Source organism: Corticium candelabrum, chromosome 19 (assembly GCF_963422355.1).
Source record: "Corticium candelabrum chromosome 19, ooCorCand1.1, whole genome shotgun sequence".
NCBI lineage: Eukaryota > Metazoa > Porifera > Homoscleromorpha > Homosclerophorida > Plakinidae > Corticium > Corticium candelabrum.
Window position 1 is genome coordinate 49,730 of NC_085103.1, and position 144,179 is coordinate 193,908.

The 144,179-nt window shown below is 42.7% G+C and overlaps 9 protein-coding genes and 2 long non-coding RNA genes across 12 annotated transcripts; 5 read left to right on the top strand and 6 right to left on the bottom strand.

Moving 5' to 3' along the window:
• Positions 1-3,445: 3,445 nt before the first annotated feature.
• Positions 3,446-14,537, top strand: LOC134194496 (abl interactor 2-like). Its single transcript, XM_062663430.1, has 2 exons — positions 3,446-4,193; positions 14,149-14,537. The coding sequence occupies exons 1-2, from the start codon at positions 3,914-3,916 to the stop codon at positions 14,322-14,324; spliced, it is 456 nt and encodes a 151-aa protein (XP_062519414.1). The 5' UTR covers positions 3,446-3,913; the 3' UTR covers positions 14,325-14,537.
• A 15,752-nt stretch (positions 14,538-30,289) lies between these two features.
• Positions 30,290-33,257, top strand: LOC134194941 (uncharacterized). The gene is made up of 11 exons (XR_009972264.1): positions 30,290-30,497; positions 30,568-30,772; positions 30,836-30,971; positions 31,081-31,600; positions 31,651-31,855; positions 31,916-31,946; positions 32,009-32,242; positions 32,302-32,500; positions 32,562-32,637; positions 32,704-32,754; positions 32,818-33,257. It is a non-coding gene; the product is annotated as an uncharacterized LOC134194941 (long non-coding RNA).
• Positions 33,258-38,306: 5,049 nt separating this feature from the next.
• On the bottom strand, positions 38,307-39,855 carry LOC134195112 (uncharacterized). Of its 2 annotated transcripts, none has more exons than XR_009972320.1 (6): positions 39,390-39,855; positions 39,208-39,302; positions 39,072-39,152; positions 38,638-39,004; positions 38,483-38,574; positions 38,307-38,424 (listed from the first exon to the last, which is right to left on the bottom strand). It is a non-coding gene; the product is annotated as an uncharacterized LOC134195112 (long non-coding RNA). The 2 variants fall into 2 exon arrangements; XR_009972321.1 differs by having other exon boundaries at positions 39,382-39,855.
• A 3,424-nt stretch (positions 39,856-43,279) lies between these two features.
• Positions 43,280-47,290, bottom strand: LOC134195207 (uncharacterized protein K02A2.6-like). The gene has a single exon (XM_062664206.1). The coding sequence runs from the start codon at positions 47,288-47,290 to the stop codon at positions 43,280-43,282; it is 4,011 nt and encodes a 1,336-aa protein (XP_062520190.1).
• A 14,814-nt stretch (positions 47,291-62,104) lies between these two features.
• On the top strand, positions 62,105-67,960 carry LOC134194897 (dolichyl-diphosphooligosaccharide--protein glycosyltransferase subunit STT3B-like). The gene is made up of 5 exons (XM_062663878.1): positions 62,105-62,329; positions 65,746-65,854; positions 65,910-66,019; positions 66,087-66,175; positions 66,241-67,960. Exons 1-5 carry the CDS (start codon positions 62,118-62,120, stop codon positions 66,504-66,506), a joined length of 786 nt encoding a protein of 261 aa, XP_062519862.1. The 5' UTR covers positions 62,105-62,117; the 3' UTR covers positions 66,507-67,960.
• Positions 67,961-76,650: 8,690 nt separating this feature from the next.
• On the top strand, positions 76,651-91,222 carry LOC134195208 (dolichyl-diphosphooligosaccharide--protein glycosyltransferase subunit STT3B-like). Its single transcript, XM_062664208.1, has 10 exons — positions 76,651-76,886; positions 78,542-78,755; positions 82,118-82,183; positions 82,247-82,346; positions 82,415-82,513; positions 89,549-89,695; positions 89,778-89,826; positions 90,385-90,539; positions 90,595-90,815; positions 90,868-91,222. Exons 1-10 carry the CDS (start codon positions 76,651-76,653, stop codon positions 91,078-91,080), a joined length of 1,500 nt encoding a protein of 499 aa, XP_062520192.1. The 3' UTR covers positions 91,081-91,222.
• LOC134194845 (uncharacterized) lies at positions 84,582-87,569 on the bottom strand. The gene is made up of 5 exons (XM_062663819.1): positions 86,723-87,569; positions 86,520-86,667; positions 86,196-86,467; positions 85,685-86,133; positions 84,582-85,633 (listed from the first exon to the last, which is right to left on the bottom strand). Exons 1-5 carry the CDS (start codon positions 87,343-87,345, stop codon positions 84,582-84,584), a joined length of 2,544 nt encoding a protein of 847 aa, XP_062519803.1. The 5' UTR covers positions 87,346-87,569.
• Positions 91,223-95,566: 4,344 nt separating the features above from the next.
• LOC134195052 (uncharacterized) lies at positions 95,567-99,433 on the bottom strand. Its single transcript, XM_062664056.1, has one exon. The coding sequence runs from the start codon at positions 99,372-99,374 to the stop codon at positions 95,799-95,801; it is 3,576 nt and encodes a 1,191-aa protein (XP_062520040.1). The 5' UTR covers positions 99,375-99,433; the 3' UTR covers positions 95,567-95,798.
• A 3,493-nt stretch (positions 99,434-102,926) lies between these two features.
• Positions 102,927-114,247, top strand: LOC134195209 (dolichyl-diphosphooligosaccharide--protein glycosyltransferase subunit STT3B-like). Its single transcript, XM_062664209.1, has 5 exons — positions 102,927-103,246; positions 103,320-103,419; positions 108,755-109,167; positions 109,229-109,322; positions 114,077-114,247. Exons 2-5 carry the CDS (start codon positions 103,324-103,326, stop codon positions 114,245-114,247), a joined length of 774 nt encoding a protein of 257 aa, XP_062520193.1. The 5' UTR covers positions 102,927-103,246; positions 103,320-103,323.
• A 9,272-nt stretch (positions 114,248-123,519) lies between these two features.
• On the bottom strand, positions 123,520-124,139 carry LOC134195263 (uncharacterized). The gene has a single exon (XM_062664270.1). It carries the CDS (start codon positions 124,118-124,120, stop codon positions 123,557-123,559), a length of 564 nt encoding a protein of 187 aa, XP_062520254.1. The 5' UTR covers positions 124,121-124,139; the 3' UTR covers positions 123,520-123,556.
• Positions 124,140-124,500: 361 nt separating this feature from the next.
• Positions 124,501-134,453, bottom strand: LOC134194754 (superoxide dismutase [Mn], mitochondrial-like). The gene is made up of 5 exons (XM_062663709.1): positions 134,212-134,453; positions 126,774-126,890; positions 126,593-126,699; positions 125,393-125,465; positions 124,501-124,770 (listed from the first exon to the last, which is right to left on the bottom strand). Exons 1-5 carry the CDS (start codon positions 134,444-134,446, stop codon positions 124,625-124,627), a joined length of 678 nt encoding a protein of 225 aa, XP_062519693.1. The 5' UTR covers positions 134,447-134,453; the 3' UTR covers positions 124,501-124,624.
• Positions 134,454-144,179: the final 9,726 nt, after the last annotated feature.

Genomic DNA, 144,179 nt, shown 5'->3' on the forward strand with positions numbered 1-144,179 from the left:
GACAACGCTTCTTATCACAATGTAGTGCTAGAGAAAGTCCCAACCAAATCCAGCATCAAGGCGGTGATGAAAGAGTGGCTCACAAGTAAAAACATTGCATTTGAAGACACAGATCTTAAGGCAGACTTGTTTGCAAAGATCAGAGCCGCCGCTCTCAACAGGAAACTGTTTCAGACAAATGATCTTGCACAACGACTTGGTCATATAGTTCTTTGATCTCCTGTTGCTCACTGTGAGCTAAACTGGATTGAATTGGCTTGGTCAAAAGTCAAACGGTACTTGAAAGAGCACAACCAAACCTTCAAGCTGGCTGACTTGGAAGAACTGGTACCTGCAGCGTTTCAGTCTGTGACTCCGGAGATGTGGAAATCGTACTGCAAACACGTAGAAAAAAGAAGAAATTTTTGGAAAAAAGACGGGATGCAGAAGACCTCGTGGAGAGATTTATCATCACAAATGAGAGACGACGACGATGACGACTACAAAGTGACGGAATTTGATAGTGATGTTCCCTATCAAGACGAAGAAGAAGACATTGGCCAGCCAAGCCCAGACGAACATGACCAAGCGTTGCTGAACGCAGATGAAGCTTTGAACTAGAGTAATTAATCGTAATTAGGTAACTGACGTGGCATCTGCTTTCATGACCACTTAGCTATAATCATTAATAGACTAATGGTCTTTGATATGCAAAAACGTTATCCTCCTGGCTGCGTCTTAATTACATGATTGGTTTAGAGTCTAGAAGGAATTTGGGCTCTTGCGCTTTCAAATGATGCCAAGATCGTCGCTTACCGACGAAGGACACAGGAGTTATTGCGATTTTTTTAAATACACAGTGAATGCGAACAGAGAGTAGGCCATCTTCTCCTTACGTGGTGACGTAATGCGTGTCATGTTACATGGGGTTCACATGAACGGAAACAAAGTTGCCACTGTAAGGCAAAGAATAACCTAGGGACACATGTCATGTGATGGCTTTTTCATACTGCGATGGTTGTTCAAACATTATGTATTCAATTAAATTACTTTAATTATTATTACTAGGTGGTGCCTGTGAAGTCAGTTATTTAATTAGCAATAGATTAGTGGTCAGAGAAGAAATGGGAGTGAGATCGAGGCGATTGAAGCACAATAAAATGAACAAAACCTTATGTTTCTGCGTGCACACAGGACTGGTTTTGCTTTGTGAGTGAAATTCTACTACCTGTGTCTCCAAAGATTCTGTGAATAGATGTCTTCTCAGGACCTCTGCCATCCAAAGAATAGCGCAAGCACAGGCACAGACTACATTTCTACAATTCCCGTTAGCGTGGCAAGTGTTTGTTGATTCTTGAAGTTACTTAGACTCACATCATCCTCACAGTTTAAAGGTATATTAAAGTATTTTCGCTTTATTGAAACCATGTGTGTTGTGCTGTTGATAAGGTATACGCATTTCCAGTGATTTTCCCAACCTCCTTCAAACATGCGTCCTTATCTTGCGCATATTTGGTCTCGCCCCTAAAGAGGCATGGCATAAGTAGGTAATGTGGTACAGTAGTAAACGTTTTCTGCGGTGAATGTAATTGTAATGTATGTATATCAACCAAACTTGTAGACAGGTTTCATTATTAAACCAAAATTCAAACGAAGGTCTATACTAACAATAACACTTTGTGACTATGCTCATCATGCTAGAATATAGTCATACAAATTACGTTTAGATGCTGTCCAAGTATTATAGGCAAATACTTTCTACTATAATCTATATCAAACAAACATGTGAGCATGTTTTACTAGTTTAATAACCGAACTTGTGCAAACAAACTTTCAATAACAGTCTGTAATTATGTTTATCATGTTATGTGGCAGTGAGTGCCTATAACACTTTGAACCCAGGGTGCTGTTCAAGTAACCTTCTAGCTTTGTGCTCTTTCCACTTGCAAAATGCACGCTCAAAATTAAACTGATACGTAGGCGGTACTTCTAGTATAATGCGCATCAAGCAGTCAATTTTCTTTTCAGACAAACGGTTCTGTAGTTTTGTCATCACAGCCAGCATTTGTTACTGGTATGACAAGTACATCTGTCACAGTTACTGGAGCAGGCGCTAGACACAAAGGCAATTTAGCAGTATGTAAACAGAACACACCTAGCTGCTAGTAACCTACAATAGACCAGCAGGTTTAGACTATTCCCCATAAGGTTGAACTTTGAATTCTGCAATATTTCTGCTGCCTTTTAGACCTTCCTGATGATCTTGGCATAGCAGAGCCTGGCATTTTCATTTATTAGGTTAACTAAGCTCTTCCTACAAAGGAAAAAGAGGATTCAGATACAAGGGGTGGAGCTATATGATCATTATCCAATTATCTTGTAAGACGTACAGAAAGCAACTGGAACCATTTAGGTTAATTATGTAACATGTGCAAGCTCTAATGAGCACACCTGGTGTGACCTCTAGCTCATTAAGTCATAGTCAGTTCCTTATATAGGGGGTAGAATAGGTTTTAGTAGACAAGAATGCACTTAATAGGATGAGTCCTGCTGTCTGAAATCTGTGTCGCATCCTCTTCAAATTTGTCCCAGGACGCATCAAATGTATTGTAGGAAAATCACTGGCATTTCCCTTGATGGCTGTAGGGTATCAGCGTAAAAACGATTTGTACCCACTGTATCGACCAATCAGGGTTGCCAAAAACCACCTGATATGATACAACTTACACTACGCTTTGCTGATCTTGGCTACTCTGCTATTCTGTAAACCTGCCAATGAATTACCAAATCATGTTTTTTGAAGGAAAGCTATTGAACAGAAGTGAACTGGTGCAAATTGTGAAGCAGAGGTTTTGGTGTTTTTTTTTTTGTTGATACTTGTTGAGTTTGCAGACCTGGCCAATAATGATACATGTATTGGAATGTTTAGAGTTTGTGGTGTTTTTTCTGCTAGTCAACAGATCATTCCAATATTGTATTTACAAGAGCTTTACATTGAATGTAGTCAATTTTTGCAAGGACATTTAATCATGAGATGTTGGCTTGATGTTAGACTACATTCGGTGACTTAATTGTTTGATAGGTGAGTGCTTGAAATTAGTTGTTGCAACCATCCCAAAATATTACTTTGCACACCAGGTGTTGGTTCGTGTATACAGAAACCTAGACAAAAATCTAGGATGAAGTTACAAAACTTGCTTTCAGCTTCATGTGTTGGGAAATGATATTATAGACGACCAGAAACACATTTAGCCTACAAAATCAAAATTTAGTGGGCGTGGGCAAGAGAGCATTATTGTATTATATACTTGGTAAAGCAGTTATTTCCAAACTCCACTTTTGTGTCTTAATTGTTTTTGTTTAGTCTTGCTGAAAGCATGTAAACGGATAATGCGAATTCAGTCTAGGATTGGAATCAGTATGTGAATACACATTGTTCCATCGCATGTTATATCTGGAGGTTTGAGCTTCAAAGCGCATTGGTAGAATCACAGAGTTGGTAAATCGCTGAATGAATGTGTGGTTAACTTAACTCAATGCAAAATATCTGAACATGTTCTCATCATAGAATTCGAGTGATAGCCAAGTTTTGGCAAACCTGAAGTTGTTATATCGTAGTTAGAAGATTTTCAGTGTAGCTAAGGAAGTTTTGTGCATGCTTATCTCAAGTAGTTCCTGACTATGCTCTTTTGCAGGTGCACCTTTTCCACCTCCTCTTGCTTCAGCTGTTGGTACTCCACCACCACCACCACCACCACCACCAACTGTTGCTGCTACTCCACCTACTGGTTCTGGCCCTGCTCCTCCACCGCCTCCTTTGGGAAGTGTTCCTCCTCCCCCACCACCTCCTTTTCCAGGAAGTAGTTCCAAACCTGTGGAGGTCAAACCTCAACCGAAGCCTAAGGTAGAACCTGACCCTGTGAATCCTGCTGTAATGGTTGCAGAGATTGCCCGTAAGAGACAACAGAGAATGGCAGCTCAGCAGCAAGGGCAAGAACCAGATGGAACAGCAGCTGTAAATAATGGAGTGGTTAAGGTAGCCCCTCCTGTCAGCACCAAGCCACCAAAAGCAAGGGAAAGAGAATCAATTCAAGTTGAGCCAGTGGAAGAAAGTAGAGAAGACAAACATCGAGAAGAGTTTTCAACAGTGGCAGACTCAGGCAGCAATGAATCAAGGGAACCATCATGGGCACCAAAGGAGTACATTCACAAAGGTAGGCTAAACTTCAGTTTTTGATATCTGTTGTACAAGTTTGACAATCTGTCAGGCATTTACAGTACTGCTGTTATTAGTAAGTCTCTTTGGTGCATTTAAGACTTTTACTTAGTTAAGCATGTTTTTCACCCATGTGTGTGTGTGGGTGTGGGTGTGGGTGTGGGTGTGGGTGTAGGTGGGTAGTGGGTGTAGGTGGGTAGTGGGTGTAGGTGGGTAGTGGGTGTAGGTGGGTGTGTGGGTGCAGGTGTGTGTGTGTGGGTGTAGGTGTGTGTGGGTGGGTGGGTGTAGGTGGGTGTGGGTGGGTGGGTGTAGGTGGGTACGTGTAGGTGGGTACGTGTAGGTGGGTACGTGTAGGTGGGTACGTGTAGGTGGGTGCGTGTAAGTGGTGTGGGTGGGTGTGTGGGTGGGTGAAGGTGTGTGTGTGTGTGTGTGTGTGTGTGTGTGTGTGTGTGGGTGGGTGAAGGTGTGTGTGGGTGTGTGGGTGTGTGTGTGTGTGGGTGGGAAGTGTGTGGGTGTGTGGGTGAGGGTGTGTGGGTGTAGGTGGGGTGTGGGTGTGGGTGTGTGTGTGGGTGGATGTAGGTGTGTGTGTGTGTGTGGGTGTGGGTGGGTGGGTGTGGGTGAAGGTGTGTGTGTGTGTGTGTGGGTGGGTGGGTGAGTGTGTGGGTGGGGGAGTGTGTGGGTGGGGGAGTGTGTGGGTGGGGGAGTGTGTGGGTGTAGGTGGGGTGTGGGTGTGGGTGGATGTAGGTGTGTGTGTGTGTGTGTGTGTGTGTGTGTGGGTGGGTGGATGTGTGGGGGTGTGGGTGGTGTGGGTGGGTGTAGGACTGGGTGTGTGTAGGACTGGGGGTGTAGGACTGGGTGTGTGTGGGTGTAGGACTGGGTGTGTGTGGGTGTAGGTGTGTGTTTGTGGGTGTGGGTGTGGGTGGGTGTGGGTGTGTGGGCGGGTGGGGCGGGTGGGTGTAGTGGGTGGGGCGGGTGGGTGTAGTGGGTGGGTGTAGTGGGTGGGTGTAGTGGGTGGGTGTAGTGGGTGGGTGTAGTGGGTGGGTGTAGTGGGTGGGTGTAGTGGGTGGGTGTAGTGGGTGGGTGGGTGTAGTGGGTGGGTGGGTGTAGTGGGTGGGTGGGTGTAGTGGGTGGGTGGGTGTAGTGGGTGGGTGGGTGTAGTGGGTGGGTGGGTGTAGTGGGTGGGTGGGTGTAGTGGGTGGGTGGGTGTAGTGGGTGGGTGGGTGTAGTGGGTGTAGTGGGTGGGTGTAGTGGGTGTGTGGGTGGGTGTGTGGGTGGGTGTAGTGGGTGGGTGTAGTGGGTGTGTGGGTGGGTGTAGTGGGTGTGTGGGTGGGTGTAGTGGGTGTGTGGGTGGGTGTAGTGGGTGTGTGTATTGGGTGTGTGGGTGGGTGTAGTGGGTGTGTGGGTGGGTGTAGTGGGTGGGTGTAGTGGGTGTAGTGGGTGTGTGTATTGGGTGTGTGTATTGGGTGTGTGTGTATTGGGTGTGTGTGTATTGGGTGTGTGTGTGTGTGTCAGTGGGTGGGTGGGTGTGTGTGTCAGTGGGTGGGTGTGTGTGTCAGTGGGTGTGTATGTCACAGAACTCTCCAAAAGTGTACCCCATGGGACCTTGTATTTCGGGTAGGTTTCTGCCCCTGGGGAGGGAATACATGCTAACTTCAGCCTTGGCAAAGTGAAGATGGTGTGAGGTTAGGATGCGCTAGCCTAGCAAGCTGGTCATCTGAGTGACTGTGTATATGCTACTACTCACAGAACAGAGCGCATTCCCCTGCGTGTGGCAGAAACAGGGGTGATGTTGGGAAAAGAGCCAGTGACACCAGGAATAGTACTGGACTCCGAAGATCTAGAGGCAATTTGGGGATCAAGGGGTTGTCATGCAACCTTCAACTGATCATGTCAACTCAACAACTAGTCGGAAGTCAGTGCATGCTACAATAATGTCAACTAATGGTCAACCAGTACAATGTTCAGTAGCTGTTTGTCAAAGTGAGTTATCATCAGCCAACTCTATGAGAAACCATCTGAGACGATTTCACAGGTCTCTAAATATTGTCATGAAAATCTGCATGCCAACTTCTGAGCAGCATTCAGTAAATGTAGTTCATGTCTCTCGATTTGTCATAAAAAGAAGAATGTCACAAAAACAAGTTCTGGAAGAGAAACCAAGTTTAAGGATTGGTCTATGGAATGTTAGGACGTTACAAGCGACCCAATCTTGCCCAAGAATTAGCAGTAGCTCAAATTCCTTTATGGGCTACAGTATTACTGAAACTCACTTGCCTGGTTGTGGCTGTATGGAGTTGGACGATCAGTCAGGTTGCAATCTGTATTTTTCTGGAATGGCTGACGTTGCTGCAAGAGGTGTTGGTTTGATTATGCAACTTGATGCTGCGAAATCATTGATGTGTTTTGACCCAATCTCAGATAGGGTTATGTGGGTGGATGTTATGATAGATAGAGGTGTATTAAAGGGGAAGTCCAACAAGAATGAACTTAAGACCACAAGAAGAAAATTAGTATGACAGGAAATTTGGCTCAGAAATCCTAGCCTCGAACTTCCAGACCAGAGAGCGCACGAAGTGTGTGAACTCTAGTCTGGACCAAATCAATACTAAAATGGTTTCGGAAGTATTTATCAGAAAGAAATGCTAAATGGTAGTCTAACAGCGTAGGATCGTTTACCTAGTTCAATAATGAGATGGAAAGATACTGTGCTTTTACATTAAGCGGGGTTTACATTAAAAATGTAAGGAGTTGTTACCTGCTCCTTACCTGGTTTGTGTTTTCTTACGTCCTTACGTGTCTGTTCACATTAAAACACCAAAACGCAGAGACGTAAGGACACGTAATGAGACGCAAGTAAATAGACTCTTTCTATTCTTGCGTCTTGCGCCTCGCATTTTTTATATCAACCTGACTTGTGGGGTGATGAAAGTCCTGTATTTCTAATGGAAGAACGTCTAATTGAGAGCGTTCGTTTGTATCATTGTATTTTTACATCGCGGAGACGCATTTCCTCTTTTAAATTGTGATAGGCTCCTTGCTGGAGCCTTTTGGTAGGAACTGGAGCGACCCATTCTCTCTTCCTTTTCCTCTGTTGTCATTTAAGACGCAACGCAAGCGCCAAATGCAATCAGCAAAACAGCTTTTTTAAAAATTTGTAGCGTGCATTAAATTATGTTGTTGAAAGTCACAAAGCCTAGCGCATTAACCAGAAGACGCAAGATGCAAACGCGTCTAATGTAAACGCAGTTTTAATTTGAACAGAAAAAAGGTGCAAGGAGACACAAGACGCAAAGACGCAAGGCTTTTGCGTCTTTAATGTAAACCCGGCTTTACACAAACATATCATTTGTAAATGCCATGAGATCTCACCAACGAAGAAGAGTCATCTGCCGTGTTTGGGGTGGTATCTTAGTGGACGGCATGAAACAACACCTTTTTTGATTCTGTGGCAGAACGCTAGCTACTGTCTATTTCTCTTAAGTGTGAACTTGGAAATGAGTAATGAAGTAGAGGTCACATGGGTGTGCTCATTAGAGCACTAAGAGCTGCTCCAGTTGGACCATGTTACACCAATTATCTTAAATGGTTCCAGTTGCTGATTTGTTGGTCTTACAAGATAATGGTATAATAACCATTGCTCCATCCATTTATCTTTGATATGCTAAAGTATTATCCTTCCATTGAAGGGCTTTGGATAATTTGATAAACAGAAATGCCAGACCTTAGCGGTTTCTAACAACACCGAGATCATCGCAGAAGTCCGAAAAGCAGCGAAGATATTGAAGATTTTCACAGTTCACACTTATGGGGAACAGACAGTAGTCTAACCGCTTGACTAGCAAGACTACCGCTCGACAAGCTGTCAGAGATGATAGTACGTTGCTGTGCAGCTGCTGTCACCACAAGCTTGAAGAGATCGAAGAATTGAAGCTGAAACTAAGACTCGTGTGTGCACCAGAATTTTTATTCATGACTCTGGCATGCACTCAGCACCTCTGGCGTGCACTTGGTGCCCAGGAGGATTTCACATGCACGTAATTAGCATTGGTGCACTTAGCATAACCAATTACTGCTAAACCAATCAGAATTTACGAGCGACATTCTGGTTCTAAAATGCTGATTGGCTTAGAAGGCTATTTCTGAAATCATTTTAGTACAGTTCTGGTCCAGACTAGAGTTCTCGTGCTCCGCGCACTCTCTCGTCTTGAAGTTCGAGGCTACAGAAATCCTTGCCTGCGTGCATTTAATTTTTATTTTATTTTTACAATTATTATTATTATTAATATAAATATTATGTAACATATGGACTACCAGTGAACAAATTTTAACTTTTCTAGAAGCTCAATCATGAAATTGACAGAACAGCCTTGCCAATAAGCTCTTGAATGTCAGCAATTGTTGTGTCCAAAGGGCACCGCTGGCCTGTTTCTTTCAATCGTGGAGAGTGAGCTCCAGCATTCACTATGGCTGACATTTGTTGACTAAGTAGTTCTTCTTCCAAGCAAACGTTGTCCGCACCACTAATAGGCAAATGAGAAGTGGTATCTTCATCATAAGGAACACCAACAAATAGACTTTGTAGAGTTCACGTAGACTCGTTTTCAGTAGGTGTTTTAGCACTTGCTTTTTTCCCACTAGCGAGGAGAAGGACTTGCAACATATTATGTCATGTGACCATTTATTTCATTAGTTTAATAATTATTAGAAACCGATCCTGTAAATTGTTGCCACGTTCACTGATAATATGGTGTCAAGTAATTAGTCTCAAGAGAGTGTATGTTGCCAACGAACACCAAAAACACAAAAGCTTTGTGCTCTTTGTAGGGAATGTTCAGAAATTAGGGTTACAAAGTAGATCGTTTTTGTTGCGGTGAGCGAAAACCTCGCTTCATGAATATTGTAGCTTACTATCTAGCAGTAGCGAATGCACCTCATACGCGCTCCTGTCGTTTATTGGCTACCATTCACTTAGTACTGAACAGCTAGAGACATCTCTGTCAATTCTGGCTGGAGAAGACGTCATTGTCAGGATGCCCACAGCACACAACACTAATCAGCTTGCACCTTGGGTGACGACAACAATTGCTAATAACCGTCTTAATTGTGAAGTTAATTAAATAATATGTTACCAGTCCTTCTCCTCGCTAGTGGAACAAAAAGCATGTGCTAAAACTCGTGGAGCGTGCGTGAGGAGAAAGTTCACGCAGAGCAGCATTGCACTAACCGACTAGGGACAATGATCTTAAACCGCACGCTTACACTAACTGACAGAAGCACTAAGCACTAAACAATGCATGCCTCGGCAGCAATACATCATTGTCCGCGTAGTCTTTGGTAGACTCGTTCTGTTAGTACCTGGATGCTGTCCGGATGCTGGATAATTTATGTATATGCGTACACGTGTACGAGAGATTTTTTTAGTTTAGCGAGACCTATTAGAACAATCGTGATTTGCTAACCCCTTTGACTGCGTTACATAAGTAGATATGGCAGAAATAATACGTTCTTTCATTACAGTAGTTACTACAAGCACATGCACAGTCAGAATAGAAATAAAAATGGTATTGGTCACACACCTGTCAAACAACTACAGTAGTTTTCTTCTTGTGGCCTAACTTGTACGAGTAGATCTTACGAAGACAAATCGATCATTGTAAGTTACTCCGACTCCGTTATCACTGCTTTCGTAAACGAGAACCAGCTATGTTTCTGTGATGTGCTCTCTCTCTGCTTCCTGGTTGATTATGCTCTGCAAAATGTGAGCGAATCATCAATGCGTTTACAATGACTGCTACGGATATATCAAGAATGCCGAATGTGTATGTGAAGATATTCAGAAGATCTGCCTTCTTGCTCTCAGTGGTTTCTCTCTAAAGTAAAATGGCCATGGTGTCGGTAGAACTGTTTTTCCATCAGACTTTTTTCAAGCAGGATTCATTACTACGGCTTCTTTGTTGTACTAATATCCGAAGAGAAGTACTGTCTGGCGTGTGCAAACAGAAAATGTTTGTATTTTACATCCGGGATTGTAATCTTTTACCCAATCAGCGGCAAGAGAAAGAGGAACATCCTCTGTAGCAAACGCTAGACGGCTCACTGAATGTTTCTCTCTCATTTGTTATTGAAAGAGAAATGTGTTGGTAGTTACGAACACTCTCTTTCAGCACAAACACATCCATACTGTCACCTGGTATCCTCCCAGTGACCGGTCAGTTGCATCCATGTGTGAAAGATTTCATTTGGTCAAACATTGTACGAGGTCTATGGTTTATGACTGCAGAGTAAAACGAGGTCTAGATTTTGAAGTGATCACAAGTTAGTCGTCAGCAAGCTAGTATTGAAACTGCAAAAGGCAAATGTGACGAATCAAGCAAATATTGTAAGGAGAGACGTCCGGGGAGACCCAAAATCCTTAAGTGAATACAGGGCTAGTATAGTTGCTGAAATTTTTTACGGAGATCTAGTGACACTGTTGAAGACAGATGGTCGGAATTTCGCAAAGCAGTTACGGATTCAGCAAGAGAACATCTTGTAGCACCAAGAAGGGCAAAGAACAATTGGATTTCTGGGCAAACTTTGGATTTCATTGATAAGAAGCGATGAATGCGTTCTCAGGATAAACAAGAATCAAGTACTAAATATACTGAATTGCAAATAATGGTAAAATACTGTAAGAAAGGACAAACAGGAGTCACTAAATCGGGAAATGAGAAATTTAGAATGTGATTGTAAACAACACAAGCATGGCGAGTTCTTTAGGAAGTTTGATAAGGTGTTCGTGCAGCCCCCTGATGTAATCTTAGATGAACACAGTCACAAATTGTGGCAACTGAAGATCAATTACCTCATTGTAAACCCACTTTGTGTCAGTGTTGAATGTGACACACCCGGTGACCTTGGACACTAGTGTTTCTCCTTGTTCAGTTCATGGCACTCCACTCAATGATGAAGAAATTATAGAGGCCATTAGAAAGTTGAAGAATGGTAAGGCAGCTGGTCAGGAGAGATTAGCGGCAGAGTTTCTCAAAGCTGGGCCACCTGAATTAACTTGTTGACTGGCTAATTGAGATTATTCAATTGATCTGGAAGACTGGTTCTTCAAGAATGAAAAGATTGGTTCTGATTTTATTATTGAAAGTACCGGTTCTGGCGCACTTCTGTAAATTCCCTGCGTTACAGATGCTTCTACTCTATCTATTTACTCTTCCACTCACTGTCTCCCATCTGTGAGCCTAAGGTATTTATTACTTTTGTTTGTCTTCTGTTTTATTCTTAACCACCCTTGGATAAGAGCTTTGATAAAACCCCATTGTTTCTCGTAGTTTAGTTTAGAGTTTTTTCGCGGATGGGTGCACATTGTTGGGATTGTTGGGTTTGATCTGGATGCCCAATTCGCGTGAATATCTCAGATAGAACATAATCCAATTTAATGAGTTCTTTTGTAGCGACTATACCATATTCTCTCTATTTGTCGGATTCTCATCGTGACCGTCCTCTTCTGATCTTCAGGGAGATCGAAGCGTTCTAATTGTTTGTTGATGTGGTATTTGATGTTGTATTTGGAGTTTTTGACATGGTGAGTATTAGACCCCGCTTTCAGACATCTATGTTGTAGAAGCAACCTCATCCCACGCATTTTGGAAGAGGATGGAGGGCGCAATACCAACACTCATCGTTGTATTGGATGGGCAATGAGGACCACAGATAACTTCTAGGTTTGCGGCAAGTGCCGATGCTGTACCAAGCATCTGCTTTGCACGTACACAACATCTTCTATCTATAGGTTTCATTTCTTTCATAAAGCGCAACATTTTTATGTAACCGTTTATATAGGTATGGAGGAGCTCAAATATCTGTTGTCCTTGTACGACCAAGGGCATATTATCGCGGTGGCACTTGACAGTGCATTGCGCGTTCTGAATCCACCCACTAAGGAGCTCATATACCTCTTACAACTGTATGCCCAGAAGCATATCAGTGGCACGGCACTCGACTATGTATTGTTGCGTTCTGGCATGGGAGATGCTGCAATACCTCTTACAACTACGTGAGCATGATAGACTCGGTGATGAAGCGCTCGACTCCTCATTGCGTGATCTGAGACCTCCTATGAATGTGGAGGAAACGTCACCCAAGCAGGAAAAGGAGATCAAAGAGGAGCCCTACGACGAATTGGTGTATGCCAGGAATGACATCTCCTGAACCGACATCTGACGAACCACATCATAGTATAAAAATAGCCCTTCTAGAGTGATGGTAGTGTTTCATTATCGCTTTGCCTTTGCTTGTCTTGATGTGTATCAGGTGCATGCGCCCTCAACAAGGGAAGATACTAGATAGACAATTGTAATCCATACCTTATACTCACGGACGGACAGTGGGTAGAAGATTGAAATAGATAGGGTAGAAGCATGTGTAACTCAGGGGATTTACTAACACAGGTTCAAGAAATACTAGCACAGGTACAAAAATGGGCACAAGAAAGTAGTGCAGACTGGAACTGCGCCAGAACCGATACTCTATATGCTACTAAGAATGACCGTCTGGTATTGTGGGATATCATTACTCAGTATTTTTGGGAAAGTCCTTGCCAATGTTTGATAGGTCGGCTAAGACCAGTCATAAAGCCTTCTCTTTTGGAAGAGCAATGCAGTTTTTGACCTCAAAGGGCAGCTATTAATTAGATTTGGGTACTACGACAAGTGATTGAGAAGGCTGTAGAGCACAGATAAAACTTACGTGTTTGTTTTATTGACCTCTCAAAAGTATTTGACTCTGTACCAAGACACACTCTCACTAACTTTTTCAAATATTCTGGTATAGAAGATGAAGTGGTTAGATTGATTGTTGACTTACGTGATGGTACAGGTACGAAATAGGGGGATCTCATCAAGGTTTGAAGTAACCACTGGTGTTCGTCAAGGGGGTGCTGTCTTCAATCTTGTTCAATTTGTTCATGGACAGAATTATGTGTGAGACTCTGGTGGTGGCATTGAGATTGCTTACAGAACAAATGGTGGCCTATATAGTCATGAACTATCGAGTAAAACCTGAAGGACATCTCCCACATATGCTGATGATTTGGCTCCAATAGGTACGTCAAATAGTGAGTTACAACAGATGGTGAATGCTTTCCGTGATGCTTGTATGAAATGGTGTATCAGGATTAACATTGAAAAAACTCAAATCGTGAGCATTGGTGCCGAAGAAGCAAATATCTTGATAGCTGGTTGTGTTCTGGAGAATGTTTCTGAATTTTGCTATCTGGGCAACATTGTGACTAAGTCTGAGGATTATCACACAGAAACTGTTAAATGTATTCAGAAAGCTAGCAGGACATTTTTTCTTGGAAATGTAGACTTTACAAACCCTGGATTTAGCAAGAACACAAACTGCGAGTCTTTAGATCAGTAGTGATGTCAGTTTTATTATATGGTTGTGAGACTTGGGCAATCACTCAAGTAGATATTCGAAGACTGACCACTTTTCATATGTGCTGTATTAGATCTATCTTGCTTGTAACAAGACTGAACAAGATAAGAAATACCATCCAGTTGAAATCTGCCAAGGAAGAACCAATTGAACGTCAAATTCAACATCAAAGATTACAGTGGCTTGGTCACTTATAGAACGAATGAATGTCTCTTGTCCACTAAAGTTGTTGCTGAGAAGCAAGTTACATAATGTGAAACATCCTCAGCATGGTCCAAAGAACAGGTGGGTTGATACCATACAACGAGACCTGATATTGTTGAACATTGACCTGTCACAAGCCGCCCATAGTGGGTATTGGTGGAATTTCAGGTTCCAGGTGTGTGTGTGTGTGTGTGTGTGTGTGTGTGTGTGTGTGTGTGTGTGTGTGTGTGTGTGTGTGTGTGTGGCAAATTGTACATGCATGACATTCCAAACGATTAATATGACACTGTCAATGAACTTTGTTGTGTGCTGTGCAGTTGAGACTATCTACCCTTACACAAAGGATCGTGATGATGAGTTATCTTTTCAAGAAGGAACAATTATTTATGTTATTCGTTTGAATGATGATGGCTGGTGGGAGGGAGTGATGGAGGGAGGTGTGACCGGTCTCTTTCCAGGTAACTATGCAGAAATACTAGGCAGTTCAGTCTAATATCAAGCTCAGATATGAACTTGAAGCAATAGATCTTGATCGACTGACTCAGTATTGTATAGTAGACGTCACATCAACTTGGTAATGAATGGTTAGATGCAATAGAAACTTGATTGTGTTTACGTTTTCATCTGTACTTTAAGTCTTTAATTTTCTTTTAAACACATTTCAAAACTGTTTACTAATGATTTTGTGGAAACAGTTTACTAATGATCATTTGTCTAAAGTGGGTGTAAGCAGTTGGAACGCGCATTAGTCCATTGCAGTGGCATAGTCTAACTGTACTTCTACTGGACACAACAGAAAATATACTGTAACTGTACTAATGGAATCTGAAGGCTGAGAAGTTGTGCTGGTTCTGCAGGTGTACCAGCAGCCTCAGGGAGCGCTTTCACACACAGGGTTAACTCAGGTTAGGATAACTTGGGTAGAGTTACGATAACCCTACTCCAACCAACTTGCGTTCACACATAGAACACAGGTAATTAGATGCAGAAGATCTATAGTAGAGGGAATACATCGATAGCTTGGAGTTTGTGCTTGAGAATAGGAAAGCAGTAATGGGGATAGCAGAACAAGTAGGAGAAGCCATTTGTTCGTTGGCGTGATCGTCTCTAGGGCGTGTTTTGCATAGATTAGAGCGTGTCTTTGCTTAGCTCCACTTTAACCTGGTTTAACCTTACTCGGAGCCAGGGTTAGCTTATCCCTTGTTTAACCCCAGTCCAACTCAAAGTTAACCCAAGTCAATCCAAGTTAATCCTGTGTGTGAAAGCGCTTGGTGTCACAGACTGTGACAGCCACAGTTTGCATCTCAAAACCAGACCTTCTAGATGTGCTTGACCAGTATACAGAAGTCAATTGTTTTTCAATTTGACAGATTGACAAGTTACCATATCTATACTGTGCATGATAATCAGTTAAGGGCGTGCCAGATCTAGAGCTTTCTACAGTCTTGGCGCTGCTCTGGCACTGCAAAATTTGCTTTGATGCTACATGCAGCAGCATTGTGCCAGATGATCTCTGTGCCAGATCCCATTCCAGTATAGTCCAAGGTCTCCTTTTAACTTAATTTCCTAAATTTTAATATCAAATTCTTCTCACAAAGATTCTCTAAACCACTTGGTAAACCGATTTAGGCACTAGTGGAAACATGCCCTCAGGCGTTCAATTATCCGATTCAGGCGTTCAATTATTCGATTCAGGCGTTCAATTATCCGATTCAGGCGTTCAATTATCCGATTCAGGCGTTCAATTATCCGATTCAGGCGTTCAATTATCCGTTGCGCATGCATAGTCTGCGGTTGAGCAGCTGCTGAAATACTATCATTCATCGCTAGACAGTCAGACCTCGTTATTCCGACACTCGATAATCCGACACCCGTACTTTCTGACACAGATGTACGTGAAACCAATTTACATGGATCACTTTGTATTGGATTTGGTCTCATTTGTCCAACACTCGGATTCCGACTGTGACAAAAAAATATCGCTAGCTATTTTGACATACGCATGCGCAATGTCATATTTGCATTGCACGTGTCGCACGCATGGTTGCCAAGCGAAGACGCAAGGATCTCTCTGGAGAGCAGAAGCGCCAAATCTGTATTTACAAGCAAGAAAATCCGAAGTCTATCCAATCAGATGTCAGCCAGTGACTTCGTCAGTGTTGACTCATGCTGAAACAGGCCATTCTGACTGATGAGGAAATTGTGGAATTGGTTACTGCTACAGATATGGACGAGAGATGAACATGAAGATGATGACAATGATCCACCACCTGCTGTCACCTTGTCTGAGACACTTGTTGCAGTTCACACACTAACTTAATTAACAACCTCTAGGGAACAAGATTTCCTATCTTTCAAGGATGAGACTCGTCCTGTCCTATCTTTGCATATTGAATTCTTACCTCCGTCAGTTTTCCAGTGATGTTCATCTTGCCGACTTGATGCGACCACTTACCTGAGCCAGCCTGCATAATGAAGGCGTGGCCGTGGAGAGTGGGCGGAGCCCGGCCTAGCCCATAATGGTTCAGGAAAACCGACGTCCGCCGCGGATCCGGGACTTCAGACCGGACTCCGGCCCAACTCACCTTTCACGTGGATAACCACGGAGATTTAATAGAATGAAGAATAGGGGAAAAAACCTCCCAAGCACAAACTGATCAGACATTGGGATGGGAGGGTGGGAAACGAAACACGCGCTCTGGCACGCTTGCTGCGCTGTGGCGTGCCGGATAGTCGCTGGCGATGCGCATGCTTCGTTCAACGCAGGTCCCTCGTGGAGCCCGCCGTGCGCGTGCGCTCAGCAGCGCATCTCCAGACGAATTCAACTACGTTTAACTGGTTAATTAAACTCCATTTGAATTCTTACCTCCGTCAGTTTTCCAGTGATGTTCATCTTGCCGACTTGATGCGACCACTTACCTGAGCCAGCCTGCATAATGAAGGCGTGGCCGTGGAGAGTGGGCGGAGCCTGGCCTAGCCCATAATGGTCCAGGAGAGCAGACGTTCGGCGCGGATCCGGGACTTCAGACCGTACTCCGGCCCACAAGGAAGTCGACCACGCCCAACGGCGAGGTCGCCCCGCACCCAAGCCGGACCCACTTCTCCAGGACCTACCTCTCCAGGACTCATTCAGCTACGTACCGCCGCTTAGCTGTCAGGGAGTGAGTGCCTTGTCACTGTCTAGTGAGCATGTGTCTATAATACACGCCAGTACGAAAGCAACCATGCACGCAAGTACACTATACAACTAGTCGCCGGGTAGAAAGCACGCATGCTACCGCCATGTCTTCGGCAAACTTGTCATCGCTCCGTCTCTGGCGAGAAGCTACTAACGACTGAGAGTATGCCGCTAGAATCTTGGCGACAAGATTTTACGTTGCGCTTGCAAACCTTGCTTCTCCACCTCGTCAGTGTCTGGATCGTGGAGTCAGTTCTGCAGGTGACTGCGGCTCCAATCCTGAAGCTGTGCCTCGAGTAACCGGACACTAAACCCCGGCTTCTAGTGCCGCCCGCACATTTTTGACAAGTCGTTGCATAGACAGAGGCCTTCCATCAGAGCACAGAAAACAACGGGTCTGCCTCTCGACCTCGCCGGGCGAGGTATACTAGCATTGCCGTACAGGACATAAAGCGGTACCCCTCCTCCGGAGATGGATATCCACACCCTGCCGGAAAGGGTCAAATTTTTTACTGCATGAGCCTAACTCTCAAGAGAGACGGGTTCGAGAGGAAGTCCACCGCAACATCACTAACTGTCACATGAACCGACGATTCAACGGCCGGTACAAACTGTCCAGTACTGTAACTTCGCCCGCGCGCAGAAAACCAAAAAAAACAACCAACATCAGGCCAAAGCATCACCACGTCAAGCTTGTCCACTCTTGGGGCCCAGTGGTCTGTCAGTCTGAGCAGTACACATCTGGAGTGATTGGTAATCGCTGCCGCCATTTGGGACCTGCCGTCGACCGCGTAACGCCTCGTAAGACCAGTACACCAACAGCGGCGAGGACTGCAGGTAGGGTTTCCTAAACCGTGCCGAATGCCAACATGGAGCGCCGCTAACAGGGCATTTTGGGGGATAGAGTGCGCGATACCCTCGTCCGCTAGGAACGCCACTAACAAGCATAGAGCCAGATCAGATGTCGCGAATCAGATTGGTGCGACACTGGTTCGCTCGCAGACTGTTGATACCGTGAGTACTCTGATTGGTATGCACGCAACGTAAACGAGGCTAACCCCAGTGCCAAACAAGCAATAAACCGATCGTTCCAGCAGTCCGACGTCCAGTCGATGTCGCATATCAACGCCGCCACGTTTGGTGCCACTGAACGCGGAGCCGGGTCAAGAAATGAACCAAACAACCAATGACCAGTCCACCCGGTTTTGCGACACCGCGTCAGCGACTGCGTTCCGCGCTCCCGCACGGACTGTGCGCCGCCGTCCAACTCAAACTGAACGTAAAACCGGCCGCGCAGCCTGCTTCCAAAAACAACCACGGTGAACGCCACCGGGAACATCTCCCCGGGGCGCAATGAGAACTCCAACCCAAGATGTGAGCCATGCAATGCAGCTGAACTTATGAATTGTCCTGCACTGCCCACGAGCCAGACGCATCCGACTGCGTTGCTATTGAGGGAAGGTGGCCAACCGCCGCAAGTCTGGAGCAGCGAGCGGGCCACCCCGCACGCAAACACACCGCAACCACTCGTCGCCAATTCAGCCCCAAACGCCACCAGCCCCCAAGACGGGCAGCTATTCGTTTACCCTCCGGTCTGTGGCTTTGAACTCTCTTTTTTTACGGTAGTAGCCGCGCCCCTCTCGCGCAGCCACCGGCCCCGCACTCTGCATGTGCCACACGCGTGATGTAAGTGCACAATGGTGCCCCATTACACGAACACAGGTTCCACCCACGACACGGCGGCACTCTGCCTGGGCACCGCCGCAGGACACGGTGAGAAATCGCACCGGAGTAAGAGCGAAGTGCGAGCTCCACCGCGGCGCCGCATCGACAGAGCACATTCTTCGGTTGAATGGTCTGTTTCCAGGCACAGTCCACACGACGAAGCCCCAGCTCGCGACAGCGGTCCAGCAAAGCCCAACGAATATTTATACATGGAGAAGGTTTCTCCTCCACGCACCTCCCAAATCTGGTGTCGATCAGCCGGCTGCAATTCTTACGATCAGCCGCAGGTATTATCACCCTGTTGAGATGCTTCTCAGCGATTATGCCCGTGTGTGCAGCAAAGCAGAGCCCAGCGAGGTTTAGCGCCACCTGACGCGCACATCTCCTTTGCGGAGCGCCATCGTTGAGTCGTCGCAACTCGACACTGTCTGGCAGCAGATCTGTCATCTCCACACTCTCCCGCTTGGGTTCGCATGAACCATTTCTCAGGCATAGGCGAAAAACAACTCGCCTAGAAAGAACGGCGCGCCCCGGCGAGGCGCAGCCGTCTCTCCCAACGACCGGACGCGTCCGCTCCTGCACCTCGTCCGTGAGCATTTGCATGTGATCTATCGCCGTCGCCGCTGGCCACGCACACAGACCAGTCTCGACACACGCAAGCCAAGGAAGCGTGCTCCGCCTGCTACTAGCCATTCGTGCAACGCGTGTCCTCCACGCCGCCCTCGCGCCACTATGCTCAACGTGGACGCTCACCTTTGCATCCACAGACTGCCAGCGCCGCCACCAGCACAATCGCCGCCTAGTCCCGCATCGACCATCCACAGACGGTGCCGTGTCTTACCGCCTGGCCCATTCGCTGACCGTCACTGGTCCAGCGCCCACCACCCGCCGATGGCTCCGCAGTACGGCATAACCGTCATTACAGTCGTCATGCGTTTGCATTTCCCGTTGGTCATTAAGGCTATTTTTGCTGATTACGTGCAACATGCCTGTCTGTAAAACTCCCCATATGCATGTATGTGCTTCTCCACTTATGCATTGCCCGCCACTGGCACTGCCGCATTGGCCGACGGCCCGCTAAAGCCACAAGCGGCGTCGCCATTTCTACATATGCGCTTTCCATTTTTTTGAAGACCACTGCTGGCACTGCGCCCCCATCTGCCGACGGTTCCGCAAAAGCTACCAGCCCAGTCGCTTTACCCTGTCTGCTCTGCGGAGCTCGATTTACTACATACGGTGTACGAACGGAAGCTGCGCTTTACAGATACCCGCCCTCAAGGCCATCCGGGACCTCGCCTGTCTCTGGATAAAAATTTACATGATCACCTGCCCTTACCGGGCACGGCGACGACCGCTTCCTGCGCACAAGTAGACGTGCAAACGAATGGCTTCACCCATTCCATTCCCCCTGTACGCACGCAAAAGGACACCGCTGCATACAGACCTCCGACATCGCGCACGAATAGCCATTCACGCTCGGTGCGTACAGCACAAACCCCTCTGCGAAACCGAGAGCTATGCTATCTGCATATCGTCTCAACATACGTGCAGCCTGCATGTTGGTGCAATGACATACTTACCAGTCGCTACCAGACCTGAACCAGCCGTCCCGCCACAGAATGGGTCCGTCTGCTGATCGTGCGTGAGCCAACCTGACTGGCACCAGCCCTGGACCAGCCGTCCCGCCACACAATGGGGGCTGCCTGCTGATTTTGCGCGAGCAAACCTGACTAGTGCCGGCCCTGCCCCGGCCTGGACCAACCGTCCTGCCACAGAATTGGACCGCCTGCTGGTTGTGCGTGAACCAACCTGACTAGCACCAGACCTGGACCAGCCGTCCCGCCACACAACGGGGACCGCCTGCTGATCCTGTGTGAGCAAACCTGACTAGTGCCGGCCCTGCCCCGGCCTGGACCAGCCGTCTTGCCACAGAATTGGACCGTCTGCTGGTCGTGCGTGAGCCAATCTGACTAGCACCAGCCCTGGACCAGCCGTCCCGCCACACAAAGGGGACCGCCTGCTGATCTTGCGCGAGCAAACCTGACTAGCGCCGGCCTTGCCCCGGCCTGGACCAGCCGTCCCGTCACACAACGAGGACTGCCTGCTGATCCTGTGTGAGCAAACCTGACTAGTGCCGGCCCTGCCTCAGCCGTCCCGCCACAGATTGGGACCGCCTGCTGATCGTGTTAATGCCAACCCCGAATACCGCTGGCCCTGCGCTAACCACCGCGGGTGGTTTCACAATAGCCACTCAGGCCTGACATCACCGTTCAGTACATGACACCTACTTTTTAGCTACCTATACACATATAGTATACGTACAGTCGTCCGCCGCTGATGGCTCCCTGTCTCCCGAGCCAATCCACAAGCCGTCCGGAAACCTGCCATCCCGGATCATGCAACGCCTTCACCAATGACTGTACTGCCGGCCATTTTTTCAGTAAATTAACCATGCTGACACTAACGCATGCACCCACCATAACTGACACTTCTGAACACTCTCTCATGCAAGCCAGTGGCGTACGCAGGCATGTTTCCAGGTTGCCCGGAAACCCCCCTAGAGGTGGACGTTACCGCTAACGGTACACAGATGTCTGGGAATTCGAGGCTATGTTGTAGCACGTATCTAACGCGCTGTCTTCTCACTGCTACACGTGCCAGTCAGGAATGAAGCGTCAGTTGACATTGTCGCAGTTTGTAACAGGGCCTACAGCTGCTGAAGATGGACCCCTCGGAGCGGAGGCTCGAATTGACAGTCAGCCGAAGCGGACAAAGATGAGAGTAAATATCAAATATCAATTAAACCATTAATATCAATATTAATCTAGATATTGATATAAAAACAGTTATTAAGATCAATAATATTGATATTAATATAAACAGATTAATATTATTGATATTAATATGGAAACCCCCCAGAGAAATCCTGGGTACGCGCCTGCAAGCTATACATGTCCTAGGCGCTGGCTAAACGTTCGACTGGCAAATTACTCTCGACGAACATGCAGTATTTGACTACGTCGGGCAGACGGCTACATGAACAATAAAGACGCCCCGAGTGATGACGCGTTGAGTACCCCGCGCAAACTCCGCGTCCGCCTTTCTCGCCGCTTCGGTCATCAGCCCCTCTAGCTGCTGATTAGACAGCACGTGCCCACTCTGGGCGTCATCTGAGGCTGCAGTGTGATGTTGCTCTGCCATCCAAGAGAAACCGACATGGAGACTGCTCGCTCGCGCGTAAACCGAGGTAAACTAGCACAGCCATGCAGCATTCTCGACTTCTCGCAATGTGCTTGTTTGCATCAGCGCCACCCTTGACACGCCAACGCCCACAGCAGCTACGTCTATCTCATTGCAACCAGCTAGCTGCTCATACGCCCTATACACTGCAACCGCTGCGACAAATATCTTTGCTACAACCAGGTACGCTGTCGCGCGCTGTGCGCCACCTGCTCGCGCGCGATATCCTCTCCCGAATATACGCGATCACGTGGCATCAAAAAAGCGCGAAATCACTGCGACGGCAGAAACAGCACGCGAAATTGAGATGATTCGCAACAGCGGAAAAAAGGCCGAGTCATCTACCTGCTGTTTCTTGAGCAGACGACCTGCCAGTGGTGAATCCAGCGGCGCTGGCTGTCTCCGTCGCGAGTGCGAACTTGCTCTGTTGATATTCTCCCTTTTGACTACTCGCCGTCTGCCATGAACGAAACGAAACGAAACACACTCGCTCTGGCACGCTTGCTGCGCTGTGGCGTGCCGGATAGTCGCTGGCGATGCGCATGCTTCGTTCAACGCAGGCCCCTCGTGAGTTCGCCGTGCGCGTGCGCTCAGCAGCGCATCTCCAGACGAATCTGGTTAATTAAACTCCATGTAAACTGTAACATATTAGTGTTGTACGCGCACAGCAACGTAGAATCGATTTGTATTTTAAGTAACCACATGTCATTGATACGACCCAAGTAGGAATCCGGACCGTTCGCGAATGGGCTAGCCCATTCGGGAATTCTCATACGGGCTGACCATTTGGGAATCCTCTAGCCCGTATAAGAATACGAGGTGAACAGAGTAGGAATTCAGACCGTTCGCGAATAGGCTAGCCCGTTCGCGAATGCGGTCAAAATCAATGTCCAAATAGTTCCGACTGCTTAATACCGATTTACATATTCGTCTTCGGGTCTAGATCAATTTTTTACCGTACAGCTGCAGTACGAGTCCAGTTTTCCGTTACTGAAATTTATGGCAAATGGAATTTGAAAAAATTCGATCGCGACAAAAAGACACTAGTAACGCGTGCACATAGGAGTTGTGCACAATGGAATTGCGTGCACACAAAAACACACCGAAAACAAGTCTAGACATGCAAAAGGTTACACTGGAATTGCGTCCACCCAAATTGCGTGAACCCAAATAACCCACAAAAAACTATCACACAAAACACACTGGAATTGTGCGCGGTATACGTACACTGGAATTGCACGCACAAAGAAATAGACTGAAACCATGCACCCTGACATTGTAAAAAAAATGGAATTACGCAAAAATACATTGAAATTGTGCACACAAAATCACACTGGAAATAGGCACGAAAAACACACTGGAAACGCGCACGCAAATCCGCACGGTTTACTGAGAAATTATCACAGAAATCTATATATTCGAACGCTATATATGGATGCGACATTTTGTGTTGTAAACCAGTTAGAAAAATACGAAATCTTAATAACCCATTTGAGAAATAATGATGTCACGCTGCTTTCCAACTCTATATTAATCTAATCACATTCACAATTCCTCCAAAACCACCAAGAAATTTAAAATCTATCAATAATGCGTAACTTTTTAAAGTAATTTGGTTTTTCTTACCAACCTCGCCACTCTTGCGAAAGCAAAAACATCCACCTAATGTGGACATAATAATAACAATAATAATAATATATTTTGGTTCATATCGCTACAGGTACAGTGCTCTAAAAGATATACACATGCACATAACAAGTCATAGAAGAATAAACCTAGAAGAATAAACAGACATAAATTAAAGTTTAATCCAGCTCTTGAAGTCCATGTAGGACAACACCATGATTCTTTTCCTTGTCTCATTGTCCACTGATTGTCACAGATTACCTTGAGTATCCAGAATGAACCCGCTCACTTAGTTATTATTAGAATGAACGGCTCTCCATGCGTGCACAATTCCAGCGTGTTTTTCTGTGCACGATTCCTGTGTGTTTTGTGTGCTCATTTCTAGTGCATTCGTGCGTGCACAATCCATTGTACTTTTGTGTGCATGCAATTCCGGTGTCTTTTTGTAGCGAGTGTAATTTTGTCCAATTCAGCTTGCTATAAAATTCGCAAACGGTATGGCAAGTCTGGGGGGCCCATTCGCGAATGGGCTAGCTAGCCCGTTTGCGAATGCGGTCTAAACCAATGTCCAAATCGCTCCTACTGTATGATAACAATTTACAGATTGGTCGACTAGTTTATATCAGATTCTTACCATACACGTGGAGTCTTGCCATATATTAAAATTCGCAAACGGTATGGCAAGTCTGAGAGGCCCATTCGGGAATGGGCTAGCTAGCCCACATGCGAATGCTGTCTAAACCAATGTTTAGTTTGTTAGTGGTTATGTGCGATAGGGACAGTAGACTTGCTTAGTTGTGTTGTATGTAGATTTCAATGTTGAAAATATGTGTTGACAGACAGGCAAACAGACATACACACACACACATACATACATACATACAGTCATAAATTAACTAATGGACTTGGCCTAGAATGTCAAAGTCAAATAATCTATATAAATCACCATGATTAAGTGACAGTTTTGCTGATTTTAGTCACTCATGCTTGGACCTTTTAGTTTCAAGTTAGCTGATTGTTAAGTAGACTTCAATGTTGCCAATATATCATTGACAGACAGACATATATTTTATTCTCATATAGACGCTGCTTGTACATACGCTAGGAATTTGTGAAAGCAAACCAGTCCTTGCAAAGTCAAAGATTAACGAATGGACTTGGCCTTGAATGACAAACAGACAGACAGATAGACAGACAGATAGACAGACAGACAGACAGACAGACAGGCAGACAGACAGAGATCTGAACTAGACAATACACATAACTCAATCATTGCTCAACTCTCAAACTGACAGAGACACAAACAAACAGACTAGCAGGCGGGCAGACACAGTCGACACATGCACATGCATAACATTATACATATGAAATTCAGACACATCTGACCTTTGGTGCAGGCACACAAAGAACTTCTTTCATCCCTAGCACGGGCAGGTCGATTACTGCGAATCCCTTGCTACGAACATAAAATCTGAAACGAGGGCTGTCAACGCGCGCGTGCTTTCCATCTCCACTCGTCAGAACTGGTCGGATTCGCATAGCCTTCTCTTCACTAATTAATTGCGAGTTCTGTTTCGCTGAAAGAGTCAGCAGAAATTCGCGGAAGCTGTCCCGACGGTGATCAGCCATGTCTAGAACTAACGCGTGTTCGTATTTCGCGCGCCTATTCGCGAATGGGTTAGCCCGTATGAGAATTCCCGAATGGGCTAGCCCATTCGCGAACGGTCCGGATTCCTACTTGGGTCGTATCATCATTATGAGTTTTATCAGCAGATTAAAATCTGACAAAAAGCAGCCAGACCAACGTGGTCGGAATAACGAGGTCTGACTGTATCAGCTGTCTCTACGCACTAATCATTTGTAACGTTACTCTCGAGCCAAGCACACGAACGTTGTGGCTGCGTACTTCTTGATCGTCGCGATCTAACAAACCTTCCTTGGTTGCAATGGAGTCACCTTCAGGTAAGACTACTGTACATCTACCTATGCATGCCATTGATATCTACGCTAATGGTAATTACATAACACTACATATCACTACATCGTACTGCGCAACGGTCCGTTTACCTGCACGCATGTAGATACTGTAAACTACGTACTGTAGTTACACAAACTAAAATAATCTACATGTCTTCCAGCCTAAGAGCCTTCACCGTCAGAACATGCTAAACAGGATTCAGGCAACAAGCGGGCGCTATCGCTTGGGTGGCTCCATCGGTAAGATGTGTAACGCAGTTGCTATCTAGCTGGTGATAGAGTCTGACCTTCCGTAGGCACGACAGCGCCACGCATGTTGGCTGAGGATACGTTTGATATACGCTTTCACGACCTGAAAGCAATATTCGATAGGATCCAGACAACAGCTGTATGGCGGAAGTCTACTAGAAGATGCTTGTCGTCGTCAGCTGTCCACCACTGGCTGCTCCACACCTCGATGACAAGGTGCGTTATGAAAGAAATGTGCGCGGTTTCTAGTTAGACTATAGAGGTTGTTCGTGACGTCCTCGGGTTATAGCAACGGTTGCTAGGTCGCCATGTTGAGTGGCAAAAACACGCATGTCAGATCTGGTGTGAGTGGCAAGATCCGGTTTTGTTCTGTTTTGTTGGTTTTGTCTGTTTTCTTTTGGTGCGTACAACAAACACAAACAGCAGGCCCGGCGGAAGCAAATTTTGGTGGTGGGGCCTGTGCATCTTCTAGTCTGGATCCTTCGTGCAAACGGGATCCGAAAAATTTCTTACAAACGGGATCCGAGCCGCGTGCTGATACCGACCGCTTCAATCTCTTCATCGATAACTATACAACGTCTCTGCGCTTACTCTAGCAGTTGTACGGCTGCGCTCTTTACAGCGACGCGGAGGTCGTCATTTGCATAATGCCTTTCACTGTGCAAATGCACCGAAACATGTCACAGATCGCTTTGCAACTATTTTTTGCAGACTCTAAACAATAAGAGAAGACGACAGAACAAGTTTGGAGTCGCTGCGTTGTTTCCTCGATTTACTACAAAAAGGATCCCGTTTGCACGAAACTTTGTGCAATGGGATCCCACATGTTCTTCTCTGCACATCGCTTTGCAACAATTTTTTGCAGACTCTAAAAAATAAAAGAAGACGACAGAACAAGTTTGGAGTCGCTGCGTTGTTTCTTTGATTTACTACAAAAAGGATCCCGTTTGCACGAAACTTCGTGCAAATGGGATTCCACATGTTCTCCTCTGCACATCGCTTTCCAAATATTTTTAACCTTTTAGCATAAGTACGTTATTCAATAACTCGAACGCCATTGTTTCAAAATTAATGACAGATTCAGTATCTATGAGAAGAGAAACCACTTGAAAACGGTTCTTCATCGAGATGAAGCAAAGATTTATTTGATGTACTGAACAGAAGTCTTTTTATGTTATAGAAACCATATGCAATAGATGTAGATTTGATGGCTTAATTCATTTCAATAACTACTATAACAGTTCAATGCTCTGAACGTACCAGAAATAATGACATAGATTTTTTCTTAAACTCTACATGGGCTAATTGTTTTATTTAATAAAATTGTTGATTCAAACAATAATAGTCAAAAACAAGTTTGTGTTATAACAATTGAAATTTTATGTAATTAAACGATTATTCTACATGATTATATAAATTTGTTAAAAAGGTTAGTTACCTATAATAGAATTATATTTCAGTATTTAAATATTTTTTATCTGTTATATTATATATGTATTACAATTTTGTGTAAAAAATTTAAAATATAGAAATCTGTTTACTTATTTCAAACATTATCGAATGATAAAACAAAGTACGTCATTATCTGATTTTATGTATTTATTGACTAAACAGGAATCAATAGACTTATTAAATTTTTTGTATGTAATAGATAGATTTAGACGTATGTATTATCGAATTTTTGTATTATTTTAATGATATGGATCTAATACATTATATTGGTGTCTGGATGGGGAGTCTTGCAGAAACACCTTTGCCTCCATGATCCTAAAGTATACCTTGGCAAGAGGATTCGAATAGTGTCAATCTTAGAGTCATTTCTATAAATTATTTCTGTGAGCCTATTGCTTGTCGCAAGTTACAAGTGACTATCTAATGAAAAAGATAACAGGAAATGTTGATATGTAGCAGACGATTTGTATGCCTGCCTTCGGTGTCTTCGAGAAAGTTTGGTTGGGCAATGCATTGTGTTAGTTGCGGTAAAAAGAGGAATGTACTCTGTAGAATGTAGGCTCCTACCTATCCTCAGCGCTTGGGTGAGCGGCTTTCTACGGCTAGGATAGGACGATCCTCCTCTCTAGTAAATGCTTTTCGTGGGTATGGAGACACTTGTGATTTGTAGTCACACAAAAAGTTATTTCTAGTTCAACAACGAAGGCACTCATGTACGTTAAACATGCCATCTATCTAGCGTATGCCGTAACTCCTAGCTAGTTGACTTCTGGAGGTCAAATTGTGAAAAATTATTTCCTCTAGGTAGTATATCATAAGTTTTGTAGCGAGCGTCAACAGCCTAGTTTCCGTTTTGTTCTATTTGTTCTGTTTCTCGTAATGTGTATTTAACTTAATATACAGAGTCAAATTGTCTAGCAGGGTACAATAGAAGACCAGACATTAGTCTGAGTTGTTAGACAGATCATCATCATCATCATTATCATCATCATTATCATCGTCATCATCATCATCATCATCATCATCATCATCATCATCATCATCATCATCATCAACAACAACAACAACAACAACAACAACAACAACATTATCATCAACTGAGATCTTTGGTCAATGGTGGCACACATCAGCAAATACAAAAAACGAATTGAATCGCTATGAGCTACAATGTCTCGCATAACACTTTGACAATTTGGGTTTGCTTTATAGCTGTAAAATAACTGTACAACAATTTTTAGAGCTGCATAATTGTAATTTCTTTTACAGAGTTTGATGCTTCCACGTAATTTTCTCTGGCAGTTGAATGTCATTGTTTAGCTAAACATGTTGCACTTTGAACCTCCAATTAGCTGTTAGTCTAACAATAACATAGCAATGCGCAACGCAAACAAAGGTCAAAGACGGAAAGAGGACACCCTGTGATCCTATTCTAGCATTGTATTACGAACACAGGTACAAACGTCATCGTAGCAGTAAGTGAAATGGGTCAATATCTTTTAGAGAAAACTAAAATTAGTAGCTTTCAAAGTAATATCCGTAGGTATTACGTTGTCACTGTAGATAACTTAATTAAAATTTAGATGTAGCTCTCTAGATCGTGGGTGTACACGTACACTAATTGCATGAATCGCGGCGATAGTGCAGTAGGAACGTTAACTTTCTTTTTTTAGCGAAATTACACGGACCCATCCAGTATGTACTCCTATACTCTGACGTGGACTCTGTAACTACGGTGGCGCCGTAGTGCACCCCGCAGTCATACAGACACATCATTATTTATATCGTGTTTCAGCGGTATTAGACTGCAGGAAGAAACAACAGGCTATGCTTTCATTTGAAAACTATGGAACGGTGCAGGAAGTTCGAACATAGCCGATCTCACGAGAACGTGTTAGCAGCTAATATTAGCTACGATCTATGTTGCTTGCTTCGTAGGATCGGATACAGTAAAGAGCTAATCGACTCCTTACTCTACAGTTGTAACCACTAAACTGTTCTCAGAACCACTAAATGCTTGCTCAAAACTGTATAAGTAATGTATCGCTGGTTCAGTTGTTTGTGCTACAGTATACCACTGAGCTAAGCTAGGAGCAATTACTCAAAGCGCGAATTTCTTCTTCAATTCTGCAATTCTGTCGGGATCAAGATATCAACGAAAGAAGATTACTGTGACTTGTCAAGTAGGTGCTAATAAATGTTGTAATGGATACATGTGTGTATTGTAAGCACGCAGAGTTTCGTGTGGTCAATCGCGAAATAGAATGTAAAGCTACTGGTTTTTAAAAACTTTTACTTGGTCTGTAGGAGGTGACCGTTTAATGCTATATTTGTTAATGTAGACTTGAAATAATTTGGAATACAAGTATCTCTAAAAAGTAAATTAGCGAATAAGATCGTTTTAGTTGAGAAAATTTCTAGACAAAGGTCAGTCATTCATCGCTGTAGGAGAATTATGCAACAAAAACAGTTCAACACTATATGTTGACTAACCTAGTAAATTCTCTTGAGGACTTGAGTAGTAACTATATAGGATTACAGTGCTTTAATTCTAATTTTTAGAGAGTTGTACAGAACTCAAGCAATAATTTTTCTTGAGTTTTAACAAAACAGTTGCTATTGCTGCTACTAAATGTAATCAATTAATTGTACCCTTACATTATCTAATACAGAATGGGTGCTCGAGGAATATTGCCGAATGAAGTTTACGATGAACTTGTCAAGCATTTACAGGAAGATACATATCGCTCCAAAGACGAAAGACGACGCTCTCATATGCTAAACAAAGTGTACAAGCACATCAATCAGCGTGAATACAAAATGGAGTATGTTGAAGATCCCAGATCTTCTGCAGTCGCTCTGGAGAAAAATTGGTGATTAGTGATACCAACAAAATTGTTCTCATGCAAACGGAAGTTGATCAGCTAATTGGGATGTACTTTAGTCGATCTAAAGGACTTAACGCAAAAAATTCACGGTCTCATTTCCCATCATTTCTCTGGTATCAGTGAGAAGGCAATTCAAGAAAATATTAAGGGGGAAAGAAAAGCGCAATCTGTTCGTCCACAGTTTGTCAACAAATCCCCACTAACACCTGTGATTTCTAGTGGAGTGCAAGAGTGCAACCAGCTAGACCTGGTTGATTTCTCGGACATGCCCATTGAAGTCGATAATGATGGACTGATTTACAAGTATGTTGTGTGTCTTGGACATCTTTAGCAGGTATTATACGGACACGAACGGTTCCAATTAGCTATAGCATATCGTGACGTCTGCTTCTTTTGTTTGTGAGGTTTCTTTTTCTCCGCCCACTTCCGGGAAAAGCTGCGTACCTTGTGGCTCAAGAGTTGTTGGACTTGTACTACGTAATTGGTCCTCCGGCTGTTATACAGACGGATCAAGGAGGCGAGTTTCGTGGGATGGTAGAGCTGTTGGCCTCATCCATGAGAATTAGAATTATACGAAGCCAGCCGTATCATCCAGAATCTCAAGGAAAAGTAATCTTAAAAGCTAGTAACTGTACGTAAATTAAATTACCCAATGTACTTTTTCTTCTGCAGGTAGAAAACGTCAATCAAACTCCAAAGGATCGTATTCGTTTTGATGTTTTAGAAAACGGTACGGAAGGAGTAAATTGGGTCGAACAGCTGCCGGTATACCAGCAACTCTACAATACATCGCCTCACCAAGCTCTCGGTTGGTGCTGGTTTATTAACTAGTAATTTATTACTGAAAATTCTAATATTTTATAATGTCATTTATTACCTGGCAAGAATATCAGTCTTTTCAAATTCTTTTTCGGTAGAGAGAGTAATTCAGTACTACGTGGTCACTTGCCAACGGAAACAAGGGAACAGCAAAGCCAAAATGAGAGCAACCATGTTAGTAAAAAGGTCGCTGAAAACATTGAAGAAGAAGAAACTTCTAGTGAATTTTATTTTCATGACAGCAGGAAAGTACATCACTGCATTGCTACATGGATAGAATCTTGTCGACTTATTCGGGAAGCCGCATTGAAATCGTCCAACAAAGCTGCCGCGAAGATGATCGCGAGAAAACTGGGAGTGAGAATTCCTACGGAATTTTTGTTGGAGATGAAGTACTCGTCAGACTTCCGGATATACGTTCTGGTCGAAGACGCAAACAGAAATTCTTTCGTCTTCTTACTTCTTTACGCGGTCACGTCATCGAGGCAGATCCAAACAGGTATCGCTACCGTGTAGAGTACGACTCTAGCGATGGCCCAATTAACCGCTGGTTTTCCGTAAATGACATTACGTCGCCAACTATGCAAACAGAGAGAGAACGGAACACCTCTCGTGCTAGTAAGTGTCTTATGTATAGCTCGTTTTGTCTAATTCGCAATTATTTATAGGTTATAGTAGTACGAAACAACAGATTGTTCCAGAAATAGCAGAACGTTGTTATTCACTGGACGAAGCCACTGTACACACCGAATCAGCAGCAGCATTGGCAAACGACGAAGGCAATTGCAACGAGTCTTCCCAGTGCGCTAAAAGACAACTGCTTGCCAAGTGACTGTTGATGCTCGTACTCGTGATTCTAAAGTCGAGAAAGCGGTAATCGTAAAAACTGATCTCTATATACTATAAATGTATATAACTGGTGTTTTTTGTCAGGAAAAGGGAAATAGAAACTGGCGATGTTATGGTAACATTTGCATATGATAAATGTCAAATCATTAAATAAGTAAGCAAGTTTGGTTTTTTAAGTTCCTGCTGATGCTCTAAACCATTTGAGTGAGGCTTCCGCCATTATGTCTCGTTTGGCAGTTCTGAATGTGAACAGTGATGCTCACGCGAATCTAGTTGCCGCTTGTAGCCTAATTTCACAAGCAGCAATGTTGCTTAGCAATGCTCAAAGTAACATCACTATCGAGTCTACCAATAAGAGTCCTTTTAGAAAAGGCATGGAAGTTCCATTGGTGTCATCTTTCTTGTCAGTCGGTAAGTTAGTACTAATAATTTATATTTTGCTCTAACCAAAAAACTCTGATAAACGACAGAAACTTTGTCAACCAACGAAGGAATAATCTACAAGCAGACAACCAAAACACACAGATCTGATAACCGATGCTCATGCAACTCAACTTGTAAACGTGTCAGAAGCCCGAAATGCTCTTTTGGAAAGCATAAATTGTGCTGTAAAAAAGATCATAGACTGTGTGCCTTAAAGTCTCACAACAGAACTGCTGCTGATGAATGGTATAGGTTACAAGCTAGCTGTCTTCAAAATAATTGTTATTATTATGGGATTTGATTACAGGGAAGATCATTTGAACAAGCGCACAGCTAATCTCTTGGTAGCAAAGACTACAAAAGAAATTGTTTCTTCTGACCTGGTGAGCATTTACATCAACTTAACACAACTTTGTTCTATTTTAATATATATTAAATGTGGTGTATAGAAACTTCAAAAGTAACCAAATTAATGGAAAACACAAAATTTAGCTCTTCTGGTATAGGCCTACATATACCTAAATAACCGTTTATCAATTATAATTTATAAATTAAATTTTTAGACACTCCAGTTGCTCTACCTGCGCTAAAGATATTGAATTTGAGCTCATGATTCAATTTGTGCAATTTATGTCAGAGAGAGAAGTGCAAGAAGAAAAGGATGCTGAATCTTTGATGACAGAACTTGCGGCAAGTGTAAGCATGCACCAACTAGAGAACACTAGTAGTGGCAATTGCTTATTTGAGTCATTCGCTCTTCTCATCTACGGAAGCAGTTCACTGCACAGGCAGGTCAGAGAGGAGGCAGTTGAGTACATCACAAATAGCTCTGACACTTTCATGGCTGCAGTAGTCGCAATTGAAAACGACGACCATGCAGCACCTGCTCGTGCACAATTCAATCGCTATTTGAGCAATATGTCAAGAGACACACATTGGGGAGATGCTGTTTGTATTGAAGCTCTTGCAATGCGCCACAAATTGCGAGTGTCAGTTTATGTTTCGCCAGCTTCCGTGTAGGTATAGCGTTGTATAGTCGCGTATCCACCTGCATGTAGTCCGCTCTAGCATTCGTGTAAGTACGCTAAGCAGAGCGAACGCTATTCGTACCCTAAATGTTTCCAATACAGCAGCACTAGAGTGCTGTAACACAAACAATCCGTTAGTAGTTACTCACTTGCCTTTCGATCGCTGAAGAAGTACGCATGCCTCATGTATACGTAGAGCGTCAAACAGCGCACATGAAATTATCCGGGATCTTCGTATGTATGACACGGTTTGACGCATGCTCTGTTTTGCACGGGGAAAATGACACGACAAGCCAGACGCCTAGATATCAGCTCTTTGCTGCAGCCTGCTACGTGCACAGAATGGAGAAAACAATTTAAGAACTAAGTTGTATGAAAGTGACCACTGACACGAAGCGCTAGCCGTACGTGAGCATGTGTTTTCACAACAAAGCCCGCGCAATCACACTACACTGACGTCCAAACTTCTTTTGTAGCCTACCTGGATTTCTTCTAGACGTATTTTCCGTCAAGTGGGAAGATGAGTAGTCGTCAAAAAGCATTGGAAGACTTAGCCCGGTAGGGAGAGGACGTTGGCGTGCTGGCATGGAAGTTGTTGCCAAGTTACCGCGGGACTGCATGACTAGCAGGCTGTCATAGAGAACATGCAAAAGCAGATGATTCTTGAGTGCATGTGCATGTACCTAGTTTATATTCATATGACGTGTCCCTGTCTAGAAATATAGATGAAGCAACTCATACGCGACTCTCATGCGACTCTCGTGCGACTTTCATGCGACACTCATGAGGCATTCATGCGACATTCATGCCACTCTCATGCGACACTCATGAGACATTCGTGCGACTCTCATGAGACTTTCATGCGTGCAGTTCATGCGATTCTCATGCGAGAATCTCGCTTTCATGCGTTCCTAATTATGTAAATGAGAAAAAGTTCATGCGACCGTATGACAATCGCATGAGACTCTCACGCGAATCTCATGAAACTTTTATGAGATTTTTACAAGGGTAACTCGCGTTAATGGGGCGTGGTTAATCCCAGCGTCGTCGTGATATCTGGTCTTCCGCAGAATACTAAATTTGGTGGTCTGGTAAACTTAGATACCTAAACCGGGACTGAACTTTAGGACACTTAGACAGTGTTGCCTATTATTTGAACAAACTGAAAATTCCACGTCTATGCTCACTGCCATTAACAAAGTCATTACAACAACAATTCAAATCCAGACTATCTGTCTTGTTTTTTTGTCATTCAAAACCATGACATCGTTCACTCTCTTCTGATTCATTGTTGACCAAAGATAATTCTTGATCCGTCTCAACGTAGAAAAGGATCTCTCACTACTGGCATTTGTGGCAGGCATGACTAGAAGAACCCTCAGTAACACTTCAATTTGCGACAGTACATGGCGACCTTCTCCTAGGCTGAGACAAAGAGACTTCACATCAGAAATAGTACTATTTCCTTGCTGTTTTCCCTGCTCTGATGCAAAATGAGTTTGAAGGATGTCTAGCTATATGCGAAGCAAGTCTTGATCAAAATCATTGCCATATACTTTAATAACTTTCTGAATGTCTGCCTCAATGTCCTTCCCCGATATAGCATTGAGCAATAGATTTTCAAGGGAGCAATAAACTTTGTAGCCCGGTTGGTCAAAACGGTTCTTGATTGAAGAAATGACCCGATCAAATGCAGCATAGTATATTATCCTGTAGTGTTCTTCTACTGTCAACGGAACATAACTCTCACCAGCACCTGATAGATCAAATCATGCAGGTACTTATAGCGTGCGATCTCTGCCAAAACTCCCACAACGCAAACAGACTGCGGTAGTACAACGCAAACAGACTTCGGTTGCACAACGCAAACAGACTGCGGTAGTACAACGCAAACAGACTTCGGTTGCACAACGCAAACAGACTGCGGTAGTACAACGCAAACAGACTTCGGTTGCACAACGCAAACAGACTGCGGTAACACAACGCAAACAGACTTCGGTTGCACAACGCAAACAGACTGCGGTAGTACAACGCAAACAGACTTCGGTTGCACAACGCAAACAGACTGCGGTAACACAACGCAAACAGACGTCTGTGTAGCACAACGCAAACAGACGTCGGTTGCACAACGCAAACAGACTTCAGAAGCACAACGCAAACAGACGTCTGTGTAGCACAGCGCAAACAGACGTCGATAACATGCACAACGCAAACAGAAGTCGATAGCACAACGCAAACAGTAGTAGTTGCTGAAGTTCATTTCTTTTGCCCGGTCATTGCGTATTTGTGATAAAATGATAGTGACGCATAGTCACTCTAGAGAACAAGTCTAGAAACATTTGAGAAAATGATGGGTATGTAGGGATGGGTATGTGAGTGAGGCGCTACATAGCCTGGCTGACAAAAGTGAAATGTGACGCGTTTCCTAGACGACCTAAATTCTGAGACTAGTGTCAGCGTTAGTAGTCTGGCTACAATTCGGACCGTTTACATTCTAGTGTTAGGTGGCCGGTTCTGAGATTTTTTACTGAGTTATAAGAAATCTGGATAGGACGCGTTTGGATACTTTGAATGGGCGGCCATTTTAGGTTCTTCGCATCCATGATAGATTGGGAAGGCCCGCACTCTCTGATAGATTGGGTGACCACAGCCATGTCGACATGGCAAACATGACATCACCTGTTGATGGTCAAAGCAGCAGGATGTACGCATTGACCCTCTAGCAGACAATGATTCATTTGGCATCGATATCTATTTGACAATGAAGGATATTGCCTTATCTCAAATAAGAGATCTTTGAATAGAATTTTGCTTAGTATTGAGTTGTCATGAAATTTGACTAGCAAATGATTTTCCCTACCCTGCGACTCTGTAAACTTACGCTGTATCCTGCAGAGTTAACTAGTCTTCTTTACCACCAATAACTTGCATGTGCAATCAACTCTTCTCTGTATGGGTACACACTAGACTCAGGTGGTGTCTACTAGAGGCCGAACGGAAGCTCAACGTTGTCCACAGTGTACTGCAAGGTCTGCAGGCTCTAGAGCATGCGTATGAGTAAGCAACTGCATGCGTGTTGTTTGCGTTGTGCAACCGACGTCTGTTTGCGTTGTGCTACACAGACGTCTTTTTGTGTTGTACTAGCGCAGTCTGTTTGCGTTGTGCAACCGAAGTCTGTTTGCGCTGTACTAGCGCAGTCTGTTTGCGTTGTGCTACCGAAGTCTGTTTGGCGTTGTACGTGCAACCGACGTCTGTTTGCGTTGTGCTACCGACGTCTGTTTGCGTTGTGGGAGTTTTGGCAGAGATCGCACGCCATAGGTACTCTTCTTTTCCAGGGTAGAGCTGGCTCGTCTACGTCTACAGTTTCACTGTGCTTGACCACTTTGTCCCAGAATTTGGTAAATGCTGTGTCAGTCCTGTGCTTCAGCATGGTGTCCAACGTCAGCTCAGCTGCAGCTTGACCTTCTGCAGCTGAAATCTTCTTACTTTGCAGGACACAACTAAGGTTTTCTGCCATATCTAATACACTCTCACCAAGCATGACTCCAAACAAGAAAGAAAACTTTTCCATTTGAGACCTAATTCCGTTAACTCTGGCAGACATTTCCATGTCATGTTTAGCAAAGTCTGCAAATGTACTTAAGCTCTGTTGCAAGACTGAGTAGTTTTGCCTGACACTACTCAGAGACTTTGACCGTACAGTCCACCTAGTTGAACATAAGGTTCTGAAGCCAGAATCATTAGGTGCCAGTTCTTCCTTTAATCTCAGAAATTCGGCCTTGCGTTTTGCTGAATACTTCAGCAATTTTGATAATTCAAATGTGGTGTCTACTGCATCTTTCACAATATTCAGTTCATGAACAGTTTCTTGGCAGGCTAGGTTTAATGAGTGACCATAGCAATGTGTGTATATGGCACGTCTTTCTAAACAAGATATTTGAGTTGCTACACCATTTCTTTGCCCTTTCATGACAGCTGCTCCATCATAGCATTGTCCCCGACAAAGCTCTATTGAAAGATTCAGCGGGTAACAGGACATCCTGAATGATTGCAACCATTGAGTCTGCAGTCAGGCTTGCTGTGCTGTAAAGACCAACGAAATCTTCATGGACATCAAGTCTATCATCAACCCAGTGGAGAACGAAAACAACCTGTTCTGTGGTGCTGATATCTGTAGCTTCATCCACCATAATGGTAAACACTGATGATCTAATGTCAGATACAATGTCTGTCAGAACACGTTGACCCATAACTCTTACCACCTCATTTTGCACATCTTTGGAAGTGTTCTTATCTGTCTTCTTTGTCCAAGTTGCCAAAGTTGCATCTTCTTTGCTGAGAAGCTTGATGAGTTGGTTAAAATTACCGTCCAGTTTATACGAACCATCACCACGTAGTGGCAATCCTTGTCTTGCTAGAAACTGAACAGTACCAAATATTTTTTAAGGCACTTGCACTACTGGCCCGCACGCTCGTAAATCGACGTAAATAGCACGTAAATCGAATTTACGATCGTCGTATTGAAACCGTAAATTACGCCGATGGTGCTCGTAAATAGGCGTATTCATTCGTAAATAGACGTATTTGTTCGTAAATGGCCACTTTACGTTTATTTACGGTCATTTACGTTGCAACTACGAGTCATTTACGTTGCAATTACGCGTCATTTACGTTGCAATTACGAGTCATTTACGTTGCAATTACGCGTCATTTACGTTGCAATTACGCGTCATTTACGTTGCAACTACGCGTCATTTACGTTGTAATTACGAGTCATTTACGTTGCAATTGCGAGTTATTTATGTTTGTTTTACGTAGGGTTTACGACTCCATTTACTCTAACTTACGTCAATTTACGTTGTGAAAACGGTTCATATACTGGGCATTTACGTAAAATTTACATCTAATTACGGCCTAATTACTTTTCAATTACGGTCATATACGTAGCAGTTACGTAGAATTTACAACTGAGTTTCCGTATATATGCATGCAGTAACGCGAGAGTGCAAATTGCCACACCGATATGCAAATTTCCTTTATTATCAAAATAATTATGTTAATTACAAAATGATATAATACAAATTACAAAATCACAAGATAAATTAGTTGACAGTTTTTTTGATTCCAAATAATTTTTTCCTGCTGAATGAAGAGATCAATGATAATGTCATGAACGTACACATGTAGATAATGCTAATACATTTAGTTCCCTTGATGGCAGTTGTCTTCTTCTGCTTCCAGGTAGAATCGTCTTCCCATCGATAATTTGAATTATTTCAATCAAAAAAGAGTCTGTATCAAAAAAGATGTCTAATTGTAAGTCAGAGTATCTATATATAGCTATTTTTAGAATACCTGTCGTTTAGCTAGAAGTCCCAGCGTCACGGGGCAGCCCATGGTCATGATTGTTCAAAAGCATGCACCTGTTGCTTGGAAGTGGGTACGCTACCTGCAGCTGTCACTAGCCCTGCAGCTTGGAAATCTATTTCACCTGTTACCACAAATTGAATTTAAATATTGTGATAATGAACTACAATTGTCACGTGCACGACAAATACGTAGTTCCGAGCTTGCAATTGACGACAGCTGCAGGTTTCCCAAACCTTCATCACCGACTGCCTGTTCATGATCAAGAGGTGAATGTTGTGATGAGTACTGCGTTGGTAACGTGGCGCGACATACGGATCTGGAATTCCTAGAATGACGAGGCCGTCGCGATCGTCTAGATGCACACGGGACAAAATTTATCCCAAAAATGCATACAACAGTGCAAAACGATAAACACTTACGCTGTGTTACATTCATGGCGTTTTATGCGCTGCCGAATGTCTTGCATAATACCAACTCTACAGTAGACTTTGACCACAGGCCTGTCAACATATTTATGCCTACTACATCACCAAAAACTTATCATGTTGACATTACTTTTTGAATCGAAGTTTAGCTCATAGAAGCCTTTTTTGTACGTCTCCTCTAGAAAAGGTCTTGCCAATACTATAGGCAGCTAATCGAATTTCGGTCTAGAGAATGCACGATGTAGTCCACTTAGATCAATTTTAGTCAGTCATACACTTCATAATTAGATAGCTAGATTCTTACTTGCTTACCGTGTATTGCAACCGGTCTTTGTTGCCTTTCACCAGTTCTAGCGAACCATCCATTCTTGGCACGAAGTGTCTAATGACAGCTCAACCCCTATCAACCACAATTGTACACTGCGTAGACCCTCCCATAGGCGGCACCTTCAGTTCACACAGATTGACGGCTCCGTCAAACCTTTGGTCTCTAGCCTTGTGTAGTACTCTGTATACGGCTTACACACATTTGCATGTACTGAACGGCGGTATTATTCTTAATTAATTAATAAAGATGCATGTTCAAGAGCTCCTATACTAATGTCAAATGATGGAGTGTAATCACACAGTGCACGTGTCATTATGACCTAGCGATGTTGCGTAAATCAACGTATCTAAATAAGACGTAAATAGACGTAAAATACGAAGACACGTAAATCTTTCGTAATTTACGATCTTCGTAATTTACGTCGCAAAGAGCATGCGCAAAGCTACACTTCAGACGTAACATACGACCCAGGATCGTAAATTACGAAAAAATTACGTGACTTCGTATTTTACGTCGATTTACGTGCTATTTACGTCGATTTACGAGCGTGCGGGCCAGTAGTGTTGCGACTATTCACCTTCTCTTCGCTCGCCCTTGAACTTAGAATTTTGCCACATCCTGTGTCCTTGCAGGAAGAATAATGACGTTTTCGATGGACTCTTTGTGACATGATGAACTCTTGTGGTTTCTAAATGCAGAAATTGCGTCCTTCCAGTTCTGGTAGCCCCTGCTCACGAAAGCGCTATCAGCCCAATACGAGCCTCTCACCTTCTTCTGTTTGACAGCTGTGATGCACAGATCGCAGAAAACACGACTTGTCTGTTAATCCCAGTGTAGCCACTTCCACTCCTGAAACCACGCTGGGTGAAATGAGCGGTAAATGACATCTTTTTTCCACTGAAGCTCACTTTAGGAAACGTGGTGTCTGTCGTTTGGTGTGGTATCTCTCCAATCTCCGGACACGATAAAGGATTAGCAAGTAGCCTCGAGAGAGACATAGCTACCAAGACACGGGGCGAACACGGGATACACACGTGCCAAGTAGAGCTCATGTCCAGGACATAGTTTAGGCACGCCAGTTTGTGGTAAGGTCGTGGAATCCGAGGCCAGCAATGGCAGCGCACTTCACTATTCAATAGCAACAGAGTAAATTGTAAATTTTCACAGTGACGTCATTTGCCAAATGGTGGTCCGACTTTTGCCGGACCTGCCGGATCGGTTTCGCAGGCCCTGAACGTAAACGCTTAAAGTTACGTTTGAGCAGCTGACGGCCTGGCATGCGCGCAGTGCAGTACACCCAGTTGCTGATGTAAAGGAGTGTTCATATCGACATCTGGACTTGCAGTACGTGGCTGTATGCCAACACAGCGTCACGCTAGTTTTGCATAGCCAGACCCTTATTCCGCCCTCATGCCGCGCGGGAATGTTCAGGGCGGGGTTAAGTTCTGTCACACAGCTAATTATGATAAAAATGGGTATGTGGTAGGTGAATGTATTTAGCCTCTACATTTTTTCATCCGTCATATATATGTATTGTATTCAGCTGATGATTCAGTGGAGACATTCCCTGTATCACATGACGACTTCGATCTTCATCCAGCAAGCCAAGAGCAATGGCGTTTTTGTAGAACTGAGGAGGCTGGAAAAATGATTGCTTGTGACAAAAAAAGCTGTCCCATTGGATGGTTCCAAATTTGGTGTCTCTAGATCAGCTGTGTCCTACGAGGAAAGTGGTTATGTCCTGACTGCAGAAGAAACTCAAAAAAGAAAGCGCACCGTTTAGTAGCTACAATAGGGCAATGTTGGCTGCTAATCTCTGCATTGGTTTCTGCTTCTAATCCTATAGCCTCAATACAAAGGGAGTTGTTTGGTGGTTGTGGTTGTCTTAGCTGTAAACCATGCACTACAACACTATAGGACATACAGGGATCAATATGATGGCCAACAAAAATGCCAATTGGCTGGTATCAGTAGACCACAGCCTGGCAAAATACTGATACCACAGCCTGACATTTTGCCCACCCAAACAGGACACAACACACATGTGCATGTACATGCAATGATTGGCATGTTGTTGCAATTGGTTATACTAGAAACATCTGTTTATGTTGAAGTGGCACCAGATGACTGTTGTCATCTTGTGTGCACTCAAAATGTGAAAACCACAGGTAGATTAGGATCTAATCTGAAGTAAGCAAGTAGTTTTAGATAGCGTGTCCAATCCTAAAACAGGAAAACTGTTTCTAATTAATAGGCCTTCAGTCAGTGCTTAATTTGTCACCAGACACATCAGTAAATGTCACAGACTGCGGCAGTGAGTGCATGAGTGCATGGATTGAATGAAAATCATGAATGTCTTGCAAATCGCGTGTTTGGGTGTCTAATTACTGCATGTGTCTCATTACTGCATGTGAAAGCTAGCACCTTCTAATGTTATAATTACATGTGGAAGTATAACAAAGATTAATCCTTTACTACATTCCCTTTGAACACCAAGAGATGCTGTTTTGACATTTCTTCTTAGCTACATGACATAGGACCTTCCATTGCCAAAATATTCTCAATGTAGCAGATTTTTTACTTAGATTTTTCAAGGTTTCAGTAACAGATATCTATTTCACACCTTGTTGTGGTTAGGCTGCCCTTTAGAACAGTTTTCATGATTGACATTGAAAGTACAGGGAAAGTACAGTAGGTATACACGCACTTCTGGTGTTTACATTTGTGTGACTGTGAATTGAGTACGAGTCTGCAAGTAGATCTAGTCGCTGCTCAGTTGTATCCATCTGATTCTCCATTAACTCACCGACCATTTCAGGTTGCAGGAGATGGCATCACTGGCATTGACTGGGTGCACTGAAGGTGAGCACGTCACAAAAGCAAGTAGCTCAGAAACTACTACACAGTGCCATCTCTATTGCTTCTTCCATTGTCGCAAAGACAAAATTCTGTGCCAGTAATATGAAAACATCTAGCTAGTCTGCTAGTTGGCTCCATGTTACATGATGATACTTTGAGCACGTTTACTTCTACAATGGATTGTGGCAGTTATACATTAGAAGAGAGCCTGTCGAGAGCGTTGGTGGAGGAAGGGAAGAAGACATTGCTAGATGGTAGATGATGGGGTATCCACTCTATCTGGGCACTTGCAAATGCCCTGAAAAGTCACGCATTAGAGGTCAGATCTTGGTCTTGCCTATCAAACAGGTGAGGCAGGGAAGCAATTTGTCCATTACATAGCTGAAAGTCAACGACACTTCCAGCTTAAATGTAGGTTGTCTCCTTTCTACAGTAGGGCTTAAAAAGTAATAAAGATATTGGCTCTTCATAATGTATCACTTACTTGTTACGTATCATACTATGTTGCGTGAGACAAAAATCTCACACTACTGAGCAATCTGTGTCAATTGCTTAGTTAGTATGCTATACAGCTTTTAAAATTGTTAATTGAACGTTTAAGTACGGTATATAAATTCTTTTTTGGCCCATAACTTTCAGCTACTGGTCAATACAAGCAGACGCATAAATAGTTACTGATGTCTTACACTGAATCAGAATGGCCGATTAAGTTTACCAATGGCTGGTCAAAATTAAATTTGATCTGACATTTGTCTGGCTCATGAGAAAAAATTATCAAACAAATTCACTCAAACGACACAACAGATTCACAGCAGTTACAGAGGGTAGTGTAACGTCCTTGGTTACGTGCAGCAACAACTCAACGATATGTATTGGTTACCAGACAGAGCGAACTAAGAACACAAGCTGGCGCGTCTACTCTACACTAAATCGAGTCTGCGCGTATGCCGTAACGCGCGCTACATGTACACTACGACATACATTACATCTCTCTTCCTTTACTAGAGTTGTACAGTCACAGGTCCAGCTTCTTAGGCTTTCGGATATTTCTGCCAGAACGAGTCACTTGCGGGTTGGCGGTCACTGGAGTTGTATTTCGGTCAGAGCTCTCCTCCATTTCGCTGACTGCTGCTTTGGGTGTATCCGGTAGAGGTGAGGCTATATTGTCCGAGTTTAGACTGTTGTATCCGGTTGTAAAATCGAGCCTGGACGTGTCATTGACAAGAGAACTGGCTTCTGGGTACGGTCGAAGATGTCTTCGATTCCGTCTGTACTTTCTTCCACTCTTCGGACATTCTACAACAAAAGATCGTGGTGACTTGTGTTGTTGGTCGACCTTGGCTGGGAGCCAAGCATTTGATTCCGGCAGTGGTGCCATCCTTACTGCGTCTTCGGGTCGTAGAGATGGTAATGGTTTCACTCCTGGTCTGGAATCATAGTATTGCTTTTGTTTCATCTTCTCCATCTGGAAGTGTCTCTGAACAGACTCTCTGTTGTAGGAGGTATGTTCTAGTAGCTTTCTGGATGAGGGAAGTGTGTTACGAGGACGTCTTCCCATGAGCAGTTGAGCAGGTGACAGGTTGATGCCTTCTAACGGGGTTGTTCTATAGTCCAAAAGGGCTTTCTGCTTGTCTTTGACTTTCTTCCAGAGGCGTTTCACTGTCTGTATTCCTCTCTCCGCCTCACCATTGCTCTGCGGGAAGTGAGGACTGCTAGTTATGTGGTCGACACCGTATTCCTTGCAGAATTGTTGGAAGTCTGATGAGCTGAATTGCGGACCATTGTCACTCCTGCATTTCTCTGGAATGCCGTGTCTACAAAACTGGTTCTTCAGCGCTTGGATTGTAGAGGACGTGGTCTGGTCTTGCAGCTCATCCACTTCAATGAATTTTGAGTAGTAATCTACCAGTATGAGATAGTGTTTGGACTCAAAATGGAAAAGGTCAATTCCCACTTCAATAAATGGCAGGTCTGGGACTGGTGTTGGCATGAGAGGTTCTGGTAGTAGTCTGTTTTGGTACTCCGCGCAGCGGTCACATCTCCGTACAGTGTCTTCTATCTGGGCGTTCATGGCTGGCCAGTACATTACCTCTCTGGCGCGTTGTTTGCATTTCACTACTCCAAGGTGTGACTCATGAAGTAGTTTCAACATTTGGGAACGAAGGCTCGGCGGGATTACTATCCTTGTACCCTTGAAGATGATGCCATCTTGTACTACTAATTGGTCTCGTGAGTCCCAGTACGGCCGTGCTGTAATGTGGACGTCCTCCCGCCGTTCTGGCCAGCCTGAAAGGATAACAAAGTGGAGGTTCTTCAGTTCTGTAGACGTCGCTTGTTGGATCTCCGAATGTTTGGTACCCGTGATTGGCACAAATTTGAGTGTGTTGATGTATTCGAGGTCGTCATTGTTTCCGGGATCTTCACCTGGGATGTAAGCTCTCGAGAGGGTGTCTGCTAGTTGCATGTCTTTCCCTTTTCGGTAGGTGACAGTCAAGTCATACCATTGAAGCTTGAGCATCATCCTCTGCAGTCTCATTGGTGCCGACAGTATGGGCTTCAGGAAAATGCTTTCCAGAGGTTTGTGATCATTGTATACTTGTACGTGTCTTCCGAAGACATAGTGATGAAACTTTGTGGTTGCATGGACAATCGAGAGCATTTCCTTCTCAATTTGAGCATACCTCGACTCAGTAGCCGTCATTGATCTTGATGAGTAAGCTACTGGCCTGCCGTCTTGGAGTAATACCGCCCCTACGCCTGTGCTGCTCGCATCGCATTGTATCTCTACTGCTTTCCGAGTATCATAGTAAGCTAACACTGGTGCATGGGTACACAGCTCCTTCAGCTTCTGAAAGCTTGCTTTGTGTTCATGTTGCCATTCGAACTTCACATCTGTCTTCAGAAGTAATCTCAGCGGCTTGTCCACGTCGCTTAGGTTTGGAATGAATTTTGCCAAGTAAGTGACGAAGCCTAGAAACCTTTTGACGTCACTTTGATCCTGGGGATCCGGCATCTCCGCTACTGCCTTTATCTTTTCTGGATCTGGCTTTAGCCCTTCGGCTGTGATGAGATGTCCGATGTATCGAACTGATGGTTGTCGTATGTGACATTTCTCGTAGTTGAGGCGTAAATTGTAGCTGGTGGCTCGTTCAATTACTTGGTGGAGTATCTGGTCATGATGTTTCATATCCCGGCCAGCTATCAATATGTCATCCATGATGGCGGTTGCCCCTTCGATACCTTCCAGCATCTGGTCCATGATTCTCTGGTAAATTTCGGGAGCACACTTTAGTCCAAAAGGCAGACGTAGCCACCGGTACCTCCCCATGGGGGTGTTGAATGTAGTTAGCATTGATGACTCGTGGTCCAATTTGATTTGCAGGAATCCAGACTTCGCGTCTAGGACTGAGAAGACCTTTGCGCTTGGAATGTTGCTGACGATTTCCTCAATTGTCTTCATGGGATGATGTTCCCGCCTAATTGCCTTGTTTAGGTCTCGAGGATCGATACAGATCCTCACTTTGTCCTTCCTGAGGGACACTACCATGGAGCTAACCCACTCTGTGGGTTCCTCTACTCTGGTGATAAAGCCATCGTTCTCCATTTCTTTCAATTTCTCTATGACCTTGTCCCGTAGCATGACAGGTTGTCTTCTTGTTGGATGCACTACTCCTTTGGCACTGGGGTCGATTTTGATGGTGTAGGTGCCGGGCAACGTTCCAGTTACATTTGCCAAGTCGGGGAAATCCTGAAATTCGTGTGGAAGTTGTGTCTGTGTTTCCACGCGCGTGTTCACTTTGCTCACTCTCTGTATGAGGCCTAGCTGTTCTGCTAGATCGCCTGATATGATGTTGTCTTGCTCTAGGTCAACTATTTCGAAGTCAGTTTCCAGGTCAATGCTATTGTATCTGATGGGAATTGTTGCCACGCCAAGGGAGTTGATCTTGTGGTTGCTGTAAGAGTAGAGATTTATCCGTGACCTCCTCAGGACACCCTTATTGCGTAGTTTCTTGTATTTGCTGGCAACTATGACATTACACTTTGCTCCAGTGTCAATACGGAACGTTTTGGTGCTTCTTCCTACTTCCAGTCGTACTAACCATCTGTCTTGCTTGGCTCGATGTGAGGGTTCCACAGCGTTTATGTAGGATCTGTCTTCCTCGTCCTCTGTAGAGTCGCTGTCTTGTGCTGTATAGCTGACCTCTGGACTCCGAGGCTCCATTGCGTAGACCCTGTTGGTCTTTCTAGCTCGACATACGGTCTGCCAGTGGTTTCTCTTCTTGCAGTATGTGCAGGTTGATCCTAGTGCTGGGCATTTTCCTCTTGTCTTTTTGTGTGTCTGGTCATTGCCGCATCTGCCACATGTGTGCAAATTCTGCGGTTTGTCGCGTGCCTGCTGTTCAACAGCTGGATAGAGTTGTGCTTTCTTTGGCTTGTAGATCGCCTTCTGTGGTTTGACAGCGGCTATTCCAGAGTCTTCGCCTCTCATTTCTCGCAGTTGCTGTTGTGACAGCTCGAACTGTCGAGCTATTTGTATGGACTTGGTAAGTGTAAGTTCTTGACCCTCATAGAGTAGGCGTTCCTGTACTTTCTTGTGACGTGAGCCATTGATGATGCCGTCGATTAGGATGTCTTCTGTGTCGTGGAACTGACAGTCCATGGCTAGAAGGCGTAGGTCTTTGTGGAACGTGTCGAAACTCTCGTCCTCCTTTTGTACGCGTTGGTGAAATCGGAAGCGTGATACTCTCTTGTTCTTCCTAGGGCTTACGTACTCCTCGTACTTCCCTAGAACCTTTCCGGGGTCCTCCTTTTCTCCTTCAGCCCAGCTGAAGGTCTTGTGCAGTTCTCTGCCTTGTTGACCGACCCACATTCCTAGCCACCCGGCTCTTTCCGCGTTCGTGGCTTTGCTAAGAGGGCCAGCGAAGACAAACGACACGTGTTCCTTGAAGCGTTTGAACTCTTGGTATGTGTCTGTGGCATTCCAGTCCATGGATGGATGATCGAACGTGAATCCTCCTGTTGACATCGTTTTCACTGTGTATCCGAGCGTTTGATAGGTCCTATCCCGCCTGACACCATGTAACGTCCTTGGTTACGTGCAGCAACAACTCAACGATATGTATTGGTTACCAGACAGAGCGAACTAAGAACACAAGCTGGCGCGTCTACTCTACACTAAATCGAGTCTGCGCGTATGCCGTAACGCGCGCTACATGTACACTACGACATACATTACAGGTAGAACACACTTTAACAAATTCTATCAGTCATACTCAATTCGTCTTCTGCGTTGGACATGAGTAAAGTAATAGGTAAAGTTTCCTGTAGAATTGTATACTTTTGCTTCAGTAGTCGAATTACTCTTTCCACATGTATGCGGACTCGAGCAATTTTGCGAGAGCAATCCACTTCCAGGTTACTGAGTTGTTTCTTGCTCTTTGTGAGGGGAGGCATCTTAAGGTGTGATGTTCTTACAATAAGGCTTTATATCATACCTATGGTAGGTGTTTCCTGTCTCAGATGTGGATGATGCTTTTTGTATTGCTATCTTGAACTTTAGAGGGTAGTTGTACCAGATTTTGTTGCGTTGGCTAGAGGGTGTAACCAGAATAGAGACTGTCTTGGGGACGGTTTGCATATTGCTGTTAAGTTTTTCTTGATTTGTTTATCTGTTAGCAAGGGTTGGGAGCTTGTAGACGTACTCAATACATGGTTAATTTATCATGGCTTTATAGTGGCATGCAGTTGTTGGTTCACTGACCTATGATTTGTGATATTTGTAGGTTGGCCATATGTTTGTCAATGTTTTGGTTGTTGTCTAATAACTATTGCATGAAATCAGTAACAATTGTATTTGGAAGGTTATTTGTTGCAAATGCACATACAAGAAAGTGGATTGTAGTTTTGTTTTGGTTGCAGTCTTTGTGTTACGGTTTTTGAAAGATGTTTATGTTTTGGTGTTTTCAGAGCAACCAGTTTCAGTTATGTCTGGTTGTTTATATGACATCATACAGAAATTGAGTTCTTCGTAGTTTACGGCAATATTTGTCTGCTCATGTTGCATGAGTCATTAAGACTGTGGGTCTCAGAAGAACTTAACATTGCAACAGGTAGTCAGTTACAATGTGTTTATATTTGATTTGTAGCCAAAGTCAGTAAATGTACTAAGATACTTGTGTGTATTCTATGTGAGTGTGTTTTGTGGTTATGTGTAATTTGGTGTTTATATTACTGTACTTTGTAAGATTTGTGTTTTGGCTTTCATAGATCTGGCAAGAACACTTGGCTGAGAATTCTATCACATTTACTAACTCTTTCAAAATGAAGATGTCAATTATTGTTGGTGTATCACAGATGTTGTTTGGAATTATCCTCAGTCTCACTAATCATTTGTATGATATTGTTGTGATTTTGCTTTGGTATTGTTGAATGTAACTAACATCTTGTGATATTGATGACTTTATGTAATTGCTGAGAGGCTAAACGTAATACAAGAAGGGGTCAGTTATGACAGTTTTTGTAGTTATACCATGTTTTCAGGCTTGGTTGTGGCTGAAATGATAGCAGTTTTAGAACGATTGCAAATTGACTTTGACCATTGAGTTCATGAATTTTGTTGTCCCGAATTTAGGTAAATGAGTGCATGATTGTTTATGAGTACCCTACTGCTTCCAATGTTTTTAAGGCTGTCTTTTTAAGGCTCCAAAATTTTTGAGTTTTTAAATCAGAAATTTGAGGTCTTGATGTGCAATATTAGTCATTTTTGATTGGATTATTTAGTTAACTATTCTATCAAGTTGATTTAATTCTCTAAACAGTTTAGGCAGTCTCTACACCTACGTCTTGATTTTCTGGCCAATCTTCAGCATCAAACACAACACCAGAAAATACAGATCCTTTTTATGATGCTTTAGAGACAGTTTGATTTAAAAACGGAAGCCATAGTTGAGAAGAGAAGTTGTTGTTCACTCTTTTGATGAGTTGCCATCTTGATGCAGACTTCTGTTTGGTGGCCATTTTTTGACAATGTTTTGTGCACACACGCAAAGGCAAAAGCTCGGGCATACGGCAATATTTGACGCCTAAAAATATTTTTTTATTATTCTATAATTTTTTGGATAATTTTGTCAAAGAGAATATTGCTAAAAAAAACATTGGAAGCAGTAGGGTATGCACAGTAGTCAGCCTAGACTTTGGTATTTACTATTATGGCAAGGTTTAAGGATTCTCTTGGTGATCATAGCTTTGTCTAGAACTTATTTGACACTGCCAGTTGTTATGCAATATCTTGTGTTTGCTGTCCTTGATTTACGACTAGCTTGATTAGGAGGCAAAGGCAGGTTTGGTGGTCTCGTTGTGGTGTGAGTCAAGAGAAAATTTGATTGCACTGGCTAGCATGTGTTAGCATTATCTGTAGAAGCTTTAGAAACTGGTGTAGAAGTCTGTGGAAGCTTTTAGAAACTGGTGTAGAAGCAAGTGGAAATGATGTCTGTGAAGATTCTTGTCAATTTTTTTTTTAATTTTTGGCATACAGAAGTTTGTGAATACTGTATAAAGTGTTATTTTTGGTGTCATTTTGTTTCGACAAATTTGGTGTGACTTTTCTTCACCTAAATTAAGATAACCTAAACATTCTAATACTGTACTCCACTGCAGAAGGCGCTAATAGAATGGAAGCAACCCGGATACTTCACGAACTCCCAGAAGTTTTGCATGTAGCGATGAGAATCGCCTTCTTGGAGAAACAATAAGCCTCCCTAGAGCAACCACAAACGCGAGAGCCAAGGTGTACTTTGTTCATGATAGTATACATATTGGGCAAGTGGTACTAGATCTCACTTAACGCCCAAAATCTCTTCTACTTCTGCCACACCAAATCTGTGCCTCGTCTTACCGAAATTAGGTTAGATCAAAAGGTATTTGCTTTTGAAATACCGAAATTTTATGACACCAAAAATAACTCGTTATACAGTATAAAGCACAAATTGACTGTTTGGTAGTATGGTCTCTGACTATGTTCCAGAAATTAATACTGGCTACTGGAATGTGTTGACTTGTTCTGCTCGTCTGTTGTTGGGAGGCTGTGGAATTTTTTCAATCTCAGGGTTCTTGCTACAGCGTGGCAGCGTGGCGCTGCACCCCACTCGAGTCTAAATAAAGTACAGCTAAGGATTGTTTGAGAATTCCACCGCTGAAAAACACGTACGATACCTACTATTACTTAGTAAAAGTGACAATAGCCACAAATCTAGGCTCGTACAAAATAACGCGGGATGATAGCTTCGTTCCAAACGTACGCACAAGTGTTGATTACAGTTCCTTATGCGTTGCCTCTGATTGTAGTCCAGGATGCCCTTCCAGTGACACCTCTTGTCCCGGAAGTAGCACTTAGAATCTACTCTAGACTAGTCATGGCTTAAGATAGATGCGCAATCCGTGTTGTCGGCGACGCCTGGCACCTCTTCATACCTTCTTTCATAGTCCGAGTTTTGGATACCATTACGATATTAACGGATTGCTCTGGTTTCCACCCATGTCCGGGTCACGTGCAACAAGAAAACGATTAAGAAAGCGCTCTGCAGTTCCACAGCAAGCTACTTCAAGATGGTAAACGGTAAATGGGAAATGTGTGGATAAAAACATAACACACTTGTCGTTTTCGAAATGTCAAGTACGAGTAGCGAAACTGCCGTGATGGACAAGAATGTGGTTTACCCTAATATGTTCCCTTGTTCTGACACCACTTGAAATCGTGGCACGATTTCAATTTTGCATGGGTGTGTCTTTGCGTGCACGGTAAATCGTGCGCAGGCACCTTTAACATTTTTCCACATTTCAGGACGGTCATTCTTACTGTTTTCTTCACCTCCAAATGCTGTCCGTTGCATTTGTGGTCAAGTATTGGATAAGTTTGGTGATCTTCTTGGTTGCCAGAAGATTTCTTTACGTTCTAGACGTCATGATGCTTTGAGAGATGTCATTTTTCAAGCTTTGCTAGTACATGATAAAGGAACCCGACGCGAACAAAGATCTTCTTCAGAGTACTATAGTCGACCTGGTGATGTCTATCATCCAAACTTTTTGTTTGGCCGTCCGGCGTATTTTGATGTAACCGTGTGTAATTCGTTCCAGCAAAGATTTGTGTCGCATTCAGCAAGCAACGTCGGTTTTGCGTCCTTAGAAGGACAAATTTCAAAGTGTAAGAAGTACCACACCGAGTGTTTTCATTTGGTGCTCTTTCTTTCCACTTGCAGTTGAATCATTTGGGACATGGTCAAATGTCAGCTTGAATACATTAAAAGACTATAGCATCTAAAACTGTTTCTGTTAATTCTATTTCTTTTGGTCAGTCTTTAAATAATTTGTTGCAGCAATTGTCAGTTAAGTTGTGGTCATATAATGCACACATGATTCTAAGTAGATTGTTGTTAGACAATAATAACAGTAATTTTAGTTTATGGGATTTGCCTGTATCGTAGATTGGTTGTATTAATATATATATATATATATATATATATATATATATATATATATATATATATATATATATATATATATATATATGGTGTAAGATATATTTATTACATATATGAACGTTCCCCACCTCAACATCCCCAACAACTCAAGTATGCATGTCTCAACTATGTACATTCTCTATCTCTATATTCAAACATTGTAAAACCAATCTAGCATTATGTGACCATAATTTCACAGATAATTGTTGTAATAAGTTGTTTAAAGACTTTGAAAACGTCATGTGACTCACTGCAGAAATTCTTGAAGCTATAGAGCGTAGGATCTTGAGACTGTAGGGTATCCAGAGACTGAGAGTTTCCACAGCAAGCGGATAAAATATACCACCAGCTGCTGTAACTCTATCAGCGTGAAGAAAGTCTTTGCAAGCTTCTGCATTAATGGCAGCTGTAATAATCAATGAAGGCTGCAGGCTGTTAGCTATTGTTACATCGAAGAAGCCGGGGCGATCCAGAAGAAAATCAGGATGATACGTATCCCCAGGACGACTGTTGTCAAAGCCAGAACAACGTTTCTTTTTCACATGCTTGTTGTCCGTTAGAAGAGCTTGGTAAATCACTTTGCAAGGGCATCGTGGCATTTGATCCGGAGAGGACGGCGACCGCAGCTAACCAAATGATTGCCAAATGGGTCAAGAACTTGACCACAAACACATTTCAATGACGATGGTGGGAACGGAAATAGAGGGATTCCTAGCCAAATCCGTATTGCAATCACGAATTCATGTTGTGACATGGTGAGTTCTAGGTTTGGGTTTGGTGATGCTCGCAACCAAGCACCGGTATGAGTAGTGGCAATGGTGTTTACTCTTGCTCTATCCCGAAGACTAATAACCTCTTTGAAGAATGAGGTTAAAATGGAGTTGATAATAGATCTAATGTCGCATTGTGATGATGTACTGAGATTACATGACGGAGGACGATCACCGAGTTGTTTGAGTAGACGAGCGTGTGCTTCATCTTCCCCATCTTGGACTCTGACTCTAACTGGACCTGATTCATTGTGGATGTTGACATGTTAGACTGACTTAAAATAACTGCATCAAATGTCTAACAGAGTTGCAGCTACCTACAAGCTGCTGCCAATGAGCTCAATGCTTCGTATAGACCAATACCTTCATTTTGAACTGAAAGAGTTGCTGAATCCAATAAGAATGCATCAAATTTTGTGAGTTTATCATCAACCAAACCAGGAACAACTGTGCATAATAGATTGTTTATTTTGCACACATTGAGACAGCTGCGTAAACAGTTGAAGTTCAACCTGAGGGTGGCCTAAATCGCTGAGATGTGATTGAGCCTCAATTATCTTCTCAATGCATCTTGCCGCCGTTGCTTTTATAGAATCGTTTTTACCATATACCGGAGAACCTAATAGCTCAATCCCTCTTATGCGACGCTTGATATGCATTGGTAATTCTGGGAAAGACTGATCACCTGTTGGCCAGTATACCTTACATTTATCCAAGTTGAGATGAAGGCCAAACGTATGACCGTTTACAGCAAGAGACTGTAGTAGTTCGGAGACTGATTCGGGTGTTTCAAAAAAAGTGTCGTCATCAAGGTACCAAAGTTGAAGTTTTAGACCAAAGGTTTTCCCAAAATTGTCAAGAAATTGTGTTACTACTAGTGAAAACAGTAGAGGACCTAGTGGATCACCTTGCTGGACACCAGCAATTGACAAAATGCGGACATTCTAAAACAAACTTTCCAGCTGTGTGGTATGACCACTGTACCCATGAAAATAATTCAGGAAATACTTGTTTCAGACGAGATAAAAAGGGCAGACGATGACATTCATTAAAAGCATTCTGGAAGTCTACTTTCACACAACACAAGTCTTCTCTGTCATGATTAAAGGTACACTTCGTCGTTTAGCACTACACTCTCGCAAACTTGATTGCATTCTATGCGCAATCGAGTTGGAAGGTTGGGCTGAACTACTGGCAAAGCTGGATGTCACAGCGTAGTCACCATTACAAATAGGAAAAACGTACGGGAGCAATTTTGCTGTCTCGTTGTTGAAGAAGAGTTCGGGTCACACGTAAATTAACTTGCCATTTTTCCTTAGGTTGAAGGCACCAAATAGGTTATGTTTTACACAAAACCAGATTTGAACATGCGAGCGCTACATATCAATGTGAAAACAGCGCATACGATGATCACGTGGTAAGCAATAATTTGGTCGCGTGATAAGTGCAAGCGCACAATGCAGTGCAGTTGGTTTCTTCAGCCTTGCATGCGCATCCATGCCTGTTGCATAACCCACTGGCACATTTTTTCAACGTCTCGCGAGTGTCTTCTAGCATTTTGATGGTAGCGAGGCCTGTTTTCAGACTATTTGCTGCTAATATCTAGCGCTCTCATATCCAGCTTTACCTGTAGTTTAGACCAACCTTCTATCTTGATTGCTTAGCTACGCAATCAAGTTTGCGTGGGCGTAGCGCTAAACGACGAAGTGTACTTTTAACAAATATTTAAGACCTTAGTGTGTGAACTGCAGCTTCCATCCCACAATGTATGCCAACTCCAACCTGACCATACGGAAGGAAAGTGCCTGGAAGATGAGATTTGACTGAAAACAGCAGAGATGACTAGCTAACCATGGAATGACGTCTCTCACAGCTATTGGACGAACATCGCCTGTTTTCTTGTGGAGAGCGGTCAGTGGAACACCTGACAACCAGGGAGCAGTATTTCGATAATTTTTTACTTAGCATAGCATTCATCAATCAATCAAGTTCTTCTGTCCAAGCATTTCTGAGTATCAGGTATACAGGTACTTTTGATGGCATCTAACTAGTGTTGAGCTTGAAGTTGGGAGTACCCAGACTGGACCCTCTTGGGAAGGATTCTAATGTAGATAGAACTGTTTGTGATTCAGCAGTTAATGACAGGGGAATGTCATTTGACCAAACAGGGAGACGACTTTTCAGTTCCTTGATAGCAGGGGTATTAGATGTTGAGGCGCAACCCTGTGATCTCAATGCGTTTATTGCGTCACTGTAACGACCTTCCTTAGCTAATTCCAAACCTCGGCGAGAGTTAGCTTGAGACACAGAAACAGAAGAATTGAATAATTTCTGACGAGAATCCTGCGTAGCGTCTTGCCATAACGAAGGGGAAGTTCTCTTTTCTGCCAGCGAAGAAGCCTGGATGTCAAGATGGCTTTCACAACCTGCCTCTTCTGTCTTCCTTTGCATGGGGTAGTTCGAAGAACTACTTCGGCAAACATATGTAGTCGAACATAGCCCCACGTGTCGTTTGTATAAGCTTGTTGTAGTTCGTTTGCAAAAGTATTGAGCAAGAAGAGGACGTACCGACCTTGGTACATAAAAAATGGTTTCAACTTGTAAATTTAAAATCTCGTTTATGACAGCAAAGAGGTAGCAGACTCACCTGTAGGACGAAATGTGTGTGTGCGTGTGTGTGCGTGTGTGTGTGTGCGTGTGTGTGTGTGTGTGTGTGTGTGTGTGTGTGTGTGTGTGTGTGTGTGTGTGTGTGTGTGTGTGTGTGTGTGTGTGTGGTGTGTGTGTGTGTGTGTGTGTGTGTGTGTGTGTGTGTGTGTGTGTGTCTGTGTTTGTGGTGTGTGTGTGGTGTGTGTGTGGTGTGTGTATGTGTGATGTGTGTGTGTGTGTGTGTGTGTGTGTGTGTGTGTGTGTGTGTGTGTGTGTGTGTGTCTGTGTGTGTCTGTGTGTGTGTGTGTGTGTGTGTGTGTGTGTGTGTGTGTGTGTGTGTGTGTGTGTGTGTGTCTGTGTCTGTGTCTGTGTCTGTGTCTGTGTCTGTGTCTGTGTCTGTGTCTGTGTCTGTGTCTGTGTGTGTGTGTCTGTGTCTGTGTCTGTGTGTGTGTGTGTGTGTGTGTGTGTGTGTGTGTGTGTGTGTGTGTGTGTGTCTGTGTGGTGTGTGTGTGTGTGTGTGTGTGTGTGTGTGTGTGTGTGTGTGTGTGTGTGTGTGTGTGTGTGTGTGTATGTGTGTGTAGTGTGTGTGTGTGGTGTGTGTGTGTGTGTGTGTGTGTATGTGTGTGTAGTGTGTGTGTGGTGTGTGTGTGGTGTATGTGTGTGGTGTGTGTGTGTGTGTGTGTGTGTGTGTGTGTGTGTGTGTGTGTGTGTGTGTGTGTGTGTGTGTGTGTGTGTGTGTGTGTGTGTGTGTGTGTGTGTGTACACGAACTACTAGTACTCTGACATTTTCTCTCTGCAGTAACATGTGTGCAAACTGCGTTCATAGGCTATGTACTTAGTCAATGACAGGACAGAGGTTTTTTCATTTTACAAATATTTTGAAAAGGGTCTGAAAGTCATTCTTTAAATGAGGTGTTGGTCTCGCTAATGCTGGCCAAAGTAGCGACTAAATTTGTCGCCATGGCCATCCAATTTTTCAGATGGCGAGTAACAGTGGGTAGTAGGGCTCAGCCAATTATAAAAGAGAAGTAGAAGGCCCCTCAATTATTTCAGAGTTTATGTGTCGTGTATTCTTACGCTGCACGTGTACACTTTGTACATTGCGCAAGGTTGGTCTGACCAAACAAAACAAGGGGCAAGCTGAATACATCCGGGGCTTTGATGTTGATGCCATCTCTTTCTTGGAGTTATGAAACGTTTTTCATAGCAGACTATTTGTTAACCCTGCAAAGTGACATGTCCAGCGTATGACTTCGGTAGGACTTTCTCAATATAGTCTCTATTATTCTGGTTCTGCCTATCACAAATGCTTAATGTGAACGCATTTTCTCTGCACAAAATACGATTGTATCAAACAGTCGTAGCTCTCTTTCTATGGAGACTGTCGAAGACCTTATCAGACGTTTCAGACGTTTGTCTGATAGCTGTAGCGTTGAATCCTTCCAGCCAGAAGCAGTAGCCGAATTGTGGACTTTAGGCGGTCAACGAAGAGGTCATATACCTTATGGCCAAGAAGACTTTAGGTGTGTTATTTTATGTCATAGCTGTTCATGTCAACCATAGGGGACATTTTTTAAAATTAATATTTGCTATTTTCTAAATTCTGACTGATTGTGATGCAGGTCTGTGGATGATTCGAAGCGTTGTCTGTATGTATGTCTCAGACTCTGTGTCTGTGTGTGCCCACACTCAGATAGGTGTTGAAAACCTATTTCCATGTCATTGTTATGACACTTGGGCCAATGGCTAGCATGAAGGATGATTGGTCAGGTGGCTGAAAATGAAAGTTGGTGCATCTTCAACTGAATCTTTGTTAGGCAACACGTTATCTGAAATATTTATATTGCAGGCTGTGGTAATGCCACATACCATTGTCATATTTTGACCTAGCCTCGTCCCCAGACTCTCTCGCGCTAGTCTTGTCCGGTGTTCGTATGACAATTCCAGGCGCGAGAGAGTCTGGGATCATCCCGCCTACTTCCTGCCATATCTTCTTTCTAAATGCTCACTAAGTGTCACCCCCAACGTCATCAACTGTCACCCCGAACGTCATCAAGTGTCCCATAACTTCAAAATCAGATGAGCGTTAGTCTAATCCAATAAATGTATCACAGTGGATGCTATGACCATTGTTTGGTGTTTGTGGCATATCCAGCACTTGCAGACAACTGAAGCATGTTGAAAAGGTAAGTCTATGGAGTGTTGGTGACGGGTGTCGTGTAGGCTTGTAGTCTGAGATTTACAATTGGCGGAGTGATGACTTTCTAGCTAGTTCACACGCGGCCATTAGCGTTTGCGCGCAGACTAGACTCTGTAGCAAAAAGCGCGCAATGGCAAGGGAAGGGGTTGATCTTGACATGAAACTACCGTCTGGAGGGTCAACTTGAAGCTTCCAGGGCTATTCTTTCGCGAAAAGATGTATTTGTTTTCATACTTGAAGGGTAGACGGTAGTTTTATGTCAAGATCAACCCCTTCCCTTGCCATTGCGCGCTTTTTGCTACAGAGTCTAGTCTGCGCGCAAACGCTAATGGCCGCGTGTGAACTACGTAGAAGGTCATCACTCCGGATCCGTCACTTGTAGATCTCAGAGTACAAGCCTACACGACACCCGTCACCAGCACTCCCTAGTCTTACCTTTTCAACATGCTTCAGTTGTCTGCAAGTGCTGGATATGGGATATGTCACAAACACCAAACAATGGTCATAGCATCCACTGTGATACGTTTATTGGATTAGACTAACGCTAATCTGATTTTGAAGTTACGGGACACTTGATGACGTTTGGGGTGACAGTTGATGACGTTGGGGGTGACACTTAGTGAGCATTTAGAAAGAAGATATGGCAGGAAGTAGGCGGGATGATCCCAGACTCTCTCGCGCCTGGAATTGTCATACGGGCACCGGACAAGACTAGCGCGAGAGAGTCTGGGGACGAGGCTATTTTGACCTACTGTTGTTACATGTACTAATTATAATTTTGTGCTGTGCATATCAGTAGCTATGACATGACATTGTTAGGGTAAGATTGTTGTTGACAACTTGTAAATGAATTGGCACTGTCTACTAGCAACTGATTGTTTTATAGTTTAAGTTACCATACCCAAACTATAAAACAGTGTCATTAGTCATTGCATTTTATGTAAAGAATTTGCATCAGTATCAGAAAGATTAGGAGCATTCGAATTTGTTTACTATTGCTTGCTCAAGTTAAATAGATAATGACAGCCGTGGCTGGACTTATGAAGACTTGCTGTGGTTATTTGTAGATGTTTTGTTGTTTTCAGGAAGGAGTTCAGTATGTGTTGGTGTTTTGCGCTGTGATATCTGTACCTTGGATGCTTCTTGTCAAACCATTTTACCTCAAATGGAGGCACAACAAACAGTTTCCAACTGTAAGATGACCAGATGCAAATCTTCTAGTTGATGTGAAAAGCTGTTTTGGGGCGTAGGGTTATACAGAGTTTTCAGAGGACAACACAGTGGGGATACCACAAAGTGAAGACGATAAAGTTGTTCATCATGATTAGCAGCCTTCATCTCACTCTGGTCATGATGAAGAAAAGGTGAAGATCATAGCGTGCTTTATTTGTGGATTGTGCGTTTTATCTAATTTTTGTATTTTAAGTTTGAGTTCAGTGAAGTTTTTATCCATCAAGCCATCCATACTATTGAATTCTGTCTTGGTTGCATTTCTCACACAGCCTCATACCTTCGGCTGTGGGCTCTTAGCCTTGCTCATGCAGGTGCTAGATGCTTGCATGTATTCAGATCAGCTGACATACATAATGACATGTCTGTCTGCAGAGTTGTTTGCTGTTTTATGGAAAATGGTGTTCCATTCTGTTCTACAATTTGAAGGAGGCTTAGGCATTATTGCTACCTTCATAGGATTTACAGCTTGGGCTCGTATGTTTACAGATTGCTTGACTGTTTAGATAGAAAAGATATACACATTAATTAATTAAATGTCTGTGTTGGTTTAGTTCTGACTATTGCTATTTTGTTGGTGATGGAAGGACTATCAGCTTTCTTGCATACCCTTCGTCTTCATTGGTAAAGACCAATTATTGTTTATACATCTGCATTTCTGACCGTTTGCTACATGTATTTTCATTTAGGATGGAATTCCAGAGTAAGTTCTATGTAGGTGAAGGGTACAAGTTTGTGCCTTTTTCGTTTGAAGCCATCTTGAAAGAAGAGAGCAATGAGTGACAAAGTTGAAGAGAACTAGCAGCTGTCTATTGGAGTTCTGTTATTGTTGTAGTGATGGAGTGCATGGTGTCTGTTGCGTTGCTGACGTATGTTGTATTGAAATTTGTGCTAAAATCGTTAGTTGTCTAGGAATAATTACTGCCTTTATGTTGAACTGAGCCCCTATGCACCTTGCTTATAGTATGGCTTTCAGAGGTAGTACATGTGGCACGAGAAGGCTGGAAATCCTGTAGTTGGTAATTTAATTGGCGTCTTTTTTGAACAGATCAACTATAGATCATCTTTCTTCAATCTTGCAGGAGTCATTATATTCATTGAGAGACTCGTCAATGCACTCTATTAAGAGAGCTGTCAGAAATCATTTTGCAATGTCTGTTTGGTCGTCCAGAATTGATGCCGCTCGCGTAGCTTTTGACTGTGTAAACATTTATACTCGATTAGCGCAGATGCAAATAAAGCTATTCCGACCAATACGAGTCGTTAGCGACCTGTAGACAAACGTCATGTCATCAGCTCCACCATTTGGTACGTACCTGCTAACGAGAATTCGGCCATCGGGTGTCCATCCTGCACATGGTGTCTCGCTTTCTCTAGGGGTTTAATTAGCACATAGAAACGACGCCTAGTCTACATTTGCACGTGCATGTTTTTCCACGTACAGTACCAACGCTGTTACAACTAGCCTCGTACCAGACCCTCTTGCGCCGTCGTGCCCGGTTCCCGTATAACACGACAACGCCGGAGAGGGTCTGGGATCATACCGCCTACTTTCTTCACCTAGTGTCACCCCACGTCACCAATGTCAACACTCTCATGCTCTTAGTTAATTATGAAGCTATCCTTCCATCAAAGTTATGCTAGCTGTGATATCCGATTGCATACATTCACTGTTTACATTTCGTTTCTGTACAGCTGCATGAGAAGAGACCCACCTTGCCGCATGGAAAGAGATTCATTCACAGAGGGAGCTCGAGTCTGAGTTCGATTTACGTTATCTGAAGCTGTGAGGTCCAATGTGATTCGATCAGCAGTCTAGGTAGCTTGGACTAGAGATGCACTAAACGCCTCTCTATTACTGTGCTATCCTACGAGACCAATACAAATCGAGAAGCTCGTGTACGATTCGGGAACATTTGGAGTCTGGCAGAGCGTGCCAGCTGTCAGACACGGTGTGGACTTCCGCTCTAGAGTCTCTTGGAGAGGAAGTTCTCTTTTCCAGGGAGGTTGGCAAATACGTAGAGCTTGCGTAGAGACAGGATACCAAAACTGAAAGGAAACAAGTAGAATACGAATGGAAGGTTAGTCTGTTGCAAGACATTCCGTGTGACACATGAGAATAACTATTAGACTAATTGTATTAGTAGCCTGAGGCTTGGTGACATACGAGCTAGTTTGATCATTTAATAGCATAAACGGCAGGCGGTATGATCCCAGACCCTCTCAGGCGTTGTCGTGTTATACGGGAACCGGGCACGACGGCGCGAGAGGGTCTGGTACGAGGCTAGTTACAACAAGGCGTCTAGAGAGCGAAGGTAGTATGTTCAGGCGCCATGCACGTCTTGCACTGTACCTGACTTGTAACACTGGTTGTTCCACGGTGGCTCTGCATAGTGGTTCTGCAGTCTGACAGCTTGAATTTTCGATATGAGCAGCCGCGGTGTTGTTGCAATGTCGTCTACAACAGAAATTTGGCACTCCACGACAATTAGCGAAGGGGAAAGTGCATTGTCCATGACAGCGCGTCTGTTTAAATTTGACAGAATCTACGCAACCATTAATTTTGTTACGCGACCATTGCTAGGCCACCATAGTTACAGGTAAACGAGTGAGACGATTAATTAAAGCGTAAACGAAGAATTGGAGGTGAGACGATTAATCCAAGCATAAACGTAGAATTGAAGAAGAAGAGCAACTCAAAGTCTGTCTAGCTCGCGTTTGTTTGACAGCTACACATGCAAATTATACTAATAATTAGACACAGTTATTGGTATAATTAGTGGTTTATAATTAGTGGTTTCCTTTTCTTCTTCCAAGCCAACTTGGACATCCCGGCCCTTAACTTCGACATGGACGGATTCTGTCAAGATTGACAAATGCTGGTTCTGTATTCGATCGATTAGACAATCGCGTCAGCAAGGTATTTCCGCGAATTCCCAAAACATTGTACGGTCCCCGGAAAGGTCTTGCGAGTTACCGATACTTGCCTTTGTTGCTTGGCTTGAGGCATGAATATCAAGACCTTGTCTCCAACTTTGTATCGCCTACCTTGCTTACATCCCTTATCATGTTGAGCTCTAAAGCGTTCCTGCGCCTGTTTGATGTTTGTTCTTGCTGTGTCCCATGCTGATGACTAGACGGCGAGGATTGACAACCCGGGGAATGACGAAGGCGGGGAGAGACTGGCTCGAGCCTACCTATATACCCTTAGTTGCGTGATATAGTTGTCTAGCTGTAGAGCTTGGGCAGTCGATAGTAAGGTGAGAGCGGTTTCTGCCGGTCCTCGGGTAATGAACGTGGGTATTAGACAATTATCGATTAAGATGAACACCGCCTATTTCCGATGTCAATTACGATAGAGATCTGCTTTCTTCTCTCCTTCCACTCTCCCCTTCCAAGAACAGTCTGGAATACCGAGGCTATATTGGCGCGTCTGCTAGTTGTTATCAATACATCCTGGACCTATTTATTTCGGTTTCAGCACGTGCTCTAATGATGGCAGCCATTGCTGATGCTGAGGACACTACACCACCGATCTCTGAAGTGAAGCAGGAGAAACAAAGTCAGACGTTTAACGCTGCACCTGAAGGCATCAAGTCGCTGTTGACGTTTGGCGTACTGGCCCTCGCTTGTCTTGCTGCGTTCTGCAGTCGGTTGTTTGCAGTAATACGTTTCGAGAGCATCATTCACGAGTTTGATCCATGGTAGGTGTTATCTTGTTTTCGTGAACGTCTGTCTTACCATACACTAAAGGAGTTCCATGGCCTAATAGTATTGTAGTTAGATAATTTTGTGTCAAAAACGATGCTTTGATAAATATTACATTTATACAGTAATATGTAAGTTTCAACTAACAAACTTAAGTTCTTCTGACGAGCTTTGACTTTAGCTTCCAATAGCTAAGTTTGTGATTGAGATTACAACTGCTGCCAGAGTGCGGAAAGGTCACGTACAAGAATTTATCTGTACACTCCTTTGCCGATTGCTATTTCACCAACACAACTTTTAGTGAAGCAGCAGTCAGTGCTAAGCAGTAGTTAAATGGGCACTGTCATGCTATCGCATGCGCATTTTATCGGTTTGAAAGGCGCACTTTTTCAAACACTTACTAACTACGAAAACTTAGATGCTCTAATTGGCACTGAAGGCAAAGCCGACTGAAGTCTCTCTATAGCATGATTTGGAAAGATCAAGACGTTGCAGTAAGTGTCTTGTAGCTATGTCTTTTAGTTTTCAGAATTTTTTGTCTAAATCTCAATCTGCAAAACTGAGGTTGCTACACTGCAGTATTGGTAAAATTTGACAAGCACTTTTGCACTTTGAGCCAGATCGGGGTTCCTTATGCTATGCACATGACCAAGAAATTGACGTCTCATTCCCATGTAACGTCTGCCCTAGTCACGTCTTCCTCTGAGTAAGCAAGTGCACTCAGTTCACTGAGCACCGAAAATTTGCATTGTTTACAGCCTACACTGCTGCCATGCTCGTCAATCGACATCTAAGTAGCCAGCTTTATAGTAGTTTTTAATCGATCTTTGCACATGAGCAATCTTTGGACCACACTAGGAAAGGCGTACTAGTGATCGAAATTGATTTTCTTGCTAGGGCACTTGAATATAATATTATGTTATTTGCCATAGCAACGACACAAGATCTATGCTACTTGAGATCGGCTCAAAGTGTGCGTGTCTCACCATGAGTGTGCCCCTTTAAGGCACACGCCGGAGAAGTGTGCAAGCATCTAGTAGCAAGGTCCAGTGATCTAGGGCGCTTGTGTTCCTGCATAGGGATGAGTGCTACGTAAACTTAAGACGATCAATGACAGCATCCATTGCCTTCACCAAAGAGTCTCTCAAAATACCGATTCACTTAATGTTATTGGACGAAGATGAATCACACCAAATGGTCAGTCTCTAGACGGTCTGCAGTGTGAAATAACGGCTGGACATCAGACATTTACCGACCAAACGAAGCATTTGTCTGGCCATTTGTGATTTTGCCGAACATTCTGTCCAGTGGTGTAGCGTCAGGTGTGGAATTCCGTATGAGCAACCCACATTCTCGCACATCCCAATGTCTTGTCAACAAACGTAGTTTCCAGAGTTTGCACACGAAACAAATGCAAACAGCTACGCATTGTAAATGTACAGTACTATATAGCTGAACGTGTATTTTGTCAAATACCGGATGTGGGCGCTCAAGTACATACGCTGGGGCTTCGAGGGTTACGTGCGCAACAGAGACAAAAATGCAGCGGACCGCCACGGGCTGTAGATACGTGTACAGTACACGTGAATGCGGTAGGATAGGAAACTCAGAGATACTTGCGTGTAATGTTTTCTGTAGGGGCTGTATAAGAACCTAAAGACGATTAGGTTGATATGATAGCACGAAGTCACTGAACAAAAGCTGTCACTAGCGTAGCGTAGTGCATGTTCTTGGAACGATTGCAGTTTCCACGTCTAGAGGTATTGCACATATGCAGACGAAGATGACGTTTCCAAAATTCACTGGGTATGACAGTTGAAGAACTGAACGGGCATGCTAGCAAAGGCAAGGCATGCAACATCAAAGTATCATCTAGAGCCATGAAACCTGGCACTTGGTTAGGGATCCTCGAGCTAGCTGCGGTGACAAGTGTCTTTTGTTGATGTGTTTGTGCAGTGTATTCCAAAAGATTTGGTTTGGCAACACAAACACATGGACACGTGTACCAACCTCGAATTACTGCGGCAACCCATGATAGTTGTCATGAATTGATCCACTAGAGTAACCATCAACTAGACCTGAATGGAGAAACATATGTTTCCACCCAAACCACTTTATTCCTTGTACTTGTATATTCAGCGTGGTGGACTCAGATGTTGGGAAAAAGTTGAGGTGGGATCAGTGTGTGTCCATGTTTGCTTGCCCGCATCATTGCTACACTCCTCGAGGTGTTGTAAGGTCTTTACTCCCAAGCAGGTGTCCATTGAACCTGCCAAGAATGTATATAACCCTTGTGGTTGAAACTTTTGGTCTTTGGTCGTCTCACAGCCTCGACGTTTTGAAATCAATTGCACAGAGATCAGCACTGCATAATCACCTGAGCATTAGCCAAGCCACCTCACACCTCCATCAACAGTTGTCCGTCAAACTTTGTCTTTATAGTTCTAAGATGGTTTTAGAGAGACTAGTATTGGACACTAGGGAAGATATTTTTGGGTTAATTTGAGATAATTGTGTGTGGGTTGGGGTTGGGAAACTATAGTAGAATAGAGAAAATATATTGATAACATATAAATATGATGAATTGCATGTGATAAGTACTATTTGCCGGGATTGGAATGTCCGACTAGACGTTTCTAATGTCCGTCAAATTTTAGTCAAAGACTATTTCGCACACTGGGTCTGAAATTAGCACAGAGGTTCCACCATACTAATACTTAGAGCGACTGATGAACAACAGAGAGACCACTTCTGGGAATGTGAGTGTGTCAGTAAGACTCACGTGATCTGAGTTATTGTCCTTGTTACGTTTAGCCAGTAAGTCACTGTGGTGCTCGCAGGCTACTTGTTATCTCAAGTCAATATTGTCTACATGTTATGACTGAAGGAAGCATATAAAGTTGGTTGCTGACTGACGGGCAAGGCAAACATTACACTAGGTGGACAAAATTGAAACAGCCCAGCCCCATCAGTTAACGTCTGTTTGTTGGTTTTCTCTGAGATAGCGCTCAGATACTTAACTTGGTTGAGTAGTGATTTTTCATTAGGAAACGTGAATAGAACTCCAGCTTTCCAGTGTACTAAAATGTAGTAAGTACATGTACACATACTATAATTAATCTTGTCGAAGATATTTGCAAACTGCTTTTCAAGGCTTTAGTAGCTAAACATATTTAAGTGGCATTGTTTTTACATCAGATTTTCTACATCTGGTTGAAGTAATTAGCAGTTTCTATAATTATCATCATTTCGCCAATCACTTCTAGAAAGACCAGACTTCAAACGTGATTCTTAGACACCTACTTTGAATATTGCATGTCAGTTAGACAAACAGCATGTTATGTGGTGAATGGATAGCAATGTTTTGTAGTTTAATTGGTTTAGTTGGATTTCTTATGTATCTGTGGCGCAGGTTCAACTATCGTGCCACTCATCACATGGTCACTCACAACTTCTATGAGTTTCTCAACTGGTTTGATGATCGTGCTTGGTATCCCCTGGGAAGAATTGTGGGAGGAACGGTAATGTCAGTGACATGTTATCTCTAAAGAAACAACTGCAACAATCATTGTACAGGTGTATCCAGGACTTATGATAACATCTGGTCTGATCCACATGATACTAAATGGATTGAACTTCACAGTTCATATTAGAGATATCTGTGTATTTCTTGCACCAACATTTAGGTAAAACGTTTTAGTATCTGGCGTGACTCTCATTAATTGTTTTGGTGCTGTTTATTGTTTTATCTAGTGGTTTTACTGCTGTTGCTACATTTTTGTTAACGAAAGAGTTATGGAATACAGGAGCAGGCCTGCTTGCCGCATGTTTTATTGCCATAAGTAATATATGTCCTTATTAGATGTTAGTTTGTTTTGTCTGTTGGTGACTGTTAGTTTTTATGTAGTTCCAGGTTACATTTCAAGATCAGTAGCTGGCTCATATGATAATGAAGGCATTGCTATATTTGCTCTGATGTTTACCTACTATCTATGGGTTAGTACACAGATGGAATCGCTGACACACATGCATGCTCGCATGCATACACACACACACACACACACACACACACACACACACACACACACACACACACACACACACACACACACACACACAAGCAAACAAACAAACAATGAACCAAAGAACAATCTTTTCACAGTACATAAATGAAGCTTTTGTTTCGAGTTATAGCAACTCAATGTGTTATTTACAGCTATTTTATGCCACATGTTATACCTTTTGTGGAGCATGCCAGTAAAGCTAATAACAGACTGATTCTGCTGTGTAAAATGACAGTTTCCTAATTCTCTGTTTGTAAATCTTTATTCACGATTACAAGAATTGGTGTCATTTGCATGTTTCAATAAGTCAGCTGCTTGACATAATGGATTAAATAATTTCTGTTTCTGTTTGCAATTGAGAGGTTGCAAGTACATTTGAAGAGTTTTGTTTATTTACATATAAAGTGTAGGATATTTATTACATACATGAACGTTCCCCGTCCCAACTTCCCTACAACTCAAGTATGCATGTCCCAACTACGTACATCCTCTATCTCTAAATTCAAACGTAAAACCAATCTAGCATTATATAGCCATAATATCACAGATAATTGTTGTAATAAGTTGTTTAACTTTGAAAAGATCATGTGACTCATTGCAGAAATTCTCGAAGCTATTAAGCGTAGGATCTTGAGACTGTATGGTGTCCAGAGACTGAGAGTTTCCACGGCAGCAAGTGGATAAAATATATTACCAGTTGCTGTAACTCTGTCAGCGTGAAGAAAGTCTTTGCAAGCTTCCGCAGCTTCTGCAGCAGCTCCTGCATTGCTGGCAGCTTCAATAATGAATGAAGGCTGCAGGCTGTTGGATACTGTTACATCGAAGAAGCTGGGGTGACCCAGAAGAAAATCAGGATGAAATATATCACCAGGACGACTGTTGTCATAGCCAGAACAACGTTGTTCCTTTTCGCATGCTTGTTGTCTGTTAGAAGAGCTTGGTAAATCATTTGCAAAGGGCATCGTGGCATTTGATTCGGAGAGGACCGTGACTGCAGCTATCTGAATGATCGCCAAAAGGGTCATGAACTTGACCACAAACACGTTTCAATGACAATGGTGGGAAGGGGAATGAGGGATTCCTAGCCAAATTCGTATTGCAAGCACAAATTCATGTTGTGACATGGCGAGGCCTAGGTTTGGGTTTGGTAATGCCCACAACCAAGCACCAGCATGAGTAGTGGCAATGGTGTTTAATCTTGCTCTATCCAGACTAATAATCTCTTTCAAGGATGAGACTAAAGTGGAGTTGATAATATATGGCGTGCCGTTTATGCCAAAACAACTGCATAATGACTATGGCTCATCGTAGCAAGTGCATAGTGACTTTTGGTTCTAGAGTTACATTGTATAGCAAGTGCATAGTGACGTTTGGTTCTAGGGTTACATTGTATAGCAAGTGCATAGTGACGTTTGGTTCTAGAGTTACATTGTATAGCAAGTGCATAGTGACGTTTGGTTCTAGAGTTACATTGTAGCAAGTGCATAGTGACGTTTGGTTTTAAAGTTACATCGTGGCAAGTGCATAGTGGCTGTGTTCGTCATAGGCTGTCTTCACACTAGGGTTTAGAACTGGGTTTGCTACTGCTTAGCATAACCAATTACAATAATCCGGTTAGTTTACGACAGGAATGTGGGTTAGAGTAGGGCTAGCCGAGCCGTTCCGAAATGTAGGATTAGCACTGCATGGGTGTAGCTGGGGTTAGTGCTTGTCAAAACATTCCAGTTTATTCATATTGTGTATCACAGCAATGAATCAAAGAAGGTTGCTCTACTTTGTGTTGGTCTGGCAGTTTTTTCTTGAGAAAATGAAATCCGAAGCACTACTTATGGAATTCTGTAGTGAAAGACGTCGCATCCGTAGATTCAGGCAACTGTTGCTGTTCTATCACACGCATGTGGTCACTACACCTAGAGAAGGCACTCGAAGACAGAAAGCGGTCAGAAGACGTTTCAATTCTTGCGTGGGAATTGAGTAGCATAGCTTGAGTACATGATACAATAAGTTGCAGTCTGCTAGAGTTTACTCACCCTAATTAGAGGCAACTGGACAAGCTCAACATGTGAGAACACACCTTGCGTGATAGCACAGCAGGGTGTTATGATTAATTAGCGCAACCCCCCCCCCCCCCGCTTGTTAACCCAAGTGTGAACACGCCCACAAAGCACTTACGATGTAACTCTTAAACCAAACATCACTAACACTGCACTTGCTGAGCGATGTAACTCTAGAACCAAACGTCACTATGCACTTGCTATACGATGTAACTCTAGAACCAAACGTCACTATGCACTTGCTACGATGAGCAATAATATGTCAATATGCACTTGTTTTGGCAGAAATGGCACGCCATAATAATAGATCTAATGAGCGCATTGTGATGATGTTCTGAGATTACATGACGGAGGGCAATCGCTGAGTTATTTAAGTAGACGAGCGTGTACTTCATCTTCCCCAAAAATCTGGATTCTGATTCCAACTGGACCTGATTCATTGTGGATGTTGACATGTTAGACTGACTTAAAATGACTGCATCAAATGTCTAATAGAGTTGCAGCTACCTACAAAAGCTGCTGCTGATGAGCTCAATGCTTCGTATAGACCAAGACCTCTATCTCGAACTGGAAGAGTTGCTGAATCCAAGAAGAATCTTGGAAAGAAGAACAAGTGATCAATTCAAGTGAATATCTAAAAGATGCATCAAATTTTGTGACTTCATCATCAACCAAACCAGGAACAACTGTGTATAATAGATTGTTTATTTTACACACATTGAGACAGCTGTATAACAGTATAAGTTCAACCTGAGGGTGGTCTAAATCGCTGAGATGTGATTGAGCCTCAATTATCTTCTCAATGCGTCTGGCCACCATTGCTTTTATAGAATTGTCCTCACCATATAACGGAGAACCTAATAGCTCAATCCCTCTTGTGAGACGCTTGATTTGCATTGGTAACTCTGGGAAAGACTGATCACCTGTTGGCCAGTATACCTCACATTTATCCAAGTTGAGATGAAGGCCAAACGTATGACCATTTACAACAGGAGACTGTAGTAGTTTGGAGACTGATTCGCGTGTTCCAACAAAAGTGTCGTCATCAAGGTACGAAAATTGAAGTTCTGGACTGAGTTTTTCCCAAAATTGTCAAGAAATTGTGATACTAGTGTAAACAGTAGAGGACCTAGTGGATCACCTTGCTGGACACCAGCAGTTGACAAAATGCGGACATTTCCAAAACGAATCTCATTAGCTGTGTTGTATCCCCACTGTACTCATGGAAATAGTTCAGGAAATACTTGTTTCAGATGAAATAAAAAGGGCAGACAATGACATTCATTAAAAGCATTCTGGAAGTCTACTTTCACACAACACAAGTCTTCTCTGTCATGATTAAACAGATATATAAGACCTTTGCGTATGAATTTGCAGCTTCCATTGCACAATGTATGCCAACTCCAACCTGACCATTTGGAAGGAAAGTGCCTGGAAGATGAGATTTGACTGAAAACAGCAGAGACGACTAGCTAACCATTGAATGACGTCACTCACAGCTATTGGACGAATATGCCTGTTTTCTTGTGAAGAGCGGTCTGTGGAACACCTGACAACCAGGGAGCAATATTTTGATCAATTTATCCACTTAACAGAGCTTTCATCAATTGAGTGAGGTTGTTCAAGCATAACTGAGCATCAGGTATACAGGTACCTTTGATGGCATCTAACAAGTGTTGAGCTTGAAGTTGGGAGTACCCAGGACTGGATCTTCTTAGGAAGGATTCTAATGTAGCTAGAATCGTCTGTGATTCAACAATTAATGACGGAGGAATGTCATTTGACCAAACAGGAAGACTGTTCAGGATGGCAACCTTTCAGTTCCTTGATAGCAGATGTATTAGATGTTGAAGCACAACCCTGTGATCTCAATGCATTCATTGCGTCACTGTAACGACCTTCCTTAGCTAATTTCAAAGCTCGGCAAGAGTTAGCTTGAGACACAGAAACAGAAGAATTGAACAATTTCTGACGAGAATCCTGCCTAGCTTCTTGCCATAATGAAGAAAGTTCTCCTTTCTGCCAGCGAAGAAGCCGGGATGTCACAACATGCCTCTTCTGTCTTCCTCTGCATGGGGAGTTTGAAGAACTGCTTTGACAAACTTATGTAGTTGAACATAGCCCACATGCTGTCTTTATGAGCATGTAGTTCGTTTGCAAGAGTTTGAGCAAGAAGAGGAAGTACTGATCTTTGTATATAAAGAATAGTATAAACTTGTGAAGTTGAAATCTTGTTCATGACAGCAAAAAAGGTAGCAGACTCATGTGTAGGTCAAAAAGAAAGAGTAGTAGCTGCTTGAATCCCCTTCAGAACCATATCATAATGATTATCAAGATTATTTGCAACTTCAAATTGAGAAACGGATTGTTCATTCACGTGACCTATGACCATAGCACGCTTGTGTTCTGCAGTCTGAGTTTTCGAGGATAAATATGGCTCCGTTATTCTAGATATTCACGCAGACTTTTCCGTATTAACCATAATACCTCCACAGTGACTGTTACCAATACCTTGAGAATGATGACAAGATTTTCAGTGACTCGAATAGATGAAGCCACATCATGAACAGACACGACGTCTGTTTCTTTTAGCATAGATACTTGTGATAAAGCCCACTTATGTGGGCCTGAAAAAGTAAACTAAGCATAATCCCATAGGTCTGTACCTCTACTAGCAACTAAAATATAGAACCATATTTGCATTATACTTCCAAAGGTATACAGATAACTAAGTGTTCATTTAAGTTTTCTAGTGCTTTACTAATGGTAAGCCCGTTTGTAAGAATGGTCTTCCTTGCAATGTGTTTGATAACCTGAAGACTGGAAGGTGACCGAAAACGAAAATTTTCCAACACTAGTGGATAGAGAGGCAACCAGAAGATTCAACGCTGTCTTGATGGTGTTCATCTTTTTTTTTGGGTTTTGCCTGCAGCTGTGGCGGCTCTTTGTTGGCCGGCTGAGCTAACAAGGTAGGATTGCTGAAAAGAAGTTTGAACTGTGATGTCAAAATAGGCTGTGCACGACCCTGGAGGAAATCTGGGTGGAATACATCTCCAGGACAACAACTCTGTTCTCTTCTGGTCCCTGAGTTGTTTTCTAGAAGAATGTGGTACACAATGTTGCATAAACATCATGTTTGTTTCTCAGCGAATTACTGTGGCAACCCAGAATATGATCTCTATAAATGTCCAAAACAGAACCACAGTGGCATCTGGTAGCAAGGGATGGTGAAGGAAACAGAGCCAGGCCAAGTCAGAGATGGAGACAGAGAACGAATTCTTGTGAGACATAGTCAGGTCAAAGACAGAGTTGGGTATCACCCACAACCATGAGCCCGCAAATGAAACAGACACTGTGTTAAGATGAGCTCTTTCTCTTGGACTAACCGAGTTATTTATATGAGAAAATAAGGAGGAATCAAGAGTTGTTTGCAGCTGGAGTTGTGAAGAATACAGTAAATTTAAGTTGGTATTATCCGGCAAAAGAGAGATCAGGTGTTCCCGGGCTTGTAGTTTACCAGGAAGTAATAGACGTTTGAAGCTAGGTGGAAGGACAGTCTGGAAGAGAGTTGGTGATATTTATCAGGGTTCTGGCCAGGATTTTGGAAGGCGTATAGTGGTATGGGCGTGACACATAAGTCTGGTACGTGGGCGTGGCATGTACATATCTGTGCAAAATTTAAGAAATAAAAAAATTACCGTTTGTTTGGGGAGTGGTTTAGGATGCCTACTCTACCACACCAGGAATTTATCTCATTACTATTACTAGGCAACAAATCCAATTACAATACTATAGGTATGCGATTAGAGACTCATGATTGACAAGTCTCCACCTTTTACCTCATTATCACTCTGTTGATAAACGTTTCAACAGGTAATGAACAGACACTATCTAGTTAGTTCCTCGCCTTTGTCATAACTTTTGGAGAGGATGTGCACAGTGCGTGTGTGGCGTACAGTACCTACTACATGGACATTCAGTATGTGGGAGGCGTAGCGAGCCACTCTGTAGCATGCCTGGCTAGAACCCTGATATATATATATATATATATATATATATATATATATATATATATATATATATATATATATATATATATTATTTCTATTTTTACACAAATGTACCCACTACTGCTGTACACTCAAAACTATTTACTCACATACAGGAAAGTTCCAACTCAAAACATCATTCATTTCTTCAAGCATGCCGCTAGAAATCATTCTATCGTTATAATGCCACAATGTATAGAAAGCTGCTCTAACCAGTTCTTGAAAGTCTTCCAGAAAGGAACAGCTAGCACAGCGCATACTTTCAAAGCTATTGATTTCAACATTTCTAAACTATCTGGCGACCAAAGTCCAAGAGTTCCACTACCAATTGGTAAAAACTCGCCGGCAGAAGTCACTCTTGCGTTGTGACGATCATCCTTGTCCACCTCAGCTGCTTCTGCCACGATTCCTGATGTTTCGGCGACTCGAAGGATGTATGATGGTTGCAACGTGTTTCTTACTGTGATGTCAAAATATCCAGGTTGTCCTTTCAAGAAATTTTGATAGAAAACATCAGTATTTGGTTTTACCCGAGCTTCTCTGTTCTTTTACAACTCAATAAGAAGTGATTGCCAAATAGTCTCACATAAAGCATTATGACGATTCAAACGATGTGGACCATGACCACATCCAACAAGGTGATCTCCATATGGGTCTAGTGGCTGACCACACAACTATCTAATGTTGTTTGTTGGGAAAGGAAACAAACGCAAACCCAGCCAATATCTAGAAGTTACAAGAAACTCATGGGGTCCATGGTGAGGCCAAGGTTACAGTTTGGAGTTGGCCACAACCATGCACCTGCATGAGGAGATGATAGAGTCTTCAGGTGGACTCTATCTCTGAGACTCGCCAACTCTAGTAGGTTAGGGAAAGAAATGTTATCTAGTTGACTTTGAATCTGGTGTTGTGTAGCTGTCATCAAATCTAAAGAAATAGATTTGTGTTTAGAAGGTAGGTTACGTATGATTTCTCGTGTTTCCTCTTCTTCAGGTAAAGATTTGACTAAAATGGACAAAGAAGGTAGATTGCATTTCAGTAGACAGTTAACTAACATTTGATTTGAGTTACAGCTTTCGAGAAAAGCAGTAGGTGAATTAGATAAAGTGTCCCTAGCCCATGCCTCCTTTTCCAATTGGTAGCACTGCTTGTGATCATGCAAAGTCAGAAAGAGAAGATGTTGTGGTCCGGCTAAGTTATCATCATAGTCCTTCGTCAAAAGTAGACAATGGGCTATTAGCAATACCAGGTCTCACTGAACGTATTAAATGGTTAATTTTAATATGGACAGGCAACTTCTCAACAACTGAAGTTCCACTTGCGGATTTTCAAGATCTGAAAGATGGGAATGGGCCTCAACCACTTGCTCAACTTGCTTCTTGAAATAAGAAGAGAAGAATTCAGATGTTTCAAACATGGGCAAACCAAGCAATTCTATTCCATCTGACAACTGGTGTACTTCTAGTGGAAATTTAGGATGTGTTTGATCACCTGAAGGCCAAAGCACTCCACACTTTGATAAATTGACATGAAGGCCCAGGGAAAGGCCTTTGTCCATGATAAGACTTACCACCTTTGAGACAGATTTTTTTGTACCAGCAAAGGTTCCATCATCAAGGTACCACAAATTCAAGTCCAAACCTGGTACTTCTCTAACTTCATCCATTAGTTCTAGAATGACCAAAGAGAACAGTAGTGGTCCCAGGAGATTCTCTTGTTGTACTCCTGTTGTAGACTTAATTAAGGTGGTGATAGCCAAGCCGCAACTCAGCTGCATAGTGATAGCACCACTGTACCCATGCTACCAATTTCGGAAATTTCTTGTCAAGTCTCTGCAGAAAAGAACTGCGATGACATTTATTAAACGCATTCTTCATGTCCAGCTTGAAGTAACATCAATCCTGTCTTTCACCATTCTCTTCAATGTATGACTGCAAAGAAGGGACACTTGCATCTAAGCCTCCTCGTATTCCAACACCTACCCTGACCACGATGTAACAAAATGTCGGGTAAACGAACAGCAAAGCCGACTAGCCAATTGGCACAACACTTTCTGACAACAATGGGTCGAATTCCACTGGACTTCTTTTGGAGAGCTGTTAATGGAACACCAGGCAAAAAGGGAGAAATGTTGTGATCAAGTTTCCCAGACACATCAATTGTGTTAGATTCTCCAAACATGACTGTGCTTCTGGAACATTGCAACCCCATACGACATCTAGTAAATGTTGTGCTCAAAGATGAGAATAACCAGGACTTGAACCTTTGGGAAATGCTTCCAATGCTGAAACAACCTCCTGAGAGTGGACACAGCTAGTGGAGGTGGAACTTTCTAGTCAAGCAGGTAGATCGTGACTTGGATAACGACTTACTAACTCCTCCAGAGTTTCACTGCTGGCACGAGAGGCACATCCTTGTGAGCGCAAAGCCTGAAGTGCATCACTGTATTGCCCTTCTGATGCTAACCTCAACGATCTTCGAGTATTGGCAGGAGATATGTTTGAGGCATTTACTTAAGTGTGGTAAGAATTAGTCTCAGCCCTGACGTCAAGGCACAGTTTCAGAATCTTTCCATTTATCCAATGTTAAACACGAGAAGACAAAATTTCCTTTACAGCGTACGTCTTTTTTCTGCCATCTTGAGGAGGACAGTGAAAGGTAGCCTTAGCCAACATGAAGAAGTGAGGAAATCTCCTCAAGCCATTTATATATACTTCATCTGCTGCTTTTCTCGGAAGCTGTAAACTCAAATCAAAGTTGGTTAACTGTCTACTGAAACGCAATCTACCTTCTCTGTTCACTTTAGTCAAACCTTTACCTGGAGAAGTGGAAACACGAGGAATCGTGCGCAACCTACTTTCTAAACACGAATCAATTTCTTTAGATTTGACGACAGCTACACAACACCAGATTCAGTCAACTAGATAATATTTTTTCTCTAACCTCTAGATTTGGCGAGTGTCAGAGATAGAGCCCGCCTGAAGACTATATCATCTCCTCGTGCAGGTGCATGGTTGTAGGCAACTCCAAACTGTAACCTAAGCCTCACCATGTCACCCCATGAGTTTGTTGTAGCTTCTAGATATTGGCTGGGTCTGCCTTTTGTTTCCTTTCCACCAAAAAACATTAGATGTTTGTGTGGTCAGCCACTAGACCTATATGGACATCACCTTGTTGGATGTGGTCCTGTTCGTTTGAATCGTCATAATGCTTTGTGTGAGACTATTTGGCAATCACTTCTTATTGATTCAAAACAAGTTATAAAAGAACATAGAAGCTCGGGTAAAACCAAATACTGATGTTTTCCATCCAAATTTCTTGAAAGGACAACCTGGATACTTGACATCACAGTAAGGAACACGTAACCATCACACATCCCTTGAGTTGCTGAAACATCCGGTGTTGTGGCAGAAGCGGCTGAGAAGGACAAGGATGATCGTCATGCAAGAGTGACTTCTGCCGGTGTGCTTTTACCTTTTCGTAGTGGAAACGCTTGACTTGGTCGCCAGATAGTTTAGAAATGTTGAAATCAATAGCTTTGAAAGTATGTGCTGTGCTAGCTGTTTCTTTCTGGAAGACTTTCAAGAACTTGTTAGAGCAGCTTTCTGTAAATTATGGCTTTATAACGCCAGAATGATTTCTAGCCACATGCTTGCAGAAATGGATGATGTTTTGAGTTGGGACTTTTCTGTATGTGAGTAAATAGCTTTGAGTGTGTCTGTCACAGGTGCTGCCAGCCTGACCGGGGAGATTGAGAAAGGTATGACTTCACTCAACTCTGACGACTACCACAGCTACTGCAACAAATAGATTTGTTTTGTATCTGTGCTTTGGTAGCTCTACGTGAGAGGCCATCCAAAACTAGCTAGAGATATTCCGGTTCTCGCTAGAACGAGCCAAATCCATTAATTGTTGCGGGTCAAGATAGTTACCTAACATCACTACATTGGCCTATATTTTATACTTAGACAATTGCGTTGAACCAAGACTTTGCGTCTGAATATAAAGGGTATCCGAAACTAGATCCGGGACTCTATGGTTGCAACTGAGTTACACAGAAAGAGTAGCATCAACCTCGCTACTAATGTGTGATGTACTGTAGATGGCACGCATGAACTGTATGGTGTAAAGTAGATAGTTGGTAAATGTTATGCGTGTGACAGTTGTTATGTATTCGTTTGAGATATATCTTGTAAAGAAGTGGGTTACCATGGTGAGCGGCTTTGGAGCACCACCTACAGACCTCTATGTAGAGGTTTACTCAGATAAGACTTGTGGTGTGTTCTGTGGTGTACTGGTTAGCATACATATTGGCCCATGGGGAGACGTGGGTTTCGGACGATGGGGACACATTACTTCTACCGATTTACCACCAACTTCTTTACAGTGTGGAAAGAAATAGCGGGTGGACATCGGACAATGTTCCACCAAATGCATTGTTTGTCCGGCCAAATCCACTTCTAGGCTTGGTGTAATGAGTTTGTCTCTCAGCACGTGATGGGCTTTCCAATATGGTGATAATTTCATGAGCATAGGAGCCTCCTCGTGTGATTTATCCAAAGGAAACCTTAGCTGAAATGTACTGTAGCTGTTCCGTAAGTCACATAGAGCTACTTTCCTCTCACTTTGGGTCTGAAAGTTTATCGTGCGCCTGTGTTTGTTAGAAACCACTTAGTAGGTGCTACTATTCCAAATACCTTCATTTGCACACAACACTGAGAAACACATTACAGTAGGCATACTGCTACGAAACCACTAGCCAACTATCTAACAAAGTGATTTTCCCCTTCTTAGCATAGTATAGACGCATTACTTTGGTAAGTACTTCCAAGTAGCGAAAACAATGGAATGCAATTACGGCATTGAGATAATTGGTGGCATCCCTATTTAGCACATAACCATACCATATAGGTTAACCATTTTCATATGATAACAGCTTATAAAATTATATGCAAATGGTTGCAGTGGGGGCGGGACTTATTGATACATGTCACACCACACATAAACGAAAGTCCTACCTATTCTCTATTTGCGTTGACCGGGCTGATCGTAAATTCCCTATGACTTTGCTACACAATGTTCTGAAGATACCAGTTGAAACCGCAGGACCTCCCATTTCTAAAAGTGGAAATGGTTGACATTAATCTAGCAGCGAGAGCTAGCGATAAGACGGTGTTGTGCATATCAAAGTTTTCTGCAACCACTAATGATCTTTAAGATGTGATCTAATTAAACGTTATGTCATTGTCAGTGATAGTCTCTGTACTCTGGATGTTTACAATGATGTATACCTGACACCATTTAGGCCAATACAATTAACAATAAAGATCTAAAGAGCACTCGTGGAGCCTGACCTTTCTCATTATCTACCTCCATTGGCCAGGTCAACGCAAATGGAAAATAGGCTCAGTCTGTCCGAGCCAAAATAATTTCCTATTTTTCACAGTGTATACATATATATTATTTATTTTTTAACATATATTTAACAGACTAATGGTGACCCAGTAGAGTCACCTTATTTTATAGAGTATGTATACACTGTAGATACTTGTATATGTATATATTATATTTATATATTACATACGTATACGTGTTATTTTAACAGTTAGCCAGGGAAAATGTCAATATCTGCTAAGCAGACAGTAAGTCTATCCATTGGCAATTTGGTGTTGTAATGCCAGATGCACGTAGGTAGTCAGTTGCTCATGCAGTCTGTTGACTGCTTGATGATGGAATTTTATTCCCGTGTGCAGAATGGTCTTCCTTGCTGTAGCTTTGAAGGTGTCCAATCACCGAAAGACTCCACTACCAGTTTAACTATTAACAAGCTTTAACTATTTCCAGGTATTGACTAGCTTTCTCTATTTCTCCAGCAGGAGCTGCAGCTCTGGCTATGTTGGCAGAGTTGAGAAGATATGAATTTTGGAAAGAACTTCTAACAGTTAAATCAAAGTATTCTTCTTTATCTTGAGCGAAATCGGGATGGAATATGTCATCAGGTCTTGAGTTATCTTCACTGCTACAGCGAATTTCTTGTTTAGTACGTGGATTATCAATACAGAGTGCTCCAAAACTAGTTCACAAAGAGCATTGTGCCTTCTAATACATAGAGGATCGTCGCCACAACCCAACACGTGGTCTTCAGATGTGTCGATAACAAATCCACAAGGGCGTCTTGTAAAGTTTGGTACAGGTGGAAAAATGGAAATTCTGAGGCAGTACCGCAGTGAAACTATGAACTCCTGTGAGGGCATGGTAAGGCCTAAATTATGGTTAGGAATTGCCCTAAGCCATGGCCCTGCATGTGGAGATGAAAGAGAATTGAGACGAGCTTGAGCTCTCAACCCAACAGAGTTTCTTATTTCACTGAAACAACTTGTCAAGAGTCTTCTGAATTAGTTTTTGTGTGGAAGTCACGATATTGATGTTACCGTGTAAAAGCAGGTGTGAAAGTCTATCACTCATCATAAATAAGTTCACCAGGAAAGGTAGAGTCATCTCCAAACAATTGGGTTGAAAAAAGTCTCGTGCCGCTGCAACTGCCAATGAAAGCTGCTATGGATGATCGTGTAGCAGATCTGAGACCAAGACCACAAAGGCGAATAGGCAGTGTGGCCTGAGCCCAAGAGACATCAGATTTAGATGAGAGAGAGAGAGAGAGAGATAGTCTCTAAGCAGCTTTGTATGTTAGAATTAAATGTAATAAGTTGTTTCTCGACACGATTTGAAGGCACTGTCCTCAGTAGTTAATTTTGCACACATCCATACAACTTCTTAACAGATTAAGTTCTATCTGTGGGTTTTTTGGTCTGGAAGAAGATCTTGAAGACAGCGAACTTTGTCTATACATTTTGCTAGAAAGGTGACAAAAAACTTGGCAGATCCAGAAACAAGAGAGCCTAGTAATTTGAGACCTTTAGCAGACTTCTGAATTCGTTGAATCTCGGCAGGAAACTCAGGAAATAATGTCTCACCAGTAGGCCAGAACGCCTCACTTTTGCTTATAACAGTAAACCATCTGAAGGACCAGCCACAGATAGTTTGTTCAGGAGGGAAGAGACTGCTGTGCGAGACCCATTAAACGTACCGTCACCTAAATATATATATGTGTATATATATAACGAGTGGACAAGATTTTGGATTGGCAGGACTGTTTGACAGCTTTAGAGGATCCTCAGGTGGAGCTTCATCTTCTCCGCAGCTGTTTGAGCCTTTGCAAGCTGAAGCACATCATTAGAACCGTTCCTGGCTTCAAGATCAATGATGTATTGATGCAGTTTGACAGTGGTCTTCATCACAGTTTAGAGGCTTTATCCTCTTCTTCGGTCTCTGACCTGGCATGGAAACAGGCAACTCTTCCAGTTTGTTTGAGTGGTCTAGGTCTTCGTGAGGCCTCTAGATCTTCATCTGCAGCTTTTGTTGGCAGCTGCAACTCTTCTCGGCAGTTGTCTCTCCGTCTTCTTAATGACTCAGCGTTCATGCCGGTACATGAAGAAAATGATTGGACCCAGCATTCTTCCTTTTTCCCTGGTGAAGTGCAATGTCGACAACATCTTGCAAGTCTTTTACCACCTACTAGTTCTGTCTCGTCCTCTGTTTCTTCTACACAACATTCCTTCCAGAAGGCTCTGGATGATGCTTTGAGATCCAGCATTAAAGTCAGCTTTGTTAGTCTGCGAGAACAGGCACGTTTCAGTGCTCTCGCATATCCTCATGCGGGGGCTTGGTTGAGGGCAATCCCCAACTCAAGTTTGGGCCTGGCCATGTCTCCGCGTGAATTTGTGACTTCTTTGTGTTTACGTTTGGGAATTCCGGTTTTTCCAGCATCTCCAAAACTCGGTTCGTTGTGTGTGTGCGGTCATGAATTGGACATTTTTGGTGATCATGCTCTTGGCTGTGGTCCTCTTTGGATTAAGCGACATGATGCCTTATGTGACGTCATCTTCCACTAGTTGCTCTTAGACAACTCCAATGTACGTCGAGAACAATGCTGTTCCTCTCATTCTATGACAAGACCAGGTGACGTTTTCCATCCCGACTTTTCCCTAGGCAAGGCTGCTTATTTCGACATTTCCGTGAGGAATTCGTTCACTCCCTCTCACCTTATTAATGCTGCCATAAAAGCTGGTGCTGCTGCTGAGGCTGGGGAAGTGGACAAAGATGAACGCCATCTTGCTCAACGTTTCAAGTTATGGCTGTTTGTTTAATTCTCTTGTGGTGGAATCATACGGAGTGTGGGCTGCACATAGTCTGGAGGTGTTGAGATCAATTGTCAAGAAGTCTCTTCTATCATCTGGCTTGTCTCTGGGCCAAGCTTCCAGGCAATTTCACGAACAGTTATCTGTTCGTTTATGGCAGTATAATTCAAGACTGATTAGTAACTATCTACCTAATTTTTATGACTTAGACTCTTTGTGCTTCCGTCCTTAGGGTGGATATGTGTTATCTGTGTTATCTGTATTATATACAAATATATATATATATATATATATATATATATATATATATATATATATATACTAGTACTGCCCGCCCTATGGGCGGTGGCAATCTATTGTTGTACGCCACTTCTGCAAAGAATACGCACCTTCCATGACACACGGATGCACGCATGCACACAAAAGCAGCCCAGTGAGTCGGCAGACCGTGAGCCGCAGCCGGCTTACTTCGAGTACAGCCAGCGCATCCAGACGATCAATGCAGATGAAGCGCAGACCAGTTCACGTCACATTTGCATACTCGGTCAATTGAATAAACAATCTCCCGCACATCTCAATCTCCCGTGTATCTCAATTCACGTCACATTCGCATACTCGGCACTTCCGCAAAGACACATTTGCGTAGCAGTCCAATTTTAGGTTAATTTCAGCCCCCAAAGCAATCCGATGCAACCGTTCGTCTCTGACTACGCATTTTCTAGCATCTCATGTCAGACTCTTCCCACCTAAAACGTCATGATCTATTCGTGGAGAACGACGTCACTTTTGTGAAGACAAATTCAGTAACACACAGATGCACGCACACACAAGTGGCCTGCGCATCTCATTTCAGGCCGCCAAAGTCTTGTTTTGGGCCGTCGGAGGCAGTCGAGGCAAAATCCAATGTGACCGTTCGTCTCAAACTTGCGATCTTGACTGGCCCACCGCGTTTCATGACGATCCGAGACCAGCGTCATGTCGATCAGCGCCTTACAGACAGACAGACATGTGGGCGGTCCCGAGCGTTTGCGTATTATTGTATATATATATATATATATATATATATATATATATATATATATATATATTCTCTGGGTTTGTGGTCAGCTCACAGCCTTAGGATCTTGAAGACAATTGCCAGAAGACTGACATTTTGTAACTATGCTATTATTAGTCAATCCGTAGACTATTTGCATCAGCAATTTTTTTGTAGATTGTGGCAGTACAATACCAAGCTGATTTTGCATAGATTGTCTTTAATTGTTAGTGACAATTTCACCTCACTTGACATTTAGTGTTGGGAGGTGTTAAATACACTAATAGATTATTTCTCCAAGAATATATATGCATATGTATGTGTTATAAATGTATATACATGTATCTATATATGGCAATGTCAACATTTTGCTGTTTATGTAGATCAAATCGGTGAAGACAGGTTCTATTTTTTGGTCTGCCCTTACAGCTCTCTCTTACATGTATATGGTAATGCCACTTTCTTATTGTTTAGCCATCAAGTTTCTTTTTACTTATATTTGGGTTAACTAGGTGTCGGCATGGGGTGGATATGTATTTATTATCAACTTGATTCCTCTTCATATTTGTGTGTTGCTGCTGATGGGAAGATATTCTAAGCGAATTCATATTGGTATGGAATAAACATTTTGACATGATGATTATTTTCAAGTTTGCTTGACTTTTGTTTGCTATCTGCAGCATATTCAGTTTTTTATATTCTTGGTCTGCTGTTCTCAATGCAAATACCATTTGTTGGCTTTCAGCCAATTCGGACAAGTGAACATATGGCATCTGCAGGTGGGTTGTGGCTTTTTTGGTTTGATTGATCAATTTTGCTGTTGCTGTTTACTTGCTGTTTGAATTGGTGTTAGTGATGTTTTGCAGTTGTTTGCTGCTTGTTTGCTTAGGCTGTACAGTAGGATAGGTCTTTAAAGGAACACTTTGGAGAACTACGCAGTGTCTAGTGCATAGCATAGTGCACAACTGAAATAGCGAGGTCCAGTGATTGTCAGTGTTTGCAAAAGCGGAGCCATATAGTATAGTGGCTCTGCGCAAGTGTTCCTGCATAGGGATGAGTGCCTCTTAAACTGTTACAACAACATCGACAACAGCATCCATTGCCTTCAACGCCAAAGAATTTCTCCAAACAATGATTCCCTCGAATGTTACCGAACGGAAATATATCGCACAAAAGGTCAGTCTCTAGACGGTCTGAAAGTAGCACAACGGTTTCCACTGTGCTTGGAGCGACAGAAACAACAGAGAGGTCGTTCCAGGAATGTGATTGCATCAGTAAGCTCGCTTGAGCTGATTGTGTGCCAAGAAACGGTACACTTGGCGGACAAGATTCTTGAAACAGCCATTTTAGTTTCAAGTTATGAAGCGTTCTTAATGTACATCTGTCGGGTTTGCTCTGAGGTAGCGCTCGAATACTCAACTTGGTTAGTATGGATTTCTCATTAGCGAGCAAAGACGGAGCAGTAGTGCACTATGTTGCGCACTAGACGCTGTGCAGTTCTCCTGAGTGCTCCTTAAAAGGGAAGGCCAGCAAATGAACTTAACTTGTATGAGTAGATCTTACAAAGACAAATCGATCGGCATAAGTCAGTTCGTGCGTTAACTTCACTTTCATAATGGAGAACGAGCGATGTTTCTGTGATGTGCAATGCCCATGCGCCCACTCTCCAATTCCTGTTCAATTAAGGTTTGCCCACTGCAAACGAATCGATGCGTTTACAGATGACTGCTGCGGATATATCGAGAATGCCGAATGTGAATGCAAAGATATTATGAAGATTTTCCTTCTTGCCATTAATGGTTTCTCTCTAAAGTAAAATGGTGTCGCTAGAGCTGTTTTAGTCAGACTTTCTAACAGAATTCCTCATTACTATGGCTTACCTAGAGAACACGCTTTTGCTTGAGCATTTGTTTACCCTTGTTCTTTTGATATCTAAAGAGAAACGTTTGTTCAGCGTACTATCTGGCTTGTGCAAAGAGGACGATCATATTTTCACATCTGGGATTGTAACCTTCTACCAATCAGCGACAAAAGAAAGTGATCAAACCGGATGTGTAAATAGGAAGGTCCTCTGTTTCTCTTTGAATGAAAAACATTGCTCGTTCTCAGTTACGAAAGCGAAGATAACAGAATAACTTATACTCGTCCCAATCACTTTGTCTTTGTAAGATCTACTCACAAACGTTAAGTTCAGTTTTGTTGGCCTTTCCCTTTAACCCTTCACGAACGCACTGCTAAGTTCCCTCCCTCTATGACCTTTGTACTACTATGTCACGCCTATAATTGTCTAGCGTGCGTCTTTATTATCTAGCGCGCGCCTTTATAGTCTAGCGCGCGCATAACAAAATACTATTATTTGCAACTGTAGCAACATTATAGAAGTAAAAATAACAATTCTGACACGTATAAAATGTACATAAATTGCTCGTTTGAATGACACAACTTTTGTAACTACCTCTAACTGTTTCAATATTTTATTTCGTCTAACTGTTTATTTTACCTCTATTATGCATAACAATCCAATCAAGTTGATTGACTATTTGAAAAAATATTGATATGCAAAATGCTAAACCAATACAAAATATTTGCAGCAGTGACTTCACGCTTACAATTATATACACATATATACACCTAATCCAACACTAAAAAACAACAAACTGTTACTATATACAACAATATATAAATAGAAATATACAACAATATATAAATAGAAATATACAAAAATATATATAGAAATATACAACAATATATAATAGAAATATACAACACTATAAATAGAAATATACAATATACACAGTCACAGTGTGGCAATTTTCAGTCATTTTCTGTGTGGTACTTTATAAAACACTATCGCTCAGCAGATGACACACAGAGGGGGACGTTGCATTCTTGGCAGCGATACCTGGTTTTTGAGTTATGTCTGCCTTCAGATACACAAACAATGCAACGTACTAACCCCTCTGCTATAACCGGCATGTGTGAGCTATACCGAGGGTTTGGCACCTGTTGTAGTTGTTGTTGCTGTTGTTGTATTTGTTGTTGCTGTTGTTGTATCAGTAAATGTTGTTGTTGCATTTGTTGTTGCATTTGTTGTTGCTGTTGTTGTCGTTGTTGTATTTGTTGTTGTTGTTGTTGTATTTGTTGTTGTGCATGTGTGAGTTGTTGTTGCAGCTGTTCTTTTTGTTGTTGCATCTGTTCTTTTTCTTGTTTCATCTGTTCTTTTTGTTGTTTCATCTGTTCTTTTTCTTGTTGCATCTGTTGTTGTTGTTGTTGTTGTATAAGTTGTTGTTGTTGTGTGTCTACTCTATGTTGTTGTACTTGTGATAATATTAGTAATTGCTGTATTTGCTGTTGTTGTTGTTGTTCTTCTTCTTGTTGTCGTCTCCGTTGTTGTGGTGTCGGTGCGGGAATTTGTATCATACGTTTTGTCAAAAAACAAAATTGGGCTAATGGTTCGCTAATGTCAATTCCTGCCAACCCTCGGATAAGCTCACACCTGAAGTCTTTCTGCGCATACTGCCCTTTCCTCTGGAGACGTTCATCTTGAGGATGTTGTTTTTGAAGGGCAGTAAACATGATGAAGCTGTTGAGAATAGCTAAGTCAATCATGTGCAGAAAGATCTTCTTCCAGTACTTGAGGCTCTTATGCAATACTTCATAATATTTAATCATTTGGTCTGATTTATCTACACCTCCCATGTGGGCGTTGTAGTCGCAAATAGCCTCAGGTCTGAGAATACGGATCCTGTGGTGCCCATCATACTTTGCACGATCCTTGGTGAATCTTTCGCAAAGAGCATGATGGTGTCCAGAATGAAGGGTGCTCATAAGCGTTACCACGTTACGGTCCACCCATTGAATGGTACAGAGTGGACCATCACATTCATAACGAAATGAACCTAAACAAAACTGTAATTGTATTTGCTAATAAACACATATGCTATAGTTACCTCGTGGCAATTTTGAGAACAGACGAATGTTCTTCAAATCGGCAGGAACACCCTTCCTGTTTTTCTGGACTGTACCACAGGCCATTGTACGCCGGTCATAGAGCTCCTTGAACAGGGGTCCTGATGTATAGAATTGATCAGTGTACACAGTGTACCCCTGATCAAGGAGAGGATCCATCATACGCATGACTGTACGATGGATCACACTTGTGTCATCTGCTGACTGAAGTGTTGTCTTCCGTCGTTTTCGAGCTGAGCCAGCTGATGGTGTTGTGGTTGCAGCTGCTGTTGTTGCTGCTTGTGATGTTGTTATTCCCGCTGTCGCCGCCACTGATGATTGACGCTCCTTGCCCGTGTAAATATCGAAGTTGTATGTGTAGCCAGAAATAGAATCGCATACACAATACAACTTCACACCCCACTTGACGGGTTTGTTTTTGATGTATTGCCTAACAATAGCAAGATCATATTCAGTATTTGTTCAGCTTATATTTTGGAAACCTTTACATACCTAAAAGCAAAACGGCCTTTGGCTTTCACCATGCGCTCGTCAAGTGAGACACGGGCTTGAGGCTGACCATATTCAAGACAATTTCTACGTAATTCGTCGTATACTGTACGAACTTTTCTCAATGGGTCAGCCTCTCGGTCCTTATCAGTACGAGGATTTTCCATCTGTAGGACCGATAGGATTGCGTCAAAACGGTCGCGAGACATGAACTTTCTGGCCCACAACCCGTAAAAGGGAAAAGTTGTGCGCCAGTAATCTGTGAGCTCAGGAACCTACAGATACAAAAATCAAAAATAATACACTAAATATTTTGTTATAGTATACCTTGACAAGTCCCATGTATATCAAGAGCCCAATCAGCGAGTTCATCTCGACAACCGTCACTGGTCGAAAACTACCCTCCCCTCGCCGTCCTCCAGACTTGCCTCTATAACTTTTTTTGCAGTTATCTTCACCGTTGATGTTACTGTTTCTACACAATATTATACCATGAAGACAGATGCAGAGAAAAGACATCAAACACATACGTTCTGATAATCTCCAGCATGTTGTCAGTAAAGAACAATTTGAAGAATCCTACAGCAGTGGTAGGATACGGTTGAGGAGGGTAGAATCCTGCCGGCCTTCGTGGTGCAAATTGTGGTAATTGCCGTTGGTAATCATCCACAGGTGGAACATGGCACAAATGCTCGACAGGCAGTGCATCAGTGCGGCGATCAAGACGGGCAGCTGGCTCAGGCTCAGAGTCAGATGACTCAGACGAGGAAGCTGGTGAATGACGTTGAGTTGCTCGACGTTGAGTTGCTCGACGACGAGCTGGCTGTTTTCTAGTTGGCTGCTGACGAGGTTGAGGTGGTGGTTGCTGATGGGGAAGAGTTGATGACACAGAAACAGCAGTGACTGAAGAAGAAGGAGCTGAATGAGAAGTAGGGGGTGAATTGGCAGGTAGAGAAGTAGCAGGTAGTGATAAATGTGGATCTGGTGATGAAGGAGAATGATTGTGAGGTGAAGGGGGGCTAATACAAATATAAGATATTAGAATCTGTGTGCATGAGTGCAATATATTGCATCTGTAATCACAAAATACAGGTACACAGCCATAGCAACCGCAACACAACAAGTCCGTTGCTATGTGCGTTGCTATGGGCATAACTCAAATTCTTGCCAACTCCTAACATCCAAACTTGGAAAACATTTACTGAAACGTAAAAACTAAACAGCGCATAGCAAAAAACGAAACGAATAGACATCAAACTGTTTTACATACCGATGTCTACCACAACATACGGGTACACAGCCATAGCAACCGAACACTCATGCGTTGCTAAGCGCATAACTCAAATTCTTCCCAACGGCTAACGCCCAAACTTGCAAAACAGGTACTACAAACGTTACTGAACAACGTATCACAAAAAAACGAGATGATTAGACATCAAAACGTTAGACTTACAGCGTAGCGTCATCGCTGTCTTCCTCGACGGGTAGCACTTCTTCGTTGTCCGTCGAGTCACAGTTGGACGACGATATCGAAGTCAGCGACACATTACCACCATCGTCATCATCGTCATCAGTTGTTTGCAGCTGAAAAATATTAGCCAAATCGCCAACAGGCAGCGAAGCCCCAACTTGAGAAGAGCGCTGCGACATCCGGTGGAAAGAAAATTATGACCAAGCCGCATGCGCCGTTAAAAATTTGCCCGTATGTGTAGACACGCCTCAAAGGTGTGTCTAACAGTGAAAAATATTTTGATTGGCTACAAGCGTTCAGGAAGGTGGATATTCGACGATGAAGTCACGTGGCCGGAAACAGACCATGACGTCAGAGGTGTGCAAACTGCGATATCTAGCGATTACGAGAACGTAGACTCCTCAAAGTAGGTTCATTTGAAAGATAATTTAATAGCGAATCGTTTAGGCTATAATTTAAAAGTATTGACAAAGGCTCCTTTGCAGGAAACCGGAATAGCAAAGCCGGGTACTGACCGGAGGTGGAGACAAGGTACGCGCGTTACCGACGTCACTCCACGTGATGACCTACGTAGCGCGACGTAATAACTAGTCAGGAATAGAAGGGTTAAGTTAAGGCCATTTGTTATCACCAACGAGGTAGCGTTAGTATGTAGGGTTGACTTTGTGTTCAGTCCCTGTAAGAGCGGGTATCGGTATAAATCATTTCTTGTACAAAGCTGATTTCCATACCAACCTCTGCGATTGCAACAGAGCAGGTCCATGACTACTCAAATTTGTCATTTCAGTGCATGATTCCCTCTCTAGAACCGACCCCGGCGTGGAATTTCTCGATGACGCGAATGCTACACTTACCAGTTCATTTGAACACATGCCCACATCAGTCCCATGTAGACTGTACGGGGCAGCAAATTTACTTTTAGAATAAAGGCTGGAAATAGAACCAAGCAGCAAGTGGTTTTGTCAATATACATCAGGATCTTCATGAACTCATCTGTTCTTTTTACATCATACATACATGCCAATCATATTACACACTATATTCATGTTATCTGATTCGATCGGACAGACTCATCTCCCATCTAGCAGACAATCTAGCAGACACCTTTCTGACGAAATCGTTCCGCTTCTCTGTCGCCCTCCGCAACGCTTCCAGCTATTGAAGACTTTATGCTGATTGAAGCCACTCTTCTACTGATAGCGTTTCTTTCTAAATTCAGATTGCATTTTGCACTGAGTTCAACCTACACGTTTCCTGTGCCGAGTGGTACAAGGGGAGTGTGTCGATTTCTAGCCTCATTGTCTACCTCACCAATTGCACTGCTCACGTACACCGTTACCACTGTGCATATCTATGCTCATGCTGAAAAAGAATGCAAACAAATATTTAAAACATTTTGAAAAATGAGAAAGATGTAGGGTTGTCGTACGAAAAAGGGTAGAAACAAGACCATGTAAGGGTGTGCTGTGACATCTTTTGTATACAGACTGACTGAGCAATACATCATCTCTACATTGCACCATTTTCTAATTAGTAAGGTCTGAAACACATATTATAGTGTCTCTAATTAGCTATAGAAAATGTTGCAATGTAGAGATGATGTATTGTTCAGTCAGTCTGTATACGAAAGATGTCACAGCACACCCTTTCATGGTCTTGTTTCTATTCTTTTTTGTACGGCAACCCTACATCTTTTTCATTTTTTGAAAATGTTTTTAATACTTTGTATATATCATGTGTGTTTACCAGGACTAAGCTCATTGCTACTCTATTATTTACATAATTCCTTGAACACACTATACATCACATTAGTTTTTCCATTTTAGTGGATTTAGCATTAACGAATTTAAGGATGTAAACAGAGTAATAATTATCTTTCTTTTAGGTGCATTCGTGTTGATTCAAGCTGTTGGAGCATTTATGTTTCTTCGTTCTCTTATGACCTTTCGTGATATTCGCAAACTTTTTTATGCCTTGGTTGTGGGATCGGCTGGTGCTGTCTTTATTGCAGTAATAGGCCTTACATATGCTGGTTAGTTGAGTTGAACTTTATGACCTGTGGAGTATGTTGTAAGAGTTGTTGTATGCTGGTAACACTATCCAATCTTTTGCAGGTTATATTGCTCCCTGGAGTGGTCGTTTCTATTCATTGTATGATACTGGGTATGAGCACATTCTTTTGTATAGATGGTAACCAGGGCAGGGATGAACTTTATTATTTGTTGGAGAAGAAATTTATTTTTTTAAACCACGATGGAGTGGGTTAATATTATTCAGACAAACAAATGTGTTTTTACAATTTCCAAGCAGTAGCAGAGAATCATTATTGATGTCAAATTCAATGATATCGTTTTATCTTTATTTATCAAGACTTATGCTGTCTTGGGACTGCAGTTAGGTAGTCACTTTAGAGTTTATTACTCAGAAAGACAGACACTCATGCAGTGTTGGACAAGGAATGAACAAAGACACTGAAAGGAAGAAAGATATAGACAGACTGACCTACACACAAGCAGGCAGAGACACAAATGGAGCCAAGTAGACAATAGTAGGACCTGGAAAGTCTATGGAATGATAGACAATGGATAAACCTGTGGCTCTTCTAGTTATTGTAATAGCTTATTGATGTAACAGCTTTCATGCTGTAGGCTATCTGTTATACCTTTATAGACTGGCATATACAAAAGTGCCTTGTGGACTGTAATAGTTTTATGTACATAGTTATGCAAAAATCCACATTCCTATTATTGCATCAGTGTCGGAGCATCAGCCAACCACTTGGGTGTCTTTCTTCTTTGATCTTCACTTTTTGGTGTGCACTTTTCCAGCGGGTGTGTGGCTCTGCATTCGACAGCACAACGATGAGAGAGTTTTTAGTAACCATTTAAAATATTGATATAAACATGGTTTCTTCTGTAAGTGATTGTTTAGTTGTTCTCTATGCTGTGTCAGCTGTGTATTTTGCGGGAGTGATGGTTCGTCTCATGTTGACATTGACACCATGTGTTTGCATCCTCTCTGCTATTGCCATCTCAAAGACACTGGATGTGTATCTTTACACTGAACCAACAAAATCAAAGAAAGAGAAGACTGATACAGAAGCAGAACTAGAAATCAACCCTGTTAAAGACAAAAAAGACATGTACAAACAGGTGTGTCTTTTTTGAATTTGTTTTGGGGGAAGTTTTGATGAATGTTGGCTAGGTGAAACCTAAGAAGGGAGGGAAGAAGGAGAAATCATCTGATGGAAGTTGGGAGGATGAAGGATTACCACAGAATATTAAGTCTTTTCCTGTGATGGCTATTATTATGCTTCTGCTTCTGTTTGCCTGCCATGCTACATGGGTAACCAGCAATGCCTATTCCAGTCCGTCAATTGTTTTAGCAACCAACAATCAAGATGGGTCAGTAAACTGATAGTAAGCGTTAATGAGTGTGGTCATCTACGTTGGATTTGAAATATGACAATAAATGCTGTAGTATATAGTATGTATAATTATAGTGATGACCAGTGAATGGCTTTATTGTAAAATTTATGTGTCTTTTATAGTGCTTGTCTTCTCCAGCAGGGTTTATCATTGAAATGTCAGACTTGATAGCTGACACTTGAAGTATAAGCAAGTCATTATGTGGCAGTGTTGATATATTTTCTTAATGTTTCTCTAATGATGAGATGCATGGTGTTTGAGTGGTGCTATATGTTGAGTACACCCTCTATGGATAATTTTTGTTATGATAAAGTGTATGGATGTACTAATTATAAGGCACTGTTAGGTAAGTCAAATGTTAGAAGCAACTTTCCAACTGCTGGATACTGGCATCAGTGTTCTCGCCAGTACCGTCAGTACCGTCATTTTGACCGTTGGGAGAGGAAGGGACGTTTGGAGTGGGGAAAACAGCATATATTGACGGTTGGGAACAGAATTGGAACGCCTTAGCATAGCATAGTGTGGCATCACCAATCTAAAGACATTAGTGATCTTGATGGTCCCAGAGTTGCTACAGAACAATACATATTCTCATGTCAGACAGCTGGTAATCTTAGGAAGTCTGCATGGTCTCCTTGTTGATGTTTGAGGTGAATTCCTGTTGACCTTTAACACAAGAAGTGCTAATGAGACTGTTGTTGCAGTAGGTGTTCTACTAAGTACTGTTTACCTTCAATCTCATGCTTTGTACACCCTTACTCTTTTAGGTCAGCTTATAAGTCCAGTTTTAAGTCAACTTGTCATTGTAATAATCTACTGTATTATCTGTCTGTCTGTCTGTGTTATTTTTAACAAGGTTATGTTCAATGAGGTTTATGCAACAAGATCTCAGTGTCAATTTTATTGAATAGCCTACCGATCATGCAGTAGCTTTAGACTTACATAGAGTCTTCTGACATTTTGTTACAGTTAGCAAACCACACTTCTTTTTAAAATTGTAGTTTCCGTCTATTATATTTTGTCTCATCTATGGAACGTAGGATATCTACGTACAACAATATACTACTCAGCAATAATCAGCAATTATGTGCATTCACGGCACAAGATCTTGTACTTGCCATCCCATTGACGTAGACACTGTCAGGCTGATAACCAGTGAGCCTCTCCTCACTGAGTAGACAATGTCTTTAATTTTTAGTGTTTCGTAATTAACTGTTAGTTATTATTATGTAGTAAGTAGTTAAATTAGCAAACTTCTGTTATGTTCTCAGCTTTCTTGTTAATGTTGCGGTTTATGTCATAGTGTTTAGTATCTACTTATATACTACTACTACTACTACTACTACTACTAATACTACTGAGAGACATAGTGTATTTGAATAAAAGTACTATGTACATATACTATGAATAGAATATACATACACTAATGTGTCCACAAAGTTTATTACTACGACTGTAAGGAAACACAACAACTAGGTAGTGACATTCTGCATGCCCAGAGACATGATATATTCAATTAACAGTAAGACAAACCACTCTCAGCAGAAGCCAAGAGTATATTGTTGTTAGTGATTGGGCGCTTTGTTTTGGATCTGCACCCCCTGATACACATAACTGCAGATCGAAGCAATGCGAAGCTTATTCGACATCTGACCCAGCATAGTGTTGTACTGTAGGCCATTTCCTGCTTTTCTGAGACGAGAGATGGCAGTCGTTTCAGGAATGTTGATGTTAAGTTGCTTGCTCCTCCTGTGCAAGAGAATATCAGTGGTGTGAAAGAAGCTTGTTCGACTCTTCTGATTTGAGCCTCGTATTTACGTTTCTTTTCTTGCTCTTGTTTTCTGTACAGAGATGATATTGCTGATGATCTATATGACTGAGCATGAGGATTGAAGATTCTGACATCAAAGTAGGTTTTCTGAAATCTACCACCCAGAAACCGCACGCAGAGATGTCAAGTCTGGCTTCATCATCAGTGCTGTTACTCCTCTGAGGCATTATCTCTCCAGTCAGTTTTTGTAAATTAGTTCTTTCTGGACATCATGACAGACATCATCCAATAAGTCTGCCACAATGTCTCGAGTCTCATTGTGCCTCAGTGTTGGAAATCCACCGGTAGGACATGAGAATGAGTGATCAACTGAGAAATGGTCTCCACAAGGGCAGAAATCAGGTAGAAATGCTGGTCGCCAGCCATAATGTAGACATAGTGCGTCGTGAAACTCAGATTTTGTCAGGAGAAAACTATGCTCTTCTATAGGTACAGCTGTCAGCCACACAGAAGCACCTTTCTCTTTGGCTAAATCAACAGTACGTTTGAGATTTCCATTGAGGTTGGCAGAAACTTCCTCATCAGTGACATTGATGACAAGATTTTTCTGACGTTTGACTGAAACTTTCAATATGCTTTGTTGTTGTGAAACCTCCTCAGTGATTTGATTTTGTTGCTGAAGAATGAGCTTGGTAAGAGGCTCTGTAATTTCAAGGAGTAAGCAGACTCTCTGTGTAGGGACAAAGGATCAATGATTCCAAGTCCACCTCGTCGAACTGGAAGAGCGAATACTTTTCTCATCGTTTCTCCAGGTGCGGATTGACCCGTCAATGCTGGAATTAGGTCTGAGTCGATTGCTTTAGTCAGTGGTTGCAGAAATTGGGCTAAGTTGTTGTTGGTCCTGGCCATATAGGTCCATTTACTGCTTACTCCATGAGTGAAAGCTGAGTAAGCTGCATGTGGTTGTGTCTTGGCGATGACAGAGAGATGTTCAATTTCCTTAGTCCAGTTTTCAACTTTGTTCTTGAGAAAAGTGTCACAGAAGTCCTTGGTTCCTAGAGCAGCTCTTAAGTACTTCCTACCTTCTGCAGTGATGTTGATATTTGTGTTTTCAAAGTGAGCTGTTGCTGCATCAATGTTTCCTCCTTTAACTATCAGCCATGACTTCTTTGCATTATGCAGGTAGCCAAAGGAAGAGCCAAATGTGTTGAGTTTATTCCACCGTTGTTTTAAGAAGTTAAGTTTTCCACCTGCTGCAGCGTCGTCAGCATACCAAACTTGTGTTGTTTCTTTTGTGCTAACCTTTGTCAAAAGAGGAACTGTTGCAAGGGCATACATTGGCATAGCCAATGGATCACCTTGAGTCGTGCCTTCTTTAGATATTAGAACTTCACCTCCAAAAAATAGGAAAGATGGTTGACGGTATGTGTTGGCGAGCACCGGTAAGATAGCAGGACAGTTAACAGAAATATTCGCTAAAGCCACTTGACGGTTCAAGGTATTGAAAGCATTAGAAGCGTCTACAAGTAGGATTGCGTCTGTATTTGGATCATCAAAAAGAGTTTGCATTGCATGTGTGGCAGATTCAACACCTGATAATTGGCCTGCACAAAGTTGAAGTGGTCCAGCAGCGTTCAGTATGTCTGACTTTGCAATACTAAGGATGGCTTTGCCGATTATCCTTCTTACTGTTTCACAGATGCCATTTGGTCGAACTCCGGGTTTCTTGTCCAGTGGAATCAGATGACAACTCACCAAACCAGTAAAACCAATTGGATCAACAAATTCTGTTGAGATCCTGCGTGCTAGCAAAGCCAACAAATTGCAGAGGTCCCTAGAAGGGCCTTGGAATTTTGTGCATAGCCTTCTCCAGTCTGCAGCATTCAAACCAGAAGGACCAGCAGCACCCTTGCCCTTCAAAGCCATGTTGCGGATTACCACTCCATCAAGCTGATCAAACAAGATTGCATGAACAGGAGGAGCTTGGAGACTTGGATCCAATACTGCATCTGGTACCAAAGGTGCAGGATCAGGATGTTTTTTCTTCAATATTTCTCTTACTGGCTGGTGTGAACCATCATCAATGCATTCATCTAAGGATAGAACACCACAATCAGCCTCATCTGAGAGAAGTCTCCCTGCAGCCCTGACATCAACTTTTTTCATGTAATTTGGAAATTTTCGAGATGAATCCGTTTTCATGTTTGAATGGCAGGACTGAACTTGATTACCCAGATGTAATTGAATTGTTCTTGCTTCTCTAAGTAGACCTTGGATATCACCTTCCAGCCAGGATGCCATTCGTCGTGTAAGACAAGATGCTTGATCTCGGGGCTTTGATTTCATGTTAGGTCTTTGCAGCAAAAGGTGTGGCATTACCATTGCAGCTGTGATTGCAACAGATTCCAAAGCAGTAGCTTCAGCATGAGCTTGAAATAGTCTGGCCAGTTCAGACACGAATTGTCTCCCAGATGTACCCCAAGGCACTTGAAACATGTTCTTTCTCCAATGAACAACTTCTTGATAAGCTTGATCAATAAGCGTACGAAAATGACCTCCATCTATAGAACATATAGAACTACTACTACTGAGAAGATATGGTGTATTTGAAACAATAGCAGACTACGTATACACAAACGGCAACCTACAGCGAATGGCAATAAACTATTACTACTACTAAACAATTACTGTCATATACTACTACTACTACTACTACTACTACTACTACTACTACTGAGAGAACTGGTGTATTTGAACAATCAAACGGCATCTGCTAACACACTACTACTACTACTACTTGAATAAACTACTACTACTACTACTACTAATAATAATAAAATCTCTACTACTTTTTTCAAAATACTACTACTGTATGTAAAAGCTTCCTCTATAGCAACAAGTTTCTAGGTTGTAACAACTTTGAGATAAACAGTCTTCTATAATCTACTTTCTGCTGCTTCCAGCAGAATGTTGAAGTCCCTTGAGGTTCTGTGAAGCTTGGACCTGCATCCTCGCAAACACATCACGCAGGCCCGAAGGAGTGCAAATGACAGTCGACATCTCAGCCAGTTGATAGTTGTGCTGTACTCGGTGTGGTGCTTTTCCGATAAAAGTGAGGCTAGTCTTTTCAAAAAAATAGACGTCAGTTTACTGCATCCTCCAGTGCATGCTAAAATGATTGGCGTGAACGATGAAAGCTCCACGTTATTAATTCGTTCCTCGTATCGCCTTTTCTTCTCTTGTTCCTGCCGTTTATATAATGACGGGATCTGCACTGATTTGTAGGATGAGGCATTAGGGTTGAAGACCCTGACGTCAAAGAAAGTTCGTTGGAAGTGCCCACCCCAAAATCCACTGACAGCAATATCAAGTCTGGCATTTTCGTCAGAGGTAGTACAGCGTTTTTGAAACACCTCGCCGTTGAGAGGTTGCAGAACGGGCTCTTTGTGTACATCGTGGCAAACCTCTGTCAACAAGTTGGTAAATAAATCGCGGACCTCGTTATGGCGGATGCTGGGGTATCCTCCTGTTGGACATGACAGAGAGTGATCTACTGAGAATTTAGATCCACATGGACATATGTCTTGGAGGTTGGACGGGTGCCAACCGTATCTGAGGCACAGGGCATCCCGAAACGCAGATTTGTGCAAAGTGAATCCGTGTTGCTCTAGTGGGATTGCGGTCAGCCAGCAGGAGGCACCCTTCTCACAGGCCAATTCAACTGAACGTTTCAATTCCACAGATAGATCATTGACAGTGATTTCAGAATGAGACTTTTGTGCTAGATGTTTTTGCTGGCGAATGCTAGCTTTCATAGAATTCTGCTTGGTAGGAACGTTATCCAGGTTTGTTTCTTGTTGCACAATTCGGTTGACCAGTGGCGCACAAATTAACTTTGAGTATTCCAGCTCACAAGTCAACGAACGTGGATCTACAATTCCAAGGCCGCCTAGTCGAGGTGGTAATGCAAAAAGCCTTCTCATCTTGTCTCCTGGAGTACTTCTATTGGTTATGGCGGGAATCAGTTTGGATCGTAACGCCTCCTCCAGAGGATTAAGGTACGCTGCAAAGTTTTCATTGGTTCTGAGTGCAAATTTCCAGCGTCCAATCAGACCCCGTGTGAATATCGAGTGAGCAGCTTGTGGTTGAGTTTGGGCAATGCAACTGAGTCGCTCTACTTGTAACTTCCAATTGGTCACCTTTTCTTGCAGGAAGTTATTGCAGAAATCTTTGTTTCCAATAGCAGCTCCAAGGTACTTTTGTCCTTCTGTAGTAATGTTGATATTGGTATTTTCAAAGAGATGTGTAGCTTTGTCAATATTTCCTGATTTCACTAGCAACCATGACTTTTTGGGATTTGGAAGATACCCAAACATAGCACCTAAGTCAACCAACCTGTTCCACCATTTATGTAGACAGTCTAGCGAGCCTCCAGCAGCTGCATCATCTGCATACCATACCTGCTTTGTACCATTCGTCTGCACACTCTTTAGAAGTGGAATTGTGGCCAGAGCATACATTGGCATCGCTAAGGGATCTCCTTGAGTTGTTCCTTCACTAGAAAGCAACGTTTCTCCACCTACAAACAATGAAGAAGGTTGTCGATACGTGTTGGCCAAGATTGGAAAGATGGCTGGGCAGTTGACAGATATGTTAGCCAGAGCAACTTGACGGTTCAAAGTATTGAAAGCATTGGTTGCGTCTACAAATAGCACGGCCTCTGTTTCATCTTCATCATAAATACCTCGAATAGCGTGTATGGCAGCCTCGCATCCGACGTTCTGACCAGCACAGAGTTGTAGGGGTCCGGCTACGTTCAAAATATCTGACTTTACCACACTCAGGACAGCCTTGCTAATTATTCTACGAAGTGTTTCACAAACTCCAATTGGTCTGACACCAGGTCTCTTGTCCAGGGGTATTAGCCGGCAAGCAACCAGAGCCGAAATCCCACTCGGGTCGATAAACTGCGTTGCAATCCTGCGAGTTGTTGAAGCTATTGAGTCACAGAGATTTCTAGACAAGACTTTGAATCCAGTGCACAAACGCCTCCATGCAGCCGCATCTAAGCCTGATGGACCTGCAGCACCCTGGCATTTAAGTGACATGGCACGAATGAGATAGCCATCAATCTTGTCGAAGAGAATGGGATGTGTAGGAGGTGCCTGAGATTTGGAGTCCAGGACAGCTTCCTTAAACATAGGAGCTGGGTCAGGGTGTTTGTCTTTCAGAACATCTCTAACTGACTTGTGAGAGCCAGGAATACATTCGTCTAGTTCTAGCAAACCACAGTTGTCCTCATCTGATAGGAGTCGCTGGGCAGCATTGATATTTCCCTTTTGCAACAAAAGTGCAACTTTTCTTGATTGATCACACTCTCTATCCTGAGGACAATTCCGAGTACTGTGGCATCGAAGATGAGACTGGATCGTTCTGCCTTCTGCAATCAAACCTCCTATGTCACCCTTTTTCCAGGTTTCCAATCGACGACTTAAACAAGAGGAGTTCTGTTGTACACTGGATCTAGTGTGAGGTCTTTGGAGCAACAGATGAGGCATGAGCATAGCAGCAGTTATTGCGACTGACTCGAGATCAGATTCATTTGCAAATGCATAAAATAGCCTTGTAAGTTCAGAAACGAAGTGTCCACCAGAGGATCCGTAAGGCACTTGAAATAAATTCCGTTTCCAATGAACGACTTCACGATATGCTTGGTCTATCTGATCTTTTATATCTGCTCCAGGTACACCACCCCAGTTGAAATTAGGAGGCAGTAACACTCTGTACTGAGGGATAGCTGGCAGGTCAATGGCATCACTAGATTGATCTTGAGAAGCTTCATGAAGAACGACTTCTTGTTGTGTGACAGACTGATATGCAGTTCCAGTCTCTGCTGAAATGACTGGAGGAGCTTCCTCTACTTGAACCGGGCTCTTTGAGCTACCTAGCTCCCTGTCGTTCATGCTGACAATTCTGCGTGCTCTTAGAGATGCATTCCTCATTGATTCCACTGTCTCCGCAACAAGTACACTCCTGCTGGGCGAGTGACCTGAGTAATCCAGAGCCGTTCCATAACTAGTAGGAAAAGCGTTACTCGGATTTGTCTGCTGAAGCGGCGTAGAAGCTGTGGACATCTGCTTATCCGAACAAAGAGACTGAGACTGACGTTTTTGTGATGAACATTGTGTCAAATCCTTTTGAAGTGCCTCAGAGTAAGACATAGGTGTCTGAGATCTTCTAGAAACTTCTAGAGATTCACGTGTGTCACATACCAGAGTGGTGGTGACAGGTTGATCCATAGGTATCTTGTTTGAGGACAGACTATCACAAGAGCCAGAACGAGACACTGACGACTTTGATGCATTCTTTGAATCGTGAGATAAAGGTGACGACTTCCCATTCATGCACCGGCCGTGGTTTCTGGGATTGCAGTTCTTACATTCAACTCCTCGCTTTGCGCAGCGGCAATTCTTGCACCGTCCACTGCTGTTACACCAGCAGCACTTGGTCATGACGTAATTGACCAATATAGAGCGTTTCGAAAGCCAAAGAATACGTCAACTCGAAGAGCGAAATTTGAACCAACCGCCAGACTACTACTACTACTACTACTACTACTACTATATGAGCATCGAGTACTAGAAGTGGAACATGCCAGCTTCACTCCGTTGGTTTTTTCCTCTACCGGTGGCATGGGCTCTGAAACTTCCACCTTCTACAAACATCTTGCAGTTTAATTGCCAACAAAACTGAAAAGAAATATAGTTCAGTGATGGAACTTCTGAGATGTCGGATCAGCTTTTCTCTAATAAGATCTTCTGTTTTGTGCATTTGCGGAAGTAGATCAGCCAAGCACAGGCCTCTAAAATGTCATGACATGGATTTAATCAACAGTGAGGCTTGCCTCACTAAGTAGATTGTGACGTTGACTTAAGTGGGTTTGTTTAATTGAATGGATTGATATAGTGTTGTGTTGAGTGCCGTTGTAGTGGCTTTTGTAGTATGGGCATGACCGGTGGATGCTTTTGCTGAGTAATAAACTACTACTACTACTACTACTACTACTACTACTACTTATGACACGGATTTAATCGACAGTGAGGCTTGCCTCACTACATAGATTGTGACGTTGACTTAAGTAGGTTTGTTTAAATGGATTGATATCGTGTTGTATTGAGTACCATTGTAGCAGCTTTTGTAGTATGGATATGACCGGTGGATGCTTTTGCTGAATAAAACTACTACTGCTGCTGCTGCTGCTGCTGCTACTACTACTACTACTACTACTGAGAGAACTGGTGTATTTGAAAATCAAACTCTATCATACAAGATAAATAATTAAGCAGTGGTACTGTACGCAACATACGCAAAATGATTACTACACATATCTAACTCTAAAATTCAACTACTGCAAGGTAGTCTACTCTCGGTCGAAGCCAAGAGTATGTCTTTGTTAATAGGTGTTCTTGTTCTGCAGCCTCTGAGACAAGTGATGGATGCGCGTAATAAGGCAAAGCCAATGCAACATCTTATCCAGTTGATGGAAGTGCTGTAGACAATGTTTTGTTTCAGAGACAGTAGAGACCCCAGTCTTTTCAAAAACGTTGAAGTTATAGTGCTGGCACCTCCAGTACAGGAAAACACTAGGGGAGCAAAAGAGGCATGCTCTATTCGTTTCACCCTTTCTTCATAGCGATGTTTCTTCTCTTGTTCGTGGAGTTTGTAGCAGGAAGAGATTGCAGAAGACTTGTAAGAAGGAGCATTAGGATTGAATATTCGTACTTCATAAAAGTTTTTTGAAAATGGCCTTCCCAAAATCCACATGCAGACACATCTAAGCGAGCTTCATCTTTCGTGGAGTTGCTGCGCTGTGGTAGACTCTCACCAGAAAGGGGCTGTAACTTGGGCTCTACTTCAATATCATAACAAACATCAGAGAGAAGACTTGCTATAAGATCGCGTACTTCGTTGTGTCTGATTGTTGGGTATCCAGCAGTTGGACAGGCAAAGCATGATCAATCGTGAACTTTTTACCACAGGGACAAGTATCAGCTAAACAAGGAGGCAACCGACCATATCTAAGGCGTAACGCGTCGCGAAATGCAGACTTGTGTAGCAAAAAGTCATGTTTGATCAAAGGAAGCACTGATAAAACCAGGTAGAGGCACCTTTCTCTTTTGCTAGATCAATGGATCGCTTCATAGCTTTTGGAACTGCATGTTCTAATTGTTCTGCAATCGCTTTCATAGTTGATTTCTTTTGCTGATGTACAACTGATAACAAGCGATTTTGTTTTTTTCTGAACATTTTTCAAATATGTGTCTTGTTGAAGAATGAGTCTTGACAAAGGAGCTGTTATCATTTGTGAGTTGGTAAACTCTTGACATAAAGAAGAAGAAGTGATGATTCCCAGACCGCCAAGTTTAGGAGGAAGAGCAAGCATATTTCTTTCTACATTTAAAGGAGCTGAACGACCAGTCAGAGCAGGAATCAATTTTGATTTTATTACATTTTCTAATGGTTCGATGACTTCAGAAAGATTGTCATTCGTTCTAGCCGTATAGGTCCATCTTCCAACAATACCATGTGTAAATGCACTGTGTGCAGCATGTGGCTGTGACTGAGCAAATGAAGAAAGCTTTTCAATTTGAGCTGTCCACTCCTTGATCTTGGCTTGCAAAAAGTCATGACAAATTTTTGATTTCCTAGTGGAGCACCAAGATAATTTTTCCTTCTTGTAGTGATGTTTACATTCGTGCCACGAAATTCCTTTTTGCTTCTTTGAATCTTTCAGGTTTGACTATAAGCCAAGATTTACAGTAATTGGGTAAATAACCAAATTTGGGTCCAAGAGAACTCAGATTATTCCACCACTGCCTGAGTGATGCTAGCTTTCTGCCACCAGCAGCGTCATCCGCGTACCATACTTGACGGAGACCATTTGTTTTGACTTTGTCGATCAATGGCACAGTAGCAAGGGCATACATTGCCATTATTACATGTTGGGTTTTTCCTCTACCGGAGGCATGGGCTCTGAAACTTCCACCTTCTACAAACATCTTGCCAGTTTAATTGCCAACAAAACTGAAAAGGATATAGTTCAGTGATGGAACTTCTGAGATGTCGGATCAGCTTTTCTCTAATAAGATTTTCTGTATTGTGCATTCGCGGAAGTAGATCAGCCAAGCACAGGCCTCTAAAATGTTATGACATGGATTTAATCAACAGTGAGGCTTGCCTCACTAAGTAGATTGTGACGTTGACTTAAGTAGGTTTGTTTAAATGGATTGATATGGTGTTATATTGAGTACCATTGTAGCAGCTTTTGTAGTATGGATATGACCGGTGGATGCTTTTGCTGAATAAAACTACTACTACTACTACTGAGAGACATAGTGTATTTGAATAAAAGTACTACGTACATATACTATGAATAAAATATACATACACTAATGTGTCCACAAAGTTTACTATTACGATTGTAAGGCAAATACAATAACTAGGTAGTGGCATTTTGCATGTTTAGAGATATGATATATTTAATTAACAGCAGGATAAACCACTCTCAGCAGAAGCCAAGAGTATACTGTTGTGAGTGATTGGGTGCTTTGTTCTGGATCTGCACCCCCTGAGACACATAACTGCAGGTCGAAGTACTACTACTACTAGTACTACTACTATACATCTATCATTTGCATCCGTGGTACTAGATCTTCTATATATATAAACCTGCCAAACTTGACTTATTAGGACTTGTTGAGAGTGAGGCCCACCTAAATGAATAGGTGGCAGCCATGGTTAATGTGGTTAGTGTGTTGTCATTGTTTTTTTTGTTTTGTTGCACTTGGGTGTGTTTTTTCATGTTTTAGAAATAGAACTACCATTACTAGTATTTAGTTTGTTGAAATGTATTGTACTATGATTATTCAAATATACTACTACTAGTACTAATATACATGCATCCGACTCTAATACAACTAGTGAACAGATAAAGTAATCTTATGATGTCATAACCAAATATGACAACATCAAACATTTGATGATGTCAGTAATTGATGTCATTATATTTAATGACATCATATTGAGGTTGGCAAAAAATCCTGGCTAGAATGCTGCTGGCATCATATATATTTTGTGTCATTGCACTGTCCTGACTGGTTATCTTGTTTTGGCAGTTTGTGTTCGTAAAACATAGCAGAATGCCTACTGTTGTTTTGTCATTATTGTAATAACAGTAAGTGTTAGTGTGTGCATGGATGCTGTAGTTTTTGCTATTTAGAGTATGTTGTGTACATTTATTTAATGATTGTAGAAGTCGACATATTCTTGATGATTTTCGTGAAGCATACTATTGGCTGAGGCAGAACACACATCCTAATGCAAGGTGTAGTAAAGATGTGGTTATTCCATTTGCTGTTATACAGTCAACGGCTTAGTAATCAGTAGTCAATGTACAGGGTGATGTCTTGGTGGGACTATGGTTATCAGATTGCTGGAATGGCAAACAGAACAACATTGGTTGACAACAACACTTGGAATAACAGTCATATTGCTTTGGTAAGATTTTAATTCATTTTTACTTAGTCTGTCTACTCTCAAAGCTAGCGTTTCACTGACTGCTGGTAGCACTGAGGTGTTTGCAGTATTTATAGTGATGCTTTGTGACTATAAATCTATTAGGCTGCAAATTTGGACATGAAATATTATGTACACATTCATGCTGCCAGAATTTAGGCAGAGTACATTGAACACAAATGCACAGCAAATGACATTTTCACAGAAAACTACATCTAATGAAGATAGGTTAGTGTGTGTCTCGTATCAGGACAAGCAGCACTACACCATTTATGCTTCAAATTCACATGTAGCTTTTTGTCAACTTAGACTTTAGTTAGTCACCAAATAAAGTAGTATACTATCTAATATATAAAGCTCAAACTGTCTGTGTGTGTGTGTGTGTGTGTGTGTGTGTGTGTGTGTGTGTGTGTGTATGTGTGTGTGTGTGTGTGTGTGTGTGTGTGTGTGTGTCTGTGTGTGTGTCTGTGTGTGTGTCTGTGTGTGTGTGTGTGTGTGTGTTCGCGATACACGGCCACGTCTTTTGTGCCTTTGCAACCGAAATCGGCACGCACAGGGGAAGGTTTGCGTAAAAAAATTAAAAATGCACTGGGTCCCCTCTCGAGGGGTTGACCCCTGCGTAAAATTTCTTGATGACGCAAACGCTACACATTCCAATTCATTAGAACACATGCCCACACCAGTCCTGCGTAGACTGTATGCATCGCCCTCTTTCGCAAAGCTTCAAGCAATCGAATATCTCTTGCCGACGAAACTTACTCTTCTAGCGCTTTCGTTTCTCTCCAAATTCTGATTGCATTTGCACCAAATCCAACCTACACGTTTTCTGCAGCAAGCACTACACGGGGAGTGTGTCGATTTCTATCGAAACAAGCGCGAAGAGCAAGATTTGAATTCAGTCAGCACATCCGGGACCTCGCACCTAAGGTTGCACGTGACGTGTCCACAGACCTATCTTTACACTACAGTATCTTGCCCGTACGAAGGACAGGCCATGTATACTAGTATATAATAAGGGCTCCTACCCACCCTTCACCTCCACTCATTCACTCACTTGAGTTGGGTAGGTTAGAATACCCCATTATACTTGCTACATGGATTATATCTATATATTGGTTAGAACCCCCATAGCATTTGTGGTGTGGGTTAGAGAAATTAGTGAGTATCTATAGTTCCACAGGAAAGTGAATACTACTATTGATATATAAATATATATTCATGTATGTATGTATGTAAGTATGTATGTATGTATGTATGTATGTATATATATATATATATATATATATATATATATATATATATATATATATAATGGACGACCTGGATATTTTGACATCACAGTAAAGCCCTGTTCACACTAGACCAGAATGGATCGCGATCCGATCGGGGGCTAATGAGCGTCCACACTGCACTTTGTAAACGATACCTCTGCCTCATTTTCGGTATCACGTGACTGATGACCAATGCATACATGCGGGTTCTTTGCTTGTGGAAAGCGTTGATACAGCGACATAAGGTGAGTGAGAACAAAGGCGAGTGACGAGGGTTAGATGCTCTAACTACACGCATAGCATACTTGGAGGTAACGCCCACTATTTCTAATTGGATTCAACCAATCACGATCAGATCGTGATCGAAACCACCTCGCAGTGTGGATTGGATTGATCGCGATCCAGTTGCCAGTGTTGACATTGCAACCATCATACATTCCTTGAGTCGCTGAAACATCAGGAATTGACGAGGATTTTTACCCCTTGGTAATGGTAACACTTGGACTTTGGTTGCCAGGTAGTTTAGAAACGTTGAAATCAATAGCTTCAAAAGTATGTGCTGTGCTAGCTATTTCTTTCTGGAAGACTTTCAAGAACTTTTTAGAGCAGCTCTCTATAAAATTATGGCTTCATAATGCTACAATGATTTCTAGCCGCATGCTTGCAGAAATGGATGATGTTTTGAGTTGGAAACTTTCATGTATGTGAGTAAATAGTTTTGAGTGTACTCGCAGTGGTGAGCCATTATATATATATACTATATATATAAAATATACTATATATATATATATATATATACATGAGAGAGAGAGAGAGAGAGAGAGAGAGAGAGGGAGAGGGAGAGGGAGAGGGAGAGGGAGAGGGAGAGGGAGAGAGAGAGAGAGTATATTTTACAATACTGCAATACCCCAACATCCCTCCCAAGTCAAAGTAGGCAAAACCCAACTACGAACATCTAAAACTTCTAATTGCATACGTGCATGTAACATCTTGGCGTTATAGCACCATAGCTTTACAGACAACTGTTCTAATATGTTCTTGAAAGCTCGAGGAAACGGCATCCCACTGATTGATGACGTCTTTAAACATATTCCTTTCAAAGTCTTCAGAGTGAAAGATGATATGAAGCCCAGAGATTCAAAAACTAGTGGATAGAATAGACCACCTGCTGTGGTAACATTGGCTTCATGCCTGGCATCTTTTTCAAATTATGCTGCTTCTGCTGCTCACCAGGACGGATAGCTGCTTTCAATATATAGAAAGGCTGTAAAGAGTTACGGATTGTAACATCGAAATATCCAGGTCGACCATCCATGAAATCTGGATGATATACGTCTCCTGGTCTGCTTGAATCATAAACCTGAGCAGTTCTGTTCTTTATTGACCTTCTTGTTTTCAACAAGCAAAACTTGGAATATTACTTCACAAAGAGCATTGTGATGTAGAACACGTAGCGGACCTCTAGGGCAGCTGATTAGGTCATGGTCACCAAATGGATCAATTGTAGCGCCACAACAGCATAAAACAGAAGATGGTGGAAGAAGAAATATTGGAATGTTGAGCCATGTTCAGATCGCAATTACGAATTCGTGCAGGAATGGTGAGGCCTGGATTGGGGTTAGGTAATACCCGCAACCAAGCCCCTGCATGGTTTGACAAAATTGTGTTCAGACGAGCTTTGTCACTTAAACTCCCATTTTCCATTAAGGAGTTGAAAACATTGTAATGTAGCTGTTTCTGAATATTCTGTTGAGAAGCTGTGTTGAGATCCAAAGTGTGCATTACAGGCAATTTCTTTCCAAGAATACTGTACGCTTCATTTTTGTCTTAAACTTGAAAATCATGACAAAATACCTCTTCAGCAAATTTGGTGTTCGAATTGCCTGCGTTTCTTGAGAGACTCCGAATCAATTTTTGGGTGGTATTGCAACTTCCTATGAAAGCAGCTGCTGATGAGGTTAGTGCTTCTCTGAGACCAAGACCTCATGTGCCAACTGGTACAGTGCCACCAGGCATATCTGGCCATCCAGGGTTCCGAAAGTCAAACGCGCGTAATTCAAATTTGACATTCGCAATTGCGTTGAAATTTGGAGACATTGAGGAGAAATGAAATATCTGTTTCTACATTCAATTTCTTGTTCGAAAATGATCTTCCTAAGGGACTCCTATTTGGGGAACTGTGATGTCGACGTTTTGAACATATCGTCGCGTTTCTCACTGTCAGAAAGATGCACGACTCTGAAATTTAGTCCAAAGCTTTTTTATATTGTTTTCTAAAAAACCATTGAAGGGATTTTAAAATAAAGCTTTTGCTTTACAGATATTCATTGAAATGGTGTTGTTTACGGTTATGTTTGTCCGTTGAACAGCAACGCTTGGCAATGAACGTAAACGAGTACATTATACCGACGTTCGGGCAAAAATAATCGAGGCGATTTTCAAAAGACGCTTTCAATACGGAGTTATGACACAATGAAGTTGTTGTTCTAATTGCTTTACCTCTAATGCTAATAAAATAATTATCACAACAGAATCTTGACATAATATGTAACACTACTTCAGTTCACTCAACCTAGATTACAAGTACAGCACAAAACAATAAATTCTTCACGTCTAGAGCTTGTCATCGATCACGACGAGGAACAGTAGCGAGCCTGTCACGGATCAGCTCATCAAATCTCTTGTCTGTGTTGGAATCCACATTGAGCAGTCCATAGAAGTCGTAGGGGTCGCAAAAGTCTTCACAGGATCTTCAGCAGAAGAAACAGTGTGACAGAGTGGACGTCTTGCCGTCCCTCAAAACGGGAGCCTGCTGTTCGTCGGCAAAGCCACTATTCCGTCTCCGTTTCCACTCAGATAGAGCCCGCCACCGATTCTTGAATACTTGTCGCTTGCAACTCCTACGCGAACACTCCGCATCAGCCCGAACATGTAATGCAAATTGCGACTGTTGTGTGGTTACGACCAACATGCAGACGTCTATGGGGCGGAGTCAATTATGTCAACCAATCAGCGCTTAGCCATGCCTATTCTTCAGCCAATCAACACACTGCATTTCTGTCTTCTTTCCAGAATGTTCTATAGGCCTATGATTAGATTAATGAAAAGACCTCACGCTAAGGAACACGCGTGTGTTGGCGGCATTACTATAGGACCTCGGAATTCCGCTGTAGGGCGCGTGAAAGTTATGGCCAGATATGCCTGGTGGCACTGTAGTGTCACCTGGAGCCACGAGGAATCTGAAATAGATGAGCGAGTGATTAGTTCTAGAGGTTGTCTCAAACCTCTGTCAAAACGATAAACTTTGCTGTCTGTCAGACCAGGTGTTAAAGTCCGCAAAAGGTGATATAATATATATATATATATATATATATATATATATATATATAAGTATAAAAATCCTATTGTCACAAGCCATAGAGTGATGGAAGCATCACAAAGACTTGCTCACGTGTTGTCTGAGGGGATGATCACTTCTGATGCACATGAAAATTTGTCATTTAGAATTCAAAGATCTCAGATGCACATGATGTCAGAAATCTGTAGGTCCAGTTGGTTTACCAATTCCACATATATGAAACACACTTCCACACCAGCTGGTTTACCAAGTACTCTACGTGAGAGGTCTATCTTTGATTAAGCCTAATAGCTGACCAGGAATACCTCAACATAAGGAACTGGATACCTATAAAAAATTTGGTGTTTGGTATGTTGAGTAGTGCCGGTGAACACATGTATTATCACCCCTACTGGAATCCTCAAATTCACACCATGAAATCTTTGATTTGCCATCAATACTTGCACATGAGAGACCCTTTATACACCCAGGCTTATCAACCCTGATTTGTGCTTACAACCCCTTCCTATGTGTGAATTTGACCTAAAAATGTGTTAGTGTTAAACATAGATATTTGAGTGGATTTACACTGACTCTCATTCCTGCCTGTCTGTGTTTTTTGCATATTTCTGTCTGTCTCTGTCTATTTTTCATCTGCTTGTCTGTGTTTCTCTTTGTCATATTATTGATCTTAGCTCTAATTTATCAGGTAGGTCAAGCCATGTCTTCAAATGAAACAGCTGCTTATGAGATAATGCGTGATCTTGATGTGGACTACGTTCTTGCAATATTTGGTGGAATGATTGGCTATTCCGGTGATGATATTAATAAGTTCCTTTGGATGGTTCGCATTGCTGAAGGAGAGCATCCTGATCAGATTACAGAAGCAAACTACTTCACTGAACACGGAGAGTTTCGTGTAGATTCTGCAGGATCCAAAACTCTACTCAACTGTTTAATGTACAAGATGTGTTACCATCGCTTTGGTGAATTTCAGACTGATTTTAGAATGCCATCTGGCTATGATCGAACACGCGGAGTGGAAATTGGAAACAAGAACTTTGGACTGTATCGAGTGGAAGAAGCCTTCACAACAGAACACTGGCTGGTTAGGATCTACAGGTAGTGTAGGCAAGTGACAATGTTCTTGCACAGTTGTTTGTGAGCTTGTTGTCTTGTCCAGGGTAAAAGGATTGGAGAATTTAGAGGGCAAAGATCGAACAAAAATCATTGAAAGAGTAGACAGGAGAAGGAGACTGAAATCAAAAGTAAGAAATGTAATTAAAACTTTTGTTACTTTACATCACTATCAGTCAAGATATGAAATGACAGTCCTCCTTCCATATGCCGTTTAAACATATGGAAGGAGAAACATATGTCCTCCTTCCATATGTTTCTAAATGCAGTCTAGTGTGTTCTCTACTTTGACACTGGGTGATTGGCACAGCCTGGAAGTGACTGAGGAGTTGAATTTTACTTTTGGAATCAACAGAACACATTTAATTATCAATTATTTAGCAATGTAGTTAGCTTGCAGCACGTGTTAACTTATGGGTGCCTTTGTTGATGTTGATAAGTTGCAAGGCTACAGCAACAGACCTTTCCTGTGATTCCAACTACAGACAAAATGTTCATTGATTTTAGTGTTAGTTTCCTGCTGAAAGGAGCCGAGGAACCAGTCTGGGTATTGAGGCTTCCAATTGTGACTGTTATTATGTCCGGTGTATTGAGATCAGCTGCTACATTAGTGCTAGGTCATATTACCGGGCTAAATCATACCTCATTGCCTCACATCTATGGTCACATGACCTAGCAACTAGCATTCTTAAAATGTGAGGCTTGACTTACTTCCAGTTTGCAGACTGTGAGTGAATGGGTGGATGTCTCATGCTCAGGAATGTGCCACACCCCTAGTGCTGTCCAATCATAGAGTGGTAGCTGTGTGTAGTCATACATGGCAACCAGAGACAATGGGACAAACTGCCAATCAGAACTGTCAACATTCAGAGTGTTTTACCAGAACTCATGTTTCCAATTACTGAGCCTTGTCAGAAATAAACAACAAACCTTACCTGTCTGCAGCATCCTCTACAACGTGAAATCAAGAAGTTTGCTGGCACACTACAGTACCGTATAACAGGTTATTTATGCGAATTGTGCGAAGAAATCACAGAGCGCACAGTATATGGGAACTTACTAACATTAATGAACCCAGCCAGGAGTGACCTTTATGTCCATGTGTCATATGTCTTGACAATTACAGACTATTTAGTGATGCTATGGACTTTGTGGTTACGTGAAACAACAGTCCTTTTGTACGATTTTAGATAGATTGGAAAAGTAGCACGCTTAGAAGGAAAATGGCGTGTAAATTAATAATACTTTGCAACATTTCTATCATGGTTTTCAGAAGCTCCATACCTGTTGAAGCAGGGTGTAAACACAGCTTCAGTTGCTATAGTTAGTAATTAATTATCAAGCTGTAGTTTCCTTTGCATTGTAAGAGCTATGGCAACTTGAGCTTGCAGTCAGTCCTATGAGATACCACTCTGACTCTGGTTTCAATGCGCTTCAATCAAAAACTTTGTCATTCTTTTCAGCTCTTCTGCACATCATTTCTAAGTACTGTACTCCACGTGCAGAAGGCGCCGACAGAATGGAAGTAACCCGGATACTTCACAAACTCACGGAAGTTTTGTGCGTAGTGATTACAACTGCTTGCCCAGAGAAACGAGTTTTCCTAGAGCAACCCACAAACGTAAGAGCGAAGGTGCACTATGTTCATGACACCATGCGTAGTGGGCAAGTGGTACTAGATCTCACGTGACACCCAAAATCTCTTCTACTTCTGCCACATCAAATGTGTGCCTTGTCTTACAGAAATTAGTTTACACCGAAAGGTACTTGCTTCTGAAATACCGAAATTTGGAACAATGAAAATAACACATTATACTGTATCATAATGAGATGGGACAACAACAGAGTTGCTAAATGTTGAGTAGAGCTCCTTAATTCTAGTTATATTCTCTTCCCTAGTTTTGTTGACAATGAAATGTTAGTAGTAACTGAAGCTGTGTTTTCACCCTTGCTTCAGCACAGCTATGACCCCTCTGAAGAACCACAATCAACTCGTCATAAAGTATTATGAATTTGGACATGACTTTGCTTCTAAGCGTGCTATTTGATCTGAAATTAGACAAAGCGACTGTCCTTTAATTAATTAAGAAAACAACTTCCTTAGGGTTGACCATTCCAGCTTCTCCAGTGAACATTGTCGGTTTATGACTGGCTGGGTGTCCACTGTCTGTGGATGACACACTGTCTGTGGATTGCAAATACAACTCTATGAATGATTGGGTCATTTCATCCACACACACACAACCATGCAGACTGGAATTGTTTCAATGCCTTTTGAGTGGGCTATTTGCTCAGTCACGTGACTTTTACAAAGTTCCGCTTCTTATGGCTCATAGGTGAAATAACTGTTATTATGTGTTGTGCTGAAACCAGGTCAGCGTAGTCTGTAAGGTCTGCTGTAAGCAAAGAAGAAAACCTTGCTTCAGAGGTGCTAACTATCCATAGAAGACATAGCTCTATGAGAATCAACTAGATTCAAGAAGCAATGGTATAAGTGTAGCAGATTACGGCAGCCTGGAATGATGTCCAGCCACTGTGTAATACTTCTGTGGATTGTGCTGTACTGTGCAGTTGTCCGAGGCATGAAACGCTAGGGTACAGTAACACCGGAGGGCGTAGACCAACGACCGACCAATGACCAATGACGTGAACTAGGGTTAGATTGTTATCGCTGGTATTATTTTTTGCATCCGACTGTACAACTGCACCTGTCAGTCAGCTCTCTGTTCACTCTCACTTTAGCGTTACAAAAATCGCAATGACTCCCAGTCAGTCTACTCTCTGTTTACTCTTACTTATAGTTACGAAAATTGCAATGACTCCTGTAGTTTTTAGGCACGCATGTGCTAGGCTTACAGCAATTCCTCTGAGGATGGATTGACTGACCAAACAACTAATAGACTATTGGAATGCAGTGTCTGTACTCATTGTTATCACTGGTGTTAATTGGCATGCCAGTGGATGTGATGGTGTCAACAATCCCATGTATTAATGTGTCCAGCCTCTTCTCATGCTCTTCATTGGCTCTGACTAATTAGATTCAAGGCGGATAGCAGCCGAGGGCTTAGCACTTTAGTGCTTTTTCATTATTATTGTCGTGCTCAACTAGTCGCGCATAGCAAGACCCTTCCCTGCCGTGTCATACTTCAGGGCAAGAAAAGGGTCTGGTGAACTGCCTTTGAAGTCGCTGTGTTGCCGCTAAACTGAAAGGCAGTCATCTAAATACTAGATTTGGTTTCTTAAAGGGGCAGTCCCAGGGAAAAACAACCTAGGCTTTAAGAATAGCTTTTTAACGAGAGAAATTGAATGGCATTAGTTTTACATCTGTATTTGCCTCCGTTGTTGAACTAAAATCATTGCTTTCTGCAATAAATGATGTCACTGATTTCAAAGTCAACGAAAGGTGTGTCTTCCGCCCAAACTAATGAGAAGCGTTTAGTGGTAAGTGTGGAAAGTGTACCAGACATCTGTTTGTATTTTTGACTACATCACTACAGTCAGACTCGCTGATTTCTCTTTCTGGCTCGAACATAAAGGGTGAGAGCTCCATCTCTACTTGCAGAGTGCCCCAAATGAGATCAGCTGCTATGCGATTGCTCTTTGTTCGGGAAACGCCCACCCCATGCACCCAACGCAATGAACTAATAGCGTACACATAGGATGTATTGCAAGCAGAAGAACACTACAAACTAAAAGACGTACATTAGCTTGCGTAAATAACTTATGAACTTTCTCTTTCATTGTTATGTTTGTGTAGCGGGAGTAGTATATAAAGTGTCCTTTCTGGTGCACTTTCAAAAATGACAAATGCAAACGCGCGTGCACAAAAAGTGCGCCAGCTTTTTTCCTGAGCCCACCTCCTTGCGAGTTCAACCAAATGTGCTTGCTTCTAACACATAGATTCTATTTTGTCTGTCTTGTGGTCTCTAGTGGCTTCCTCCATTGAGGGTGCACACCCCATCTGCCACCCGAGATGTAGGAAGATCACGCCTATTAGACAAATAGTATCTATAGTATATAGTCACAGAATCGTTTGGTGTGCTCTATACAGGACAATTGTGCCCTATTAGACAAATAGCATGTGTAGTATATAGCCACAGAATCGTGTGGTGTGCTCTATAGAGGAATGTTGCGCCTTATTAGACAAATAGCATTTACAGTATATAGCCACAGAATCGTGTGGTGTGCTCTATAAAGGAACGTTGTGCTATTAGACAAATAGAATCTACAGTATATAGCCACAGAATTGTGCGCCTCGACTGTAGAGTAAAATTGCGCTCTGTGAGAGAAATATACTCTACAGTATATAACAGCAGAATCGTCTGTACCATGAATCACCGATTCAATGCGAACGGAGTCTAACCCCCAAACCCGTTGTTTAACAACAATCAAAGCCCTGCGACAGCAGGCCAAGAACATCAGAATTAGGGGATACTCTCACCTGTAAAAAGCAGAGCTTGTAGAGCTTATCACATGTGCTACTCCACGTGTGACGCTCACCCCAGATCAACCAGTTGTTGTAACCACTCCATATGTAAAACCCACCCCTGCTCCGCACATGAAACCCACCCCCTGCTCCGCACGTGAAGCCCATCCCCTCTCCACGTGTGAAGCCCTTCCCCACTCCACGTGTGAAGCCCATCCCCACTCCACGTGTGAAGCCCATCCCCACTCCACGTGTGAAACACACACACCACACATATGGAAACAAATGCCCCACGCTTTAGGCAATTTCCTCCAAGGTTGGCAGATAAATGTGCCAGAGGACCAACACGACCTGCAAGCCCTATTGGGAAATGTGCGTCTACAAATTCATCACAATCTCGTCGAGGAGATCCTATCACTGAACGGTGTGAAATTCCAACTTGTCCTAGATGTTCATCTTACCAAATAGACACACGAAGGACCCGACCAAGAGAAAGAACCCTCACTCAGAAGCAAAATGGAACCCATTCTTACAGCTGATGAGATACCAGAAGTGTTGGACAGAGGATTTCAACTTATTCTGGAAACACTGGAAAAGTTCACCAATGAAGGAAGTGGATGGCGGTGGATGGCATCATAAGATTTCAACTCCATATCGCATGTTATCAACCAATTCCCGTTGGCTCCTATCTCCCACTTCCAAAAGAGGTGCAAAACAAGAAGGCTGTCATCAACGTCAAAAACAGACGATAGTTGTCTACGATGGGCTCTGCGTTTGGCACTCTTTCCAGCCAAACGCAACCCCCCACGAGCCAGCAAATACTCGACAGACGATAGACTGCACTGAGATAGTATTCAAGAACCAACTCCCATCAAACAGATCGATGTTGTGGAAAGCCAAATCCCAAACTCGCCATGAACGTCTTTGGATGAGACAAAGGCACGTATCCACTCAGATTATCCAAGTCTGAGGCAATCACCAGGATCAAACTTCTTCTCATAGTTAAAGGATTTAAGCAACACTACACCTGGATAAAGAGTCTCAATCACTTACTCAACAGCGAGAACGGTCACCATATGTTGTTCTGCGAACGGTGTCTACACGGATACACACGACAAGACCTTCTCGAACAAAACAAACCCGGCTGCCAAGGTATCGGACGAGCCATCCGAGTAGAGATGCCTGACAAAGGTAAAACCAAACTCACCTTTCAGAATTACCAAAACCAACTGAAAGTCTCTTACGTCATCTACGCAGACTTTGAGTCTCTCATCAACAACATTGAAGGACTGACATGCGATCCCAACAACAGCAACACCCAGAAGACAACTCATCACGAACCATGCGGGTTCTCTTGCATCATTGTACGGTGTGACGGACAAACCAACAACCCATTGTCTACCGAGGACCCGATGGTACTCGACACTTCCTGGAGTGTCTGCAGAGAGAAGAAGCCAGGATCAAAGATATCAAGCAAAAACCAATTGAGATGACAACGAAAGACTGTCACATCTGTGATAAACCACTGGTCGTGGACACCTATAGAAACGCCATCAATGGTTTTGATCCAAACTGGCGAACACAAAGGAGCTGCACACAAGAAATGCTACTTCCATTCTCCCACTATTATTTGACCCAAGGCAAAATGGGCTGCAAATACAGTCAAAGGCGAGGAAATGGATACATGCTACATCTGCAACAAGACTCTCATCATGAAGAACTATCGGGACTGCATCCGTGACCACTGTCACATCTCAGGACGATATCGAGTTGCAGCACACAATGCTTGCAATCTCCAAATGCGATTGTCCACAACCATCCCTGTGGTCTTCCACAATTTTTGTGGATATGATGTTCATCTATTGATACAAGTCATCTCTAAGGTGCAAGGAAACGTCAACTGCATCCCCAACAACAAGGAGAAGTATATCTCATTCTCTCTCGGACAGCTACGCTTTATCGACAGCATTCAATTTCTATTGGCCTTACTCGACAGATTGGTGAAAGCACAGGATCCCACCACTATGAACATAACCAGAGAATACAAGCCAGACGATGAAAAGCGCAATCTACTCCTGAGAAAAGGCATCTATCTGTACGAGCACATGGATGATTGGGCACAGTTCCACGAACCCAAACTACCACCTCGAGATGCCTTCCACAACATGCTGAACTATGAAGGTATCACCAATGGAGATTACAACCACGTGCAGAAGGTATGGTCGACCTTTGGATGCAAGACCATGTGAGACTATCATGATCTGTATTTGCATACAGATGTACTGGTACTGGCCAATGTCTTCAAGAACTTTAGCAAGACCTGAATGGAGACCTACCGACTCGATCCAGCTCACTACTATACAAGTCCAGGGCTCTTGTGGGATATGTTGTTGAAGCACTCGGGAGTAGAGCTTGAACTCCTGACCGACTACGATATGCATCTATTCATCGAGAAAGGTATGCGAGGTGGTATATCGATGGTATCTCGAAGACACGCCAAAGCCAACAACCCTCATGTCAAAGACCACAATCCCGACAAGCCCACCACCTACAGCCAATATCTAGATGCAAAAAACCTATACCAATAGGCAATGTCACAACCTCTACCCACGGGAGGATTCGAATGGGTGGACCCATTGAGCACACAACTAGACCATCCGCACGATGCGGCCAAGGGATATATACTAGAAGTCGATCTACCATATCCATTAAATTCACACCACAAACACAACACCTATCCGCTAGCACCTGAACGTCTGCAGGTTCCCAAAGGATGATGTCGGACTACCAGCGAGACCTACTTCAGGGTATTTATGGGGGTGAATCGAATAAAGTAGAGAAGTTGGTACCTAATCTCCGAAACAAGACAAAGTACATTCTTCACTATAGGAACCTACAACTGCACCTGCCTCTGGGTATGAAGCTGACCAAGATCCACCGTGTGCTTCAATTCGATCAATCTCTTTGGGTGACCTACATCCACAAGAACACCGAGCTTCGCAAACAGGCCACCTGCGACTCTGAGAAAGATCTGTTCAAACTTCTCAACAACAACTTCTCAACAACTCGGTCTTGGCAAGGCAATGGTAAATATAAGAAAACGTCAAGACGTCAAACTCGTAAGATCGTGCGAGGAGAACAGATTGCGCAAGCTTATCACCAACCCATCCTTCGAATGCAGCGTTATCTTTGACGACGGGCTCGCCGCACTCCACATGAACAAGGAAAGGATCCTATTGAATCGACCCGTCTATGTGGGTACGAGTGTTCTTGAGCTCTCAAAACAGTTGATGTACAACTTCTACTACAACCAGCTGAAGCAGGAGTACGAGAATGATGTGAGTTATTGTACACAGACACAGACAGTCTGTTACTTGAGATCCAGACCGAAGACGTACACGCCGACATGGCCACACATGCTGACCTCTACAATACAAGTGACTACCCCAGAGATCACCCACTCCACAACATAAAAATTAGAAAGTGTTGGGGAAAATTGAAAGATGAATGTGCAGGCGTTCCCATAGTGGAAAATGTAGGACTGTGACCAAAGATAGATATTACATAAAATGGATCTCATCGATTTCGACGACAGACATCGAGGCGAGGCGAGGCGAGAGACAATTGGCATTTTTTACTCCCCGATTGCCATTACATCATGGTTGGACTGACGGGATGTGGAAAAACAACATGGTTGTGTAAACATGTTAATGAGGTGGATGAAGCCCAACAAGTCGATCATCTACACTATCAATCCCGACCAAGAAAAATATCAATTGTTGCAAGACTTATGATTTCTTGGAGACCGAGGGAGTGGATTCGTCATTCCAAATACTCGAACTGGAAGAGGTGATACCCATCGAGAAACTAGATGGTGATACGAGCAAGTTGGTCGTCTTTGATGATATCAAAATAGACAGCAGGCATATGGAACCCATCAAGGAGTACTTTCACTGTCCAGAAATTGCAACTGCAATTGTATCTACCTCACTCAGAGCTACTACAACGTTCCTAAAATACATCTGTTGAAATACCAAAGCCTTCTGTCTCTTCCATGGCCTGGACAACAAAGGTATTCGACAGATAGCAGATGATCGCAGCAACGCCATAAGCAATGAAGAGTTTGCCGATATCTATAGGAAGGCATCATGCGAACCCTACTCATTTATGCTTCTGGACAAGACGAGCAATAATATACTCGAGATGTATCGTTGTGGATTTGATAAAATCTATCTACCAGAACATAGTTGCTATAACTAGTTAAGGTAACTACAATCCCTATAGTATGTTATGGCATTTGCGCAAGTGAAGAGCATGCAAGATCGTAAAGCGTTGATCGATAAATTTCTCAAGAAGAGAGATTCTCAAGATGCGCATCATCGATGAGAAGTCGGCAAGCAACTCTTCCAGGAAGATGTGGCTCAGCCCTTGCAACAACCCATCAAAGCGGTTGGACAAACAGCAAGGCAAATTGATAGAGAGATTACAAGAGGGGCAAGATGCTTTGACACTCACACAGACCAACATCGTCAAAGTTATTAAAGCCATTTCGGGTGCTCCAGAGTTACCAGCGTTACCAGCACCGGAGGCGTTACCAGCCATAGCAGAGGCAGCCGTGTTACCTAGAGCCACTCCTATATCTCCGGAGGCACCCATTGTAACTTATCCTATCGATGAAGAGCTAATCAATGATTTGGGCCTTCCACACCCCTCTAAGGTAGTTGGTGCTGCGGCCACAGAGAGATCTCTAATCCTGGCCAACCAGACATTAAATAGTCTAGGAGGGCAGTTGAGAGGCAAAGAGGGAAGCCGCCCATATGGAAATCAGACACAGAATAGGTGCTGTACAAGATTATATAGAGAGGCTTGAGAAAGTTCCGGCCACTCCCAGCAAACTCACATCCGTATCTACCTTTGATGACCTGTACATCGATCCTATGCAACTGGCAAACATGAGGCTCGAAGCCTACAAGGGTGATAACGTCATATCGAGAAAGATAGACGCAGATTTGTTGGAGTTATTGACTAAACGATTCAAAACAACAAGGCGTACATTGGTGGAGCACTCAAGGCCTGGAACAAACTGGTTGAACTGTCTGGTCTTCCTACATTTTTTAGGAATGGGATTGATCCATTTTATCTAGGGAGGAGGGTGGAGAGCACAGTACCAACATCGCTCGTTGTAGTGAATAGGGATCCTACAGTCGGGACATCGAATAACCTCTTGGGGCTTGCGGCAGGCGGCAATGCCGTACCAATCGTCTGCTTTGCACGTGCACAACATCTTAACATCATATAGAATTCATTTCTCTAATAGGGCGCAACATTTTTATGTAACCTTTTGCATATGGAGAATCTCAAACATCTGCTGCGTTTGCACGAGGAGGGGCACCTCAGTTTGGTGGCTCTCGAAAAGCATTGAATGTCTTGAACCCACCAATCAAAGACCTCAGCCGTCTCTTACAACTACACGCCCTAGGCTTCTATCAGGCACAAGGTGCTCGACTTGTCATTGTGTGTTCTCACACTTCCGTGAGAGGACATGGACGAAGAGGAGACCGTGAAGGACAAACCATATGATGAGCCTTAATGCAAGCCACTGCCCCCATCTCCAAAACCAAGAGATATAAAAATTATCTTTTATGTAGAGGTGGTAGTAGAGCTGATGGTAACGGTAGGTCTGTTCTTAGATAGATAACCATTGACGACATAAGCTTACAATGTCTTCGTAAGCCTTCATCCCTGGCACATGCTATGGCCCATTCAAGGTTGGAGGTGCCCCATTCAAAGCATAGAATTATGATGTTTATGTAGCCTTTCCCAGCGGCCTGCGCCGTGTAGCGTCAATATCGACAGCGCCCTATTCACGACACAGCCGCACAATGGATTCATGGCCCTTGTCTGTGGAACATATCATAGCATTGTCAATGACTATGGCACCCCATTCGTGACATAAACGCACGAGATTCTCGTAACCCCCTCTGCGGCCCAGGTCATAGTCTCGTGGAAGTCGGTGGCCCCCAATCACGACAGACGCGCTATTTGTGACCACCGCTTGTGGGCCATCTCACAGACATGTCGAAGTTGGTGGCGCCCCAGTCATGACAGAGTCGCATAAAGTGTTCATGCCCGCTGTCCGTGGCCCAGGCCATGGGCAGATCAAACTCAGTGACACCCCAATCGCGACACAAACGCATGACGTTCTCTCAGTCACCACTTGTGGCCCAGAGGATTGCTCAGTTGAGATCAGTGGCTCCCAGTTTGCAGCATAGGTGCACGGTGTGTTCATGACCACCTTCTGCGGCCCAGTCCATGACGTCGTCAGGATTGAATATGTCTTCATAGTTGTAACACAATCGCACGACATGCTCATGGCCTCCATAGGCAGCCATATTCAGTAGCTTCTTGGATATGAGTGGCACCAAGTTCTCGAGCGAGATGCACCATAGTGGCGTGACCACATGTGGCCATAATGGATATAACTTTATTAGGAGAAAGGGTGTACTGGTCTACGATAAAATCTTTATCATTTGGATGCGTTCGAACTCCCAGCCAATGGACCCCTAGAGCTTGCTGCATATAAAGAGGAAAATCGACAAGAGTTGCCCTTTAATAACGCACCGTTTGAGCAGCGGCAAGAACTTTCAACGGAATTGCCATATACAAAAGATTAGATTTCTCTAATAGAGCACCCTATAAGGATAGCGCAAATATCTGTTTTGCAACCACGATTTCACTACCATTCAGCACAATTCTCTCTCAGAAATTCCTTCATCTCGGGCACCTAGGGAGGTGCGCGCCCTCGACGGAGAAAGATACTAGAGACAACAAGACAGACAAAATACAATCTGTGTTAGAACCAAGCACATTTGGTTGAACTCGCGTGGAGGTGGGTCGGGGAAAAAGCTGGTGCACTTTTTGTGCACGCATGTTTGCATTTGTCATTTTTAAAAGTGCGCCAGAAAGGACACTTTATACTACTAGCGAGTAGGTAGAATGCACAAGAGTTTAGATCCTGACGTCTAGAAGAGATCCGTGCATGAATCATTTCAGTAGCCTTGTAGTCAACGCTGCTTCTTCTGCCTAGAAACCCGAGTCGGAGTGGATACATAATTACCACTTACCAGTAAACGTTTCCCATTGCGTCATGTGAAAGACACTCATTGAAAAGCAATCATTTTTAGTTCAACAACGGAGGCAAATTGGGTGTGTAACTAACGTTATTCGGATTATCTTGTCAAGACCTATTTTTAAAGCCTAAGTTGTTTTTCCGTGGAACTGCCCCTTTAAAAGCTTCACTAAAACCAGATTGATATGCACGCAGTGCAATCCTATCTCAGTTATCTTCTCTTGTTTCGTAGAGAACAACTCAAAAACTATAGCTAGAGTCGTTGCTGTTAGGGAAATCTACATGTCTACAGCAGCGTCAACGTCGACAGGATTCGTCGTGATCGGCGTCTAACGTAGCATTGTGCACTCATGTCACAACGGAGACTGGATGCAAACGTACAGTATTCAATGCTGTTTGTCCAAAGCGACTGCAAACAGTCCATAGTTTGTGAGTGATATCTGGAACGGCTTGGTGCTGACGTCATCGAAACAAGTTTTGTTTGGGTAATGATCTCATGTTTTATGCGTTGCAAATAGCATCGAGTACGTTCGCATCCATTCACTATGCTCATTTTATGTTGGCATCCAGTCTCCGTTGTGACACGAGCGCACAACACTGCGTCAGACGTCGATCACGACAAAGCTTGTCGGCATCAATGTTGTCGCGGTCGGTTTGCTACTGTCGATGTGCATATTTCACAAACAGCAAAACTCTAGCTGTAGTTTCGAGTTGTTCTCTATGAATAAGACAAGATAACTGAGATAGGATTGCACTGCGTGCATACCAATCTGGTCTTTAGTGAAGCGTTAAGAAACCGAATCCAGTATTTAGATGACCGATTTTCGGTGATGTGGCAACGCAGCGACTTCAAAGGCAGTTCACCAGACCGTTTTCTCGCCAAGAAGTATGATGCAGCTGGGAAGAGTCTGGCTATGCGAGACTAACCAGCTCAGTCTGGTTCGTAAGATCTTCCATAAGCACCGGAGGCAGACCATGCCTCAGAGGTGCTTAGATCATATGGCAGTCTAGACAGAAGACATGACTTTGCGGAGAATCCGACTGGATCCAAGAAGCACTGTTTTCTGTAAGTGCTGCAGGTTGTGATGGCCTGGAATAATGTCCAGCCTCCGTGCAATGCCTGTGTGTACTGTGCCCAACGCTCCCAACACCACTGGAACAACCAGTGTTCGACACTGCCACATGTGGCTTACCTCCACCTGCAAGTCAATGTATTTTGTCAACTTCTCAGCCTGTTTCCTGGCGATGTTGCCATCAGCAGGATAGCTGATATCAGAGTAACAATGTAATACTTCCCTGTCAGATGTTATGTCCACTTCCGTCTAGTTGGATTACCACTCCTGTTAGACGAGATAGTAGATTCTTCAGGAACGGTGGGCATAGTAGTCTCGCTAGCAGGGTTTGAAGCCAAATGCAAACCATACGCAGAATGAGATTGTTCGACCAGTCGCCCTACTCGTACAACCGTTTCTGGTCTTCCAAACGGCCGTAGGGATTCCAGATGCCAACTTTTTGAACCCTGCTCTGGTTTCCCGACAGGGAACGTGCTCCTCAGCTGGCTCCGAGACGAGCAATACAGCAAACAACCTTGACTCTACATGTATCAATATCCAGGTATTACTATTGTTGTTGAACACAGCAACTTCATTGATATATCATACATAGTAACACATAAGCCAATCGTACTATAACCATTTAAAAAACGTGCACTACCGCAAGCAAGAAGACCACTATATTGTTACCATCTAAATGAGTCATATCACTGTCAACAAATAATTTAGTGCAAGAGTTGACCTTCTGCTGCTATGTCGTCATCACCCTCTCAGTAGGGTAATTGGAGTCTTTACTCTCAACTGGCCATCCACCAACTCAGCAAGTAAGTCCCAGAGAGGTGCATGTTTCAGTGTAATCCATATGGCGCTAGTAACTGGCATATTGATTAATAATTGCTTGCACTACGGGGATTTTGCCAGCTCTGACAGCATGCCCAGTAGATATCAATGACTACCAGGAAAGCTATGATTGTCATTGCTAACGGTCCCCACACCAAATCACAGAAACTCGCCTTCGACGGAAACAAGTCTACTCTCACAGACATAGCTAATAAACAGTGAGAAAGAACCAACAGACTCATTTCATTATATTGCTGTTGCCACTCGGGATAAAATCCAGGCTATCATGGTCAGAGAACCAGAACTCTAACCACTAGGCTATTATTATTATTATTATTGTGTCGTTATGCCCCTCCAGGGGCAAGTGGGGTCTTTACCCCATCTGGGTACCCACCAACCCGGCAGGTAAGCCCACCAGGGGACATGTTTCTGTGTAGTCCACACGGCAATCAATGACTAGCCAATTCGATATAGGTTGCAGGCATTACAGTGACCACGAACTAGGGAGGCAGCACACCTAGTGGATATCAATGATGTGTGTGTGTCGTTATGCTCCTCCATGATGGGCAAGTGGGGTCTTTACCCCATCTGGGTGCCCACCAACCCAGTAGGTAAGTCCAGCAGGGTACATGTTTCTGTGTAGTCCACATAGTGATCAATGACTAGCCAATTCGATATAGATTGTGGGACACCATGCCTAGTGGATATCAAAGACCACCAGGAAAGCGCTGAACGTCATCATCAACGAACGGTTTGCCAGACCACAAACTCCTTAGCGACTGAAACAAGTCATAGTGTCGTGCTCAACCAGATCAGTATTATTATATTATTATTGTCGTGCTCAACCAGATCAGTCTGGTTTGTAAAGTCTATTACAAGTACCGGAAGCAAACCCTGCTTCAGAAGTACTTAGACCATCACGGCTGTCTAGAAAGAAGACATGACTTTACGAAGGATCCGAGTAGATCCCAGAAGCACTGTTTTCTGTAAATGCTGCAGGTTGTGATGACCTGGAATAATGTCCAGCCACCGTGCAATACCTGTGTGCACTGTGCCCAAAGCTCCCAAGACCACCGGAACCACCAGTGTTCGACAATGCCACATGCGGCTTATCTCCACTCGCAAGTCGCTGTACTTCGCCAACTTCTCAGCATGTTTCTTGCCAATGTTGCCATCAGCAGGACAGCTGATATCAATAAGAAGACAAGTGTTTGTCTTCCTATTTCTGAGACAGATGTCTGGACGATTGGCTTTGATCTTCCTGGCAGTGGGGATGGTGGTATCCCACATCATAGTAATGTCATCCGTCTCCACAAGCCTATCAGGATGATGCCGGTACCATCTGCTCTCCACTGGAACCCCAAAATGGCGACAAACATCCCAGTGAATGATGGATGCCACCTGATTGTGTCGATCAGTGTAGTCCGTCTGTGCCAAAGCACTACAGCCTGCCACAATGTGGTCGACTGTTTCCAGGCCTACACTGCACATGCGGCAAGTAGGACTGACATCACGATGTAGAATCTTGCACTCATAGTACTGAGTCCGAAGAGCTTGGTCTTGAGCAGCAACAACCAGTCCCTCAGTTGCAGCAGGAATATTCGCTTATTATTATTATTTATTATTATTATTATTATTATTATTATTATCACTATTGTTGTTGGTGTACCGTGTTGCTGTTGTTGTTGTTGTTGTTGTTGCTGTTGCTGTTAAGATGGGTGTCGCTTCTTTTACTTCACAGTGAGTCATAAACTTGTGTTTATCTAGGGAGGGGTGAAATCTCGAGGTCGTATAAAGAAGAAGGTACAAGTAATAAAAGGAAAGAAACCAAAGAAGGTGACTAAGGCTAAGAAGAGCTCAAAAACACGGTCAGCGTAGAAGTTGTGTTCTTCATCATTCACAGCAAACAGATGTTACATTATTATACGTAGTTATCATCTGCCTGCCAGATAAAGCAAGCAGATGTAGCTTGTCGCAAACTGTTGAGTCTCCACTTCAAGATTTGATCTTGGCAAAGTGCTCAGAAATGTTTGCCCAGTTCACAACCTTCCAAATAGCATTTACATAGTCAGGTCTCACATTCTGGTACTGGAGATAATAAGCATGCTCCCACACATCAATACCAAGGAGAGGAATAAGGCCTGCATCACAAATGTTAGTCACAACAGTGCTTATTCTTGCAAAGTACACAAGTGTGAAATGTGCTGTTCTAACAATGTGAATAGTGCCCTGTTTCCCATCCAGTGCAGGAGGAACATATGAGTAGCTAAGTCACAGAGTGACAGGTCATATTCCAAAAAATATGCCTATTCACTAACAATTTATAGACAAGCAACAATGGCAGAACTACCTAACTACAAGTGGCACAAACATTATACTGTGAAGCTCTACAGCCAGATGTCTGAATATAGTGCTTTTCAAATAGACATGGTCCATGAACACAGCAGGTATTAGTTAGTCAAAATTTCTACACCCAACAGTGGGTCATTCACACTAGATTCTGCAAGCATCCGGTATACAGTACATGTCTACCTACCCAAAAATTGGTGCAGTGTGGGAATTGAGGGTAGCGACTTTAGAATATACATTGAAATTGTCGGAGCAAGTGCAAATGCATTTGGCTGACTGGGCAGTGTCATCTGACTTCTTTTAGTATTTTCAATCTACCTGTCTTGTGTCTTGTCTACAGTATTTAAACTCCAGTTTATTTATTTATCATGTGTATAAGAATTAAAAGTAGCTTGTTGATGACAGTCAAGCTACCTGTTGTTGCTTCCAATGGATCTTGGTTGGCACAAGTTGCAATCTGAAGATGCTGAGCATCTTTGTTGTAACCCTAAACCACAGACAGGACTTAAAATCCAGGATAGGTGTAGTAATGGCACATAGTAAATATATTTATCTGTAAAATTCTTCAAAAATCAGTCTTGTCAGTAGTTGTCATACGTTGCAAGATCTAACTGCTAAGTGGATATTTATCATCCTCTCTACGCTGTAGCTGTGTACATATTGTGATCTCACATTTCACTGAGCACTATGTTTAAATCATCTGATTACAAATTTAGTAGCATATGTTGCACACCTACAAAAAGGTACAGTACAGTTCTAATTTTATCTCTCCCTTTATTAAATCAACCTATTACCAGTTGCTTAACATTTTCTGCGATAATTCTAACATTATTTACTCCAAGAATAAGAGGTAGCAAGTTTCATTTGCAAACACATTGGCAGGCAAGTACAGCATTTATATCACCAATAAGCTGTTCCGGTTGTCATGTAAAAACTGGATTCCGATCTTCATATGAGGACTGTTCATTCACACTTGTCTGAGTACTTCCAGCAATGTGTCTAGGGTATGACAACAGGAAAGGTGTGATAGGACAAACTGCAACGGATTGTGATTCATCTTAGTGATGGTTTTGATTACAATCCATTCTTCCACTTTGGCATCTTTATGATGCAGCCCTGATTGTGTGCTCCCAACAAAATCAACATCCATGTTTGTTTCCACTTCAAAGTTCTAACTAGTCATCTGTGATACGCTTGACAACCATGTGATATGGCCTCTTTCAATGGATAGCCTATGTACCAACCTCTTGAATTTGCACAGCGCATCACCTAATTGCATATTTTACGCTTGAACTTAGACAACCAACTGTTTATTTCATGTCTAACAAACAAATATATGACATGAACTACTTTTTGACTTCTTAAAATTTAATCATTACTGATTAGGTTAAAATAGCAAACATCAGAACACACAACTTTAGTCAAAATCACAATATATACAGTAACATATTGATAAAATGAATACTACTCTGTAAAATCCACTTCAGTAATGTCAAAGTAAACGTATTAATTCTATTGCAAAAAACTGTATAGTGTACAAAAAATGAAACTTCATCCCATCAAATACGTAAGTTAATTATATTATTGCGCATGACAGGTGCTATAGCAACATACCAGCCATCCCCATCCTGAACCTTGTACTGCTGTAGTAGCAGCTGATAGGTTGGACACCAAATTATTGAACGAACCAAAGTCTCTGTTGATAGCAGCAAGCAACTCCCCTACAAGAAAACAATCTTGTTTAATTGACTGCATAGCATGTCCTGATTTCAAGCAACTTGGTAACTCAACCAACCACTAGGCTGTCCACCACCATTAGGTGACAAATTTGTCCAGAAAATGGAGTGGTTGATGTGCCCTCCACCATTGAATTTGACAGCAGACTGCAAGGCCACTGCACTTGTAATATCACCTGTTGGGCATGCATAATACACTATACGTATGCATGCACAATATATACGTATATGTATACACTGTGCATTCCTGTAAAATCAATCAAACCAAAACTGAATATCTAGACAGTTGTCAAAATTGACACAAATACTTATTTTTATTTTTCAAGTACTTGCTCAAGTAAGCCTCCCTAGGTCTAGTAAGTCTCCATTCCCAACTGCAACTTATAGCTCATTCACACAAGCCCTTGTTCATAGCCGACCATTTATACTAGCTAGAGTACGAAAGCGAACCGTGCCAGCTAATGGGTGTGTTTGTGTGATAGAGTACGAAAGCGAGTTGTGCCAGCTAGTGGGTGTGTTTATGTGCACGTTAACACTTATCGTGTGCTGAATGCATGTGCGTGGACGATGATATTTACGGATCAAACCAAGCATTGATTCAGCTATCCTGTCATACGTTATGTTGCTTCTGGTGCATCCTTCACTTTAGGCTTGACTCGGTCATCACTCCAAAGACAGATGAGGCAAACAGTCTCTTGCTCATTCCATGCTATTTTGTAGGTATTCAGCATGCATGAACTGCAACTCAGCTCGATCAGTGTTCACATGGCAGTGACACCATGCCAGCGGCCCAGGTCAGCATGGCTTAGCACACGACTCAACCCACATTCACACAACATTCTGAAACCATGTCAACCAGTGCTGGCCTGGTTACAAGCGCTAGTGTGAACATGGCAGTAGTCTCTACAATTTTCACCCTCATCTAAAGTTCTTGCCCCATGACCATATCATCAATGTTTCGGTACCTGTAAAACTGATTTTCAACTTACTCATGTCCGTAGACCACCTCTACAATAATTGATAAGCTGTTTCTACTGTAGCTCCGGTCTTTAAATCATCACATTGGGATTACAAGTATGTTGCATTTCTCTAAGGACAGTAGCATTGACTAGTAATGTCAGCTTTAGTGCAGCAGAATTGAATGAATCTTAATCTATGTTTTCTGTCAATGACCAAGTCTAAATCAAGTGTGTATATATATATATATATATATATATATATATATATATATATATATATATATATGTTATCTTATCTTTATTGTCAGACTCTCTCAAGAGATCAAGCAACATTCCTCATCTAAAATTTCTCACTGAATATGCGGCCAACTGCAATGTGGTGTGTGTGTGTGTGTGTGTGTGTGTGTGTGTGTGTGTGTGTGTGTGTGTGTGTGTGTGTGTGTGTGTGTGTGTGTGTGTGTGTGTTTCATCTTAATATAATAATGCCAATTCTCGTGAAAATGTCCCAACTGTCATCACACATACCTATCTGCAGTATATTGTCAGAGGGCACGGCAAAGTCGCTGTATTAAAGTCAACCTCTCACTCAATCCAACCTTTTAATTGGTACTTCTTTATTTGTAGCATGCAACACACGCGTGCATTCTCACAATTGGTCAAGCTGTTGCAGATGGGGGAACTATTTCTAGGCCCTACTATCAGGAGCGTTCAGCAGAGAAGATTGGGTAGATAACACCTGATGAGCTGTGTCAGGCAGAGAAAGAGTGAATGGAGTTAAATTGTTGGGAAGTGAGTAGGACTTAAGAGTTAGAGTAAACAACACGCTTGCTTCAACAAGAGGATATATTCATTGTTGCGTATCAGAAAGAAAGACATACTGTTTTTGTCTGATACAGACTTTCTACAATCATTCATCAAAACTAGCAGAGGTCCGAGAAGTAACTATTACTCCATGTTTCAGAAATTTCTCGCCTGTCACATTGAACAAGGAGAACTCTTCATGGAAGTTATTAAGTACAGTTGTAAGACAAAGACTGGGAATATCTGCACAAAATGTGAAGAAAGAGGCCTGAGAGGACCAGCTCTGACAAGAATGCTGAAACCTTACCCAGACTGAGACGCCGGACACTACTCAGTGGCAGAGATGCCTACAGTTAATCGTACTGTCAATGATTGCTTACCACAGGCTCAAATGAAGAGACTCTTTGAAGAAGAAGAGATAAATGTCAACACAATAAGTGAATTTTGCAAAGAATATTTGGTTGACGAGGGAGTTGCTCGGCAATACCTGAATCACCTGCAGCTGCTTTCGGCAAAAGCGTTACAGAAAAACAAGACAACACTATAAAAGCTGCTGCTGCGAAACAGTCACGTATGTACGAAGTGTATGAGCTGTATAAGCAACAGAAGCTGTCCACTCTTAGTCTCTGTGCTACGTTTCTCATTATAAGCTGGCTCCTGAACATAAGAAATTGAAGAAGAAAACACTACAGCTTTTAGTAGAAAGTCACATATCAAAATTTCTTAGTAAAAGAAGCATTGCAGGAAGGACTTGAGAAGCCTAGCAGAGATGTCAGGGTTCCTGACGAAATTGATCATTAAGGATCTGAACACAGTGATGTAGGGTCAAAAAGTCAATCCGATAATATATCCGATGAAGAGTTGTTGGACGTGCTAGAAGATGTAGAGTCAGAAACAAGAGAAGACGAGAAAGACCTTGCAGATTATGTATCTACTAGTAGGTATGGATGTACTCCACAGTCTGCGAAAATCGTGCTTTGTTGACTTTTACTACGACTTCAAAAATGTCAAATATGGTAAACGACCTGCATCACGTGCTTCGTGTGCGGTGCAATCCGTGAAACTCTTCATCGAACTACAGGTGTGTTTCTGACTCATGATCAGTAGTGAGGGTCATGGTTTTATCAACTTCCCTGCCTGGGGGTCACGATATTAAAAGTTTGAGATATGCAGGGTCATGGGGTAGCATCTAGGATTTAGCCCATAACCCCCCACCCTGAGAGTTAAAAATGACCGGCCCCTAACAGTCCAAACTGAAAAATTGAGAAAATCTGGAAGTTGCAATGGAAAAGAGGAAATGTTACAGAGACGATGGAGTATATGCCCTTGGCAGTGCAAACAGTACCTTTAAATATTTGGCAAATATTAAATTTGATGATATATACACGTTCTGTCAACGTATGATGTCACCAGATGTACACCATGTGTTCCTTTCTTCCACTCTATAAGTTTGGCACTTCTATGAAAGTATTGCAGGCACGTGGAAATGGATGCAGCCCATCTACGTGAGAGTCTATAGAAACCTACACCAATTAATGATGGGCTCCAGACGTTACACTGATTGTGGAATTTATATTATATTGAATCTATTCAACCAAACTCTACCATGCATGCTCACTAAACGTTACATATTACATACAATCACAGTAACACCACATCTCCCCTCTTACAAGTCTAGTCTAGAAGGGGTCTTATATGAGTACAGTAGACCACTGATTATCTGACCCCCCATTGAAGCGTCAGAGTATCAACCATACCTCAGAGTTCCAGTCTGCTTTCACAAGGTCAGCTTGTGAAAGTTCCTTTAGTCATACCGATTAACAATATTCCCTGGCTCTTGCACAGGTGGGATCTCCCTTCTGGTCTCTGCTATCTCTCAAGTCATTGTTTCGTGGTTGGAAGGGCATTGATGATAATCAATGCTCGAAAAATTGGCCCAACTAGTTGTCTTCATTTGATGGGTGTCCAAAAAATTTAGGCAGTCAAAATTCTTAGTCAATGACGTTATTGATATCAATCATGGTGTTTAGCGGTATACCGCAATTTTGGAGCACACACGAGGAGAGGACTGGGTACGAGTCTAGTGCAAGCATACAGCACAGTATTCCGTACTTCACAATGGCATGCAACCAAGCGTATCCAACACATTACCGCTGAGCCAATGGATACGACGTGTTACACTAGACAGAGCTATGGCATCTTCGTGGAAGCAGGGAAGACAATAGTGATAGCCAATCAAATTAGTGATTAAATGCATACCACCTCTCTTTGTCAAAACAAGGCGGAGTTTCAACCAGACTTCCACATATCACATTGCGGAAGTTGTCCGGTTCTTGCTACTAAAATCATATCTACCTATTTCGACCTACAGGATTTACATTGTCTCCACTTCCTCACGTGCTCCCTGGTCATAAACTTCATGCCTGTACTCTGTCAGAATCCTGAGATGGTTCTCACACTCCCCGTTTCATTATCCGGGATATGAGCAGTTTGTCAATGTATGCTACTAGCGTATTAATTTACTACGCTTACATGTCATTGTATGACAAATGTCCCAATGCGAGCGTCAACCACGAAGTGGCGCATGTTTCAGTACACTACAGCTATTCGTCTGTATACTGAGAAAGCCATTACAAACTAGCCTTGGTCTGCCACAGTCGTCATCTGATGACCTAGACTACAACGCTAGTCGTCAGTTGTAAAATTTAACTCGTCAAATGAAAACTTGACAACCTACTTTTCGAGCCTTGATGATGCTCATAAATCCCTCAGCTTCCTCTTCTACTGGATCGATGTTGGGTGCATTATGCTTGGGTTTCTGAGACAATGCATCAGCTGTACAAAGATGTTTCCCGGGGATGTGATACATAGTACAACTGAATCTCACCATTCTCAGCCAGAATGTGAGTACCCTCGATGGTAAGTCATCCAAGTGTTTTACACTCAAAAGAGGGACCACTGGCTATGATCCGTCTCGATTTCAAATTGATGACCCAAGAGACATTGTGAGCATAGCCGCACTCGCTTGCAGACATCGAACAAGACGCATATGCCACTGGCTTCCAGGTGTCCTTACACTCCCGTAAGAGGACGAACCCCAGTCCATAAGAGGATGGATCTGCTGACACTCTAGTGTTTGCTCGCAAGTCGTAAAGTGCTATCACTGCTGGTTGGGTAAGTTCTTTCTTTACCATTTGGAAAGTAGCCTCCTGATCGGAACTCCTAACCCACTTTCTTTTACTGCTCAGCAGTTCCCTGAGTGGTTGACTTATCTCTGCTAGGCTTGGGGAGAACTTGCCCAGTTGGTTCACCATCCCCATGAACTGTCTGCGTTTGGTACATTGCTTGGAGGCCCCAGTTTGCAGATAGCAGAGGTCATGTTGGGGTCGACCTGTATTCCATTTGCATTGATGATGTGTCCTACGAACTTCACACGACTCCTTCCAAACTCACACTGGGCAAGGTTAAGCATAACCCCTGCTGCTTCCAGACGTTGTAGATCTGCTGTTAGTCTCTCACTGTGGGCTTCCTTGTTGGTTCCAACTATAAAAACGTCATCCATGGAACAGAGGACTCCGTCTATTCCCTCCAGAATTTATTCATCCTTTTCTGAAAAAGTTCAGGTGCACAGGAAATGCCAAAAGGAAGTTTACGATAACAATATCTTTCTTGTGGGGTGATGAAGGTCATCAGATGTTGTGATTGTTTGGCTAGGGGTATTTACCAAAACCTACTGTTTTTTGCATCAACCTTACGGAAGACTGAGGTACCTGCCAACTGAGTTAATGTCTTATCTACCCTGTGAATTGGATGGACTTCTCGAAGGACACTCTCATTCAATGGCTTCATATCACAGATCCTCACCTCTCCAGATTTTTTGGAACCACTGCCATTCCGACACACCATGGAGTGGGTTCGTCGACTCTCTAATTCCCATCTGTTCCATGCAATCTAATTCACAGGTGGGCCTACAAATAAATCGATCGTCAAATATGTCGTAGCTATCTCACGAGTGCAGGCTCTCCAAACTTTGCGTACGTGTTATTCTTCTTCCTTATGCTCAATTTACTTCTTGCAGAACGGTTTCAGAATTTCTGAGACCATAGTTCGTGATCAAGCATCCTGTTCACGACGTTCCGGTGGTCGTTTGTGTGCTTCCGGACCTCACAAGGCTAAAACCAAACCTGGATGCTTCACAAACCTGGATGCGTTAACTAACCTGGATGAGTGTAGAATAGAAAATAGCTAAAACTTTAGTAGCTTCTCAGAATCTCTTCGTGGAGGATCGTAAGGTGTTGAGCAATGGAGAATGCCAATGCTTTGACTCAGAAATGAATATCCCGAATCTGTAAATGGTGCAAGTGATTTGTATCATAAAGAATAGATGAACAGTACAGTACTAAATACTTCTAAAACAACAAGAACATAGCTTGTAAAGGCTGATTTGTGTACATAAATTCTGAACAGTAGTGGGCGTGGCTCCAACAAGACCTGGTGGGCGTATCCGCCATCAGTAATATTTGCGTACGAATTTTTGGCAGAGAAAGTGTAGTAATACTGCTGTTATGAACTGATCATCTGACTCTCGTTCCCACTGTGCTCTGCGGTTAAAGTGGGCTCTCTCAAAGATAATAAAAGGACTCATCAAACTTAGTCATCACCTTTTTTAACTTCTTTCGGTCAGCTGCCGTGATGTTTGTTGAGGTAAGAACAGCGTCTGCTTCCTCACCGATGCAGTATAGTAGGATGCTAAGTTGACGATCATCATCTTCACCAGCCAAGCCAGGTGCGACGCAGCACTGCTCGAACCTGCGAATCCATTTTATCAAGTTGTCCGGGCTTCGCAAGTCGAGTGCATCTGGAGTTTGAAGTCTAAGGCTTGTCATTCCCAGCCTCTGACACCATGTGGTATTTATTATCTCAGATCTATTCAACCAACTCTATCACGCATGCTCACTAAACATTACATATAACATACAATCACAGTAACACCACAATGATGACGGCAGATACAGTTTTTAAACTTACTGTATCCTTTATAAAGAGACTGGCAATGGTCATGATTAATACGCTGTGGCAGTGATGCATGGATTTGTGATAATGTTTGTGACTCTAGGTATGCATATGCACAATCAGATATTGACAAATATTAACTTTGGCAATTCTCTCATCCATCACCTAATCAAACCCTTCACTAAACTTCCTGGTCTACGGTATCTACAGTACATGCATCACTAATATATTACCCATTAACTTACACTTAAATTTACGAAGTGGCTAGGGGTCTGGCAGTCACTTGTCAATAGTGCATGCCAAAACTATTGGCACGACTCCAGTAGCCCCAACCCGGTTTTGCACTCCTATACTGTGCCAATTGGGTTACATGGAGGTTCTAGGGTGAGAGGAGCGAAGTGACTGGTGGGGACTCGGGTGGAGCACCCAGTCGGCGGTATACTGTTTACCACCCTTGCCAACAGGAGTTGAGCTAAATTCTATCCTGTCTATGGGTCGGTAGAAGGAGCAGTCGGCAGCCAGTGCATGATACAAACAGTTCACGAGATGGGTTGGGGATACTGCCAGACTCCAAAAATATGCGCTTACTGTGTCCGGCTGCCAGACCTCTAGCCACGTGCTAAATATTAACATTTACACATTTCTACTAACTAAATTTACATATTTCCTCCTCAATTTTACCTCAGTGCAACATAAAAGGGCATGAAAATCCACTACTGTTTACCTCGAGCTAGTGCTTCCGCCATTTTCTCTTCTGCCACATTGAGATTATTGACATAGGTAGCATGATGTTTGCTGTGGTGCAGCTGCATGATCTCTGCAGATATTGTTGGTTCAAGAGCTCCATAATCGTAGGGAAGATCAGGAAGAGTGTGATTTTGCTTTGGCACTCGCCAGCTACAGCATGACGCGGAAAGTTCCAACAAGGGAAGACACGAACGGACACGCAACAGCGCCATAATTATAGCTAACGCGCGTTATTGTAGACACTTTCACGCGTGCGCAAAATATAAATCTTGTGTGGCGCACTGCAGTTGAGTTTCAGGTCTACAAAATTTAAATTATCTTTACTATCAACAAGCAGACAAAAGGCAAACAATTATAGACATATGACAATCAGTACTTACCGTAAATGCACTTCATGAATCTAAAATTTCTAGTCATATTGTGTTCTAGTAAGTCTGCACCTTAATTAACTTAAAAATCTAAAACCAATTTTCTTGTCATGTTTGCAACTAGAACTATCAATTTCCAACATAAAAGAATTTTCTATTTTTCCGTTGCAGTTACCCTCTAGTTAGTCTAGCGTTCTAAAGGATCCATTGACTAAACGGTACACATCCGTAATCCACAGTCTGTTAAATACAAAAAACGTCGTTAAAATTAAGTGACTTCGTCGACTCTATACTCCAGCATGCACACAATTGTAAGTAGCTATAGAAAAACTAAATCACTTTACTTTAAGTCAAAAACAACTTGTTCGTGCTTCTTTCCAAGCGAGTCAAAGACAAGAAAGGCTTAATGAAATATATCTATAATCTTAATTCATTGAAGAAATACAAATGAACACAAAACTTAGTAAACAAATACATTCATGGCTTACAACTTCTATCCAATGATTGGTTAAGTAAACTGGAATGGCAAGAAGCTCATAATGAAACATTTAGCTAAAAAATCAACACAAATCATTTTCTCAAAGTGTTTTTATACTTGTTTCATTCACTCTTTAGCTATGTAGGTTAAGTGAGTCTTTATTCTTCGTACGTAGTATACCACTGAGCACTCAGTCTCCCTGATACTGAATGGTCGACATAGGGCGCGAGTACGGTCTGTTCGACAAGGACTGGAAAACTCTCTTTGATTTTTCCTGACGTCCACAACTTTCAATGGCCATCGTGACAGCAATTTCGTGATTTTATACGTTTATCGTCTAACGTTTTGTCGTGTTTTGCGCGCAAAAGGTCACGCTACATAGCAAAATCCCATTCGAACGAATTCGTCTGAATGGGATTTCGACATTTCCAACCTATCCAGAGCTGTTTCAAAGTACTGAATGAGTTGCTTCTATTGTGAAAAGTAGTGCCATTGCATTTTCAGCATCGGCAGACGTAAGACGTGAACATGAAATGGCAAATGAGTCGTCAAAAGGCGCGAGTGCGGTCTGGTCAACAAGGACAACGAATCTTACCTTGCGTTTCTTGACGTCAAGAAGCTTCAATGGCCATCGTGAAAGCAATGCCGTGATTTGATACGTTTAGCGTCTAACGTTTTGTCGTGTTTTACGCGCAAAAGATCACGCTAGATAGCAAAATCCCATTCGAACGAATTCGTCTGAACGGGATTTCGACATTTCTGACCGATCCAGAGCTGTTTCAAAGTACTGAATGAGTTGCTTCTATTGTGAAAAGTATTGACATTACATTTTCAGCATCGGCAGACGTAAGGCGAGAGCATGAAACGGCGAATAAGTCGTCGAAAGGCGCGAGTACGGTCTGGTCGGCAAGGACAACCGAATCTTACTTTGCGTTTCTTGACGTCTCCAAGCTTCAATGGCCATCGTGACAGCAATGCCGTGATTTGATACGTTTATCGTCTAACGTTTTGTCGTGTTTTGCGCGCAAAAGATCACGCTAGATAGCAAAATCCCATTCGAACGAATTCGTCTGAACGGGATTTCGACATTTCCGACCGATCTAGAGCTGTTTCAAAGTACTGAATGGGTTGCTTCTATTGTGAAAAGTAGTGACATTGCATTTTCAGCATCGGCAGACGTAAGGCGTGAACATGAAAGCGTCGAATCTACCCGTCGAGATGCGCGAGTACGGTCTGGTTGACAGGGCCGTCAAACTTTGATTTGCTTTTCTGACTCTCAAAAGCATTTTAAGTGGTTTCCATAACAGCGCAGGCAATTTTTAGGTTTAGTAGATAACGTCTAACGTCAAAATTTTACCAAGGCAAACTTGTCTTGGGTTCATATAGGAGTTCTACGTCGTTTCTGAAAACGACTAGACTTTGCAGACTGTGTAAAAGTGAGCGAAATGTGTATGTATTGCATTCAGAAAGTTCAACGTCTCAACCGAAGACGAAAAACATGAAAATCCCATTGGGACGAAAGATTCTTCCCAGTCCCGTTCGAACGAAAGAATCCCAGTAAAAAGATGAACAGCTAGCTCTCTACTGAAATCTGCTGTAGATTTCGGGTTTATAGCCACGTTCATGATCGTTTCAGAAGATATGAGCTACGTTCACAGCCTTACAATAGCTCTTCAGGAATCATCGCTGAACATCATTTGTGCGTACGAAATCGTTAGTGATGTGAATGACCAGCTTAAGAAGGCTCGCATGGCTGTTGATGGTACACCATGCTAACTGGTGGGATAGGGCAGTGGCAATGGCATCAACGGTAGGAAATTTTGTGGTTGCTATCAAGTTAGCTAATCGTGGTATTGATGTTTGTTGTTTATTCAAGGTCGACACTGAGCCATCCACGCCTAGAGTGTATGACAGACACACACATCGAGACAATGCTGTTGCTGTCTCTCCATCAGACTACTTCAAGAAGACAGTGACTATCCCCATGCTAGATGAGGTATGTGGCCACTTGGATGCTAAGTTTGAAAAACATTAACAGATTGTCGTCTTATTCCTGAAAATATAGCAGCCCACCCAGAAAAAAGCAAGTTGGCAGCTTTGGCGTTTGCGGAGCAATGCCAAGATGATTTGCCGGATGGTCATTCTCTAGCAACCTATTCAGCGGAGTTGAATCGTTGGTGCGATAATGCCGTGACTAGTTCAGAGAAAGGCTTAGAATTACCTTCGTCACTGGTAGCGTCCGTAGCACTTTGGTTGCTCACTGTCATTGCCGTCTTACCTGTCACGACATGCTCTTGTGAGAGAAGCTTTAGCTCTCTGAGACGCCTCAAGACGTACTTTCGCACCACAATGATGCGACCCCGTCTGGATGGTCTGGCCTTGATGCACGTTCACTACACGAGAGAAGTGAACATTGACGAAGTAATTCGACACTGTTTAATTGAGTTCCCCACGGAGTACTATTAGTCCAATCACGGTTACGGCACGGGTCGGTAACATACCCAATAGCTCTACCGTGTCTGAAGCCAGTGATGAAAACTCGTATGATGAGTATGACTAATGCGAGTGTTTATAAACAGTCTATACAGTTGCATAGACTTATATGATTATCAGGGAGTGCGGTAGCACTCCCTATGTAGAGATGCGAAGAATCTAAAATGGCGCCCCATACAAAGTATCCAAACGCATCTGAACCGGATCTCTCAGAATTCATTACAGAGATCTCGGACCCACGTAGCGTTCAACGTTCCTAATGGTAGCCAGACTATCACCGCTGACACTAGGCGCCTCAGAAGCCAGCTATCGGCAAGTAAAAAAACCCGATTTATTCTTTCACATTTCACATTTCACTTTTCACATTTCACTTTTCACATTTCACTTTTCACATTTCACTTTTCACATTTCACTTTTGTCAGCCAGGCTAGCGCCTCACTCGAAGCAGCTACAACGACGAGAGTCACACCAAACGATTCGCTCTTGTCCGAAGAATTGCACTGATCCACCAGCTAGAAATGTGCAAAGTCACCTTGTATCAGTCAACTGCTGCCATGCAATTCCACGTATTGCTTAATTCCCACAACGCCATGTTGTTCCGATCACGTGTGTACATGTGACTACCGTTTGGAAGCCTAGCTGCCACTTCCACCTGCTGCTACATGCTGCTTACAGTTGCGTGTAGTTGAACATGTACGACTATGCTCAACGGCGCGGCGTCCTGTCTGACCCTCTGTGAATGTAAGCGTGTATCTCTTTCGTGGAACCCTAGGTAATGGGAGTTGTTTATAGATGCAATCAGTGTTATTACGTACATCCGTCAGCTGCTACGTACATCCGTCAGCTACGTACTTCCGTGTATGCTGAGCATAACGTGGGAGTTGTTTAGAGATGCAATCAAAGATTGAAATCACAGCCGAGCTGCACACGTTAGTACTGTCATTGCCATTTCAAACTACACAAGTCTAAACAGACTATCACCGCTGACACTAAGCGCCTCAGAAGCCAGCTATCAGCAAGTAAAAAACCCGATCTATTCTTTCACATTTCACATTTCACTTTTGTCAGTCAGGCTAGAAGGTCACTTGAAAAGAAATACCGTAGCTAAACTGGGATGTGCAGCGTCTAATTACAGCCTGAAATTCGTGGCCTAGGGTGGGAGGGGCGGCTGGACAGAGAGTGCAACCTTCACGTGGTCTGTCCTGGGGTTTTGATCATGAAAGTATTCTCACATGTTCAAAATGCTAAGCACTCCGTTTACTAAAACTGTCATTTTCATCTAAAAATGTATGAAACAAGTCCAAAAACATTTTGAGAAAATGATGGGTATGTAGGAATGGGTATGTACATATGTCATTCATGCCCATCTCCAACATCACACTCTTTTTACCTATATCGCTTGCAGCAGTTGTGAATGTGATGTAGGAGATGGGCATAAATCCATATGTACATACCCATCCCTACATACCCATCATTTTCTCAAAATGTTTTTGGACTTGTAGTTATATGATAATCACAGGCAGTGTAGACTAGTTATCAGCAGTTCTGTTCGGGACTCTTCAGCTGTTGTAAAGTATTATGCTATATGGCTTTTTGTCTTTGTTTTTTTGTAAAAGAATTATATTGGCAGGTTCAACAGTGTTGGATGGGCGTAGTCAAAGCGTGTCCTATCGGGAACCACCTAAATTAGAGAGCCGTGTACGCCACTGTTATTAGTGCTGTTCTGTTACACGCGTGCGTGAGGAAAAATTACAACGCTTGGGCTTGGGCTGTAGCGTACGTATACGTTGCATGTGCATGGTTACAACATAGTACTCCACCAGCTCAAAAGTCTGTGAAGATGCCCATGGCCCAAGGCGTCCAACAGAAGCACTCTTCGGAAAATGACAGCACAAGAGAACTGCCCAAGTTTGAAGACACAGGACTACCCACTCACTTATGCCGGTTCATGGAGAAACGCGCAGAAAATGCTTAATTAACACACCAAACAGTATTGTAGATGCTCCAGGTAATTCCGGTGGGAAAATGGCGATTATAGCCTTACCACATCACACCCTCATCTTGTCAAAACGCCAGGAACAGGTAAATTTGTGTGCGGATGTCAAGCTTACCGTGAACGCAATTTGTGTGCTTACGCAATTTCTACAGCTGCGTATACCTGCCAAATTTGGGAATTACTGTCAAATTTCCATAAGAGTGCATGATCAAGCAATCTTATGGAATGCTCCAGCCAAGAGGCATCCAAACAGATGTCAAGCTTACCCTGAACGCAATTTGTGTGCTTACGCAATTTCTACAGCTGCGTATACCTGCCAAATTTGGGAATTACTGTCAAATTTCCATAAGAGTGCATGATCAAGCAATCTTATGGAATGCTCCAGCCAAGGGGCATCCAAACAGATAGGGAAAAAGCCAGGACATCAGGAGAGAAAAAGAAAACGCACCTGTTCCCCCAGAAAAACTGAGAGCATGACGTCTAGCTATAGACAGCCAAGTGCCAACATTCCAGGGCAGCCAAGAAGTCCCGACCAGAAAATGCTTCCCAATCACGAGAAGACCGTCTCACCTACAAACTAAAATGGTTGAAAGGTACACGGGTAAAGAAATGTTATGGCTGCGGAGGTTCCATTCGTGATCCACCTCATGTATCTCCTCCACCCAATGACATGGTCTTCACTTGCAACGAGTATAGATTGTACCCCACCACAGAGGGAACATTGAGATTCTCCATTAAAAAGGAAGCCACCCATTATCATTTATCCATTGCTTGCATTCAATAACAACAAAAAACAAGAACTTCAATCCTCAAGATGTTGAAATATCAGAGGAAGATCATAAACGATTTCTTGCAAGCCACAAAGAGCTCCTTAAAGTTATCTTGGGTGTTGACATGTAGCTTAATTAATAAAAACTGCTAAAAGATTTAGTTAGAAAAAGATTTTGTTTCAATTGTTGGGCAGACTCATTAATCATAGGATCATTTTAGCGTAAACAAACAGCTAAGAACAGTTCAGGACATGACACAATACAATTTTGTCAATTTTTTGCTTGCTGTTATCAAAAGAACTGTTTACATAATAAGTGCTAGTCTAATTAATTAATACCATTCAAACACACACTTTCCTGTTAGACTAGTTAAAAGGATTAAAAAAACAGTTCCAAAAACTGGTTAGAATTTATACACAATGAACACCTACGCGCGTACAAGTACATTCCCACACCTAATGAGGCCGCCAGTACTTTGCACGTTGACAATGCGCTTCCCGCACCATTCTTACATTGAAGAACCAAGATGCAGCAATTTCCGTGACCTTCACTGTCCTAGCAATTTAATGCAGTTTCATCTATCTATATATGTATAAAGGAGAAGGTCTGTCTGTCTGTCTGTCTGTCTGTCTGTCTGTCCAATACATATATTTTCAATATTGAAATCTACATTCAACACAACTAAGCAACTCTACTGTCCCAATCGCACAAAATCTCTACCAAACTAAAACTCTACAGAAACCAGCCCTATATAGGGCTGTACAGTAAAGCACATTAATAATTGTGTATGTTGTTCATTCTCTTCACTTTCCTTGTATGTTCCAGTAAGCGGGATGTCTTCCTAGTAATCACTCTAGCGTTACATTGTTGTAACTGAACTGATAAGCGTTGTCTCCAATATATTGTAAAATTGGATGCATTCTGATGACCGTCCTCATCATGAGACATGAGAGAAAGAGTCTTTAAAAACTGTTGAGCGTCATCACCCCATCTGCCATAATGTTCAAATACCAAAGAGATTGCTGTTGGTGTATACCCTCCTGGTAGCAGTAGGAAGTCATACTTTGTATGTTTGATCTTTTCTCTTCTGGATGCGGCCGCACCATCAATATAAGCAGCTCTAGATAGGATGTCTTTGCTGAATGGATGTGATAGAGCAATGTCTAATTTTGCTGTTGGCATGCAGAATGATTCCGCAACATAGATGTCTGGCCTTCCACTGGAAGTGGTGTAGCGATCTTTACGCTCAATGTAGTACGGTACATGTAACTGGCTGAGACAATCTGCCCACACAGACCACACTGGTCCACCTCCAAATTTACAAGTCAACAGATGATAACCTTCTCTCTATCGATCGTTTTTCCACATTCACATTCGTACTCATCTGCCAACAAAGGCAAGGGCATCGCCATCCCAACCTCATGAATGCCGCCAAGCGGAAATTTCCAGGTAAAATTGCGAGATTCTGGGTTGATGGAGAGGCATTTAGCCAAGAGCCTGCACCTTTCCTTGCAAGGAACGTAATCTTGCTGAATCCTTTCCAGATTCTTTATCCAATAAAATATTGACTTGAGCTTTCGTGACCTTATCTATCAGATGATGCTGCAGATGCTTAGTATTAGACAATAGATCATTCATTGATTGATCAGGATCTAAACATTCATGAAGAATGTGGCCTACAGAATTTCAGAACTCTTCGAGGATAACAAAACATCAATCTGAGGTTCTAAAGCTACAAAACGTTTTGCAGCTCATGCACAGAATGAGCCCACGAGGACACAAAAATCAAGTTTGATATTTCTTGTAATGATGTCAAGCCAAAACCACCATATCTGACAGGCAAGGTTGCTTGCTTCCACTTTTCATCAGTAATGGCAGAAATTTGTAACAAATTTGAAAACGTAGAGCGAGATAGATGATCATGAAGAACTGCAGCAGCTTGCATGCTTTTGGGTTTAACACTTCGAGATAAGTAAAACATTCTTGGTAAGTGACAGAGTCTTAGCAATAACATAGCTTCTTGAGTTCCTAAAGTGAGTAGTTGATCGCAAAAATTTTCTCCATGTTTTGCAATAGTAACACATGCCTGTGACATAAAATCTTCCTTTCCAACAGGAATTCCTTCTGTTGTGATAGGAATAGATGTATGTGACTCGATCTCGACAGATGAAGGGTTGTAAATTTCACACTTGGTGTCCTGAATGTCCAAACCAATATTATGGAAAATAGGCTTCAGGTCTTCAAAGACTGCCAAGACATTATCAGAAGGGCCTACTAGAAACACATCATCTAGATATGCCAAGACCACTACACAAGGATGATCATTCTGCAATTTGGTCAACAATTCCTGAATTGCAGTAGCAAACAAAACTGGACCCAAAGGATCCCCTTGATGTATGCTTTCTTCAGAAGACAGTATGACAGGACTGTCTCCTTGCAAGTAGATAAGGGGACCAAAGCCTGCGTACATTTGATTGACATGGGGAAGCATCTCAGGAAAGTGTTTTGAGACCTGAGTAAGTAGATGAGACCTTTTAACAGAATTAAAGGCATTCTTGGCATCAGTCTTCATGACCACCCAATCTTTATGAGAATCTAGCAGCAACTGAACATGATGAACCAAAAGATCAGCTCCACCATCTGTGGCAATGCCATGCTGTAAAGGAGCAAAGAATTTACTAAAAGAGTCCTTGTATTGAGAACAGATAGTCTTTGAAGTTATTCGTCGAAACACTTCACCTATTGCAATGGGCCTCACATCTCCTGAAGACTTAGGCAGAGCAATAAGACGAGCTGCACACAATAGCTTTGTTATTGGTTCAGGAACTAAGCCAGCTGCAATAATAGAGCAAACTCTGAAAAGGTTCTCAGCTGTGAATGAGTCAGATATCAAAACTCGAAGATGTCCATACCTCCAGCCACTGGGTCCACATCCTGATCCTTTAGGAGTTTTGTTTATGTTGGTAATGAATTGATGTGATGACAACTCTACAGGAGACTCAATAAAAGGATCAGCTAATTGCTCTTCAATTACTGAGGACTTCCTAGGGTGTTTTGCTGCAAGCTTTTGAGTAGTCTCCTTTGTTGCTGGTGCCAAGCCAGAGCTTGTGAGAACTCGTGCTGCTTTGGATAGTTCACCACATCTTATCAAACGGAGCGCTGACTTCCTGGTTAGATCTTTAGATCCTTTTCTACCTTCTGATGACATCATCTGGCTGGTCTTAAGATCAATCAACTAATCCCATCTGAAGTTCTTGAAATCATCATATGCTTCAATAATACACTTATTCTTTGTTTTCCCACCTCTTGCGGGAGGAGACAACAGCATCCTAGGAAGCAGAAAAAGCAATTTCCACGCATCTTCATCACCAAGGTATTCACTAATCCTAGCTAGGACCGGTCCACAACAATCTAGAAAACGAGACTTCATCTCCGGCCTGATGACTTGGACAGATCTAGGTGGCGTTGCATGTAGAATGTCGTCTATGGATATTCCTCAAACATATTGCCATGCGGCAGATTCCAAAGACGTACACGTCGATGAGATAAGACCCAGCTTGATGTCATTCGCATCCGTTGCCACAGCAACATCAACATCTGGTGTAGGTGATGAAACCGAAACAGATTGAGAAACGACAGTTGGCCTTTCCTTACTAGATTTCGAACAAACTTTGCATTGCACCAGATGTTGAGTTAACTTAGCGAACCATTTTTGGCAGAATTGACAGCGCTGAAGGCCCAAGCGTGTGACGAAGCAATGCGGTAGGTCATCAGAGTTGTGACTTTGGCGAATGTGATTCAAAACTCGCTGTAAAGATCCTTCAAACAAACACGAACGGA

Bases quoted from the DNA above. Each gene is read 5' to 3' on its own strand.
- LOC134194496 (XM_062663430.1), top strand. From the start codon at position 3,914: ATGGTTGCAGAGATTGCCCGTAAGAGACAACAGAGAATGGCAGCTCAG. The intron at 4,194-14,148 runs GTAGGCTAAACT...TGTGCTGTGCAG, and splicing joins AAAGGAGTACATTCACAAAG to TTGAGACTATCTACCCTTAC.
- LOC134195207 (XM_062664206.1), bottom strand. From the start codon at position 47,290: ATGTCAACAGGAGGATTCACGTTCGATCATCCATCCATGGACTGGAAT.
- LOC134194897 (XM_062663878.1), top strand. From the start codon at position 62,118: ATGATGGCAGCCATTGCTGATGCTGAGGACACTACACCACCGATCTCT. The intron at 65,855-65,909 runs GTAATGTCAGTG...ATCATTGTACAG, and splicing joins GAAGAATTGTGGGAGGAACG to GTGTATCCAGGACTTATGAT. The intron at 66,020-66,086 runs GTAAAACGTTTT...TGTTTTATCTAG, and splicing joins TTTCTTGCACCAACATTTAG to TGGTTTTACTGCTGTTGCTA.
- LOC134195208 (XM_062664208.1), top strand. From the start codon at position 76,651: ATGCGTGTGACAGTTGTTATGTATTCGTTTGAGATATATCTTGTAAAG. The intron at 82,347-82,414 runs GTATGGAATAAA...TGCTATCTGCAG, and splicing joins TTCTAAGCGAATTCATATTG to CATATTCAGTTTTTTATATT. The intron at 89,827-90,384 runs GTATGAGCACAT...TTATGTACATAG, and splicing joins TATTCATTGTATGATACTGG to TTATGCAAAAATCCACATTC.
- LOC134194845 (XM_062663819.1), bottom strand. From the start codon at position 87,345: ATGCCCATAGCAACGCACATAGCAACGGACTTGTTGTGTTGCGGTTGC. The intron at 86,668-86,722 runs GTATGTGTTTGA...AATATTGTGTAG, and splicing joins ATGCTGGAGATTATCAGAAC to AAACAGTAACATCAACGGTG. The intron at 85,634-85,684 runs GTAACTATAGCA...AGTTTTGTTTAG, and splicing joins GTTCTCAAAATTGCCACGAG to GTTCATTTCGTTATGAATGT.
- LOC134195052 (XM_062664056.1), bottom strand. From the start codon at position 99,374: ATGACCAAGTGCTGCTGGTGTAACAGCAGTGGACGGTGCAAGAATTGC.
- LOC134195209 (XM_062664209.1), top strand. From the start codon at position 103,324: ATGTCTTGGTGGGACTATGGTTATCAGATTGCTGGAATGGCAAACAGA. The intron at 103,420-108,754 runs GTAAGATTTTAA...CTAATTTATCAG, and splicing joins ATAACAGTCATATTGCTTTG to GTAGGTCAAGCCATGTCTTC. The intron at 109,323-114,076 runs GTAATTAAAACT...CTTACCAAATAG, and splicing joins TGAAATCAAAAGTAAGAAAT to ACACACGAAGGACCCGACCA.
- LOC134195263 (XM_062664270.1), bottom strand. From the start codon at position 124,120: ATGTGCAGTGTAGGCCTGGAAACAGTCGACCACATTGTGGCAGGCTGT.
- LOC134194754 (XM_062663709.1), bottom strand. From the start codon at position 134,446: ATGGCGCTGTTGCGTGTCCGTTCGTGTCTTCCCTTGTTGGAACTTTCC. The intron at 126,891-134,211 runs GTAAACAGTAGT...CATGCCCAACAG, and splicing joins GGCGGAAGCACTAGCTCGAG to GTGATATTACAAGTGCAGTG. The intron at 125,466-126,592 runs GTATGTTGCTAT...TCTGTGGTTTAG, and splicing joins GTTCAGGATGGGGATGGCTG to GGTTACAACAAAGATGCTCA.